Source organism: Phascolarctos cinereus, unplaced genomic scaffold (genome assembly GCF_003287225.1).
Source record: "Phascolarctos cinereus isolate Bilbo 61053 unplaced genomic scaffold, phaCin_HiC Scaffold_5;HRSCAF=322, whole genome shotgun sequence".
Lineage (NCBI taxonomy): Eukaryota > Metazoa > Chordata > Mammalia > Diprotodontia > Phascolarctidae > Phascolarctos > Phascolarctos cinereus.
The window spans coordinates 291,414,776-291,540,124 of NW_027555958.1; the positions used below are offsets into that span (position 1 = coordinate 291,414,776).

A 125,349-nucleotide genomic window follows, 5' to 3' on the forward strand; every position below is an offset into this window, starting at 1 on the left:
AGGTTACTGTATCATGTTTTAAGTACTTGTCAGTGTCTGCTTTTGAGTCTTTTGTGTCTTAAGCATTTGTTTTGTGGTGGAGGAAATAAATATATGTGCTGTATCTGATTTACTTCTTACACTGAGTACCTTTCTAGAAGGGGCCTTGTTAATCCCTTCTGGGGAGATCCTAGATGTGAACTTTGCTTAGGAACTTTTCCCCAGAGTTCTCTTCTCAGGTATGGGTATAATGAGCCAGTAGTTAAGTTCAAGAAAAAAGCCTGAACTCTGTCATTTTGGGGTCAGACTCCCTCAGGAAATAAACCTGCTCTTCTTGATGAGAAGTGGGGTGCCCTTATGCCAAACTGTATGGATCTCTAGAACAAAAATGTGCAACAAAGCTGTCAAAATGATTATAGCCAATATATGTTTTAGAGGATGAAAAGGTAAACAAATTCTATGAAAAATGGAAAACACTTTCTGAGTTGATTCAATATAATTTAATACTCAGTAACTTCAATAAAAATGTGACAGAGGAGGACTGCAATAAATGTGTTTGAAAACATGGTTCAGGAGTTAGAGAGAGGGCAGATACATGTAGACTAAATAGAGACTTTACACCCACATATGATGAATATAACTTTCTTCAAGAGAGTCAGGAGATATTAGACATGGTAAGTATCAAAAGCACACAACAAAATGAAATTGATTTTATTTTTATAGCTGGGAGATGATTGGGTGTAGACGTGAGAGTCAATTGGCTGTCTATGTATAGTTAAAGCACCAACTTATTAAAACAAAGATCAAAATCAATACCAATCTAGAAGAAACAATAAAAATTCAGAGAAGATAGGGCATTCATTTGAGGCAACTCCAACTTGATCTATTTAAACAAGCTGTTGATGCTGAAAAATAGGAAATGGATAAAATAATATTATTTCTTAGGGAAGTTTTAACTGATGTAAATTAATTGCCCCAATGAGAAAATCAAGCAGATGCCTTGATTTCCTTACCAAGCAATGAAATATGGCAGCCAAGGATAACACTGGTTTAGAATGTTTAAACTCATTTGTATAATCTTACAGAGAAGAGTGGTAGATAGCAAGAATCAGTGGAGGGAAAAACAATTTTAGGGAAAGCTGAGATCATTTAAAGATGAAACTGGAAAGAGCATAAGAGATAGGAAAAATAGAAAAAAAATCCATAAAGGTGGTTTTGCTTTTTTTTAAACCACAGATTCCTTTCTATCAATGACAATAAAATCACTGCATTTGGGCTCAGCACCATAGTCCCTAGTGAGGAAGACAAAAGGGGAAAGAGCTCTGCTGGTATAGATACAGGGGAGGTCCATGCTGGAGGTGTCAGTTTTGAGAGTATTAAGGTATTTATCCTCAAGAAATCTGAAAGAGGAGAGACTATCAAGCGCTTGGGGGGGAAACATGGACCTATTTATTATAAGCCCTTAGCCAAAAAAAAAAAAGATGAGTGACAGATCATCCATAGCCAACAATCCAAATGTCTTTTTTCCTATCTGTATAAAATCTTTACGGAAATAGTTTACGCATGAATCAAGCACATCTTTCTTTCTTTTCTAAAAAAATTAATTTATTTTTAGTTTTCAACATTCACGTCTATAATTTTGAGTTCTAAATTTTCTTACCCTCCCACCCTCCCCCCAGATGGCATGCAACATAATATAGGACATATATGTACATTCATATTAAACTTACTTCCACATTAGTCATGGTTTTTTTTCCTTTTGGTGAGGCAATTAGTCATATTGTAAAGAAGAATTAGAACCAAAGGGAAAAACCATGAGATAGAAGTAACAAAAACAAAAACAAAAAAAAAGAGAGAAAATAGTATGCTTCAATCTACGTTCAGACTCCATATCTCTTTCTCTGGACGAGGATACCATTTTCCATCTTTTGGAATTTTTAAAAAATATACACGTACATACATATATACATACGTGTGTGTATATATATATGTATGTATATCTATATCTATTGCTTTTTTGGTGAGGCAATCAAGGTTAAGTGACTTGCCCAGGGTCACACAGCTAGTATCAAGTGTCTGAGGCCTGGATTTCAACCCAGGTCCTCCTGACTCCAAGGCCAGAGCTCTATCCACTGTGCCACCTAGCTGCTCCTGGAATTTTCTTAGATCCTTCCATTGCTGAGAAGAGCTAAGTCTATCAAAGTGGGTGTTGCTGTTACTGTGTACAATGTCCTCGTAGTTCCGCTTACTTCACTCAGCATCAGTTCATGTTAAGTCTTTCCAGGTTTTTCTGAAGTCCACCTGCTTATAGCACAATAGTATTCCATTACATTCATATACCACAACTTGTTCAGCCATTCTTCAATTGATGGGCATCCCCTCAATTTCCCAATTCTTTGCCAACACAAAAAGAGCTGCTATAAATATTTTTATACATGTGGGTCCTTTTCCCATTTTTATGATCTCTTTGGGATACAGACCTATAAGTGGTATTGCTGGGTCAAAGGGTATGTACAGTTTTATAGCCTTTGGGCATAGTTCCAAATTGTTCTCCAAAATGGTTGGATCATTGATTACTGTAGTGATTAAAGTATTGATTACTTGTGTCTATATCATAGTCCCTTAACTCTTACCTTCATCACAATTAAATCCAATGTTGTGACAAAAAAAACAATCAGAAACATTTAGCATGGGGACAATATCTGGCAATGCATATAATATTATGTCCTTATTGTTCCCTAGTTTTTGGCTGTCAGGGAAAGGGGAATGTTTTATTTTCCAGTCTCTGGTACTTTCATAGTCATGTTATCCTCCCCTTCAGAATGAACTCTCCTTTGTGACAAAGAAAAACAAATAAGCAATAACATCCGATACGACATTGTATCTGACAGTTTATACAATATTCTATCATAGTAGGCCCCCACTGCTTTACCATGATGGGAGGGGTATGCTTCTTTCATTATCTTTTCTCTGAAACATTCATGACTTGTCCATTATTCAGAGTTGAGTTCAATTTCCTTTAGTTTCTTTTAGTTATTCTCCATGCTCACATTTTAACAGCACAGTATTTTTTTTTAAAGGTCCAAAGAAGAGAAATATTGAGGAAGAGAAAGGGGTTGCCATCAACATGAATTGAACAATTAAAAAATAGATTCTCATTTGGTTTTCTAAAAGCGGAATTAGACTGAAGCAACTGTGAAGTCTCACCTGCTTACACAAGGGTTAGGGCAAAGAGTTCTTTGTAGTCTTAACTCATGGCTAGGCTTCATGGATAGTGGGCATATACCCACTTCTCTATACATTAAAAGTTCCTTAACCATGAGACTTTTCATCTACATTGTTTTACTTATTGCATATATTGTTTCCTTACTTCTGCTTATTTCTCCCTGAACCCATTCCTACAAATCTTCCCAGAGAGAGAGAAAGAGAAAGAAGAGGACATGGAAGTAACTAACATAGCTTTCTCAAAAAGTTTAACCAAGAAATTCAGAAGATTTATGGATAAAGCTAACAGGGCTGGTAGAAGGTCGTTCTTGTTCTAAGGATAGAGGAACATGGATGTATAGCAGGGTGGGGGGCCAACACATAGAAAGATAAGAAAGATAAAGGGGGGGTCCCGGTAGTTGGAACAATCTGTACTGTACTAGGCACTGGGGATACAGAGGCATAAATGAAATATCTAGGGCAAACCTGTGGCCTCAAGGCCACATGTAGCCTTCTAGGTCCTTGGGTATGGCCTTTTGACTGAATCCAAGTTTTACAGAACAAATCCTTTCATTAAGGGGATTTGTTCTGTCAAGTTTAGAATCAGTTGAAGGGCTGCACTTGAGGACCTGGAGGGCCTCATGTGGCCTTGAGGCTGCAGGTTCCCCACCCCAGAAATTATCTGTTTCAAGGAGCTTACATTCTGTATGGTGGAAACAGCACATATACCAATAAGGAAGGCAGCAGAATGCACTACAAAAAGCGCTGGATTTGGAGTTAGAGGACATAGGTTTGAATCCCAACTCTCCCACTTGTTACTTGCAGTCTTAGGAAAGTCACTGGACTTTCCTGTTTCCTGATCTGTGAAATGAGGGGGATGGACCACATGACCTCTAAGTACTCTTTTTAGATCTAAATCTATTATCTAAATAATACTATCTTTGAAATAGAAATGAATCAATACATTTATATTTTTATATCCTATGCCTAGAATATATTTCCTTCTCACTTCTGCCTTATAAAAGCCTTTATTTTCTCCTCCTTTAAGATGGCTCAAACACCATTTTCTAGGTGAAGACTTTCCTAATCCTCCCTACGGCTAATGCTTTCCTGGCTCAGAGAAGGCACTTAAATTGTGCAGTTGACTGAATCATCTTTTTCTCTCTCCCAGCATCTAGCAGAATGTAAGAGGCACTTCATAATGTGAGTTGAATTGAACTGGATCACTAGCATCATATTCAATCATTTATATGAACTGAAGACTGTACTGTGGTGAAACCAAAAGTGAGGCAAAGAAAAGAACAGGATAGCAGGAGATGGACACATCAATGGTGATTCCAAAAGGGTCTTCTGGTCATTTTCAGAAGTTTTGAGGCAAGGGTATGACGGTAAATATTTAACCACTTATACTCCCCCCTCCCCACCCCCTACTCCCACCCTGTATTCACATGTTTAATCTGTTGTTCACATTTTCTCCATCACTTTCTTCAGTATGATCAGTGAACAAAACATTAAGTCAAGCCCGATTTGTAGCATTTGCCTATTTCTGAGGTATAAATGCTCACACTGAAAATTTAACAGTCAGCTCTCCTGAGCCCTTATGAGCTGGCTTTAGCACACCCTTATTTTCATAACTCATGATGGATTCATTTTCCTTGTTATAGGTCCAGCAATACTGTTATGCTCATCAGTCATAATCTGTGCCATTTCAACTCACAGAAGGAACAAAGGGGCCATGCTTTCATTGGACAATGAATTTTTTTCCATCTCAATAAAGCAAAATTTATTTGTGTCTTGGATCCTTTTTTTTTTTACTTTTTGGTCTCAAGTCTGTCTGAGTGATTTCTCTTTTTGATGCTCTCAGTGGCTGATGCTGGCAGCCCTGAATTAAGTCTTATTGTAATTGAAAGACAATTGGAAATTGAAGAGGAAGAGAGAAGGCAGGTCCAGTGGGTTATTTGTGGTGTGTATGGACAAACTGATAGCTTTGGCAAAGGTTTGGAAATAGGAAGGCACTGGATGAAAGTAAGAGATAGAGACCTGCTTTGTGGGAGCATGCTAGATGATGCTCCATAGCCTAAAAAGAATTCTAGAAGACTGAAATGGCTATCTAATTACTTAACAGTAATTCTATCATAAAAGGAAAGACATTTTTCTGCTTATACTTATTTTTTTATTGGGCAGAATTCAAAAGATGTCATTCATTTCCAGCTGATAAGAATGTATTAGACAAAACTGTAACATTGAAAACTATGAAAAAGTAGCTTACAGTGTGTTGTTTTTGGAAAACGTACTACCCTCACTGTGTTTGTCCTCTCAGATTTCTCTTCCTTTTCCTTTTCCTTCCTAATTCTATGTCACATTCTGTGATGTATGGAAAGGAAGAGAAAAGGGCTCTTGTATGGGAATATCTATTCGTTCGGGCATCATACAACTTTAAGTCTTTAGTTGAAAGTAACTCTTGGCAAACATTCCAGGACCATGTGTAAGTAGAGAAGGTATCATAAAAGGACTCATTTCCACTTTCTAGCCCAATCAGATCACCTCGAATTTTGCGCCAGAAGTTGAGCATGTCTTTCCGGTGCCCAAGGGCAACTCCCAGATGGTATGCATCAGTAGCTCTTTTTACCTGTGAAAGGAGTGGTCAGACATTGGAAATGAATACTTTGAAAGAGAGACAGATAGGGATAGGGACAGCATTCAGTATCTTGAAATACCAGCTGTAATGTGAAATATATCAGTAAAGGAAATTTGTAGACTCTCAGACTAAAAAAGCTAGGAGTGACTTTAAATACTAAACCTGCCATTTTACAGATAAGGAGATTGAGGCCTCCAGAAAATTATTTGTCTAGGGTCACATGAGGTTAATGGAAGAGCTAGGGCTTAAACCAATGTATGAGCTAATTTTAAGCACCTTTTCAGTTCTCTCCACTGCCTCTTGGGATCATATTCTCAAGCCAGTCCTATTGGCTAATGCCAGTGAGTTTATCCATTAATTTTTTTAACTTTTAAACTTTATTTTTATTTATTTTATTTTAATTTACTTTATTCTTAACATTAAAAAAGGATATTTCTATTCATATAGCAGAACACACAAAAAGAATTCTATATGAAATTCATATATTCTATATGAAACTTCTATAGGTGAATCTTCATTTCCTACTGTTTGCTTCTTTTAAAAAAAGTATGTATCAAAAATTTTACACATTACTTTCAAAACTGTTCTGCTTGCCTGTGCTTTCTTCTGGAGTTTATCCATTTAGTCAAAGCCTCTTTTTAAGGGTGGTAATGGAGCCATGACCCAACAGTCTATGTGGTGGGTTGTTGGAACATAATCTTTCATTGAATAATATCTATTTTTTTATATCAAACATTTATAAATTTATTTTTAGTTTTCAACATTCACTTCCACAAGATTGTGAGTTCCAAATTTTCTTCCCATCTTGCCCCTCCCCCCCGCCATGATGACATGCATTCTGAATACCCCTTTCCCTAACCTGCCCTCCCTTCTATCACTGCCCCACTCTCTTATCCCCTTCCCCTTCTATTTTCCTGTAGGGCAGGACAGATTTTTATAACCACTGCCTGTATATCTTACTTCCCAGTTGCATGTGAAAACAATTTTTAACATTTGTTCTTAAAACTTTGGGTTCCAAATTTTCTCCCTCCCTCCCTACCCACCCTCACTGAGAAGGCAAGCAACTTGATACAGGTTATTACCCCCTCCCTTGATCTGCCCTCCCTTCTATCATCTCCCTGCTCTCTTATTCCCTTCCCCCCTATTTTCCTGTAGGGTAAGATAGATTTCCATACCCAATTGAGTGTGTATGTTATTCCCTCCTTAAGCCAATTCCGATGTGAATAAGATTCACTCATTCCCACTCACCTCCCCCCACTTCCCCTCCACTGTAAAAGCTTTTTCTTGTCTGTTTTAAGTGAGATAATTTACCCCATTCTACTTCTCCCTTTTTCCTTCTCCCAGTATAATCCTCTCTTGTCCCTTAATTTTATTTTTTAGATATCACCCTTTCATCTTCAACTTACCCTGTGCCATCTATCTATCTATCTATCTATCTATCTATCTATCTATCTATCTATCTATCTATCCATCCATCCATATAATTTTTTTCCCTCCAACTGCCCTAATATTGACAAAGGTCTCATGAGTTACAAATATCTTTCCATGTAGGAATGTAAACAGTTCAACTTTAATAAGTCCCTTATGATTTCTCTTCCTGTTTATTGAACAATATCTATTCTTTAAGATAGCTCCAATTGCATTTTCTCAGTGAAGGCTTTCATGACCCACTCCAGCCACAGGCTCCTCTGAACTTTTAAAAATAGCACCAATTTTCCACACCATTCATATGGCACTGATCATAGATTGTCTTCCACTGTTAGCAAAGTTTATACATGTATGTTTTCAATTAGAAATCCACAGAAACAAGGACTATGTCTAGTCTCTGCTAGCTGGCACAGTAAATAGACTCTGAGCCTAGAGTCAGGAAATCCTGAGTTCAAATGTGGCCTCAGACATTCACTAGCTGTGTGACTCTGGGTAAATCACTTAACTGCAGTCACCCTCAGTTTCCTCAACTGTAAAATGAGGATCATAATATCATCTCCCTTCCAGTGTTATCGTGAGGATCAAATGAGATATTGTTTGTAAAACTCTCAGCACCAGGCTTGGAACAGAGTAGGCACTTAATAAATGCTTGTTTCCTTTTCCCCTTATACTTTGTACCTCCCATCCATAGCCCATACAGTATAGCTGATGCTCAGTAATATTTGGCCAAGTAATAGAAAGAAGCATATGTGCCCACATGGTGAAAATATTTTATCCCAAGTTTAGAAGGTGGGACTGGAGAGCATTGGTGCTGTTTTTCTCTCTGGGCAGTGTGTGTGTGTGTGTGTGTGTGTGTGTGTGTGTGTGTGTGTGTGTGTGTGTGTGTGTGTGTTTACCTACATGTGCATGTAGGTAAATGCATAGGGTTGGGAGAAGGAGGGAGGGCAATCTTCTGAGAGAAAATGCACAGAAAACCTCCAGAGGAGAGCAGTAAGTCTCCTATCCTCATTCCCAGTTGGTTTCTGAGATGCAGAAAGCTGCATTTCAGATATTTCTGTAGCGGCTTGGGCACAGGGCACCAGATTTCCTGAGTATGCAAGAAGATAAGCACACTTGAATAATTATAATAAACATGACTGGTTCTGTAGAAGAGTTGAGAAAACGTATTTCCATTGCAGAGGTGGACATTATGTAGATGGAGTATCACATACATTGTCAGACATAGCTGATGTGTTGTATAGTTTTGCTGAACAGCTTTGTTTTCTTCCTTTTAAAATCCCTATACAGGGGAAGGGGAGAGATACATCTAGAAATAAATATAGCATTAAAACTAAAGGCCTCAACAATAAGTTTAAAATTCTTTTTTTTTAATTTAAAATTCTTTAAAAAAAAGAGAAGTTAAAAGTGATAATTTACTAGAAGGGTAACACTTCAAACCAGGAGCAGCTAGCCCTCAGAAAGTCCTAGATTTCAGTCATTATCATACTGGTTTTACACTAGTAATTGGCAAGTGAAAAAACTCTACAGTAATAGTTTGTTGCTGTTGTTTTCCTTTTTTTTTTAAAAGGCAATTGGGGTTAAGTGACTTGCCCAGGGTCACACAGCTAGTTAAGTGTCAAGTGTTTGGTCTGATGGCAGATTTGAACTCAGGTCCTCCTGACTTCAGGGCCAGTGCTCTATCCACTCCGCCACCTAGCTGCCCCTGGTGCTGTTGTTAGTTGCTTCAGTGGTGTTGAACTTTGTGAGCCCATTTGAGGTTTTCTTGGTAAAGATCATGGAGTGGTTTTGCCATTTTCTTCTCCAGCTCATTTTATAGATGAGGAAAATGAGGCAAGGGTTAGGTGACTTTTCCAGGGTCACACAACTAGTCAGTGTCTGAAGTCATCATCTTCCTGACTCTAGGCCCCAGCACTCTTATCTACTGTACCACCTAGCTGCCCCTACAATAATAGTAGCCTATAGCTAATTTTTTCCTATAACAAGAAGCATTTACATAGTTTACTCATAGTAGGGGACTAAACTGAGAGAACTAGTCCTTTCTTTTCCACTGGTATGAATCAGAAATAATCCTGGGGGGCTTCAGAGGCAGTATTTAAAAGTAAGGAAATTTTTCAGTGCTTGCTTATCTGGAGATAAGATAGCTTTCCTTACCGGTTTTTGTAAGCAGGCTGCTTCAGCTACGTTCCACTGCCGCTTTTTCTTGATCATGTGATCAACACTGATAATCTCTTCTGGCCAGTTTGAATTTTCTAAAGGTTTAAAGGGTGCAGCCTTTATTTAAAAATAAACAAATAAATAAGCAGAGTACATAAATTAGTGAGCAAAATTACAACCCTGTGCTACAATAAAAGGAAAATAGATCTTCCCTTTTCCTTTATCTTTTTTTAAAGACCTAATATTGTCGCTAAGCACATACAGCCAATTAGTTCTCAGTGCCCAGAGGGGTACTCATAGGATCATAGACTGTAGAGCTGGAGACATTAAGAGTTCAACCCTTTCATTTTACAAATGAGGAAACTGAGGCACAGAGAGGTTAAATGACTTGCTAAGGGTCACATAGCTTATAGTTGTCTGAGGCAGGATTTGAGTCCAAGATTTCCTGATTTCAAGTCCAGGGCCCTAATTCACTATGACATGCTTCCTCTAAATCTTCTTCAATAACCATGAAGGAGAATTATATACACAGATACATGTAAACTTTACTTTCACATCCACATACATTTCACCATTAGTCATCATATACGTTTTATATATATATATGGACATACACATGTAAATATATACACATATATATATCTATATACACATACTGCACACACACACACACATACATATATATGTATGTGTACACACACACATATTTAGCCATACTGATGCTGGGCAACTCACTGAAGCACTCTCTGCCTCATTTTCCTCATCTGTAAAATGGGGATGATAATAATAGCACCTACCTTCCAGGGTTGTTGTGAAGATTAAATGAGAGAATATTTTCAATAATACATAATTTACATTTGTAAAGTGCTTACTTGGTATTCTTGAGAATGAAGGACGTGTAATAACAAGAACAAAATTACAATAAATCCTCCCTCCCTTCCTTTTTTCCTTCCATTCTTCCCTCCCTCCCTCTATCCTTCTTTCCATTCTTCCTTCCTTTCTTCCATTCATCTGTCTCCAGAGAGTCTGGGTTTGCCTGGGTTTGGGGGTTGAATGTAAGCAGTGAGATAAGTGTGGTATGAAGGAGAGGAAAAGAGTTTGTGCTCAATCCTAGGCATTCCAAATTTCCCAGCTTTCTTGGGTTCTCTTTAATTTCCCTTCCGAGGCCTTATTTGTTTCTCTTAAAGGAAGTGAGGCAGCACAGTGGATAGAGGGGTGGATGAGGAGTCTGGAAAATGATGCTAAATCCTGCCTTAGACACTGCCTAGCTCTGTGAGTCATTTAAACTCTTTTAGTTTCAGTCTCCTCATCTGGTAATGAGAGAGTTAGACTTGATGATCTCTAAGATCCTTTCCAAAATTTATGATCCTTACATTTCTGTGTGGTAGAAGTTTATTTGTTTTTTAGAAAAAAAAATACACTGTCTAAACAAATCAGTGTTGTTGTCATTGTTGTTATTGTTGACTTGTTTCAGTTGTGTCCGACTCTTCATGACCCCATTTGGGTTTTTTTTGGCAAAGATACTGGAGTGGTTTGCCATTTCCTTCTCCAGCTCATTTTACAGATGAGGAAACTGGGGCAAACAGGGTTAAGTGACTTGCCCAGGGTCACATAGTTAGTGTCTGAGGCCAGGAATATTAGTCTTCTTGACTTCAGGCCCAACACTCTATCCATTGAACCACTTAGTTGCCCTGTATATGCCTGTATAAATGTTTCTCTTTCAAAGTTAACTTTTTTTTAGGGGTTTGAACTATATTCAGTCCTGATTGCCTTCCAGAATTGTTGTGGTGGTGGTTATAAATGAATGAATGAAATGAATGAAATAGTGGGTATGAAAGCAAGAATTTAATAAATTAAATAAATTGTAAAGGGTTATACAAAAATGTGAGCTATTGTTTTATTATTTTATTTTAATGATGTGAAAGTAGATAGGGAATCAACCTTGGCATCAGGAAGACCTGGATTCGAGTCCTGCCTTTGACAGATGTTGGCTAAGTAACCTAGGTAAACCAATTCACTTGTCTAAGCACCAGGCAACTTTCCAGATTGTAAGTTGCAGAGCAGATGCAGATTGGCATTGGCAGAGGAAAACCACAGGCAGAGGTAAATAGATTTAGTGAAAAAAAAACCTGTTCTATATTGTCTACAGACAACCAGAGTATTTCTATCTAAGCCAAAATTTAGACATGTCCCATTTTGGTCCAGATATTTGTCATGAGAAGTCCTAACATCTAACATTAGTCCTCAATTCTACTGTACTTTTAACTTAATTGATGTGATAAAACCTTTCTCTCACCTGTGCCTTCCAGTTTCTTTTATGGAAAAAATAGTCTTCGAAGAAATGTAAAGGCTCTCTTTTCCTCAGCACCCCCAACCTTTGTAACTCTTTGAATGGCTTTCCCACAACTGTCCCATCCATATTTGGAAACAGTGGGAAGATGGGTATTTTAGCATACGGGCTGTCAGAGGCGGGACTGCATCCTAACAAATGTAAGGAGATTAGTATGGATCACCAAAGGCAAAGAATAACCACATCAAACAGACCTTATAGGCACCACTTCCCTCCTCCCCCATATGGCAGGAAGACCCAGTGTCTACTACATTCTTCTGGTACTCTATAATCTAGGTCTCCTTCCAGGGGTATTAAGATTGCAAGTCAAGGTCACGTCATTGTAAGCCACGTGATGTCAGAGGACTCTCTGAGTGGAAGAGGCCTGCCATTGGGTTTGGCTTGGGGCCTACTGTTTATGAATCTGAACATTAGGACAAATTCTTTCCTTAACTCTTGGTTAAGAACAGGTGACCTATCTTACTCTTGAGCTCTTCCAGGAATTTCAACAAATCCTTCTCGCCCATTATTGCAATGCGGGAGGCATCAGCAAAGGCAGCTGTGCTGGTTCCCTGTCCGGTAACTGACACCCTCTTGGACTTGCGCCTCTTTTTTCCACCAGCATCGTAGCACCTCCACAGTGGCCTGCTGGCAGCCTCATTATATTTTTTGCGGTAATAACTGAAACACAGAAGATAATTCAGGAAGGATTCTAAAAAGAGGGGCAGTGGTTCAGCTGTAAAAATAGCTAAGTTGTTGATTTAAGAATATTAGGTGCCATGTTGTAATTTATTTTACACTTAATGTTTGTTGAATAGAGTTGAACTGAATTTGCTAATCAATTTATACAGAATAAACACAAAACCTCATCTAGTCTTCTTATTTATTTCCTTGCCTCCAAAGTCCTTAGCCCTTGCCCTTACATCTTAGCTTCTCTCCTCCCTTGCAACAACATCTTAGTCATGTTGAAAATTATTGGTTGGGCTCTCCTTAGTTCCATTGTGGTTCAGTGAGTGTAACAGAGCATCCTCATTATCAACAAACCATTAGTGATCACCAGTGGGGTCCATGGTACTGTCCTGGATATTTAGGTATATATGCTAATGAAGGAAAAGTACAATCATAGAGTTATAGATTCAGAGCAGGAAGGGACTTCAGGGACCATCTGGTTCAACCCCTTTAATTTACAGATGAGGCACAGGAAGGTTAACTGACAATATCATATGGGTAGAAAGTATCACAGGCAGAGTTTTGAATACAGATCCTTTGATTTGAAAGCCAATGCTCTTTCCACTGTAATACCTACCTTGCCTCTCTCACTTTCCTCTCTTCAAAATCTTGTTTCTATAGTTAGCCAGTTCAACTTTATGCTGTTCTCTGCCTTGTATTCTCTTCCCTCTACAGCTTATCATTACTTATCCTTTTCTAAACCCCAATCTGGTTTACTCCTGTTATCAGCCTTATCTGCTGCTGAACAGTCTTGGAGGAAGTACCTGCTGCACATCTTCGCCTGAATGTTCCAAAGGCATCTCAAGCTAAACATGTTTAAAATAGAACTCATCGTCTTTTTTGCCAAATCCTTTCCCTTCCTAATTTTACTAGATCTGCTGGTGACCTCACCATTCTTCCAGTTACCTACGTTTGCAATCTCTGAGTTATTCACTACTCTTCCTTTCTCCCCAAATCTAATCAGATGCCAAATCTTGTCGTTTTTATCTCCCTCATGTCTCTTGCTTTTCCCTCTTTCTCTCATTCATACAATTGACACATTAGTTCAGGTTCTTATCACTTCTCACTTAGATCACTGCCTAATTGGCTTCAAGTTTCTCCCCTCTCAATCCATCCTTCAATATTTTACTAAAGCACTGTTCTATGTTACTTCCTTCCCCAAGAAACTTCGGGGGACCCTTATTGCATATGGCCTAAAATACAAACTCTTCTTTATGGCATAAAGCACTTCATGTTTTAGCTCCTACTTGTCTTTCCAGATTTCACACTACTCCTTTCTTCTGCACCCTATGATCTAGCCAAACTGGCTTTGCTTGCTGTCCTGTGTGCACAACATTCCATCTCTCACCTCCATACTTATGTTCAGACTATCCCCACTTTCTCCTCACCTCCAACTCAAAGACTCTCTAGGTGCTTTTAAGGGCTTCACTCCAATGCCACTTAAATGGTTTGTATGTCTCCAGTTTCTGTCTGTAGCTTAAATATTGCTACCAGATTTTAATATTTTTTTTTGGATTTGTTATTTCACTGGCACAGGGAACTACTGCTGAGGGAATTCCCTCTGTCAGTACTTATTGTTACCTGCTTTGTAACTTGTGGTTTTAGAGAGTTTCCTGGAGGTAATTAGAGGTTAATTGATTTGTTCAGGTTTGCACTGTCAGTATTTGTTAGAGGAGGGATCTGAACTCAGAGAGTTGGGTCTCTATCCAGTATACTATGCTGACTCTTCCTTTAACCACCAGATTCATCTTCCTAAAATATTTACCTTCTAACCTCCCCCACCCCCATCCCACCTCTATTCCCTTGGATTCATAGCCCTAGAGTTGGGTTATAACTAGATTGTTCTACTTTGACTTGCAGAGATAGAGAGGGAAGATTAAGTAACATGCATTTGTGCACTTTCTAGGTGCCTTTTCCTCCATATTTGATGTCACTTTCTGCTGCACCCTGTGTTTATAAGGAAGTGGTAGTTTTGTCCCTGTGTTACTTCAAGAGTTTTTTTCAAGAATGAAATTTTTTCCTCCTGGGAACTCACCATACTATGTCTACCATACATTTCCTGGGCAGTGCTGAAGTTTCCACCAGCTTTGAAAGCATTTCAAAAAGCAGGATTCCCGTAGAATCAACAAGATCCGAGTTGGGGTCAGTTTCTGGGACTGAGGAGAAAAGAAAGACTTCAAAGTGCATTCTTTATTAACCATTTACCTTGAATAATTTCAGCACTTTCATTTAGGAAAGAAATTATTTGCAGTAAACATAGGAGGCAATGAAATTTAGCAGAAAGAGCCCTGGATGCATCTTACTTATTCTTATTGCCCATGTGATCTTGGGCAAATCACTTCCCACCTCTGAATTCCATTTTCCTCCTTTGTAAAATGAAATGGTTGGACTAGGTGATTCTGAGATCCTCTGGAGACTGCTCTGATGTTTTGTGGTTCTGTGATTCTATCTGCAACTGCAACCAAGTGACTCATTCATTAATATGAAAGGAAGTGATTAAAAAGGATCACATTGAGCATTTTCTCTAACTGAAGAGAAATTTCACGTGACCCAGTGAAACCATACTGTTTTATAAAATATCTTTAATAAAACATCTTTTAATTTAATTTACATCTTTAATGATATTTAATATAAAACATCAATGCAGAATGAAGGCAAACTAGGAGAATGATATACACAATGACTTAAAAACTGTAAATAAAAACCACATAAAAAGGCAATTAAACTCAGAATAAGTGCAGTGACCATTACTGAATCCAGAGGCCATATGATTGACTACAAGTGCTGAATGTGGCATAGGAGGATAAATTCAGATGTTTTATTGATTGGGTTTGCTTGACTGTTATTCTTTGTTATAAAGGACAGTTCAGAAAGGTCATGGGTAAAAGGGAAGTGGTCATTATGTGAAAAAACATAAATGGCATCAGTAACACTTTTTAAAAAAAAACATACAGTTCTATCACTGTCTCCAATTTCCAGGTAAATATTGATACTGACAAGGACAGAGAAGACAGACACTAAACTACATATCTCAAGGAATGTCATATTGCTTCAACAAAAAGAAGAATCATTTGTGATTAATGTGTCCAAGTGTCTGTTGTTGGAGTGTAAATGATGCTGTTAAAATAGTACGTGAAATGTTTCCTGTTTATACTGCAGGCAGACCCCATATTCTGAATAAGTTAGGTTACAAGATTCCTTCATTTTCAGATGTGTTCATTTGTAGGTCACCAGTTTGGAAAAGGGACACTCATTATCTTAGAAAGAACCTCAGACTTATTTTTAGGTTCCCAGGTTATCAGCCCCTAAAAGCCTATTTGACTTAAAAGGTATTTGTGGTACCAACAGAACTATTTCAACTACACTTAACCAACCATTTAAACTAAACCTTCTTTCAACTGTGGAAAAATTAATTTCTCTGAGAACATGTTGGAATGGGGGTGGAGAAGGATTGGTCTTAACAGTTGCTGTAGCATCAGTTTGGGAGGTGTATAATTTTCTATCCTCCACATTTGCAAAAGAGAAAGCTTTGCTCTTTTTTTGGGGGGGGGGCAATCAGCATAAGAGAAGACACTTCTTCAGGTCAAATAATACCAAGGGACAGTTGCCTAACTCAGGTACTAGGGTTTGGGGCTGCAGACTCACACTTCTCCAATACTAATGATGAGAAAGTCAGTTGGATGACTCATACTTAACTTAATTTGCATAGCAAATTGTTTTGTAGATACCATTGCAACGGGCAAAAGTATCCCAGCCCAGACTATGATTCTAAATGAATCTCAGTACAATTTTAGTGTCTATTGTCAGCTGTCATTGGTTTAATAGCACTTTCACTCACCAACAGCCTGGATAAAGCGATCATCATCTGTTAAAACAGTGAGAAAGTCTGAAAAATTCAGCTTTCCATCTCCTGCAATAGAAATCTGGGGATTAGCAAAAGCATACAAAGAATTTTAAACTCAACAGTACGATTAGCTGTTTTTTGAGTATTAGACTTGGACTCAGCTGAGTTTTTTGGTCTCAGCTCTTATCATGTATGGCATCATGGTACACTGAGTGCACAGAGTACTCAGAGTGTTGAGCCAGGAGTCAGGAAGAAACTGAGTTCAAATATGGCCTCAGGCACTTTGTAGCAAGGTGTGACCTTGAGCAAATCACTTAACCCCTGTTTGCCTCAGTTTCCTCAATTCTAAAAAGAGAATAATAATTGCACCTACCCTTCCAGTGTCCTTGGGAGGATCAAATGAAATAATAAAGTGCTTAGTACAGTTCTGGCACGTAGCAGGTACTTAATAAATGAACATTTCCTCCCTCTCTTCCTTCTTTCCTTGGATAAATTCCTTAATCCTTGTCTCAGTTTCTCTCCTTTTTTTAATGATAATTTATATTTTAATCAGCCAAATATACAAAGTTTAATTTCTTGAGCGTGTTTTGCCTAGGCCTTTAACAATAAATGAAGGTTTTTCTTTGAACAGAAGATATGGTTAAAAATGGACACTAGACCTAGTGGGAGGGGAGGAAAAAAATGAGAAGAGAGGGATGGAATGAATAAGGCTACCCCTCCAAGAACACACATGAGAATGGGCTCCCAGACATTTAATACTACACTCAGACTGCAGAAATTTCATGAGAAAATGTGCAGATGAGTGCTCTGTCAATCCAGACCCAGGATTTTCATTAAGATCTTTCTATGGGTCACCCCACCCCACCCAAACCTACATACCCCATGTAATCTACAGGTCGAAGCTTTTCCTACCCTCCCCTATCTCACCATCCCCTTCCCCCTGCTATGTGTTCTGAATCCTAAAAGCAGCGAGAATATCCAGACTTTTCAAACTGTTACACAAAGAAATACTTTTCTGCATTACTTCTGCTCCAAAGATAGCAGCTGCCCCCCTCCCCTGCCCCAAAATGGAATTCTGTGCCGAGATGATGAGGATCCACGCCCTCTGTGGCTCCACAAGGAGGAGAGGGATGCCACAATATACTCCAGGTGGCACTAGTGTGGATGCAATACCACAGAAGTCCTGGCAGGCCCTGGGCACACTTCCCTGGCATTTCCTCCTCCCACATGCATTGTGTTTATTTATTCAGAGAGAGCTACTGCATTCGTTTTCCTGACACAGTTGCATCACCTTTTGCTTTCCTTTCTTCTTCCTTCTTTCTGGCTGTTTCTTCCCTCTGTTTCCAGATGGCGGCTAGCCGGGCCAGATCTGCTTTGGCTTCTTCTGTTTCATCAGCTAAATGCATTTTCATGTATCATCCTTTTGCTCTGTATTCTATTTCTTCCCATTCTCTTCTGGATAGCTCCTTTGGCCCATCCAGATCCAGCTGAGTGACTTTTTTGGTTGTCTGGCCTATTGGGTTGGGATTCTCTATGTCTATTAACCCTTCCACTCCTTTGTGCTTTTGCTGGTAGTCATCATCATCTTCATCACCTTCATCTGAACCTAAGCATTTCTTTTCCTTTTTGGGGTCACCAGCTGCCCCATCACCAAGTTCTTCACTTTCTTCTTCTTCTTCCTGTGCCTTCTGTTTTTCAGCTTGAAGCTGGGCATCAATCTCTTTGGGGCTTGTGTATTGCCTCGCTCGGCCTCGTGGCCTCCTTTTCTTCTCCTTTGGGCACCGAGGCTGCCGTGGCTGCTGCAAGAACTCGAAGGGGCGCCGGAACCGGAACCGGAACCGGAACTCGCCTCTTCCCCCCCTCCTCCCCGCTTCTGTCTCCAGCCTACCCCAGAGCTGAAAGAAGGACCCTCGCTGGCTCAAGCCATGCTCCTCAGTTTCTCATTTGTAAAATTTAACAGAGATGAATTCCTGTATTTATCTTTTAAAATGTACAGGTATAGGATTGGGGGAGATATAGCAGGACCAGTAAACTGCAAACTCAAATGTGAGTCAACATTGTGACATGGCAGCACGTGGCACACCACTTGGCAGAGGGCAGGTGCTTGTGAAATGTTTGTTGAACTGAAAAAAAAAGGCAACGTGATTTCATGCTGCATTAATAGAGGACTATGATAATTCACATTTATGTGCACTTTAAGGTTTACAAAGCAATTTATGTATATTATCTCATTTGAGCCTCCTAACAATGCTAAGAGGCTGGTGTTATTGTTATTCTCATTTTATAGATGAGGAAAAAGGTTAAAGGAGGATAAGTCACTTGGCCCAGGGTTATAATGTGCTAATGTGCCTGCTTGAATCCAGGTCTTCCTGGCTTCCAAGTCCAATACTCTGTCCATTGTGCTATTTAGCAACTTCCACAGAACTGTCCAGAGAAAGGGAGGTGATATGCTGTATTCTTTTAGTCAGACCTATAGAAATATGTTCGGTTCTAGGGTACTAGGTGGTATAGTAGATAGAGTGCTAGACCTGGAGTCAGGAAGACCTGAGTTCAAATCAAGTCTCAGATACTTATTAGCTGTGTGATCTTAGGGAAGCCACCTAACCTCTGTTTATCTCAGTTTCCTCAACTGTAAAATGGGGATAATAATAGCACTTACCTCCAAGGGGTGTTGTAAGGGTCAAATGAGATTTTTAAAAAAACTTCTGGTACATAGTAGGTGTTATATAAATGCTATTATTATTATTTTAAATATAAATTTATTTATTTTTAATTTTCAATATTCACTTCCACAAGATTTTGAGTTCCAAATTTTCACCCCATCTCACCTCTCCCCCCACCCTAAGATGGCATGCATTCTGAATATCCCTTCCCCTAGTCTGTCCTCTCTTCTATCTCTCTCCCCCCCTTCTCTTATCCCCTTCCCCTTTTTTTCCTGTAGGGCAGGATAGACTTCTGTACCCCATTTCCTGTATTTCTTATTTCCCCGATATTATTATTATTATTAGCCACATTTTAGAAGGAACATTGGCAAACTAGATTATACTCAAAGTAGGATCACCAAGACAGTAAACAGAATAGAAGCCATCTTAAATAAGATAAAGTGAAGAAAATGGGGATGTTTTCAGCCTAGAAAAGAGATGACTTAGGAAGGATATATGACAGCAGTTTTTAAATATTTAAAGTGCTGTCATAGAAGATTAGACTTGTTCTTGTTTGTGTGTGTGTATATCCACATACATAATACATAAATATACATATTTGTAATATATAATATTAGTATATATAATTTTAGAGTACATTTATAATGTACATATATACAAACACACATATGTACACACACAGAGTCAAACTTCTGCTTAAATGTTGGGGAATTTTCCTCACTGGGGGCTCAAAACAAATGTGGTTGAACTCCTGATTTTAATTTGCTATAAACTCCCTGAAGCAGGAGGAGGAGGGAACCAAGTGGAGCTGAGGGGCCATTTTATCGTCCCTAGGCTTGAAATGAGCTTATTATTTTAACCACTACCACCACCATCACTACCACCACTAACTAATTTAGGCACTCAGAGAAGGCAGAGAAACAATTAGAAGCTTTTATCAAGAAGTATAGCTAGAAGTTTAAGTACTTACTGTCAGTATCAGCGAATTCAAGTTCATCCTGGATTTCTTGGTTCGTTAGCTCAATCCCCAATTGAGCTGCAGAGGACTGTAATCCATGTGAATCAATGCAGCCAGTTTCATCCTTCTCAAAGCACTCAAAGGCATCCAGGAATGCTACAGACATGGAATCAATCCAGCAATTAGTTGGACTGGGCATATAATCAAGCAAAAAAGACATCATATGTTTTTAAAGCCAAGGGTCCCAGTTGATATTAATGTAATTAATTGTAATTAATGTAATTAAGCCAGACAATATAACCACAGCTGGTTGGAAAGTATGTTCTGAAATGTTGAAGAAAACCCATTAATAGGAAGAGGACAAAATGTCCTTCCCAGAGATTTGAACTGAATTGTGAACTGAAAAGTGGAATGAGCTGCAATCTCTGGCTAAAAACCAAACTAAACACCAGTTTTGTTTTTTTCTTTTTAAGTAAAGTGAACCAAATGTCCATCCCACTCCCAAATCCCAACCACCATCAAAAGAACTACCTAGATAATTGGTTCAAACTAAAACCAGCCCTATATATTTTTTCAAATTGCATAATGGGAACAATAAGCAGATGATCATATTGTCCAAACCTTCCTGGAAACAGGTGTTTCAGTTACACTCAAGTGTTTATTTAAGCTCAACTTTGATTTAAATTCATGCTTCTGGTTTATAGTCACATTCATATGCCTTAAAGATAATGATGACTTTACATTTAAATGATGTATCGCATTCCTCTTAGAAACATTGCCACTGGGGCAGTGAGGTGATGCAGTGGATAGAGCTCCAGCCTTGGAGTCAGAAGGATCTGAGAGGCAGCAGGGAGTAGCATACAAATTTCTACCACAATTAAGAGCAACAAGCAGAAATCTAGCCCCTAGCCAATATAGACTATGTGAGTGATTCAAATCCATCCTCTTCCCTGTGCCATAAGAGTCAGGAGGTTTGTTTAAACATCCGAACCTTGTGTTTATTTTAACCTTGAAGCAGAAGGCAAGTAATAGTGAAGCTCTAGCCCAGTAGGGGTGAGATGAACTGAGAGAACTGTTGATTTGCACTTATTTTGTACTATTCTCTTATCTAATCTGATTAAACTACTTATCAAGTCTCCAGTCATAGGTCTGTTACATCACTCCCCCCGTTACTGATTTGTCTAAAAACAGGAAAATATTTTATTTTTGACTCTCATTTTTGGGGATGGTTAAACTCTAATTACAACATTACCTTCTAGTTGTCCTTGAGTTAATCGCTCTTTCTGTTTACCATCATGGTCCTGAAGAAAGCCTTGGAAATCTTTACCCCTGTGTTGAAATATGGTGAAAGATTAAAAACAAACTAGAAACTAGAGGATGTCAGTTGCACTTACCATTTTAGTTTATGGGAATGAGAGAAATCATTAAGCATTACTAGTTTTTTCCAGAGTCAGATTATCCAGGTCGGTTGCTTATTGCCTACACAGGATGGGAAGGGAGAGAACAAGACAGGTGCCTGGCCACAGGTTCAACCTTGGCTGCATTCAACCACACCCCCCAACCGATGTTTCCAACTTTAGGGAGGTCCATGTTGTATCAATAACAGAAATAAGAAGGGATAGGAGGCCTTCAAACAGGGGGAAACTTTATTGCCATGACTACGCTGTACATTGTGCTGTCCCTAAAATCACATGATAACTTTGAAAAGTGTAAAAGACTGAGGAACTCAGAGGGAATAATGTCACTAGATGCTGCTGGCAGATGTGGGTAACATCCCTCCCCATTTACCTAAGGGGGAAGTTCGGTACAGTGGAAAGGAGGCCTGATCTAGTGTCAGAGGACAGAAGTTCAAATTCTTACTCTTGTCACTTGATACCTGACCTTGACCATGGGCAAGTCATTTAAGTTAAGTCATTAAGTCACTAGGCCTCAGTTATTCATCTCTAAAATGAGAAGTTGGACTAGATGGTCTCTAAGGTCCCTTCCAGCTCTAAAATGTATCTTAACATGATATTTTAACTAGTAAGGGAAAGGAGTGTCGTCTTCTTGTGAATGTGTTTCTGTGTGATGCTGGTAGTTGTAGCAATCCTATGTGACTCTACTTTAGTAATGATTGTGGCTAGAGAAGAATTGTTGTTTTTATATTCTGACTCTAGTAAGCCTCTAGGAGGTAGGCATAATTAAATATCACTACCAGATCACTCTAGGGGAGAAAATTTTAATTGCTGCATGGTAGAAATGTTACTCTAGGAGGGACACTTTTACAGCTGATCAATATGGTGATACCGTAACAGCATATCTGCTCTCTGGATCTCATATGGCCATATGGATTCCATTATAGTGGCTGAGTAGGCCATATGAATTCTCTTATGGTGGTAGGAACCTACTTTGGTTCAGTTCCATAGATCTTAGAAAATAATGAATGCAGCTAGAATACCACATAGAATATATTCTTGCTTGTCTCAAGAGACTTTTGATAAGTTTAGATGGAGAAAATGTAAGCAAGTCTTGAGATGTCCTCCCCTTAAAACTTTATCAGGGCAGACTCTTATTGCTAAATGTGGAGTAACAAGACAAATGATGAAAATCCCTATGTAGCTAATCAGTACCAGAATATGAACCAAGCCTTGGTCTCTTGACTTCAAATCCAGAGCCCCTTCCTGACACTATCTTAACAATGAATAAAAGTTTCTAGTGGTGCACTTGTGGTGACATAATTGTAACTTGGTATGCTACGTGTGACATCTGCAGTCATGACACTACAATATAATAAGTTCAAATTTGTGCGGTTTTCCTTAAGCCTAGAGGATTACAGTGGGTCACTCCATTAACTATTCAATGGGGGAATATAATATCTGAATTATGCAGATATTACATTTCCCTGAACCTCCTATCAGTAGAAAGCTGCATGTATAGATACCTCCTCTGGCGACCAGAGGGCACCAAGCCTACAACTGTGGCTTTAAGTCCCTGTGCTGGACAATTTAAACCCATACTACTGGGGTCTGGAATTTAGCTAATGTGGTTTGTTGCTCAAACATAAACAAAATAAATTATTCTAGAGTCATCACCCTAAATCATAACTTTTTTCTCTTTCTATGACAACCCACTTTCAGAGAACTCTGCTATTACACATCCGTCCATCCATCCATCCATACACACACACACATAGCATACTGTGGTCTTCATCTGAGAATGGCTGCTCCTCTTTCCTGGAATGCTCTTCCTCCTCACCTTTAACTCTTACTTTCCCTGGCTTTCTTCAATCCTTAGCTCAAGTTTCACTTTCTCAGGGTCCCTGGGGGCTATTGTCTTCTTCCCTCACCTCTTCTCCCCCCCTCCAGATTACCTTATATCTTTTGTGCATATATCTTGTATGTACCTAGTTATTTACATGTTGTCTGCATTTGAATATGAGCTCCTTGAGGTCAGGGACTGCTTTTGCCTTTGTGTCCCTAGCAGTTAATATAGTTCCTGGAACATATTAAATTAAGCACCTATTAAATGCCTGTTGTTCAATTAATATAAAAATTTTCTCTTATAAAAAGGAACCACTGCTGAGATTCTTCACACAGATGCATAGAACTACAGCCTGTTAGATCTGGAAGGCTTCTTAGAAATCATCAGATCAAATCCCCTCATTTACAGATGAGGAAATAGAGCAATGGAGCAGTAATTTGCCCCAAATCACACAGCTAGTTGGTGACAAAGTTAGAAATAGATGGAAGAATGGCTCATAGTCTCTCTCTGGATAGGGGATTAAAGAGTGGTTTTTAATAAAGCTCAATGTGTAATGTCTCTTTGGAGATTTGGTATATCGTATTTTTATGAAGCTTTGGGGTCAGAAGACACTGTAGGAGAGTGGTCTGAATTACATGTCCCATGATGCTTTTGGACCTCCTTGGAGTGGCAAGAGACAAGATAGCTAATGGAAGAGGAGGCAGAAACGGGCACTGGTAAGAAAGTAGAAGAGGGGGAGAGATAGCAGCTTCAAGACATCTTCCCTGAATCTCTCTTTCCTTCCAGTTTGAAGACAATAAGATATTTACTTATAGCAAGCAGTCAAATATTGATAGAGTATAGTGAGTAGAGAGTTGGATTTGGAGTGAGGAATACTTAAGTTCAAATCCAATCTCAGACTCTTACAATTTGTGTGACCTTGGGCAAATCACATAACCTCTCAATGCCTCAGTTTCCTCATTTGTAAAACCATGGAGCTGAACTCAGTGACCTCTAAGATCCTTTGTAACCCTAAATCTATGATTGTCTGATCACCGATAGTAATGTTGTGGAGATACGGATTGTCTGGGAGTGAACATAGCAGAGCCAGATATTATGAGCATTAAAAGTTTTTACAATCATCTCAGAAATGCTGAGAGGGCTTACATACTCCAAGAATCCAAGGTTCTCAACTACTCTCTGTGAGTGAATGAACTATTTCCTCCTCTCACAATGTTGGGAAACCGAGGAATTAATGAAGAGCCACCAAAAGTATCATTTTCTTCTCCCACTGCATAGAAGCATCATGAGGAGTATAAAGAGATCAGAATCCAGCTTCTGAGGAGGGGGCTTCAGGAAGCACATTTAGAATAGAAGTGAAGGTGATGGCAATGTTTTACATGAGCTATTATTGGATGCCTCTCAATGTCATAATTTTATGTTTTAAGTAATTCTTATGTGCTTTGTATGTGTGTGTAAGATGTGAAGTCAAATAATTCAATGACAATTGATCTGGGAAGGAGAAAAATTCAGGGTGATTGGAAGTTCATGAATATTAACTAGAGTAGATTGAAGCTGAGCCATGCTTTGGAAGCTTGGAAGTAGCTAGGGACATAATATGCCTAAAAGCAGCAAAACATAATTTCATTGGACATTTGGTAATCTCATATTGCCATGCTCATAATGAACATTTTCAAAAAGATCAATATGATGATAATTACAGCATAGGCATCTACATTTATTGCAGAGAATGAGGAAGCAGAGCAATGCAGCTAAGAACTCTACCAGATCCTCCAAATTAAATCAACAGATACCTGAATACTAGATATCTTTTATACAAAGATGGGCATAGGAGATGAGAATGAAAAATATATTGGAAAATATGGTTATATAGCAATGATATCCATTCTATTGGTTGATACCTGATTTACCTTCTCCTTGATGTTTGTGATACTAAAACACAAAATTCTTAGACATTAAACTCTAGTGTTTGTGGGATATTTATTTTGCAAAGATATATTTTAGGTAGGAAATAGAACAGGCCAAAGGCTTGTAGACTAGACAGAGCCTCAAGACTATACATTATGAATATTTTTTTAAGAAGAGTGTCAGAGGGGCAGTGAAGTGGTGCAGTGGATAGAGCACTGGCCCTGGATTCAGAGGGCCTGAGTTCAAATGTGGCCTCAGACACATAACACTTACTAGCTGTGTGACCCTGGGCAAGTCACAACCCCATTGCCTAGCCAAAAAAAAAAAAAACCCAAGAAGAAGAGTGTTAGAAAGTTCTGGATATGGCAAGCAGCAAGTGACATCCAAAAAATGAAACTGATTGTATTTTAAGCAATAGGAAGTGATTTGTTATGAATGGAAAAATCATTTCTGAATCAGGTATCTATGCATTCAGAGCATAGACTTATTCAAAGAAAAATAAAAATCTATACTGAGTTAAAAGAACAAAAATGAGAAGATCCAGTAAGCAGTTAGAACTAACATGATCTAGTTAAACTGTTGACACTGAAAAAAGGAAATAGATAAAAGAACAGACAGTGACTCAGGCTGCTGCTATTTCCTAAGGAAGAGTGACAAATATAATTTCTACAGTAAGGAAACCAAGAGAATCCAGAAACCATCTGGGCCAGCTTTAAACATTTGATTTCCTTGTCAGGCAGAGAGATATGGCAGCCAAGGGTAGCATTAGTTTATAATATAAACTTGTTTTCAAAATATTATAGGGGTAGATAATAGAAGATTGTGAGCAATATCACTGCACAAAACAGAGAGAGGTGGTGTAAGAAAACAAAATTTACAGAAATCTTGGCAAGAAACTTTATTATGTAAGATTATCTGAATAGATTTAAGGATGAAATTGGAAGGAGGGAAAGAAACAGATGGAAAATGGAAAAGATCTGTATTATTATAACAAACTGTTCTCTCCATCAATGACAGTGGAATAACCACATTTGGACTGAAGAACTGAAAACACCAGGAAAGAAAACAAAACTTGGCTGAGTAGCAGGATTAGATAAAGTACGCAAAGGAAAGATCCATGGTGGAGATGACAAAATTTTGAGGGCATTGAGGGATCAATTCTTTATCTGAAAGAGGATATTAAACACTAAGAAAAAAATCATGTATGTTGTTACTATTAAAAAAAGAATATTAAGAAAATATCAATAACTACTGACCCAAAGGCCTACTTTTCTTCTCTACTGATTTCATTTTGTGATGAAGGAATGAAAAGCTGACACATAGGATTTTGTAAAAAGCTTCTAGAGCTGACTATATCTTTGCAGTCACAAAACTGACTAAAAGATATAGGGAATATAAATTCCCACCATGATTACTGTTTGTTGACTATAATAAAAATATTTGATTTTGTAGAGCAAAATACCAATACAAAATGCTCTCCTTCAGCCAGCAGCTTCTCATGTATATGTCAAAAATCAAAAAAGAATTCTTGAGAAATGTTAATGATAATTTTATTTTCTGACTCTCTGAGCCAGGCATAAAACAGTGAGAAAGGTACTTGTTACTGTTATGAAGTACATTTAGCATAAAGTCCTAATCAGAAAGAGATTCTGGAGAAAATAAAATCCTTTAAATGTTCCAGTCACTCAATAAACATTTATTATGCACTTTCTATATGCCAGACACTGTGCTAAGTGCTGGGGATACAAAGAAAGGCAAAAGATAGTCTGCTCTCAAAGAGCTCACAGTCCAATGGGGGGAGATTCCATCAAATCCCAGAATACTATAGAGCCTCTTAAATTAGATCCAAAATCACTCAAAAGAATTTGGTCTGGGCCCAAGCTATCCTGTTTGGTAAGTAAAAGGTCACTTAAACCCATACTAGTTGGGCTCAGATCATGCTTCACATCTAAGACATTCACCAGGAAAATCCAAGTGGGTGAAGAATGCCTATTATTTATGACATGCATTTGGATGGATAGCCTACAGAGCTGGTGCAACAGTACAATTAACTTGAAGAGATACTACAAAGCAATGAACTGGGCCCAGAATTAAATAGGAGCGGGGGGCATCAGGTTGGATGACTTTTGGGAAATTGTTCAGTGTTATAAAGACCCCCATGCTGCTCCCTCCAATGAATGCTTATTTTTTTTAATACATTGGTAACTAATTAAGCTATATTGATTCTTCTCATGGTGCTGTATTATAATCAAGTCTGGAATATCACAGTTTTTACGGAATTAAAGTTTCAGATTACCCATAGGTCAATACCAATAAATGCTTACTGGATACATGAGTGAATGGGAAATGTATGGTGGATAAAGCTGTAGCATATCTCCAAGAAAGAACATCGAAAGTAAAATGGTCTAAAGGATATTTTAATATAAAATAAATAATATAAAAGGATATTATCTGAGAAACATATACCCTGAAAAGGTAAAAGTCTTGTCTATCCTGATTAGTGAGTGAGTTACTGAAAACTGAAAACTCACCTAGGCCACCCTTCCCTTTGTGTGTGTGTGTGTGTGTGTGTGTGTGTGTGTATAAATTTATATTATAGCCCACTATTAAATAGCTGGCCCAAGACTATGTTTCATATTCCATTCAGCCAAACCAGCAAAGTGCCCACTCTGTAGGCAGCTTGCCATCTGCCTTGCTTCTGCCTCTCTTTCTCCTCACTAGGAGAAACTTAGCCCTCCAGAAATGCTCCCCCCTACTCCTTCCTCCACCCTACCCCTCAACTCTACCTTCTTAGTGAATCTATTTTGACATTCTTCTCTAGAGGCTGATTTTTCCTGGCCAGAGGTAGGGTGACTGAGCAAAAGGGGCAGCTAAGTGGCACAGTGGATAGAGTGCTGGGCTTGAAGTCAGAAAGACTCATCTTTGTAAGTTCAAATATGGTCTCAGATACTTACTAGCTTATGTGACCCTTGGCAAGTCACTTCGCCCTGGTTGCCTCAGTTCCTTATCTATAAAATGAGCTGGAGAAGGAAATGGCAAACCACTCCAGTATCTTTGCCAGGAAAACCTCAGAAGAGGTCATGAAGAGTTGGACACGACTGAAACAACTAAACAACCGAGCAAAAGCTGGCCCCAGATCAAGTTTCACATCCTCTCCAGCCTAGCCATTAATAAACTAGGGCCTACCCAGCACAGGCATCTTGTCATCCGTGTATATCCTCACTCCCTCCACTTCCAACTTTCTACCTGTTGCTCTTGCTGATCCCCTGGGGACAATTATCAAACCACTGCTACTAGAAAAAGATGGATAGCTTTACTCAAAATCTCTGTGGCTTCTCTGACCGAAACTTCTTTCCCTGGACCCCATTCTCTTATGTATTGTATCCCCCATCAGAATATAAGCTCCTTGAGGACAGGGAGTGTCTTTTTATTTTTGTATTCCATGCCTAGCGCATAATAGGTACTTAATAAGTCCTTATTCATTCATTTTTTTAAAGCAAGGGATAACTAATGGATAGCTTGTGTTTTCTACTCGTGTATCCACACAACATCAAGAGATATAGAGGAATGCTTTAGCATGTTGAGCGAATACCTTCTGTAGGATTTATAAGACATGGACAAGAATGGCACAGGATGAGATAGCGTAGATGACTTGTAATTATCATTGTTGGTGAGAGAGTACTCACACTGATAAGATCCATAGAATTTAGAGGTTTTTAATATTGAATTAAAAATATTGAAAATACTTACAAATTTACTAAATAAATTGACTTTTAATAACTTTTTATTGATTTTTTAATAACACCTTCATTTCCAAATATACTCCTTCCCTACTCAGCAAGCCATCCCTTTTAACTAAGAATAACAAGAGAAAAAAAAAAGCAGTTCAGCAAAACTAACCAACATAATAACCAATTTTGATTGTATATTCATTATTTCATACTATGGTGGTTGGTTACAGAATTTATCAGACTTTTAAGTCTTTCAAAGTTATTTGTCATTACAATGTTGTCATTACATCATCTCCTGGCTCTGCTTACTTTAGTCTGTTATCAGTTTATGCAAGTCTTTCCAGGTTTCTTTGAAACTGTCCCTTTTGTCATTTCTTATGACACAACAGTTTTCCATTACATTCATATATCTTTTTTTTTCTTTTCTTTTTCGGCTAGGCAATGGGGTTAAGTGACTTGCCCAGGGTCACACAGCTAGTAAGTGTTATGTGTCTGAGGTCGGATTGGGACTCAGGTCCTCCTGAATCCAGGGCCGATGCTCTATCCACTGCACCACCTAGCTTACCCTACATTCATATGTCTTAATTGGGTCAGTCATCCCTCAGCTGATTGGCATTGCTCTTAGTTTCCAGCTTTTTGCCACTTAAAAACACACTATAAATATTTTGTGTATATGGGTCCTTCTTTCATTGATCTCTAGTCTGAGTACAAGCCTAGTAGGGGTGCTTAATCAAAAGGAAAGCATAGTTTAGTAACTTTGGGGGCATAATTCAAAATTGCTTCCTGGACCAATTCTGGACCAATTCAAAGCTCTACCAACATTATAGTAATATGCCTGCTTTCCCACAGCATCTCCAACAATTCTCATTTTTTTTTGTTAAAGTTGCCAATCGGATGCCCATCTTTTTATTTTGTAAATGAAGAAGCTGAGGCCTAAAGTAGTTACATAACTTGTACTTTTTGGGATCAGAAGGAAGAACTAGAAGAATGGGTGGGAGTTGGTTGCAAAGGGTCAAATTTAGGCTTGACATCTAGAAAAATTCCCTAATCATAAAAACTATCCAAAAGTGGAAATGGGCTGCCTTGGAACAGGGTGGGTTCTCCAACACTTGAGATCCTCAAGCAAAGACTAGATACTCTATCTTTAGTTCTGGGATTCTATGGTTTGGATTCCATGGAACATGGAATGATGTCAGAAGAGTCATAATAGCAAGCAACTTTAATGGCAATGGACATGGCGGTGAGCTTAAGGTACAGCTTATAATAAGATGTGACCTTTGAGGTTGAGAAGGGTTCTCAAAGATGCCATTAAGGACATGTTTGACTGGAAAAGGAGGTGGGCCAGTAATATGTTTTGGGTAGATCCTCTATGGATAATTGATAGAAGGATATGGACAAGAATTAAGTTTCTATCAACACTGGAGGGAGTATCCAGGCCAATGAGATCACAGATCAGTTGAAGGACTGAAGGAGAGTATGATAACTTGGTAAAAACTTAACAGTAGAAACCATTATCAGAAAAGTAAAACAGAATTATAATGTTTTCTGGACTTATGTCTTCCACAGTGTTATGAAAGAGCAAAATATCTCTTTCAGAAATAGAGTGCAGGAAAAGAGAATAGGAACTAATTCCCCTTCTGCCCCCTTCATCCCAAACTCATTAAATACCTTTGTCAAATCAGCTTTTCCCCCCTCTCTTTCTCCCTCTTAACTTCTTTTGTTTCAATTTGACCAATTTAATGAACTGAAGCTTTGCCTAGGAAAAGCTTCCCATATTTTCTAAGTAATAGTTTATTTCTTGATTTGCTGTAACTTAATTTGAAACATACACCAATTTATTCCCCATGCAACAGAAGACAGGAAGAATCACAAGCAGCCAAGAGGGGTGTGATGCAAAGGCCTCCTGTCATAGGATTGTGGTTGCTTGCCAGAATCCCAGGCTTCTGAAGATATCTTGTGCTCTGCACTGCTTACAGAGTTGTAGACTCTCCGAATTGGAAGGAACAGTTCTTACAAATTATCTAGTACGATCTTAATTCAGTGGAATTTAACTGAGTTCAATTCAGTTTATTAAGCATTTATTAAATGCTTTATTTTGTGCAAGGCCTTGTATTAGGCTTTGGGAGCATAAAAACAAAAAGGAAAAAACAGTTCTTGCCCTCAAGAGGCTTATATTCTACCATGGGATATAACATGTACATAGATAAGTAAATTAAAGAGAATTTGGGAAATTAGAGAGCACTAATAGCTTCCACTCTACGCAGGGTTCCCTTCTACAATCTCCTTGATGGCTGTCCAGCCAGCTTACTCTTAAACATAGCCTCTTCCTTCACTGTTGAATAATTCTAACTCTTAAGAATGTAAAATCTACTTCTGCATCCTTGTTTCACCCAAAAATAACTTTCCAAAATCAGGTCCTTGCTACTTGCACTGTAGTCCAGTCAGATGTAATAGCAGTATCTCATACTTTTGCCTTTGATTCTTAGATTTTGTATCACACCAACTGCAGAAAACAAAATTTATTCTACTTCCTAGTAAAGTTTTTGATAGGATCATCAATTTCTAATTGGAAGGGACCTCAAAGGTCATGAAGTCCAATCTCCTTATTTTAGAGATGAGGGAACTGAGTCCCAGGGAGTATTCTCTCCAAGTTGTTATAGGCAGGAAGTTGCAGAGACATTGGTTCTCTCTGTCTCAAATCTAGCTCTTTCTACTATCCCATGCTGCCTCCTGTTCATAGATGGAGATAAATATAGAGTCTTAGAAGTTGATTTTAGTTGCAGTAAGGGATATCTGTCAAAAGCCTTATTCATATATAGTGATTACTACAGTTATACATCTGGATCTGGAAGGAAGAGAAAGACTTTAGTAGGCCATGATGAGAATGGATTATGTTCTATGAAGGGGGGATAGCTTATGGTTAACATAATTCTCTTTCTATTACAAATTTAAAAATATTTTTGTGAATGAAAGTCCTTTTAAACATTTTCCCCTTCATTATATAAATTCATAATTAAATTAAAAAAAAACTTAAGGAAGTTAAAGAAGGCCTTCACATTCTATTCTATTTATACAGAAAAGTAAACGTATTGTTTTCTGATAGCCAAGTTCTGACTCTGACTCATCTGAGTTCTTGAACATCTTCCAAAATAAAAATGAAAATTATTTATTTTAATCTGGAGGTAAGTAGCTCCAGAGAATAGGACCAAGTAACTTTGAGCAATGGAGAGAGGAGGGATCAAGGGAAGCAATCCTACTGGAGGAGTAGGATCAGTTGAGGGAACAATGTACTATATACTAAAATGATTCAAATACATTCAACAAATACTTATTAAATGCCTGCTGTGTGCAACACTATGCTTGGTGCTAGGGATGCAAAGATAAAAAAGCATATAGTTCCTGGCCTCAAGGAACTGACTGTTCACTATGGGTATGATGTAACCAATAAGCATAATACAAGGGAGAATGTGATAATATATTTGTATCCCCTATCCAGAAGAATCTAGCCAAGTACCTCATACACAGTAGGATTGATTAAGGCCAAAGAGAGAGACAGATAAAGTATCTAGGAAAACTTGCAGGAATGGTCATTTTCAGCTGGTTTCTTTGTCCTCTTTGCTGCTAAGCAAAGGGAAGCCTTTTCCTCCTTGCCTCTTTTCCTTTCTGCCAGCACAGCTGATATTATTCAGGACTACTGCTTCAATTACAGTGTTATCTAGTCCCAACTCCTATTTTCAGATAAGAGAAAGAATGCTCAACACTGAAAATGGCTTACTAAAGGTCACGCAGCCAGTAAATGGTAGAGCATTGATTCTTTTTTTCACACAAACACTTTTCCCCCAGCAGGTAAAGGGGGGAAGTTGTAAAGGGGTATGTGTACACTCATATGGACTAGTGGCATTTGGCATTGTGGGCAAAAATGTGACATGAGAGCTCAGCGGTCCAATGATATCACTTAACAGTAATAGCCTTCTCTTAATTTGGGATCCATGAACTTAAAAGAAAAAAAATTTTTATGACTGTATTTCAGCGTAAATGGTGTCCTTCATAATGTTATTTATTTCAAGCATCTCAAAACCTCATTCTGAGAAGGGATCCATAGGCCTCACCAGAATGCCAAAGGGGTCCAGGATACAAAAAAGGTGAAGAACCTCTATTCTAACTGCTTTTCATTTTTCACTTTTTATCTTTTAATCACCCACCTGATGTGAGTTGATGGAATTTTTGTCAGGGGTTTCAGCTTATACTTCAGCTTAGAATCGGAAGAAGCCGACATTTGGCTGGTGACACCGTCTGGAATGCAGAAAATGGAACTAAGTGATCTTTTCGTAGGTTTATTCCTTTGTGGTCCCCCCCCCCCCCATTATACCCAGCTCAAGGCTTTCCAAAGAGCATAACAGAACTCTAGGTACTATAAATAATCATAACAACTAGCATTTATATGATGCTTTAAGGTTTGTAAAGCACTTTACAAATATGATCTCATTTTATCCTCAACAATGACCCTGCCAAGTAGATTATTATCTCCCTTTTACGATGAGGAAACTGAGGCAGACAGAAGTGAAGTGGCTTGCAGAGTCACATTAAGTGCCTGAGGCTGTATTTGAACTCAAGTCTCCTTGACTCCAAGTCCAGTGCTCTATCCACCATATCACCTAGCTGCCTCTATACTATTATAACATGGATTCAGAGGGAGGAATAAATAAAATTAAGGAAATGTTTTCAAAGTATGGTTGGGCCATCACCTGTGCCAGGGTGGGTAAAGGAGACACTGCCTCCTTAGCACCTCTAGAGAGCTTTAAGTGATGGGGTAATATCTGTTGTTACTCCACCTCCTCATTTTCAACAGTATAACCTCAGGAAGTCGAGCAGGCAGGCTCTGAAGGAAAGTCAGTAACTTAGAAATAAAACTTGCCATGTCCAGGGAACAGTCTAATATCACAACTAAACAGAAGGAAGTTTGTAATATTTATTTCTCTCCTGCAGATGCCTTGGGGCACCTAAGCTCTGCTATGTGTAGTTTTTTTTCTACAATGTTTTCACTGTCCCTTGTGCTCTCAGCCTGGGTGGCCTGTCCTTACTTCACCACCTTCTATAGGCATCACTGCTGTTCTGTCCTTTGTTGCCCAGTGTGAGGCTAGGAACAGAATGATGGCCCATTTAAGCCAGACTCTTCCTGAATAGAACCCAAGGTTATTCATACCGCGCCCCCCACCCCTTTCCCTACTCCCTTTATGGGTAATGTCTGATTGTCAGACTAGGGGGGATTTCAGGGACTGCATTGGTAGGGGCTTTTCCTTTGTGCATATGCTTGGTTTTCATGTTCTAAATTATCTTCCAAAAGAAGACAGTTTCAGAGAACAGACAACGTCTCTGGCAAAGTTGCAGATGAAGAGGAGGAATAGAAGATAAATTGTTAAGTAGTGCAATCAGAATAAAAAAAGAAACAGAAAAACAACTCTATTTGATTTCTCCGGAAGGTGCCCAGTCCAGAGACTAGAAAGCAGTAGTTCCTGAAAGTTGTTACTTGGGTGGGGAACTTATTACCTAGTCAGAAAGCCCAAGAGGGGCCCCCAAACTCTGACATTATAAAATCTATCCCATCATTCAATATCAGCATTAGTTTTGACTTTTTACCCCTATGCAAAAGTGACAGGTGGCTAATCAAAACTGGGATCTTGGCATAGAATCCTACTGAGTTCTGAAGTTTAAACAACAAATTTAAACTATGCCACTCACCACCTCTGGGCCTTGATCAGCAAATGATCAAGAGCCCAATAAGAGGTTTGTTCCATCATACAACTATGACCTCACTGCTTATTCTCATGGAGAGAGTGAAGCAGAGGATCCTTGCAATCTCAGAGCTCCAGGTTTTTCAGAGTGGCTTGTCCAGTAAAGCAATACTCCTGAAGAAGTGGAGGTGTGTGTGTGTATATGTGTGTGTGTGTGTGTATATGTGTGTGTGTGTGTGTGTGTGTGTGTGTGTGTGTGTTTATGTATGGCGGAGGTAAAAAATGGTGAAATCTTAGAAATTTAGAACTGGTCAGAAATTTTAAACAGGACCTATGAGAAGGGAAAAACTTTTTCTTAAACTTTCCATGAACAAATTTGCTTATTGTCAATTATTTGAGTTAAAAGCAGTTCATAACTAGCCATTCTATTCCTAGCTCCTGACCACTTTAATCCCTCCAAGTCAGGATAAATGGTGTAGAAGGAAAATTTAATTAACTGGTTAAGCTACGATGGCTGGAAAGAGAAGGACTGGAAGATTGACTAGTAGTAAATTGTAGAGGAAAGAATACCAACTCTAGGTTTTGGTGACTTCCAGTTATAAGTAGAGATTGCTGCTGATATCTCTGACATTTAGAAACTGGAAATCTGTTGTTTCTAAAAGTCTCTGTACGTGAGGGAAACATTTGAAAACCTAGAATGTATCCAGGTACTCTCTAGGGACCCTGTCCAGAACAAGCAAAAACAAACCAAAATCCTTATGAATTGGTAAGTATTTTAGTGTCTCTTGGGAAGGTGGGTTTAAAGAGAGGAATTAATAGGAGTGACTAGTGTCAATTTTACATTCACAACATGGTATCTTAGAAATCTAATTTGGCTTGTATACTCAGCTTTCAAACTGATTTTCCTTGAGCTCAACAGATCTGACGACATCTCTCCCCTACTATTCCTTATAAACTCTAGTACCTTACTCTTGCCTCTAGGATAAAATATATAAACTCAGATTTTTAATGCCTTTCACAAACTGGCCCCATCCTTTCCAGCCCCATTCTATATTACTTGAATCTACATTCTAGTCCAAACCGATCTTCTCTCTAGTCTTCATATAGCTCTTTTTCCCCCTTTTTTCTCTGGCTGTACTCCATGCATGTCCTTCTTCTTCACTTTCAAATCATGGAATACCTCTCTTCTTTAAAGATGTAGTTCAAGCACAACTTTCTTCTACATGAAGCCTTTCCTGACTTCCCTATTTGGTAGAGCAAAGCTTCCCTCCCTAGCCACCTACTATACATTTTATATTTGCATATGTTATGTTGTGTTTCTCCTAATAGACTATATAAGTTCCCTGAGAGTAGGGATGGTTTTTGGGATATTTGTGTATCCAGCACTTAGCACAATGCCTGGTATTGAATTTTTCAATTCAAATTCCTTCTATCACAAAGGTCAGCCATCTTTTTAGCTATTAGTAAGGCTAAGCAATGACCATAGATAGCAATTACAATTTTAAAGTCCAGGAAGGGAAGAATAAAAATGAGGAAAAAAAATAAAAATGAAGAAAAAGAAGGATAGGAGGGAGTGAGGGGGAAGGAAAGAAGTACTTATATGTCTGCAAATCATAGAACATAATCTCAGAAAAATTAAAGTTAAAAAAACCAAATAAAGGTCAATCTAAAGTCTCATGGTAGATATAAATAGGCTGTTATAGCAACTTACATGTTAATAACTTGTATGCAAGATATGGACTAAGAAACAGTACTGAGTATAAATATGATTGGGGGGGGAAATTAAAAAAAACCCACAGGCTGCTGAGGTAGTAAGAATGAGAGACAACAGATGGCCAGCCTAAGTACTATCTTGGTATTTTTAAGACACTAAAAAATAAATAAATAAAAGTAGGAAGACTGTAGCCCATTGGATAGATCACCTATAGTGTGATTAATGGGGAAATTATAACTGTACAAGATAAGGATGCTTGGAAATTATGATTTGTGTCAGTGGAGGAAGTGGTCATACTGAAGAAATGGTAGATTCACTGAATGACCTAGATGAAATTGCCCCATGCTATTTTGTTGGTTTGGGACCATTTCACAGATTGGAAAAACAACTTAAAATCAATCATCACCATCTCTGATCTTGCCTCCACTTTGTTTTAATCTTTCTATCCAGACATACACACCTCTACTCAGCTATTTATGTGTTTGCAGGCTGCACCAATATCCTTGAGACAAGCACCCAAGATGCCTAAAGAGTGTAGGACTGAAGCAATAACTGCCAACTTTTTCACTTATTTGACTTAGAATTGGGCTATTTGTATATTACCATGGGAAATTTTTTTTTGTTTTAAAAAAGCTCAGAGGATGAAGTTTTCAACAACAACAAAAAATTAACTTATTTGCCAAAATTCAGAGTCACATGGAGAAAAACCAGCTAATAATTAGAATTTAATGATCTCCTCAATAGATAGTTTAGGGAATAGGACCAAGAAATCAAGTATATGAAAAAGCAATGAGGTTTTTTAGGAATAAGTGTGAGATTCCAAAATCTCAGTTCTACAACATCTTCTCATATTGCTTATTGCTCACATTGCTTACCTTTAATGGTCTTTGAAAATTCTATCAGTTTGTTTAGATCCACTTTCCCATCATCTGTAAGTCAAGGACAAGATAAGACTCAGAAGCAGTGATAAGCAAGACAATTTTAAAAACAGCATAAACAGAATACTATTGTGCTATGAAAAATGATAAACAGGATGCTTTCAGGAAAACCTGGGAAAAGTAAAATGAGCAGAACCTGGAGAACACTGTACACAGCAACAGCAATATTGTACGATGATTAACTGTGAATGATTTATCTATTCTCGAATATAACAATTCAAGACGGTTCTGAAGGACTTATGATGAAAAGTGCTATCTACCTCCAGAGAAAGAAGTGATGGAGCCTGAATGCAGATTGAAGCATGCTTTTAAAACTTTTTTTTAATTCTTTTTTTTGGGTCTGTATTTTCTTTTGCAACATGGCTAACATGGAAAAATGTTTTGCATGAATGCACATGCACAATCTATATCAAATTACTTGCATTCTCAAGGAAGGGGAAGGAATAGGGAGGAAGGGAGAGAATGTGGAACTCAAAATAAATAAAACCCGAATGTTAAAATGTTTTTAATATGTAATTGAGAAAAAAAATAAAAATGTAAAAAATGGCATAAAACTGTGAAAATTAGCATAAACAGCTATTTTCTCTGATTTGTCTTAAAATTTTATCTGCACAGAGGAATGGAAAACTAAAAAGAGGAATTTTCAAATGTTATTTCTACCTATTTTCATTCATTTTGTTTCAAATGAAAGACCAAAGGCAGCCAATGGGGAGAAGCGTGTTAGGGGCAGATCTAATGCTCTAAACCACATTCTTCAGTATTTCAGCTCCAGGGAAGGTGGCAAGAAATGTCCTGGTGGCCTCATTCTGTTGGCCAAGGAATAAGAGCATCTACTAGTTAATATAGTCGTGCTGAAATTCTGAACCAGTCTGTTGGCTAAGGGTTTATGCTTTCTAAAGTAGAGTCTAAATGTCAGAGCTTAAGGGATCATGGAAATCATCAGGTCCAATCCCCTACCTTTTACAAAGGAGAGGTAGAGTGACTTGGCTCAGATCACACGGTGAGTTAGTGTCACAGCTAGGTCTAGAATATGGGACTCAGACCCCAAGTCCAGTGCTCTTTCTATTATTACCTAGTAATTCTTCTTAGCTCATCTGCATAATATGTGGGCACAATATATAATGCATGAACAGGGACAATCAGTCTTTTTTCCTTTTTGTGGTCATGCAAACATATCAGTGAACAAATATGTGGTTTGAATGTATTTTCACATCAATATGGAAAATGTTTGGCGGCACCATGGTACCATTATGATTGTGTTGGATGTAATGGAATAATAAAAGAATTTGTTAAAACACCCACTATGTGCCAAGAACTGTGGATACAAATATTCATTTATTTACTTTTTGCTAGGCAATGGGGTTAAGTGACTTGCCCAGGGTCACACAGCTAGTAAGTGTTCAAGTGTCTGAGACCAGATTTGAACTTAGGTCCTCCTGACTCCAGGGCCAGTGCTCTATCTACTGAGCCACCTAGCTTCCCCTGCTGTGGATGCAAATAAAAAATCAATAGACTTTATTCTCAAGGAGGTCACATTCTAATTAGGAGAGAAAACACATATAAGAGTGTTCAGTTGCAGGCAGACCTGATGGTCCTTTGGGAGCAATGAAAAGGTAGGTGACAATGCCCAGGAGTGCTTAGGGTGCAACATGAGGTCAGATGGCAACACTTAAGGGTTCAGAGGTCATATTGGCAGAGTAGATGGTAAGGCCCAGTAGACTATCATCTTATAGGGAGGATTGTAATTTGTAATTCCCTGCTCATTCAAGTGGTGTGAGCAACCATATCCCTTGACCAGTGATTGCTGGGAAGGAGGTATAGTGGACCTAAGGGTTGGAATGGAGCAGGGTTCTGGACTACCTCTGGCAGGTGTGGGGCTAATAGGGGTAGGGTCAGTATACAGTCAGGAGGGGGTGTCCATCACCTGGCAGGAACTGGACAATGAGAGCTGGGGCATGGGAAGGGAAGGACTGGATGATATACTGGAAGAAAAAGAGCTAGATATACCCACAATAAAAGATAGTTTGGGGGGTGAAGGGACTAGTAGCTGGGGTGTGTGTGTGTGACAGGAAAAGCTTCATGGAGAAAGTGGTACCTGAATTGAGCTTTGAGGGAAACAGAATTCTAGCAGGTGGAGGTGAGGAGGAAGCGCATTCCAGTTATGGGGTACAGACAGAGCAAAAATAAGGAGACAGAAGATGGAGCACTGTGTGCTATTATCAGCAAGGCCGATTTGGCCAGACCATAGAGTGTGGGATGACCAGGCTGTGAATATGTCTAAAAGCCAAATGGAAAACTCCAATTTGATCCTAGAGGCACTTTTATTTATTTGTTTATTTATTTATTGGATTTAATGGAGCTTACTGAGATGAGTAACATGATCAAGCCTGTGCTTTAAGAAAGCTACATCAGGGAGCAGCTAGGTGGCACAGTGGATAGAGCTCTGGCCTTGGAGTCAGGAGGATGTGAGTTGAAATCCAGTCTCAGACACATGACACTTACTAGCTGTGTGACCCTGGGCAAGTCACTTAACCCTGATTGCCTCACCAAAAAAAAAAAAGGCAAAAAAAAAAGCAAAAGAAAACCACATCAGTAGCTGTGTGGAGGATGGATTAGAATAGGAAGGGACCAAATAAGAGGATATTGCCAATAGTTTAGACAAGAGATGATGAGGGCCTGAATTAGAGTGGTGACTGACTGAAAGAGAAGGGCTAGATATGAGAGATCTAGCTTTTAGCATAGTGCCACACTTATAGGAAGTGCTTAATATTTATTGATTGTCTACAGAAATAGAAATGGCAAGGTTTATCAACTGATTGGATATGTGGCATAAAGGAGAATGAGGAGTCAAGGATAACTCTGAGGCTGTGACTCACCTCCTTGGAAGGACAGAGACATCTTTAGTAAAAATGGGGAAGTTCAAAAGAGTGGTGGGTTTGGGGAAAAGGATAATGATTTGTGTTTTGGAAATATTGAATTTGATATGGCTAAGGGACATCCAGTTTGAAATGTAGTAAGATTTGAGGTCTTCCCTACACTTTCCCCCTCCTTCAGATACCTTGAACAACAAGCCCATGAAATCCCTAAAATTGTATTTTCTCCTGCAAAATCTTTTTTTGGTTGGGATTATCTGACTTGCATTGTTCTATAAAGTCCTTGGGACCTTGCTACTTGTCCTGATACTTTATCTCCCAGAATCTCAATACTCCTTGGCATTTCTATCTGCTGTGAAATGAACATGAATATGAACACAAATATTCTTTTATGTGCTCTTTCCTCCATTATAGAATGTAAGAGAGCAGGGACTCTCAGTTTTCTGTTTGTATCCTCAGTACTTACAATAAAGCTTGGCTCATAGTAAACTCTTAATAAATACTTTTTCATTCCATTGTACTCAATTTCATTCTTGGTCTTTCCCCATTTTCCCCAACTCTTCAGTGCCAATTCCATTTCCTATATAAACATATTTGTGACTGTGATATGTTAGAGTCCAAAGCTTCACTGTCCTTGATAGAGAACAGTTTAAAAAAATCTTTGCAGCTCTTTTCTAGTTTTCACTTGTTTGTTGTCTTCCAGTTTAATCTTTAAATACTTTTGAGATGACTTTGCTTATTAGGGTTTCTTGCCAAGCTTCATTTTTTTTTTTTGGTGAGGCAATGGAGTTAAGTGACTTGCCCAGAGTCACACAGCTAGTGAGTGTTATGTGTCTGAGGCTGTATTTTAACTCAGGTCCACCTGACTCCAGGGCCGGTACTCTATCCACTATACCACCTAGCTGCCCCCATTGCCAAGCTTCATTTAAACCAACTTGTTTCTCTACTTTTTTTTTTTTGCTGTTTTATGAATTGATACTGTTCCTAAGCTCATTTTTATTCTTCCAGCTTTGTATGAATTTTAATCTTTGCTCTGGTAATCTGACAAATAAAGATAGTTAACTTAGTAATGATTCCATATAAATAACAAGCCATTTCTTGCCTGTTCAAATGTAATTAATATAGTTTTTTTTTGGTATATAATAATGTAATTAATATTGTTAATGATACATAGACTTGAAGCTTCTGTGTAGTCTACAATTCTCTGATCTTTCTCAATCTTTACTTCTGTAATTTGTTTTCCAGAATATCTTTTGCATACTATATGTGACAACTCTGTCAATTCATTCATTTGCTTGTCCAAAGAGAATGTGTGAGACATCCTTCCATTTAGGTGCAACTTCCTTTTGTCTTCTGGTGTTATTTATGGGGAGAATATCAAGATTGGTATGAATGAATGAAAAATGAAAAAGCATTTTAAGTGCTTACTACATGCCAAGCACTGTGCTGTGTGCAAGGGATATAAACACAAAAGCAAAAATAGTTCCTGCCTTCAAGGAGCTTACATTTTAATAGAGGGAGTCAATACACCCAAGGTAGTGATGACTTAGAAGGGGTACTCTGGTCCAGAAAATTACAGGAATTTTGAATGGGGCCATGAAGGAAGAGAATGACATGCTCCTTCCAGAAGTAGTGGCAGAGTTGATTTGATCATGTTTCCATAGTAGGAAAGCAGGGGGTGAGGGGATCTATACATAAGGTGGCAAGACAACTGATGAGGAGGTGGTTGTGGATCAGGGAGTTAAGTAAAGCATGGCCATGGGCCAGGTGAAGCATATACCAATCAAGATAGCAGGGCTCCAGGGTGGGACTTCTGGAGATGAACAGGTTAAAATCCCCAGAGCATGATTTCAAGTCCCAGAGGGGATGAGAAGATGGCCAAGGAGTATGAAGTAAATAGGATTCATTTCCTCCAGCTGATTGTCCACTTGTTGGTTACTGGATAAGAATCTTATATTTAGAGTACCAGTAGCTAAGTTGGTGTTTATAGAAGGTCTAAAAAGAATGATTCTTAGTATCCTCTGTTTTGCCATTCTTCCTCTCTCACTACAGAAGCACAAGTGATCAATGGGTAACTGAGACCCATTTTGTATATTTCTTTGTTTAATGAATTGCCATGGCCACAGAATTCTTCACCAAGTTGGCCAGCCTACTAATGGGACTCTCTGTACAGCCTCTTTGTACTTGGCTAGCCTGGTCCTTGGGAAGTAGACACTGTACATTGAAACTGTATGGACAACCTTCCCAGAGTAGGAACCTGTCAGAATATGTACTACTTCAGCTCAGGCACTGAGAAATTAGGTCTGACAATATAGTAACAAGTCATTTCCTACATGTTTGAATAGAATCAATTCCATTTTTCGTTATTATTTGGGGCTCATTTTTTTACTCTGTGTTATGATGATGCTTCAGAGTAGGACTGTGTTATTACATTATATGAAAACAGAAGCAAAACCAAACCAAGCAACCTATGTATGGTTTATATTGGTGTCCTTATTTAACTTCCTCTAAATGGACCTTTCTGTTCTCTCTTTCTTTTTTCTTTTCCTCTTCTATTCCATTTTTTGTCTACTTCTTCAACTGCCTTTTTCTTCCTTACCTGGGCCTTAAACCCACGAGTGGTTCTTGTATCACTCCTGGGTACTGATTACCTTGGCTGGTGGCATTTATAAATTGAGAGATTTCTGTCCCTAACCTAAAGGTAAATGATTAGTCATGTTTTCTTCTCACTCTAGGATGGGTCTTTTAAACTATGTTTCAGACCATCTCTATGGCCTCAAAGCAGAATAATTTCACAAGTTCCATCACTCAGCCCTACAAACTGAGCTCCATGGAGGTATACAACAGGATATGACTGACTCACGATCAAATGGGATAACTGTCAGCAGCAACTGAAACTGCTGATCTGTAAGGTCCATCCCCAGGTTCCTCAGGACATTTTTCAGTTCATGGATATCAACCTTTACTCCTATAGGAAAAATGAAAATGGTAAAAGACAGGAATAAGAAAAAAAACCAAATGATGTTAAAGTGTGAAAAACCTTCTATGCTTGCCTATGTTAACTGACTGAAAAGGAAAACATCATGAGGCTTTTTAAAGTTGGTTGAGTTCACATGGATGTAGCTCATGAAAGCCCTTTTGGTTCTACTCATTGATTTAGTTGTTTTGGAGACAAACGACTTTTGGTTATGTTCAGCAAATCCAAATAGCATAATACCCATTGTCAGTCTTTACTATTACTGTATGAAAAGAGGTCTGTTTGTTCTAAAAATATTTCTATAAATTTTTAACCTGTTTATCATTTGCTCTGAGAACATCTATCAATCTTTTCACTCCTTTTTGCTAAGCTTTCCTGTTTTATTAACACTGCATTGGTTTTTGTCTGGCTACCTTCCAGATCTATTATCATCAGTTTTACAGTGTTAGTAACACACAGTAAGGCTGGTACTGGCATAGGCATTCTGGTATACCTATACTGGCGTAGGTATTCGTTGCTCTAGATCTAAGCTTTGTCTTGTCTTCAGGATTACCATTGGTCTCGTAACAAGCATTTATTAAGCATTTATTATATATCAGGAACTGTGCTAAATGCTGAGGACACAAAGAAAGCCAAAAATAGCCCTTTAAGAAGCTCACGATCTAATGTAAACTACAATGCAAATAACTATGTACAAACAAGATAAAGACAAGAGAAATTGGAGGTAACCTTAGAGGGAAGGCATTAGCATTAAGGGGGACTGAGGAAGGTTTCTTGCAGAAGGTGGGACTTTAGGGGCAGCTAGGTGGCACAGTGGATAGAGCACTGGCCCTGAAGTCAGGAAGACCTGAGTTCAAATGCGGCCTCAGACCCAACACTTGACACTTACTAGCTGTGTGACTCTGGGCAAGTCACTTAACCCCAATTGCCTAAAAAAAAAAAAAAAAGAAAGAAGAAGGTGGGATTTTAACTATGACTTGAAGGAAGTCAGGAAAGCCAGGAAGCAGAGAGGAGGGGGAAGAGTATCTATAGACATGGAAGACAGCTAGCGAAAATGCAGAATTGAGAGATGGAGTGTCTTGTTTGAGGAACATCAGAGAGGTCAGTGTCACTGGATCATAGGTTATATGAAGGATTTTAAAGTGTGAGAAGACTGAAAAGGTAGCAAGGGACTTAAACTGTTTCCCTGGAAGATGCCACATCTTATATCAACAGTTCTTGACGTTATTGTGTTAATGGTATGTTTCCATGTACACATAAAAAATTCTAGCATTTTTGGATACAGCTTATATATTTGCAGTACATGAATAGGGCTTAAATTAAATCGAGTTGAAGGCTTTATGATAATCAATAAAGGCAGTGTATATGTTTCAGTGTTTTCAGGTGACTGTTTAATAATCACTGAATCAATAATGAATTGCTTTTGACATCTCTGGGACTTTTTGGTACACCCTTTTTGCTCCTCAGCTAACTTTTTTTTGGGGTATTTATAGATTTTTAGAATGATAAAAGTGATGAATACTTTATACAAAGTACATAAATACATAATTGACCTATTTTGCAGGGTCAATGGCATTTTCATCTTTTGGCAATAAATATGTGATTTTCATTTTCTTAAAAAAGATGGGATTCAGGCTTGCATTAGCAAGCAAGCTGGTAGAGGCTTTGTCACTAAGTCATGTACCACTGTGAAATACTTGAGCCAATAATTATGGATCTCATCTAGACAGCCACTTTCTTAATCTTTTCCCTTTATGTAACTGTTCTATCATTCATTATACTAATGGTATGTAAGATTTCTGTTTAACATTTTATCCAGCTTGTGCTTTTGTGGTGTTGGACTTCTTTCAACCATAAATTTTCCACATCTTTCTTCTTTAGCGGTTCTTTCTCATCTAGTTCCTTTGCTTTTCAAGCTTCTATGGCATAATTCTTGATTGAGGTTGAATTGTTGAATTTTCTTACACTGTTTTTGAATCCTTGTTTCCTTAAGTGTATCAATTAATGTTATCAATTTCTGATCTACCTTTATTTTCTGGATTTACATTTTGTTTGTCACATCTTTGTTGTTTTTAATGGGATGATATGAATTTCAGGTTTTCTATTGTGGGACCTTGAGAATGTCCTTGTATTGCTTCTTCTGCCCTTTGTGTGAATGCCTGCCTTGTGTGAATTCTCAGTATGTTTGGCATTTGAACAATGTGGCCAGCCCATTGGAGTTGTGTTCTCTACAATAGAGTTTGAATGCTTGGCAGTTCAGCTTGAGAAAGGACCTCAGTGTCTGGTACCTTATCTTGTCAGGTGATCTTCAGAATCTTCCTAAGACAATTCAAATGGAAGTGATTTAGTTTCCTGGTATGGCACTGGTATTCTGTCCAGGTTTCACAGACATACAACAATACAGTTACCACAAAGCTCTGTGGACCTTCAGTCTGGTAGGCAGCCTAACATGGCATGCCCACATCAAAGAAGGTGCTGTGCTCTATGAGCAAAGCAGAGTTGCAGTAGCTCAAAAGAAACCTGAGATGCTCAAATTTAGAGACATCTCCACTCCAAATGTTCATATGGACTATTTATGCCTGACCTGTGGTAGAGTCTTCTGAGCTTGTATTGGTCTGATCAGTAACAGTCAGAAACACTGTACCTTGACCCTGATGTAGTGATGTCACTTTGGTCCTCTTTAAACACAAAGGACAACAACCTATTGTGAGTACCAAGTTAGTTAGATATTTGATGTAGTCCTCCAATGTCTTTTCATAGGTGTTTAAGAGTTTTCTCAAGCTGCTTGTCCCATGAGGGCATTTGATGCTTTTCCTTAGGAATGCTCTCAGTTAGCTCCTCCTTTCCTCCTACGGTCCTTATCATGGCAAAGGCAGCAGTATATACTCCTGTGTTGTTGTTGTTTGGTCATTCAGTTATGTTCAACTCTTCACTATCCCAAGTCCATGGGGTTTTCCTGGCAAACACACTGCGGTGGTTTGCCATTTCCTTTTCCAGCTCATTTTATAGGTGAGGAAACTGAGGCAAATGGGGTTAATTGACTTGCCCACGGTTACACAACTAGTAAGTGTCTGAGGCTGGATTTGAACTCAAGAAGATGAGCTCTTCGTGACTTCAGGCCCGGGGTTCCATCCATCGTGCCACTTAGCTGCCTCTCTACTGCTGTGTACATGTCCTGAAATGTTTTATACTCTCTATCAAATATTATAGGAGAATGTAAATTCATGTGGGTTACAGCAGATACCAACCTATTTGAATTGCAGTCTTGGTAGTTAGTCTGCTATTTGAATATTTAAAAAGAGCTTTTCAAAATTCTAAATATGCCCATCTCTTCAAAATCACTTGAGGACAGTGGCATCAATTTCTCTATTTCATTATTGGATAGCAAACTTTTGGAATTTATGTTAAGTTTTGACTTTTTTTTTTTGGTTAGGCAATTGGGGTTAAGTGACTTGCCTAGGGTCACACAGCTAGTAGGTGTCAGGTGTCTGAGGCCAGATCTGAACTCAGGTCCTTCTGACTCCAAGGCCAGAGTTCTATCCACTGCGCCATCTAGCTGCCCCCAAGTTTTGATTTTTTCAGTGCTTTCTGGTTCTTTAGTTTTTCTCTTCTCAGATTTAAGTAGCTTCTCACTTTCCGCTGTTATTTCATCTAATCTGGGTCTTGGAATAAAGCTATCTTCCCTCAATTCCCCTGTAATGTATCTGCAATACAGAGCTGTTAAAAAGCAGTATGAAAGCTTTGCCAGCAACTGGTAAGATCTGTTTCTAATTTTGTTATGATGGAGCTCTAGCACATAAGAGAAGCAATTACATTTTTAGTTCATTTCATGTACACTAGTTGTTTGACTGTTTTAGTAGTCATTGTAGGGTATTGGTATTTCTGATTTGTTCTGATGTATCTTGTCTTCTTGCAGCACCAGAACATGTGGTGCCATCCTACTGTCCTTTGTGGGTTGTTTTTTTTTGGTGAGGCAATCGGGGTTAAGTGACTTGCACAAGGTCACACAGGTAGTACGTATCAAGTGTTTGGTCTGAGGCCAGATTTGAACTCAGGTCCTCCTGACTTCAGGGCCAGTGCTCTATCCACTGCCCACCTAGCTGCCCCTGTCCTTTGTGTTTAAGTAATCATCATGATGGCTCCAAGTAAACTCAGCCTAAAACCCTATGCTGTCCCATATATTTCTTATATTCACAGGAACAATTAATGATACTGGCTGGGGTACTTAGCCAAGTAGTGGTATTGCCAGAGACTAACTTATCAGCATTTCAGGGTTCCTGCCAAGCATTCAGAGTTCCTGTAGCAGTCTTAAGGTCTCTTAATATCTCTGCTGTACATCACCTTAGCTGGTATTCCCTAATTTTGCCATTACTTTCTTTTCCTCCTTCTTCCACCTCACAACATAGATAATGGGTTGGGCTTTGAGAAGGTTATTATTATCTCATTGCTCTCATCTTTTTAATAGGGTGCAGATAGAAAAAGTGTTGGGAAATTTGATACCCTACTATTACTGCTATTATTCTTCTATATTTAATGTTCTGTGGCCTTTTGCATAGTTGGATAAAATAACTACTTTTTGTAGATGAAAAAAAGTTTTAGTTTAAGTTTAATCCTCTGTAGGTCTACTGAAAGCATCCTTGGTAGCATACAGGACAACAGGGTTCACATGTACCTTATCCTGTTCTTATGTGATTTTTATTGTCTTCTGCTAGGTCTCTGTATTCTGAATGTTTTTTATTCTGTGTTGCTAGGAAGTATGAGGTCTTGGTTTGGAAACATATGCTAAAAATAATAAGGATTGAGAACTGTTTGGCGGATTAGGGAAATGTGAACCTCTATTTCCAAATTTATTTTATAACATACTTTAAAGTGTTTTACAACTTCATTTGACACATTATATACTTGAAGTTTTGAAGGTATTAATTAATTTTGATAGTGGAAGTAGGATAGAGCATTTATTCTTGTGATAAAGAGGACAGTTGTCAAGGACAGAATTATTCTTGCTTGACAAAGATAACAGTGGAGAGAAAGGGGAAAGAGAAAGAAATTGAACAAAGAAAGGGGAAGGAGAAGAATGTAGATAACAGAAGGGAGAGATTGGAGAGAGCATAGAAGCAAGAAGAGAAAGAAGAAACAAAGAAAAGAAGGGGGAAAGAGTTGGTATAAAAAGAGGCTTTATAGTTTATAAAGTGCTTTTACAATACATTATCTCATGTGTGACACTCAATAACCCTGTGAAGAAGGTAATAGGCTAGTGTTATTATAATTATCAATCTTCTAGTAGAATGAAAACTTCTGAAGGGCAGAGATTCTCTCATTTTTGTATTTGGATCCCCATTACCTGGTACACAGTCATTGCTTAATAAATATTTATTGATTGATTGATCCTCATTCTATATGTGAGAAAGCTGAGGTCAAGAGGTGAAAAGATTTACTCAAAGTGACACAAATAATTAGTGACAGGAGAGAAGTAAAAGCCAGATCTTTTGGCTCCAAGCCTAATTAATGCACAGTATTAGGGTCTCATAGTTTCATAGATTCAGAGCTGATAGGGATTTCAGAGGTGAGTAATCCAATCCCCTCATTTTACATATGAGGAAACTGAGGCTAGAGAGAATAAGTGATTTGCCTGCAGTCCCACAAGTTTGTGAATGGAAGAGCTAAGACTGGAATCTAGGTCCTGTGGCTCCAAACCCAGTATTTTTTCTCACTGGTACTATTCTTAATCGGTTTTAGTGTTTTCTTATAAATTCTCACTAACCTTTAAGATCCTTCAGGCAATTCATCAATCTATTCTTCTCGACCTTTCCATTGTCTAAAAAATGCAATAAGATACAAAGACTTTAGACATTGAGATAAGTGATCTACAAACTTAGCATCGAGGCAAACAAAGTACAATGATGAAAAACAGTATAGAGAAAGTGGGCAATTTTTCTATGGGACAGAGGAATTAGTGGATTGGTTTGCCTTAGAAAGTTATTTATAATCTTTTCCTCCAGATAGTATTATAGTTAAGGAAAGGAGAGTGGTTTCAATATGATGAATTAATACAGTTCATTAGAGAAAGTAGAGGGTTAAGGTCAAAGCGTAGGTGAAAAAGTTAGGATTTCAATGGTGGATGGATGCATTTTCCTCCAAAAGGGACAGATAAAGAAACAGACATATGTTGGGGTACAGGAAAAGGAAGGGAAAATAAAGGAGCTTCTGCTTATTGGTCTTGTCTTAGGGAGATGGGGGAATCTCAGCCCAATTTTTTTTCTTTCCTACTTTTAGCAGGTTGTAATGGAGAAACAGATAAATACTGTTACTTTGAAGGTAGCTGCAGGTTCATAGGTCTAGAAATATATCTGACAAAATAATCAGCTTTGCCACTATCACAGACTCACTAAAAATGCATCATTGCCTTGCATGTAAAAGATGCTTAATAAATGTTTGTTGAATTGAATTTAGTGGAATACAACTAATATCTTACATTTCTGTAATACTTTGCTGTAGCCTCTTCTCACAATGACATTGTGGGGTAGGTGGTGCTACTGTTTGTCTCATTTTATAGAGGAGAAACTAAGTAAATGTCAGAATCAGGACTTGAGTTCAAGTCTTCTGATTCCAAGGCTACAGAATTGTAGACATAGCTGGAAGGGACCTTAGTGGCCACTGAGTCCAACAGATGAAGAAACTCAGGTTAGGAGAGGTTAAAGTCATATTGCTAGTAAACGTCTGAGGCCCCATTTGAACTCAGGTCTTCCTGATTCCACATACAGCACTTTATCTATTGCACCACCTAACTGCCTTGAGTGCCTTCAGTACTCCATTACTTTTCATTTCATTCACTCATAAGTGCCCATTTTTAAATGCTTACTCTATGCAAGGTGGTTTGGAAACAAAGATTCTTCAGGTCCTGCCCAGGGAGAGTAACAACAAAGTTGAGATTTAAACTTCAGTCCTTGATTCCCAATCTAGTCCTCCTTTCCATGCCACCACACTTTCTTTTTGGAGGAATCTGAGGAGTCCTTTTAACACTAGCCCAGGCAAAGTTTAGACAAACATGAAATATTGTGAATCCCCAAATCTAAAGGAAACTGTTTACCAATTATTTCTAGATTGGCCAGAGCAGCAGTTTAGGCTTGCCTTCTCAGAGTCTAATGAAGGACAGGAAAATGTGTCCTCCATTTCTGGGGGTACAACTGAAACTTGAGGAGTGTGGAGTATCACCCCATGGTGAATACCCCTGTATCCCTCTGAGACAAATAAACTGAACAGCTTTGCCTCCTGTTTTCTCTTATACTGCTCCAGCTCTTTTGGCCCATAATCCCCAGCCCCTGTGCTAGACCATGGGTTGAGTGGAAATAAGATCACTTTCCATTTGAGGTAATATTGGGTTATTTCTTTCTATCACCCCTTAACTCTACTCTCTTCTACCTTCCCTCACCCACTTCCTTTATTTTTATTTTGCTATTCTTTTCATTTTATTTGCCCCCTTTTCTCTTTACTATTCCTTAGGCTTCCTAGATGCTAAAATGACCCTATCTTCCACTAGTTAGTCTTTTTAAAGATTTTTAGGCAAATTGGGGTTGAGTGACTTACCCAGGGTCAAACACCTAGTCAGTGTCAAGTGTTTGGTGTGAGGTCAGATTTGAACTCAAGTCCTCCTGACTTCAGGGCCGGTGCTCTATCCACCGTGCCACCTAGCTGCCCCTCCACTAGTTAGTCTTTATGCTTGCACTGAAGTTGAAGAACTCTGGCCTACGGAGTAGTCTGAGGCATCTTTCCTTAGTAAGTATCAGACATGTTCACACAAACAAGCCCAAGTTCCCCTGATGGCCACAGTATAATCTGGAACACTCACCATCAATTGGCAGGTGTTTGAGGAGATCCTGATATCCATCTTCTGTGAGTGTGATCCCCATGTTCTTCAGAAAGTTTTCCAGGTTTTGAACATCAACGTTTTCTGTTTATAAAAGACGGGAATGGTGAATGGTGGGAGTATGAGGAATCTGTAATGACTCTAGAGAGTGAAAGATGCCACCTATTCCTGTGTTCTATCATCTCCAAATGCAACAAAAAGAGGAAAGAAAAGCCTTTGAGATGAGCCTACACATAAAGAGAAAGTTACTTGGGAATCAGAAAGAAATTATTTCCTTCTGGTTCAGGGGACTATGCTAGATTGAAGAGGCCTACACTGAGGAATGTGAAATGGTCATTAGACAATTGTCTGGTGAAGACTGACAAATCAATGACACATTAAGCTACAAAGCTACCTAGGTTAGCTAAAAAGTAGGGCTCAGTTATCTTTGGCTCCTTTATCCCAATAGTTTCTGTTGGTCATACTGCAATCCTACACTTTACCACTGGCTTGAAGTCCTACAATTTTGTCTGTCTCGACACTGTAGCAAAAGTGAAGCATGAACATACTTCATTCCAGGAAATTCAAGACTTGCTACAAAGAGACTGGAGAGTATTTGGCAAGTTTGTAATTGTATTTAAATAGAGCGGTGATCATTTGACACATTCATCCACAATAGGGAGTATTGCAGTTGTTATCCTGGACTCCTGACTCTCACCACCCCATGTCCAATCAATTGCTAAATCTTGCCACTTCTCAGTCCATAGCATTTCTCACATTACCCCCTTTTATTTCTACTCACACAACCACATCCTTAGCTTAAGTCATCATCTATCTCTCTCTTGAAGAGATGTTATAATGGTCCCTAATCTGATTCTCTGCTTCAACATTTTCTTTCCCACCAATCCATCTTCCACAGAGCTGCCAAAGTTGATTCTCTTTAAGTGACCATGTCACTCAATAAATTCCCCTGGTTCCCTATTTCTCTTGGATCAAATATATAAATTCCTCTCTCTTTACTTTCCCCTTCCTACTTTCTGTTCCTCACATATGGACTCCCATTTCCTGCCTCTGTATTATCTTACTAGCTGTCTCCCATCTTCTCCTTACTTCCATCTCTTTCTTCAAGGTGAACCACAATCTCTGCCTTCTATGAGGAGGCTTTCCTGATTTCCCTACTGCTAGGACCCTTCCTCCCACATTATGTTGTATTTATTCTGCATATATTCACATATATACATCTTTCCTTTCACAAGAGAAGGCAAATTTCTTCTGAGCTGGGACTATTTCCTTATTTTTGTTTTTGAAAGTCTAGTCCTTAGCACAGATGTCACGAGCACTTAAATGTTTACAAATTGATCACCTGTATCATGCAGATAAAAACATTATTTATAATATATATTGTTAGATAGCTGCTTGAGAGGGGAAGTAACTTGTCTCACAGTCACACAGCTAGTAAGTGTCAGAGGCAGGTCATGAATCCAGAATTTTTGACTCTAAGGCTATATCTCTAACTCCTATGCGATGCTTCTTTTCATGGGTTTCTGTGAAAAACATTGAGATGTTTGTTTTTACTTGCCTTCTCATTATAATGTCTTACTCACTTTTAATAGATTTCATGTTATCCATAATTTTATTCAGGGCAACCTTCCCATCAGCTGTAAGACAATGCAGAGGTTAGACAGAGACCTAAGGATGCAGAATCTCATCAAAATAGTATTATATTACATTCTGAAATATATAAACCAGAGAAAGTTAGCATTTTTTTCTGAACTCAGGTAATTTTATCCTATATTTTCTAAAGATTAATTTATAATAGGCAGTTGAGGAATGAAGCAAGCTCTCTCTATATTGATGATGATGATGATGATGATAATAATAATAGTTAGCATTTACATAAGGCTTTAAGGTTTATGAAGTGCTTTTCAAATATTAACTCATTTTATCTTCACAAGAACCCCATGAGGCAGGTGCTATTATTATCTCCATTTTACAGATGGGGAAACTGAGGCGTAGAGAGATTAAATAACTTGCCTAGATTACACAGCTAGTATACGTCTAAGGCTTTGAATTCAGGTCTTCCTGACTTTGACTCTAGCTCTGTATCCACTGTGCCACTCAGCTCCCTCACAGAATATTCTGAGATCTTCTCTTCTCTTCGCTATTGACTATCAGAAGAATTTGTACTCAGACATTTCATTTTGGCATATAAGAGTGAGGACATTTTAGGCCCCTTCCTAGTTTCTGATCTCCACTTCCTGTTCTGTGAAAGGAAGGTACTAGACTAGGTGATCTCCCGGTCTCTTCCCAGCACGGATACAACATAACTCTGTGTACTGGGAAACTACTTTTTTTCTCCTTTTTTAACAACAAACGGAAAAGAAGAGCTATTTTTACTTTCAGTGTTCTGACCACAATCTTGTAGCTGGTTAATATTTTATGTGTCTTTGCAAATTTGCTTTGTGTAACTGGTTTAGTGTAAGACATTGTCTATGAGGAAACAAACATGTAACTTTTTTATAAAAATATATTTAAATGGCATTTAATTTATTCAGGTAGAAAAAGATATGGTTCATTTAGGAGACAATTCCTGTTAGTAAACTGACCTTGTTAAATGCCCAGAAATTAAAGCATTTAACTGAAGAACAAGCTTATGCTATTTAAGTCAAATGTAGGACAAACGGCATTTATATATGCTTTAAAACATACAAAGTACATTACATAAATAATGTCACTTAAGCCACACAACAACCCTGTGAATTCAGTGCTACAGGAAACATGAGTGGGTATGTATCCTCCAAGTATCATTCTCAACTCTTCCCTTTCCCCTCCTCCTCACATCCAATCAATTGCCAAGACTTCTTAATTTTGCTTCTACAATCTATTTGCTTGCATTTCTCCACCCACAGTCATATTGGTTTCCTGTATAAGACCAATAAATCTAAGTAAATAAGGGATCACTGTCAGAAGGTTCACCACTATATGATGATTTTTTTTTTTGGCCAAAGAAAAATGAAAGGATATACTTAGGTGTACATGGGTTATAGGCTGCTCACTCTACTCACACCAATGAAAACATGGATTTTTTGAATAAAAATAGCTAGCATTTACATAACATGTTAAGGGTTGCAATGTAATATATATTTATATGTATATATGTATTTATGTATATATGTTTTCTCATTTGAATCCTCAAGAACAACCTTATGAAGTAGATTCTATTACCACCCCTATTTTATAAATGAGGAAAAGGAGGTTAAGCACGAATAAGTGACTTGTCTGGGATCATACCAGTAAGTGTCTAAAGCAGGATTTGAACTCAGGTGTTCTTGAGCCCACGTCCAGCACTAGAAAATTTCATCTTGCTAGTTAGGATTCTCTGATCATAGTCACACTGGGTTTCTCTCCTTAAGGAGGATCACCAGGAAGCTCAGGTGGGGCCTGTGGGAAAGAGTAAGGAGTCTTTCATTTCTGGGTTCTACTAAGTGGCATTCTGGGAGACTCTTGACTTGAAGGTTCAGGCAGAGATAACATTTCATCATAGAGTATGATAAGCTTTCTCTGTAGGTATTTATTTCCTTTTATGTGATCTAAATAAACATCCTTTCAGAAATTCTCAGACAGAAAGGAAAAGGTTCCCTAGAGGCACACAGGGGCACAGGAAATGCTCACCATCAACTGGTAGGTTATTTAGTAGCTCCTCAATTTCTTGATCTGTGAGCTTGATCCCTAGGTTTTCCAGAACCCTGTCCAGGTTGCTAATGTTAACATTCCCTCCTTCAGAAAGCAGAAAATTGAAGAATATGACCAATAAATCAATCAAGCATTCAGTAAGTGCCTACTATATGTTAGGCCCTGTACTAAATCTTGGAAATACAAAACCAAGCCAAGTCAGCAGGCATTTCTTAAATGCTTACTATGTGTCAGCCACTGTACTAAATGCTGGAAATAAAAAGAAAATCAAAAGCATTGTTATTGTTGTTCAGTCATATCTGACTCTTCATGACTCTGTGGACCATACTATCCATGGGGTTTTCTTGGCAAAAATGCTGGAGTGGTTTGCCATTTTCTTTTCCAGTGGATTAAGGCAAACAGAGGTTAAGTGACTTACCCAGGATCATAGACCTTGCAAATATCTGAGGCCGGATTGCAACTCAGGTCTTTGTGACATGAGTAGCTAGGTGATGCAGTGAATATAGTGCCTGACCAGGAGCCAGGAACACTTGAATTCAAATCTGGCCTCAGACATTTCCTAGTGGTGTGACCCTGGACTGGTCACGTAACCTTGTTTGCCTCAATTTCCTCATCTGCAAACTAAGCTGGAGAAGGAAATGAGAAACTACTCTGGTATCTTTGCCAGGAAAACCCCACATGGGGTCATGAAGTGTTGGACACAACTGAAATGACTGAGCAACTTCCTAACTCCAGGCTCAGTGCTTTACCCACTGAGCCACCTTGCTACCTCCGAAGGCACTGTCCCTGCCCTCAAAGAGTTCACAGCCTAACAGTGGAGACAAATAAGAAAAATATGGAATTGTGCCAATGAGGGACAAATTGTATAAAGACTATATACAAAGAATTTCAAAACTTGATTCATTATTCCTAGTTTGAGGGTGAGATAATACAAATAACAATTCACATTTATAAAATACTTTCCAAATGCTCTCCAAACTAATTTTCAAATGGTGATAATCTTTAAGGACAAAAATGGCGAGTTATTGGGAAAGCTGGGAATATGATTTGTTCTTATAATCCTGGTCCAAGGGACCCTGACAAATTTTTCAAGAGAAGCCTTCATAAGCATACAGTAAGAAATGATTTGGACAAGGCTGATGGATTCTGGCAAAGCAGACAGTTAATCTACATACTTATCTACATACTTTTGGCCAGAGGTTTGAAGTTCTCTACAGTGACAAAAACTGGTGAATTGCCTCCTCCAAGGTGGCTCTATATAAAGAACTGGAGGTCATGAGGCAGAAACGCTGAATCAGTAAATTGGAATAATAATAGAATTCATGTTATAATCACCGAGAAATAAAACAGTTTCTCACTCACCATGGAGAGTCTTCACAGCATTCATTATGTTTTTCTTATTTATCTTCCCTTTGTCTACAAGAGAAGGTGAAATTCAGGTCACAGAGAATTATAAAAATAAGATAAAGTTCATCACTTAGCCTATAAAGATTGCCCTAATTTCTTCCTCTCTTCACCAAATAAGAATGAAGAAAAAGAGAAAATTCTCAAGTGGACAAATTCATGCCTTTTATTAAAATAGATTCTTCTTACTCTCTGGTAACATGGTCCATTATAGTTAATGGAGGATTTATTACAGATAAAAGCTTTGTTTCAATCAAGCACTATTTCACAAGCTCTTGACTCAAGTATCTTTATAAAGGAAGGAGTAGACAGCACTAGTTTGGAAACAGGCTATTTTTTTTTTGGTATCTGAAACTGTGAATCTCTTTTATGTATAACTTCTTTTAAAAAATATATGATAAATTTATCAAGGTATTTCCAACGTTGTGCTTCTTTGTGACTTCTAAACTCCTGTTCTTTTCTGTGCATTTTATAAATCTTTCGTTTTTGCTTTTCAGTTTTTTCATCACTATCACTACTTCTTTTTCTTCTCTATAACTGCCATTCTTCTACCCCCAATGTAAAGTAGAAGTATAATTAAGAAAAACATATTGATACAATGGCAAATGGTTAAATTATATGTCTTGTTCTGCTCCTATAGTCTTTAACTTCTTTGGCAAGAGATGAGAATTAAAATTCATCACTAGTCTTTTGAAGTCAGACCTCATTGTAGCAGTCTTAAGTCTTTCAAAATTGCTTTTGTTTATGATGTAATTATTTTATAAATTTTTTTTCTTGGCTCTGTTCACTTCACTCAGCTTCAGTTCATAAAAGTCTTTCCCTGTTTCTCTGAAGCTATCTTTTGTATTGTTTCTTATAGTGCAATAATATTCTATTACATGCATATATGATAATTTCCTTAGCTATTCCCCAATTGATATACAACCTGTAAGTTTCTAGTTCTTTGCTATAATAAAAAGTGCTAATATAAATTGTTTTTATACTTATAGGTCTTTTATCTCTTTGTTTGATCTCCTTAAGGACACAAGCCAAGTAGTGATATAGCTGGGTCAAAAGGCATGAGAATTCTACTTACTTTCTTTTTTTTTTTTTACTATAGGCCCAAATTATTTTGCACCTTCACCTTGCACCTCCGTTAAAATACCTATCTTTCCAGAGTCTCTTCAAATTTTCTGAATAAGTATATTAATTTAGCTAGTATTACTAGTTTTTATTATATTGACATGGCCCCAAAATGATAAATTAATATCTCTCCATTTATTTAATATTATTTCTGTAAAGAGCAATTTTGTAGTTGTGGGCATATAATTTCTCTTTATCTCAGTAGCTGGATTCTCAAATATTTTCTAATTCTGTAATTATTTTTAATGGAATATTTCTTTCTTTCTCTTCCTACTGTGTTTTGTGGGTAACACATGGAAAGTTTGAAATTTTGTGTGGTTTTATTTTATATTTTTATACTTTGCTGAAGTTGTTTCTATCAATTTTCAGTTGAATCTATAGGGTCCTCTAAATAAGTTGTCATATCATCTTTAAAAGTTGATGATTTTGTTTCCCTTCTGTGCGTACTTCTTTATTCACTTTATTTTTTTATTGCAATAGGTTGGAGGACATAAAAAATGGGGTCCAGTGACAATGGATATCCTTGTGTTATCCTAATCTTATTGGGAAAGGTTATCTATTTCTTATCTTAGCAAAGCCCTATTTGTTGCCACTTCCTTTTAAATAGAAAAGCTTTCTTAGTGAGTTTCCCAGTATGATAAGATGCTCAAACATATTCAAATGGATTTGTTTTGCAGTTCTCTGCAAAGCTGCAGATGGTAGAATGCTAAACTTGGAGTCTGAGATTTGGGTTTAAATTATGCCTCATATGATTACTAGCTGTGTGACCCTAGGCAAATCACATAACCTCTCTAGGTCTCATTTCCATTATCTATAAAATGAGATTAGGCCTGATGACCTATAAGATCTTTCTAGCTCTAAATATATCAGCAACCCACCCATGCCTACATATCTTGTATGACTCTTCTTTGTGTCTTCTGGGGAAACTGAGGGCATTGGAGCAAGAAATGGTGGTGGGAATTGAATGAACCACACTGATTCCATCTTATGACTCCTTTCTATTCAATTATGGGTTTGTCCAGTGTCTGTCCTGTGAGAAAACTTTATTTAATTATGGGAATTGTGAAAAAACTTCATTGCACTGTTTGAACCTAGCCCTGCATGGCTAGGAACCTGGACCACCGCAACCAATTGCTTAGAGACCCTTAACTAAGGACCTAGGAAGTCATGCTAACCAGAAACCCAGTTAGACCTGAAGATTGATGTAAGGACCTTTCTTGCAATTATACATCTCAAGCACCCCACGTGTCCTATCTGAGAATTGGCGCCATACTGATCAATCGATTATTGTTTCCATATTCCTTTGGTTGAGTATAGATACTTGGAGGGAGTAGGACACCTCGTTTCCTGATTTTAGAGAATTGCAACTGTTCATTCTCCCCTTCTGAACTTGCAAAGTCCCTTATCTTCCCTCCGATTAGAAATCAGGTTATGTAATGTTGTATCCTGGTTAATTGTTCCTTTTAATTAATTGGTCTTATTTAATTGTTTTTAATGTATAAAAGTCTGTTTCCCACTGTATTCAGGGTCCAGTGCCAAAGGTGAGGAAGGCTACTGGTCCTGATTTGTTGGGCAATTGGCATGCATTGCTTAATATATATTTATGTTTGGAAGCTCAAAACTTTTTTCTAAGTCATTTCATCTTTCACCTGCCATCCCTCCCAGATGTTTTCCATAAGGTTACTATGCAACGTGCTGGCTGCTTTCTTTGACCAGTGAAGGTACCAGAGAAGAATTCTGTTTATCCACTTCTTAGCCCCTCAAAGTTGCTCATTGGTTATATTGGTAACAGTCACCATATACCTCTCTATTCCTCTCTGTGTAATATAATTTTTAATTCTTTGGAGAACATTGTATTCCATGTTTCATTAGAAGTAACACTGACAGAATGTTGGTATTTAAAAATGGGCCTTTGTTTCCACAGGAATCTTGATATAAATAATGGAACCTTAAATTTCCCAAAGACAACTTACCTACTCTTCTCATCCTCAACTCTGGTCCATCTTTATTCTCTCCCAGATATACATACCCTATAGGGACAAACTCTACAGGTTTATGACATAAAGGAATGTCATGATCTGCATAATAGACATTCTTCATCTACTTGGCCTTCCCTGCGTGGATAGACAAACTCTTGAGTGGTTATAGAGCTCCTCTGGGAGACTCTGCAATATTCCAGTTTTTGATGCAACCAGTAAAAGATCATTTCCAAACAGGACTATTTGGAGGACTTAACCATCCACAAACCTCTTCAACTCTGACTCTGTACCACATCTCCTCCAACTTAGTAGTAAAAACTTTTGGGACCATATATTTCCCTGTTTTATGCCTCACCTGATGTTTGTGATCAGAAGTTCACTGAACAGGGTTATTTCTATTGTTATACTTTTCAAGGAATCTAGATTGATTTTTCTATATGGATAGGAGATAACCTTGTTGGAAAAGAGACTCCAATGTGTTCTTTTCATCTACTCAATCAAATACTTTTCATAATCAGCAAACAATAAGCAAAATGGGATCTTACTTTTCTATATCCTTCAGTCTACTATAAAATGACTAAGATGTGGTCTATTGTTGAATATCTCTTGCAAACACCTACTTGTTCCCTAATAATACCCTCATCAAGTATGCTCTTGAATTGTGTATAAGTGACCCATAATAAAGATTTTGTACTGGTGGGACAGTAGGCATACGGGTCAGTGACTGTTTTCTCGGTCATCTTTTTTTTGGCATTAATAAAGTCCAAGTTTTTTTTTTTTTTGTCATATCTCCCTCTCTTTCACGCATCTTTCCTACAGAGAAAAGTCTTGGAATGGTTTGAAGCTATTAAAGCTCAAAATTTCATTACGACTTTTGTGACAACCTGTATATATAGCAGTACTCTCACAATTGTGTCTTCTTCAGAACAAGTCTCTATAATATACATCTGTCCCAACTGGGCAGCTCTTCACATCTTTGTTATCTTGAATGTCATTTTTCTTACTCCTATAAGCTAATCTTGTATTGGGATGTTTGGGTATGTGTTCTCTTTCTATTGTCCTTGATTGTTTATTATACTAATCATTAGAGATCTTTTCCATTTTCTTTAATTTATTGTTCTATATTTATCCTTAACTGCACTGGAGATTACTGTGCTTTTAGTGGGATTCCTTACAAAGTTTTAAGTTAGTTTAACTTTTCACAGCTTCTCTATGCTTTATAAGACAATATTCCTCATAACTATCTATGTCCATCATCCTTCCCTAAAGGATTTTACAAAGAAGTTTATTAACTCAAACAATTGTTGCCATCCTCAACTAATGTTGCCATATTTCTTCACTTGGCATGCAAATAAACATTTATTGACTCGTTTGGTTTTCCTCTTGTGACAACAGATTTAGAATGGTTAAAGTTCTGCCTTTTAATGGCCATCCATGTCATTTTTGATGCCTATTTTCCATTTTGTTTGTTACTTCTTTAAATAATTCAGGATTGAATTGTTTCAACTGTAGGCCATATCTCTTTCTCACTATTATGCTCTTGTTATGTTCTTGACATGTCGTAAAAAATCATATCCAGAATATTACAACAAGAAGGTAATATATTCTTGCTATAATCTAATCTTTTTTCTTGAAAAGGCAGTGGTCTTATTGTTCACAAATGACCCAGTGATTACTCTTACATCAATAATAAGTTTTTTCTTATCTGTTGGGCATAATCTATTTCTATTTTTTTCTATTTTTGTTATTACTTATTATTTTTTATCTATTTTTTGCATGCTCTTTGATGCTCGCCAACCATAATACCTATCAACTTTTTTCTTGAGGAAGCTGTTCCTGATACAAATGCAGAAAGCTTCTGTATAGCCTACACATTGCTGGCGCTTCTCTTTCCGTTATCCTGAATACTTATCCTTAGTTCTACAATAAGGGATGACCAAAATTCCATGAAATCATGTTTTTTGTTGCCCTTGGATGTATGATAAGACTAACTCTACCAGCTCCTTCTTTGTTTGCCTCCTCAAGCCATTTAACTGGGCGACTATAGCTTTAATTTAGTTGCAAACTGTTTTACAAATATTAACTAATTTTTATACTTATAACAACTGTAGGAGGGAAGGAGGGAAGTACTATTATTACTTTCATTTTAAAGATGAGGAAACTGAGGTTTAGAGAGGTGAAGTGACTTGCCAACGGTGAAACAGCTTGTCAGTGTCTGAGGCCACAACTGATCTCAAACCTTTTCTGATTCCATACAGCACCAACTAGTGGCCATGAATGCCTTCAGTACTCTGTCACTTTTTTTTTTTAAAGGCGATTGGGATTAAGTGACTGGCCCAGGGTCACACAGCTAGTAAACTTCAGTCCTTGATTCCCAATCTAGTCCTCCTTTCCATGACACCACACTTCCTCTTTGGAGGGATCTGAGCAGTCCTTTTAACACTAGCCCAGGCAAAGTTTAAACAAACATGAAATATTGTGAATTCACAAATCTAAAGGAAACCATTTACTGATTATTTCTGGGCTGTCCAGAGCAACAGAGTTTAGGCTTTCCTTCCCAGAGTCTAATGAAGAACAGGAAAACATCTCCTCCATTTCTGTGGGTACAACTGAAACTTTACGAGGAATGTGGAGTGTCACCCCATGGTGAATATCCCTGTATCCCTCTGCCCTGAGACAAATAAACTGAGCAGCTTTGCCTCCTGTTTCCTGTCATACCCCTCCAGCTCTTTTGGTCTATAATCCCCAGCCCCTATGCTAGACCACTGGGGTTGGGTGGAAACAAGATCACTCTCCATTTAAGGCAATGTTAAGTTACTTTTCTCTTACCTCTTAATTGCACTTTCTTCTACCTTCCCTTGCCTACTTCCTTTATTTTAATTTTTCTATTCTTTTCTTTGCATTTTACTTGCTCCCTTTTCTCTTTACTACTCCTTAGGCTTCCTAGTTGCTAAAATGGTATTATCTTCCCCTGGTTAGTCTTTATGCTTGCACTGAAGTTGAAGAACTCTAGCCTAGGGAGTAGTCTGAGGCATCTTTCCTCAGTATCAGCCATTTTCACACAAGCAAGCCCAAGTTCCCCTGACAATCACAGTATAATCTGGAACACTCACCATCAGCTGGCAGGTGTTTCAGGAGATCCTGATATTCGTCTTCTGTGAGTGTGATCCCCATGTCCTTCAGAAAGTTTTTCAGGTTTTGAACATCAATGTTTTCTGTTTACAAAAGATGAGAATGGTGAATGATGGGAATGTGAGCAATATGTAATGACTCCAAAGGGTGAAAGATGCCACTTATTCCTATGTTCCATCATCTTCAAATTCAAGAAGAGGGGAGTTAGCCTTTGAGATGAGCCTACACATAAAGAGAAAGTTACTTGGGAATTCAGAAATAGAAATTATGTCCTTCTGGTTCAGAGGACTATGCTAGACTGAAGAGGCCTACACTGAGGAATGTGAAATGGTCATTTGACGATTGTCTGGTGAAGACAGACAAATCAATGACCCATCAAGGTACATGGGTCTAGCTAATAAGTTGGGCTTCTTTATCCTGCCTTTAGCCCAATTGTTTCAACCTGTCTGAATACAATCCCACTCTTCACCATGGCTTAGAGACCTAGAACGTTGTCTGTTTCAAAATTAGGAAAAATGAAGCAAGAACATAACACATTAGGTTCCAGGAAATTCAGGACTTGCTACAAAGGGACTGAAGAGAATTTTGCAAGCTTATAAGTGGATTTAAATACAGTTATGATCATTTAGCACACTTATCTACAATAGGGAGCGTCACAGTTGTTATCCTGGACTCCTGATTCTTTCTCACCACTCCATATCTAATCAGTTGCTGGATCTTGCCACTTCTTCCTCCATAACATCGCTCACATATACCCCCTTTTATTTTTACTCACACAGCCATATCCTTAGCTTGTCAGCATCCATCTCTCCTTTGAAGAGCTTCTAATTGGTCCTCATACCTCAATAGTCCCTTATTCCTCCAATTCTCCATGTTTCACAAAGGCATCAATCTGATTCTGTTTAAGCACAGATCTACTGACTGTGTCACTCAATAAACTGCCTGCTTCCCTATTTTTCCTGGATCAAATGCATAAGTTCCTGTCTCTATGGATTTTACAACCTGGCCCCAACGTATCTTTCTAGTGTCATTGTATATCACTTTCCCTTGCCTACTTTCTGTTCCTCACACATGGCCTTCCATTTCCTGTCTCCATATTATCTTACTAGCTGTCCCCTATGGTCTCCTTACTTCTTTGTCAGAGTCCCTCTCTCTTCCTTTAAGGTGAACCACAATCTATGAGGAGGCTTTCCTGATTCCTTCACTGCTAGGACCCTCCCTCCCAAATTATGTTGTATTTATTCTGCATACATTTACAAGTGTACATGTTTTCTTTCCCAAGAGAAGGCAAACTCCTTGTGAGCTGGGATCATTTAATTTTCTTTTTCTTTTTATCTCCAGTGCCTAGCACAGATATTGTGGACACTTACATGTTTACAAATTGATCATCTCTGTCTGTGCAGATCAAGAAATTATTTATAATATATGCTGCTATTTAGTATGCTGCCTGAGAAGGGAAGTAATTTGCCCCATAGTCACACAGCTAGTAAGTGTCAGAAGCAGGTCATGAATCCAGGACTTCTTGACTCTAAGGCTATACCTCTCTCTACTATGCCATGCTTCCTTTTATGGATTCTTTCTGAAAAATGTTGAGATGTCATTTTTACATGCCTTCTCATCGTAACTTCTTACTTACCTTTAATAGATTTCACATTATCCATAAGTTTATTCAGGTCGACCCTTCCAGTAGCTGTAAGATAAGGCAGAGGTTAGACAGAGACTTGAGGATACAGAGCCTCACAAAAATGGTATTATATACATTTTGAAATTATGAGATAAGCCAGAGGTACTCAAGAGTTTTCTCTGAAGTCAGGAATTTTATCCCATTTTCTTTGAAAATTAATTTATAATTGGCAGCTAAGGAATAAAAAAAAAGCCATCAATCTGTAAACTGAAGATAATCATAGTAATAATAATAGTTAGCATTTACATAAGGCTTTAAGATTTGCAAAGTACTTTTCAGGTGTTCCTTTTTACAGATGAGGAAAACGAGACTTAGGTTAAATGACTTGCCTAGGTTACACAGCTAATACTTGTCTCAGGCTTTGAACTCGGGTCTTCTGGATTCTGGGTCCAGTTCTATATCCACTATATCTACCCAGCTACCCACACAATCATTCAGGGAGCTTAACTTCTATTTGCTAATGAATATTAGAAGAACTTTTATTATAATCAAATATTATATTTTCATATATAAGATTCAGCACATTGTAGGAATAAGATTAAAAAATTGGCCCCTTCCTTGGCTTCAATTTCCTCCTCTATGAAATGAATGGGCTAGACTAGGTAATCTCCATGTCCCTTCTCAGCCTGGACATGATATGACCCTGTGTACTAGGAAACTCCTTTTTAAAATTTTTTGATAATAGAAGCAAAAGATGACCACAATCTTGTATGTAGTTAATAGTTTATGTATCTTTGCAAATTTGTTTCATCTAATTGGTTAAGTATAAGATACATTGTCTATGAGGAAATGAAAATTTAACTTTATTATAAAAATATTATGTGTAAATAGCATTCAAATTATTCAAATGGAAGCAGGTATGGCCCCTTTAAGAGAAAAATCTCATTTAGTAGGCTCACTTTGTTTAAATTCCAGAAATTGAGACATTTAACTAAAGAAGTTTATGCTATTCAAATCAAATGTAGGATACATGACATTTATATATCCCTTTAAAATGTACAAAGTGTAGGCCTCTTCATTCTAGCATAGATTGGACCAGAAGGAGACAATTTCTATTTCTGAATTACCAGGTGACTTTCCATTTATGTGTAGGCTCATCTCAAAGGCTAACTCTCCTCTTCTTGTTAAATTTGGAGATGATAAGAATAGGAATAGGTGGCATCTTGCACCCTCTGGAGTCATTACATATTTCTCACATTCTTTTTTCCTTGATAATTTCTTGAAAGATGATGTCCAGGCTCTTTTTTGATCATGGCTTTCAGATAGTCCAATAATTTTTAAATTATCTCTCCTGGATCTATTTTCCAGGTCAGTTGTTTTTCCAGTGAGATATTTCATTTTGTTTTCTATTTTTTCATTCTTTTGGATTTGTTTTACAGTGTCTTGATTTCTCATAAAGTCACTAGCTTCCAGTTGCTCTATTCTAATTTTTAAGGAAGTATTTTCTTCAGTAAGCTTTTGGACTTCCTTTTCCATTTGTTCAATTTTGCTTTTTAGGGCATTTTCCATTTGTCCAATTTTGCTTTTTAGGACATTCTTCTCCTCATTGGCTTTTTGGACCTCTTTTGCCATTTGGGTTAGGCTATTTTTTAAGGTGTTATTTTCTTCAGTATTTTTTTGGGCCTTCTTTAGCATCGCTCTCAGTTTTTCCTCTGCTTCTCTTACTTGCTTCTCAAAATCCTTTTTGAGCTCTTCCATGGCCTGGGACCAATTCATATTTTTTTGGAGGCTTTGGATGTAGGAGCTTTGGCTTCATTGTCTTCTGGTTGTGTGTTTTGATCTTCTTTGTCACCAAAGTAAGATAATATATTCTGACTCTTTTTGTGCTGCTTGCTCATGATCCTGGCCAATTACTAGAGTTATAAACTCTTTGTTAAGGTAAGAGTCTGTTTCCAGTGTGGAGAATGTACTGTCCCAAGCTTCAGGAGTTTTGTGCAGCTGTTTTCAGAGATACTTCTAGGGACCTGTAAATTTTCAGTTCTTCCAAGGTGCTATGATCTAGGGGCAAGGTGTTTACTCCTTTCCTGACCTGTGCTCAGTTCTATGAGCACTCTTTTCTGTCTTGGAACGTGAGGAGGATTTCCTGTCCACAGGCACTACAAGCTCCACCATGCCAGAGCTCCTCCTTGCCCAGGACCGCCACCCAGAACTGTGACCCAGATCCAAGCACAGACAAAGCAAGAGAATCCTGCACCAGCAGAGAGATCCCTGCTATCCCCCTCTGATCAGCCACTTGATTCCCCCTTAGTCTGTGGGCTGGAAGCTCAGGAGGCAGTCCCCGCCCTACGCCTTGCTTGGGGAATGGAGCTGAGACCACTGTGCTTCTCTCTCAGCACTGCAGAAACAGACTTTTCCCACTGACCTTCTAAGTTGTCCCTGGCATTCGTGGGTTGAGAAGCCTGGAAACCACCACAGCTGCCCACGATTCAGTCCTCTGAGGCCTGCTCCAGTTTCGCTGTGGCCTTCGTACCCACGCCAAACTGTGCTCCGCTTCCAGCCCAGCGTGATATACCTTTCTGATCAACCATCCAGGTTGTCTTGGGCTGGAAATTTGTTTCACTCTTTTTGTGGGTTCTGCTGCTTTAGAATTTGTTTAGAGCCATTTTTTTAGGTATTTGGAGGGGTTTGGGGGAGAGCTCAAGCAAATCACTGCTTTCACTCTGCCATCTTGGCTCCTCTATTTCTCACATTCTTATTTTTCACGATTCTCCTCTTTTATAAACAGGGTTGCTGTGAGTTCAGTGCTACAGGAATCATTACTAGGTATGTAGCAGATAAGTGGTGCAATGGAGAGAGGGTCAGGCCTGGAGTCAAGAAGACTCATCTTTCTGAGTTCAAATCAGGCCTCAGGCACTTATTAGCTGTGTGACCCTGGGCAAGTCACTTTACCCTGTTTCCATCAGTTTCCTCAATTATAAAATGAGCTGGAGAATGAATGGCAAACCACTCCAGTATCTTTGCCAAGAAAACCCCAAATGAGGTTACAAAGATTTAGACAGGACTGAAAAACAACTGAACCACAATAAAAATCTTCTGAGTGTTATCCTCAACTCTTCCTTTTCCCCTTATTCTCAAATCCAATCAATTGCCAAGACTTGTTGATTCTCCTTCAATAATCTATCTGCTTGCATTTCTCAACCCACACTCACATCGCTCATTTGCATGTGTCAATTTAATTTAGTTATAGTATTCACTTTGCTTTTTGGCCATAAGTGACTCTTTTTTTTTTTGCAAGTCTATTGGGGTTAAGTGACTTGGGCTCCATCCACTGCACCACCTAGCTGCCCCCGTGACTCTCAAAGGCACCCTAAGAAATGAGAGAATGTTTGCAAAATATGTTGGTGAATGGAATACTCACACTGACAAGGACATGGATTCTTGAAATAATGAAGACTCATACCCCTTGACGACTGGCCAGAAGCGCCTAGAGCTGAGGCACCTGTATTTTTTTTTTCTATGAAATCATGAATTTTGGTACCAGTTAGAGGCCCTGTTTAGTCTTTTCAACTGCAAACCACTTTTTAAACTTATAACTTATAACACACATATGTTCTATTTACATAGTCATGTAAATTTTTTGTTGTTTTTGGGTTTTTTGGGGTTTTTTTTGGCTAGGCAATGGGGTTAAGTGACTTGCCCAGGGTCACACAGCTAGTAAGTGTCAAGTATCTGAGGCCGGATTTGAACTCAGGTTCTCCTGACTTCAGGGCCGGTGCTCTTTCCACTGCGCCACCTAGCTGCCCCTACAGTCATGTAAATTTTTAAAAACTCTGCTAGTACATCAACAGTGTTCTACTGTACAAGACAAATAAGGCTAAGTGGATAAGGGATCATCTTAATAGATTGGCCATTAGATAATGATTTTTTTTTTGGTCAAAGAAAGATGAAAGGAAATACTTAAGTGTGCACTGGTTGCATTCTGCTCAATATACTCACACCAATGAAAACATGGATCTTTTGAAATAATAATAACAACTAGTATTTATATAGTACTTTAGTTTGCAACAACATATATGCATATATATGTTTAATTTTTTTTCTCATTTTACTCTCATAGCAACTTGTAGCAGGTACTATTACTATGCCCATTTTAGAGCATATGGGAAAGGGAGGTTAAGTGAGGACAAGTGATTTGTCCAGGATCATAATGTAAGTGTCTAAAGCCGGATTTGAAATCTGGTCTTCTTGAGTTCAAATTCAGTACTAGAAAATTTCATCTGGCTGGTTATGATTCTCTGATTCACATTGGGTTTCTCTCCTTAAAGAGGACCACTAAACAACAGCTCAGGTGGGGCCTGTGGCAAAGAGTAAGGAGTCTTCCATTCCTAGGTTTTACTCAGTGGCATTCTGGGAAACTCTTGACTAGAAGGTTCAGTCAGAGGTAATATTTTATCAAACACTGTGATGGGCTTTCTCTATAGGTATTTCTATCTTTTCATGTGAACTAAATTAAGATCCTTTCAGAAATTCTCAGACAGGAAATCAAAGCTTCCCCAAAAGCACACAGGAGCAAAATGCTCACCATCAATTGGCAGGTGACTCAATAGCTCCTCAATTTCGCTATCTGTGAGCTTGATCTCCAGGTTTCCCAGAACCTTGTCCAGGTTGTTACTATCAACATTCCCTCCTTCAGAAAGAAGGAAATTAAAGAATGTAATCAATCAAGCATTTATTAAGTCCTTATTATACGTTAGATACTGTACTAAATTGTAGGGATTCAAAGCTAAGTCAAGTCAATAAGCATCTATTAAGTGCTTACTATATGCCAGGCAACATGTTAAGTGCTGGGAATAAAAAGAAAATCAAAAGTAATATCCCTGCCCTCAAGGAGCTCACAGTCTAATGGGGGAGACAAATAAGAAAAACATGGAATTGTGTTCCAGAGGGACAAATTGTATAAAGCCTATATGTAAATACAATTATCCTATGAATTTCAGAACTGGATTCATCATTCCTAGATTGAGGGTGAGATAATACAAATAACAACTCACATGTATAAAGTATTTTCCAAATGCTCTCCAAACTCATGTTGAAAGACACGTGACAATTTCTAAGGCTATACATGGAAAGTCATTGGGAGAGCTTGGAAGATGACCTATTATTATGATCCTGGTCCAAGAGACCCTGACAATCTTTTCAAGAGAAACCTTCATACGACACAGTAAGAAATGAATTGGTTAAGGCTGATGGATTCTGGCAAAGCAGACAGCTCATCTACACACTTTAAGCCATGGGGTTTGAAGTTCTCTACAGTGACAAAATCTGGTGAATTGCCTCCTCCAGTGTGTCGGTACAGAAAGAATTGGAGGTCATGAGGCAGCAATGCTGAATCAATACATTGGAAGGATAAGAGAATTCATGTTATAATCACTGAGAAAAAATAAAATTTTTTCACTCACCACTGAGATTCTTCAGGGCATTCATTACATTCTTCAGCTTCACCTTCCCATTTGCTGTAAGTGAAAGTACAATTCAGGTCACAGAGGAAGTAACAGAGAATTACAATAGCACAGAGTTCATCATTTTATAAACCCAGCCTATAAAGACTGTCCTATGCCTTTCTTGCTCCCCCAAATGAGAATGAAGAAAGAAGAAAAGCTGTTAAGGGGATGAATCTGTCCCTTTCATTAACACAGATTCTTCTGACTTTGTGGTAAAAAATCCATTATAACGAATGGACGATTTATTGTAGAGAAAAGCTTTTCTTCAAATAGGCATTATTTTAGTGCAGCTAGGATGCAGTGCATAGAGCACCAGCCCTGAAGTCAGGAGTACCTGAGTTCAAATCCAGCTTCAGACCAAACACTTGACACTACTAGCTGTGTGACCCTGTGCAAGTCACTTAACCCCAATTGCCTTAAATAAATAAATAAATAGGTATTTTTCACAAGCTCTTGAGTACCTTTTTAAAGGAAATAGTAGATGGTGCTGGTTTGGAAATAAGCTTTTTTTTTTTGTTATGTGAAACTGTGAATCTGTATTATGTATAACTTATTTTAAAAGTATATGATAAATTTAACAAGGAATTTCCTACATTGTGCTTCTCTCTGATTTTTTCTGAATTCCTTTCTCTTTTGTGTATTTTGTATATCTTTCATTGTTTTTTATACCTTTATTCTTTTCTTTTTCATCACTATCACTACTTCTTTCTCTTCCCCATAACTACCATCCATCTACCCCCAATCAGAACCCTAGCTTATAGCAAATAAAAATTTAATCAAAGAAAACATATGTCTTGTTCAACTCCTCTAGCAAAAGATGTCAGTTTTGATTCATCACCAGTTTTCTGAACTCAGAGCTCCAATTTTCAGTCTTTCAAAGTTGCTTTTATTTATGATGTAATTATTTATAATTTTTTCTTAAAGCTGCTCACTTCACTCATCATCAGTTCACAAAAGTCAGTGTTTCTCTGAAGCTATCCCCTGTGTTGTTTCTTATGGGACAATAATATTCTAATTCACTAATATGCTAATTTTCTTAGCCATTTCCAAACTGATACTCAGTCTGCAAATTTCTAGTTCTTTGCTATAATAAAAAGTGCTGCTATACGGTTTTTATTTTGTACCTGTGGTATCTCTGCACCTATGCTACCTAAGTACTTCCTTTATCTCTTTTTTTGATCCCTTTAAGGACATAAACCAGATAGGTATATGGAGGGATCAAAGGGTATGAAAAGTCTACCGACTTTTTTAGTATTGCTTTTCAGAATGGTTAGACCAATTCAAATCTTCACCAACACAGAATTAATGTAACTTTTTTCCTAGGGCCTCTCCAAATTTTCTGACAAGTACATTTATTGAGCTAATATTGCCAATTAAAATTATATCAACATAGCTCAAAAATATGAAATTAATATTTCTCCACTTATTTAATAATGTGTTTCTTTCTATAAAGGGTATTTTTTTAGTTATGTGCATATAATCTCTCTGTCCATCTTGATAGCTGAACTCCCCAAAATTATATAATTCTGTAGTTATTTTTAATGTAATACCTTTAAAAAAATCTCTTCCTGCTTTGTTTTGTTTGTTACATATAGAAAGTTTGAAAATTTGGGTGGTTTTATTTTATATTTTTCTACTTTGCTGAAGTTGTTTCAATTAAGCTTTACTTGAATCTCTAGGGTCCTCTAAATAAACTGTCATATCATGTGTAAAAAAATAATAATTTTGTTTCCCTTCTGCCTGTACTTCTTTCTTCAATTTATATTTTTTATTGCAATAGATGGAAATACATCAAATCATAGTGATGGTAACAGAAATCTTTGTTTTACCCCAGCCTTGCTGGGAAAGGTCATCCATTTCTCATCCAAAGACAGTTCTATTTGTTGCCAAATAGAGCACACACCCATTTAAGTAGAACAGCTTCCCTAGTGAGTTTCCCTGTATGATAAGATGCTCAGACATATTCAAACGGATTTGTTTGGGAGTTCCCTGCAAAGCTTTAGGTGGCAGAATGCTAAATTTGGAGTCTGAGATTTGCGATTAAATTATGCCTCATATGATTACTAGCTATGTGACCCTAGGCAAATCACTTAATCTCTTTGGGTCTCAGTTTCATTATCTATGAAATGAGGAGTTTGGATCAGATGACCTCTAAGGTCCCTATTAACTCTAAATACATTACTAAGCCATCCATGCCTACATATCTTATGTGACTTTTGTCCATGTCCTGCCAGAATTTTGCCATAAGGCTACCACCCCCTTACTGGGTGCTTTCTTTTCCCCATACTGACATTATCAGGGTATTAGTGGAGCACTCTGTATATCTACTTGTTAACCTCTAACCCTTGACCTTTCTTTAAAAAAATTTTTTTTTCATTTTTAGGCAACTGGAGTTAAGTGACTTGCCCAGGGTCACACAGCTAGTAAGTGTCAAGTGTTTGGTCTGAGGCTGGATTTGAACTCAGGTCCTCCAGACTCCAAGGCCAATGCTCCATCCACTGTGCCACCTAGCTGCCCCTCCCCTTGACCTTTGATAGCCACATTTTAGTCCTGTTCTTCAAAGTTACTAATTAGATATTTTTGTAGTTTGGTAAAACCTGCCATGTACCTCTCTATTCCCCTGTGTGTGATACTCATTTTTTAATTCTTTGGAGAGTGCTGTAGTCCATGTCTTATTAGAAGTAATAGTGGCAGAACATTGGTTTTAAAAATGGGCCTTTGTTTCCACAGGAAACTTGGTATAATTAATGATAGCAACTTAATCTACTCTCCTCCTCTTCAAGATAGAAGAATTGCTGGTCTTTATTCTTTCTCATAGGTCAGGGGTGGAGAACCTGCTGCCTGGAGGCCACATGTGGCTTTCTAGGTCCTCAACTAAGACCCTTTGATTGAATCCAAACTTCACAGAACAAATCCCCTTATTAAAAGGATTTGTTCTGTGAAGTTTGGATTCAGTATAAAAGGATTTTTTCTATGAAGCTTGGATTCAGTCAAAGGACTGCACTTGAGGCCCTAGAGGGCCACATGTGGCCTTGAATCCACAGGTTCCCCATTCCTGTCCTAGATATACATATTCAGGTACAAACTCTATAGATTCGTGACATAAAGGCATGTCGTGATTTGTGTAATGGACATTTTTTAATCTACTTGGCCTTCCCTGTGTGAATGGTTTACGCAAACTCTTGAGTGGTTACACAGCTTTTTCCCAGAGGCTATGCAATATTCCAATTTTTGATGCAACCAGCAAAATGTCACCTGAACAGGACTATCCAGAGGACTTAACCATCCATCAAGAAACCATCTTCAGCTTGGACTCTATACCAGATCTCTTTCATTACAGAGGTGAATATCTTTTGTCACTGTATATATCTCCCTTTTAACCTGATGTTAGAGGTTCATTGAACAGGGTTATTTCTATTGTTATATGTTTTAATGGAACCTATGTGGGTTTTCAAATATGGACAAGAAATACCTTGTTGGAAAAGTGACTCTAAGGTGTTCTTTTGCTCTACTGAATCAAAAACTTTTTCATAATTGGCAAACAATAAGCAAAATGTGGGCTTATGTTTTCTACAACTTTCATTCAAGTACAAAATGACAAAAATGTTGTCTGTTGTTGAATAGCTCTTGCAAACACATCCTTGTTTCCTACTAATACCCTCATCAAGGATGCTCTTGAATTGTATATAATAACTCATATAAAGATTTTATGTTGGTGAAAAAATAGGCATATAGATCAGTGATTGTTGATTTTTTCTCAGTCTCTAATAAATAGATATTTATTAATAAGATCCAAGTTTTTTTTCATATTCTCCTCTTTCAGAAATCTTTCATATTATACAAGGTGTCTCAAAAGTCTAAGTATAGTTTAAAGCTATTAAGGCTGAAAATTGCACTAAGACTTTTGGGCCTTTTTATCCATCAGTACTCTCACAATTGTGTCTCCTTCAGAACAACTTTCTATATATACTTGCTCCAACTGGGTAGCTTTTCTCATCTTTTTTCTCTTTAATGCTATTTCTATCCCTCCTATAATCATCCTGGATTGTGAAGTTTGGTTACAAGTATTCTCTCTCTACTGCTTTGGATGGCTTGTTATAGTTTGTTATAGTAATCACTAGAGATTTTTTCCATTTTCTTTTATTTATTATTCTATATTTACCCTTAAATGCACTAGATATTACTGTGCCTACAGGGATTCCTTACAAAGTTCTTTAGACTGGTTTAACTTTCCATAGCTTCTGTATGCTTTATGATACAATATTGCTTAACTAGTCCACAATCCTTCTCTATGAGATTTTATAAAAAGTTTACGTTGGGATATTTCTCCACTTGCCATATAAGTCAAACATTTACTGACTAAAGTGATTACTGGGCTTGTTTGATTTTCTTCTTGTGTCAACAGATTTAGAGTGGTTAAACTTCTGACTTTTAATTGTTTTCAATGTCATTTTTGATGCCTGTTTTCCATTTTTATTGTTTATTACTTATTTAAATAATTCAAGATTCAGTCATTTTAACTGTATGTTATATCTCTTTCTCACCATTATGTTCATAATTTTAAAATTATTTATATATTCTTTATATGTCATATTAAATATAATATCCAGAATATTATAACAATATTATAACAATATAATATTGTTTTTATATTCATACCTTTTTCTTGACAAGGCAGTAGTCTTAATTGTTCACAGCTAATGTAATGATTACTCTTACATCAATAATAACTCTTTTCTTACCTGTTAATATATAATCTATTTCATTTTTTATAGTGCTTTTTAATGCTTGCCAACCCTAGCACCTGCCAGTTCTTTTCTTGAAGAAGCTGTTCCTGATACGAGTGCATAAAGCTTGTATATAGTCTACACTTTCCCTTATCCTGAATACTTATCTTTAGTTCTACAATAAGGAATTACTGAATATTCCATGAAATCATGTTTCTTGTTGCCCTTGGATGTATGATAAGACCAAGTCCACCAATGTCTTCTTTGTTTGCCATTTAACTGTGTGGCTATAGCTTTCATTTGGTTGCAAAATGATTTATAAATATTAGCTCATTTTATCCTCAAAACAACTTGAGGTGGCAGGTACTATTATTATTTCCATTTCACAGATGAAGAAACTGAAGCAATCAGAATTTAAGTGACTTTCCCAGGGTTACATTGCTAGTAAATGTCCAAAGCCCCATTTAAATCCACATCTTCCTGATTCCACACAAAGCACTTTATCTACTGCACCACCTAGCTGCTACGAGAGCCTTCAGTACTCTATTACGTTTCATTTCATTCACTCACAAATGCCCATTTTAAAAATGTTTACTCTATGGAAGATGGTAGGGATACAAAAATTCTTTGGGTCCCACCCATTGAGAGTTAACAACAAAGCTGAGATTTGATGACACCACACTTCCTCTTTGGAGGCACCTGAGGAGTCCTTTTAACATTATGAATTCGCAAAACTAAAAGGAAACTGTTTACTATTTCTAGGTTGGTTGGAGCAGCAGAGTTTAGGCTTGCCTTCTCAGAATCTAATGAAAGACAAGAAAATGCTCCCTACATTTCCCTGGGTACCACTGAAATTTTATAAGGAGTGTAGAGTGTCATCCCATTGTGAATATCCCTGTATCCCTTTGCCCTGAGACAAATTAACTGAACAGCTTGCTTCCTGTTTTCTCTCATACTGCTCTAGCTCTTTTGGCCCGTAATCCCCAGCCCCTATGCTAGACCACTTGGGTTGTGTGGGAATAAGATCACTTTCCATTTGAGGCAATATTGGGTTACTTTTATGTCACTCCTTAACTTTACTGTCTTCTACCTTCCCTCACCCACTTCCTTAATTTTTATTCTTCTATTCATTTCTTTTCATTTGACTTGCTCTCTTTTCTCTTTACTATTCATTAGGCTTCCTAGTTGCTAAAATGACCTTATCTTCCACTGGTTAGTCTTTATGTTTACTCTGAAGTGGAAGAACTCTAGCCTAGGGAGTAGTCTGAGGCATCTTTCTTTAGGAAGAAAGTATCAGACATTTTCACACAAGCAAACCCAAGTTTCCCTGATGGCCACAGTGTAATCTGGAACACTCACCATCAATTGGCAGGTGTTTCAGGAGATCCTGATATTCTTCTTCTGTGAGTGTGATCCCCATGTCCTTCAGAAAGTTTTCCAGGTTTTGAGCATCAATGTTTTCTGTTTACAAAAGATGAGAATGATGAATGATGGGAATGTGAGGAATGTGTAATGACTCCAGAGGGTGAAAGATGCCACTTATTCCTATGTCTTATCATCTCTAATCAACAAGAAGAGGAGAGTTAGCCTTTGAGATGAGCCTACACATAAATGGAAAGTCACTTGGTAATTAAAAAATAGAAATTATTTCCTTCTGGTTCTGGGAAATATACTAGACTAAAGAGGCTTACATTAAGGAATGTGAAATGGTCATTAGACAATTGCCTGATGAAGACTGACAAATCAATGACGCATTAAGCTACATAGGCCTAGCTAATAAGCAAAGCTGGATTATCTTTGCCTTTTCTCCAACTATTTCAACTTGTCTGAATGCAATCCCCCTCTTCACCACTGGCTGGGAGAGCTAGAATGTTGTCTGTCTTAACCTTAGGGAAAATGAAACAAAAACAAAACATATTACATTCCAGGAAATTCATGACTTGCTACAAAGAGAATGGGGATTACTTGGCAAGCTTCTAAGTGGATCTAAATGGAGTGATGATCATTTAACACATTCACCCTCAATAGGTAGTGCCACAATTGTTATCCTGGACTCCTGAACTCTTTCTCCCTGATCCAATCAGTACTGAATGCTGCCACTTCTCCCTTCATAACACTCTCACATCTACTTTTGTTTCCACTCATATAATGACATTTTTAGCTCAAGTAATCATCAGTTTTTCCCTTGAAGAGATGTTATAATGCCCCCTAATCAGTCTTCCTGCCTCAAGAATCTCTTTCTTTCTCCATCATCTACACAGCTTCTAACCTGATTCTATTTAAGCACAGATCTACTGGCCATGTCATTTAACAAACTCCCCTGGTTCCCTATTTTTTCTTGATCAAATATATAAACTCTTGCCTTTATGGTTTTAAAGCTCTTCACAACCTAGCTCCAACTTGTCTTTCTATTCTCATTATATTTCACTTTCCCTTGCCTACTTTATGTTCCTCACACATGGCCTTCCATTTCCTGCCTCTGTATCATCTTACCAGCTAGCCTCTACACTCTCCTTACTTCCACCTCAGCGTCCCTCTCTTCCTTCAAGGTGAACCACAATCTCTGCCTTCTATGAGGAGGCTTTCCTGATTTCCCCACTGCTAGAGACATTTCTCTCAAATTATGTTGTATTTACTCTGCATATGTTTACATGTGTACATGTTGTCTTGCCCATGAGAAGACCAGTTCCTTGTGAGCTGAAACTATTTCCTTGTTTTTGTCTTTGTATCTCAAGTGTTTAGCACAGATCTAATGGACACCTAATGAATGCTGGCAAGTTGATTATCTCTGTCTATGCAGATCAATAAATTATTTTTATATATACTGTTTAGGGAATTGCCTGAAAAGGGAAGTAATTTGCCCCACAGTTACACAACTAGAAAGTGTCAGAGGCAGGACTGCAATACAGGGCTTCTTGACTCTAAGGCAACATCTCTATCCACTATGCCATATTTCCTCTCACGAATTTCTGTGAAAAATATTGAAATTTATCTGCTTTCTTATCATAACTCCTCACTCACCTTTAATGGATTTCACGTTATCCATAACTTTTTTCAGGGTGATCATCCCATCAGCTGTAAGACAAGGAAGAGATTAGATAGGAACCTGAGGATGCAGAGCCTTACAAAAATAATATTATATTACATCCTGAAATTATGAGACAAGCCAGAATAATTTAACAGTTTTCTCTGAACTCACAAAACTATAAAGAATTTTATCCTATTTTCTCTAAAGATTAATTTACAACAGGCAGCTGAGAAATGAAGAAAGCTCTCAATCTATAAATTGATGATAATGAATAGCATTTACATAGGGCTTTAATGTTTCCAATATGCTTTACAAATATTAACTCATTTTATCCTCAAAACAACTGTTGGAGGCAGATTCTATTATTATCTCCCCTTTAGAGATGAGGAAACTGAGTCTGAGAGAGGTTAAATGACTTGTTAGACACAGGCAGCTGGGTGGTACAGTGGATAAAATGCCAGTTCTGGAATCAGGAAGACTCATTTTCATGAATTCAAATCTGGCCTCAGACATTTACTAGCTTTGCGACCCTGGGCAAGTCACCTAACTCTGTTTTGCCTCAATTTTCTCATCTGTAAAATGAGCCGAAGAAGGAAATGGCAAACCACTTTAGTATCTTTGCCAAGAAAACCTACCTTGGGGTTCCATTGAATAGGACAAGACTGAAATGACAGTAAAATAGCAAAAAAAGAGTTACATAGCTAGTTCATGTCTAAGGCTTTGAACACAGATCCTCCTGACTCTGGGTCCAGGCCTATATCCACTCTACCATGTAGCTATCTCACAGAATCATTCAGGGAGCTTCCCTTCTTTTAGCTATTGAATATCAGAAGAACTTGTATTTTAACTAGACATTTTATTTTGGCACATGAGATTCCGACATTTTAAGAGTAAGATGGAATGAATTGGCCCCTTCCTTTCACTTGGCCCCCACTTCCTCTTTTGTGAAATGAAGAGACTATAGGTAATCTCCATGCCCCTTCCCAGCATGGACATGATATGACCCTGTGTACTAGGAAACTTCCATTTTTTAATAACATAAGGAAAAGAGAACCTAGTTTTTTCTTTCTATTATGTTTAATATTTTATGTATCTTTGCAAATTTGCTTTGCTTTTCTAATTGGTTAGATGGAAGACATATTGTCTATGAGGAAACAAATATGTAACTTTATTATAAAAATATTATGTTTAAATAGTATTTAAATTATTCAGGTGGAAGCAGGTATATCCTCTTTAGGAGAACCATCCTATTTAGTAGGCTCACTTGGTTAAAAGCCCAGAAATTGAAGCATTTAAGTAAAAGAAGAAGTTTATGCAATTCAAATCAAATATGTGATAAATGACATATGTCCATCTCTTTTTAAAATGTACAAAGTATTTTACATAAATGATCTCACTTCACCCTTGCAATAACCCTATGAAGTCTGTGCTCCAGGAGTCATTACCATGTGTATACCCACAGAATGTCATCCTCAGCTCTTTCCTTTCCCCTCCTCGTCACATCCAGTCAATCACCAATACTTTTTGGCTCTGCTTTTACAATCTATCTGCTTGCATCTCCCCACTTACACTCAGATGGTGCATTTGCACAGTAAGTATTCACTTTTGTTTTCTGGGCACAAGTGACTCACAAAGGCAGAAAAGTAAACCTTAGAAGGGTTGCAAAATGTGTTGGTGGAGGAAATAATCACATTGACAGGGTCATGAGTTCCTGAAATACTGAAGATACACACCCTCTGTGTGGCCTGAAAGACCTAGAGCTGAGGATGCCCTCACCCTCTTTATTCAAACCAAAATCACATATTCTGGGCCAGTTAGAAGCCCTGTTTAGTGTTTTTAAATGCATGCCAATTTTTAAACAGCTTATGACATACAAATCTTCAATTATCATTGTGAGGGAAATTTTTAAAGACTGTTAGCAAATCTTCTGTGGTCTTCTATACATGATCAGTAAGGCTAAGTGGGTAAGGGATCATCTTCAGGAGGTTTCCCATTGGATGATAATTTTATTTTTTCTTTTTGCCAAAGAAAGTTGAAAGAATATACTTAGGTATGCATTACTTATAGTCAGCTCAGTCTAAGACCAATGAAGACATGGATCTGTTGAAATGATAATAATAGTTAATAGTTACAAAGTATTTTAAGGTTTGCAACATTGTGTGTGTATGTATATATGTATATGTGTACATATATATATGATTTTTAAAACTTTGATTCTCACAACAACCTCATGCAGCAGACATTATTACTATTTCTATTTTATAGATGAGGAAAGAGAGGTTAAATGAAGACAATTGACTTGTCCAGGATCATACCATAAATGTCTAAAGCAGGATTTGAACTTCGGTTTTTTTGAGTCCAGGTCTAGTACTAGAAAATTTCATCTGGCTGGTTTGGATTCCCTGATTCACATTGGGCTTTTCTCCTTAAAGGGGACCACTAGGCAGTTTAGGTGGAGCCTATGGTAAAGAGTAAGAGTAAGAAGTCTTCCATCCCTGTGTTCTACTCATTGGCATTCGGGGAGACTCTTGACTTGAAGGTTCAGTCAGAGATAATATTTAATTATGCATTATGATGGGTTTTCTCTACAGGTATTTCTATCTTTCCATGTGAACAAAATTAAGATCCTTTCAGAAATTCTCAGACAGGAAATCAAAGCTTCCGCAAAAACACATACATGGTAAGAAAGGCTTACCATCAACTGGCAGGTTATTCAGTAGTTCCTCAATTTCACTATCTGTGAGCTTGATCCCCAGGTTTCCCAGAACGTTTTCTAGGTTGTTAATGTTAACATTCCCTCCTTCAGAAAGAAGAAAATTGAAGAACATAATCAATCAAACATTTGTTAAGTTCTTATTATATGTTAGATACTGTACTAAGTTGTAGGGATCCAAAGCCAAGTCAAGTCAACAAATATCTATTAAGTGCTTACTATGTGCCAGGCAATGTGCTAAGTGCTGGGAATAAAAAGAAAATCAAAAGCATTGTCTCTGCCTTCAAGGAGCTCACAGTCTAACGAGTGGGACAAATAGGAAAAATATGGAATTGTGCCCAAGACGGACAAATTGTATAAAGCCTATATGTAAATACAATTATCCTATGAATTTCAGAACTGGATTTATCATTCCTAGTTTGAGAGTGGGATAATACAAATAACAATTCTAAGGACACACATGGAGAGTCACTGGGAGAGCTGGAAAATGATCTGTTGCTGTGATCCTGGTCCAAGAGACCCTGACAGTCCTTTCAAGAGAAGCCTTCATAGCACACAATAAGTAATGAACTGGTCAAAGCTGATGGATTCTGGCAAAACAGACAGCTAATCTACACACTTTAGGCCAAGAGGTTTGAAGTTCTCTATAGTGACAGAATCTGGTGAATTACTTCCTCCAGGGTGGCTATACATAAAGAACTGAAGGTCATGAAGCAGAAACCCTGAATCAGTAAATTGGAGGGATAAGAGAATTCATGTTATAATCGCTGAGAAGAAATAAAACAGTTTTTCACTCACCACTGAGATTCTGCATGGCATTCATTATATTTTTCTTATTTATCTTCCCTAGGGCTGTAAGAGAAGGTACAATTCAGGTCATAATGAAAGTAACTGAGAATTACAATAATAGCACAAAGTACATCATTTTGTAAACCCAGCCTATAAAGACTGTCCTGTCACTTCTTTGCTCCACAACATAATGATGAAGTGAAGAAACAGAGCCCTCAAGGGAATGAATTTATCTCTTTCATTAACAGAGATTTTTCTGACTTTGTGGTAACACAATCTATTATAGTGAAAGAAGGCTTTATTACAGAAAAAAGCTTTCCTTCAAACAGGTATTATTTCACAAAATCTTGACTAAAGTACCCTTTAAAAGGAAATAGTAGACAGTATAAGTTTTGAAACAGGGTTTTTTTGGGGGGAGTATGTGAAACTATCTTTATTAAGAATAAGTTGTTCAACTAATACATTATTGGTGAAGTTGTGAAATGATCCCACCATTTTGGAGAGCAATTTGGAACTATGCTCAAAGGGCTACAAAAATGTACATACCCTTTGATTCAGCAATAGCACTTCTAGGGCTATATCCCAAAGAGATCAAACAAATAGGAAAAAGACCCACATGTACAAAAATATTCATAGCAGGTCTTTTTGTGGTGGCAAAGGACTGGAAATTGAGAGAATGCCCATCAATTGGGGAATGGCTGAGCAAGTTGTGGTATATGAATGTAATGGAATACTATTGTGCTATAAGAAATGATGAACAGGGTGACTTCAGAAAAACCTGGAAAGACTTATATGGTCTGATGCTGAGTGAAGTGAGCAGAACCAAGAGGACTTTATACACAATAACAGCCACATTATGCGATGACTAATATTGTTAAACTGAACCCTTCTCAGCATTACAAGGATCTAAGACATCTCCAGAGGCCTCGGGATGGAAAATGCTGTCCACATCCAAAGAAAGAACTATGGAAGTCAAATAGCTATCACTTATTTTTACCTTCTGTTGAGTTTTGTTTCATCTTTCTGATGGTTCCTCCTATTGGTTTTAATTTTTACTTACAACTTCACTAATGTGAAAATATGTTTAATAGGAATATAAATGTAAAGCCTATATCAGATTGTGCGCTGACTTGAGGAGGGTGGGGGGAAGGAAGGGGGAGAAAAATTTTCAACTCAAAAGCATATGGAAGTGATTGTTGATAAATCAAAAAAATTAATAAAATTAAAAAACAAACAAACAAAAAGAATAAGTTGTTCATTGTGGGATGACTAACTTTGATAGACTTAGTTCTTCTTAGCAATGCAAGGTCTAAGACAACTCCAAAAGACTCATGATGGAAAATGCTATCCACATCTAGAAAAAGAACTATGGAGTTTGAATGCAGATTGCAGTATACTATTTGTTCTCTCTCTTTTTTTCTTTCTCATGGTTCCTCTCATTGGTTCTAATTCTTCTTTACAACACGACTAATGTGAAAATGTTTAATGTGAATGTATATGTAGAGCCTATATCAGATTGCATGCCATCTTAGGGAGAGGGGAAAGAAAAGAGGGGAGAAAAATTTGGAACTCAAAATCTTATGGAAGTAAATGTTGAAAACTAAAAATAAATTAATGAATTAAAGAAAAAAGGAATAAGTTGTTTTTAAAAGCTTATGATAAATTTAACAATGTACTGACAACACTGTGCTTTCTCTATGATTTTTCTGCACTTCTGTTCTCTTTTGTGTATTTTATACATCTTTCATTGATGTTATTTTTATTCTTTTTTTCATCATTATCACTACTTTTTTCTCCTCCCCATTACTGCCATCCCTCTCCTCCTCAATAAGAACCCTAGCTTATAATGAATAAAAAGAGTCAAGGAAAACATATATCTTATTTGTACTTCTAGTCTATAAATTCTCTGGAAAGAGATTAGAATTACAATTCACAGTCTTCTGAAGTCAGCACTCCAATTTTAAGTCTTTCAAAGTTGCTTTTGTTTATGATGTAATAATTTTATAAGATTTTTCTTGGTTCTACTCACTTCACTCAGCAACAGTTCATAAATGTCTTCCCATGTTTCTCTGAAGTTATTCCATGAGGTGTTTATTATGGTGTAATAGTATTCTATTAATTCAAATATGGTAATTTCATTAGCCATCTTCCAACTGATATGCACCTTGTAAGTTTCCAATTCTTTTCTATAATAAAAAGTGATGCTATACATTTTTTATTTTGTGCCTTTGAGTCTTTATCTCTTTCTTTGAACTTTTTAAGGACATAAACCAAGAAGCTATATAGATGAATAAAAGGGTATGAAAAGTTTTTTTTTTAACTATAGCCTCAAATTGCTTTTCAGAATAGCTGGACTAATTCACAACTTCACCAACACTGCATTGATATAGCTGTTTTCCCAGGGCTTCTCCAAATTTTCTGAATAAGTATGTTAATTTAGCTAACATTGCCATTTTTGTTATGTTGACATGGCCTAGACATGAGAAAATAATGTTCTTCCATTTATTTAATAATGTTTATTTCTTTAAATGGTTTTTTTAGTTATGTGCATATAATTTTTCTCTCCATCCTGGCAGCCGGACTCCCCAAAATTATATAATTCTGTAGTTATTTTTAATGTAATACCTTTAAAAAAATCTCTTCCTGCTTTGTTTTGTTTGTTACATATAGAAAGTTTGAAAATTTGGGTGGTTTTATTTTATATTTTTCTACTTTGCTGAAGTTGTTTCAATTAAGCTTTAATTGAATCTCTAGGGTCCTCTAAATAAATTGTCATATCATCTGTAAAAAATTAATAATTTTGTTTCCCTTCTGCCTGTACTTCTTTCTTCAATTTATATTTTTTATTGCAATAGATGGAAATACATCAAATCATAGTGGTGGTAATGGAAATCCTTGTTTTACCCCAGTCTTGCTGGGAAAGGTCATCCATTTCTCATCCAAAGACAGTTCTATTTGTTGCCAAATAGAGCACACACCCATTTAAGTAGAACAGCTTCCCTAGTGAGTTTCCCTGTATGATAAGATGCTCAGACATATTCAAACGGATTTGTTTGGGAGTTCCCTGCAAAGCTTTAGGTGGCAGAATGCTAAATTTGGAGTCTGAGATTTGGGATTAAATTATGCCTCATATGATTACTAGCTATGTGACCCTAGGCAAATCACTTAATCTCTTTGGGTCTCAGTTTCATTATCTATGAAATGAGGAGTTTGGATCAGATGACCTCTAAGGTTCCCATTAGCTCTAAATATATTAGTAAGCCATCCATGCCTACATATCTTATGTGACTTTTGTCCATGTCCTGCCAGAATTTTGCCATAAGGCTACCACCCAACTTACTGTGTGCTTTCTTTTCCCCATACTGATATTATTAAGGTACTAATGGAGCACTCTGTTTATCTACTTGTTAATCTCTAACCCTGTGATAACCCTATTTAATACCTGTTCTTCAAAGTTTCTCACTGGTTATTTGTTGTATTTGATAACACCCACCATGCAATTCTCTATTGTCCTGTGTGTGATATTCATTTTTAATTCTTTGGAGAATGTTGTATTCCTTGTCTCACTAGAAGTAACATCGGCAGAATGTTGGTATTAAAAATTGTGCCTTTTGGTATAATTAATGGACCTTTAAATTTTACAAGGACAACCTAACTTACTTGCCTCTTAAACTTTGGGAGTAACTGGTCCATCTTTATTCCTCCTCCCAGATATACAGACTTAGGGACAAGTCCTATAAATTATAATAAAAAGGCATGTCAGGGGCAGCTAGGTGGCGCAGTGGATAGAGCACCAACCCTGAAGTCAGGAGGACCTGAGTTCAAATCTGGCCTCAAACCAAACACTTGACACTTACTAGCTGTGTGACCCTGGGCAAGTCACTTAACCCCAACTGCCTTAAAAACAAAAAGGCATGTCATGATTTATGTCATGGACATTCTTCATCTACTTGGCCTTCCTTGTGTGGATAGTTTACACAAACTCTTGAGTGGTGACAGAGCTTTTCCCAGAGCCTATGCAATATTCCAGGCTTTGATGCAACCAGCAAAATGTCATCCCCAAAACAAGACTATCTGGAGGACTCGACCATCCACCAAGAAAACATCTTTAACTTGGATTCTCCACTGCATCTCCATCACAGTGGTGAATACCTTTTGTCACCATATATATTTTTCTTTTATGCCTCACCTAATGTTTGTGATTAGAGGTGCATTGAACAGGGTTATTAGTTATACCTTTCAAGGAATCTAGATTTTTACATATTAACAAAATATCATGTTGGAAAAGTGATTCTAAGGTGTTCTTTTACTCTACTGAATCAAATACTTCTTCATAATTGACAAACAATAATCAAAATGTGAGCTTTTATTTTCTACTTCTTTCATTCAAGTACAAAATGACAGAGATGTTGTCTGTTGTTCAATATCTCTTGCAAACACATGCTTATTTCCTACGAATACCCCCATCAAGGATGTTCTTGAATTGTGCGTAAATGACTCATATAAAGATTTTATATTGGTGAAAGAGTAGGCATATAGGTAAGGGATTGTTGATTTTTCCTTAGTCACCTATTTATTAATATTATTAAATTTACTAATAAGATCCAAGTTTTTTTTTTCATATCTTCTCCTTCAGAAACCTTTCATATACAAGGTGTCTCAAAAGTCTTAAGTATAGTCTAAAGCTATTAAGGCTGAAAATTGCACTAAGACTTTTGGGCCAGCCTCTGTATCTATCAGTACTCTCATAACACGTCTCCCTCAGAACCATTTTCTATATATACTTGGTCCAACCAGGCTGCTTTTCTCCTTTATTTTCTCTTTAATGCTACTTCTATCCCTCTTATAATCTTATCCTGGATTATGATGTTTGGTTACAAGCGTTCTTTCTCTACAACTCTTGATGATTAGCTTGTTATACAAATTGTTATACAGATCTCTTCCATTGTCGTTTGTTTATTGTTCTATATTTATCCTTAAATTCACTGGAGATTACTGTGCTTAAGGGGATTCCTTACAAAGTTTTCTTTAAATTGGTTTAACTTTCCACAGCTTTGCTATTCTTTACAAGACAATATTGCTTTATAACAATGTCCACCATTCTTCTCCATAAGATTTTACATGTTTACAAGTTTACTAACTGAAAGTAGTGTTGCCACATTTCTTCACTTGGCATGTAGATCAAACATTTACTGCTGATGGGGCTCATTTGGTTTTTCTCTTGTGATTTAGAGTGGCTAAAGTTTTGCCTTTTAATGGCCATTCATGTCATTTTTGATGCCTATTTTCCATTTTCATTGTTAGTTATTTGTTTAAATAATTCAAGACTCAATTGTTTCAACTGTATGCCATATCTCTATCTCATCATTATCTTTATAATTTTTATATTTGTTATATATCATATCAATTATTATATCCCAAATATCATAACAAGAAGATAATGCATTCTTTTTATATCCTGATCTTTTTCTTGACGATGTAGTGGTCTTATTGTTCTGATGCAGTGATTACTCTTATAGCAATAATAAGTCAACGTAATTAATTTTACTTTTTTGCAATGCTCTTTGGTGCTCACCAAACCTAGCACCTACCAATTCTTTTCTCGAAGAAACTGTTCCTGATACAAATGCATAAAGTATAGTCTACAAATCTCTGGCATCTTTCTTTCCCTTATCCTGAATACTTATCCTTAGTTCTACAATAAGGGATGACCAAATATTTTATGAAATCATATTTCTTGTGGCCTTTGCTTGTATGATAAGACCAACTCCACCAGTTTCTTCTTTGTTTGCCTCTTCAAGCCATTTAACTGTGTGACTATAGCTTTCGTTGAGTTGCAAAGTACTTTACAAATATTAACTAATTTTATACTAATAACAACCCTGGTGCTGTTATTATTATTATTATTCCCATTTCTCAGATGAAGAAACTAAATTTTGGAGAAGTTACGTGACTTTCCAAGGATCACACAGCTAGTCAATGTCTGAGGCCTCATTTAAACTCAGATCTTCCTGATTCTACACACAACACTATCTACTGCACCATCTAAGTGCCTTGAATACCTTTAATACTCTATTACTTTTCATTTCATTCACTCACAAAAACTCACTTTTAAAATGCTTACTCTATGCTAGGTGATAGGGAAAATAAAGCTTTTTCAAGCACGACCCAAGAAGAATAACAACAAAGCTGAGATTTAAGCTTCAGTCCTTGATTCCCAATCTAGTCCTCCTTTCCACGACAACACACTTCCTCTTTGGAGGTATCTGAGCAGTCCTTTTAACACTAGCCCAGGCAAAAGTTTAGAGAAACTATGAAATATTGTAAATTCCCAAATCTAAAGGAAACCATTAAATGACTATTTCTAGATTGGCCAAAGCAGTAAAGTTTAGGCTTGCCTTCTCAGAGATTAATAAAGAATAAGAAAACATTCCCTATATTTCTGAGAGTACCAATGAAATTTTATAAGGAGTGTGGAGTGTCACCTCCTGGGAAATAACGCTGTATCCCTCTGCCCTGAGACAAATAAACTGAGCAACTTTGCCTCCTGTTTCCTGTCATACCCCTCCAGCTCTTTTGGTCCAGAATCCCCAGCCCCTACGCTAACCCACTTGAGATTGGTGGAAATAAGATCACTTTCCATTTGAGGCAATGCTGTGTTAGTTTTCTATCAACTGTTAACTCTACTTTCTTCTACCTTCCTCCATCTACTTCTTTTGTTTTTATTCTTCTATTCATTTCTTTTCATTTTATTTGCTCCCTTTTCTCTTTACTACTCCTTAGGCTTCCTAGTTGCTAAAATGGTATTATCTTCCCCTGGTTAGTCTTTATGCTTGCACTGAAGTTGAAGAACTCTAGCCTAGGGAGTAGTCTGAGGCATCTTTCTTTAGGAAGAAAGTATCAGGCATTTTCACACAAGCAAGTCCAAGTTCCCTTGATGGCCACAGTGTAATCTGGAACACTCACCATCAATTGGCAGGTGTTTGAGGAGATCCTGATATTCTCCTGTGAGTATGATCCCCATGTCCTTCAGAAAGTTTTCCAGGTTTTGAGCATCAATGTTTTCTGTTTATAAAATATGAGAATGTGAGGAATCTGTAATGAGTCTAGGGGTGAAAGATGCCCCTTATTCCTATGTCTTATCATCTCTAAATTCAACAAGAAGAGAGAGTTAGCCTTTGAGATAAGACTACACATAAAGGGAAAGTCATGTGGGAATACAGAAATAGAAATTATTTCCTTCTGGTTCAGAGAACTATTCTAGATTGAAGAGGCCCACACTGAGGAATGTGAAATGGTCATTAGACAATTATCTGGTGAAGACAGACAAATCAATGACCCATCAAGGTACGTGGGTCTAGCTAATAAGTTGGGCTTCTTTATCCTGCCTTTAGCCCAATTGCTTCAACTTGTCTGAATATAATCCCACGCTTTACCACTGGATTAGGGACCTAGAATGTTGTCTGTCTCCACATTAGGAAAAATGAAGCAAGAACAATATATATTATGTTCCAGGAAATTCAGGACTTGCTACAAAGGGACTGAAGAGAATTTGTCAAGCTTATAAGTGGATTTAAATAGAGTGATGATCATTTAGCACAATTCATCCACGATAGGGAGTGTCACAGTTGTTATTCAGTACTCCTCATTCTTACTATCCCATATCTAATTAATTGTTGAATCTTGCCACTTGTCCCTCCATAACATCTTTCATATCTACCCCCTTTTGTCCCAACTCACACAACCAGATCAGTAGCTCAAGTCATCATCCATTTCTCCCTTTAAGAGATGTTAGAATGCCCCCAATCAGTCTTCCTGCCTCAAAAGTCTCTTCCCGCCCCAGTCCATCTTTTACACAGCTGCCAATCTGATTCTGTTTAAGCACAGATCTACTGACTATGTCACTTAATAAACTCCCCTAGTTTCCTATTTCTTCTGGATTAAATACGTAAACTCCTGTCTCTTTAGATTTTATACCTTTTCAGTCTCATTATATGTCACTTTCCCTTGCCTATTTTCTGTTCTTCACATATGGCCTATTTCCTGTCTCTATATTATCTTACTAGCTGTCCCCCATGTTCTCTTTACTTTTACCTCAGAGTTCCTCTCTTCCTTTAAGGTAGGTGAACCACAATCTCTGCCTTCAATGAGGAGACTTTCCTGATTCGCGTACTGCTAGGACCCTCCCTCCCAAATTATGTTGTATTTATTCTGCATATATTACCTGTGTACATATTATGTTTCTCAAGAGAATTCAAGCTCCTTGTGAGTTGGGACTATTTTATTGTTTTTATCTTTGTATCTCTAGTGCTTAGCATAGATCTAATGGGCACCTATTAAATGCTTGCAAGTTGATTATCTCTGTCTATGCAAATCAACAAATTATTTTGATATACACTATTAACAAAGCTGCTTAAGAAGGGAAATAATTTGCCCCACAGTCACACAACGAGTAAGTGTCAGAGGCAGGATTTGAATAGAGGAATCCTTGACTTGAAGTTATACCTCTATCCATGCTTCCTCTCGTGGATTGCTGTGAAAAATAATGTGATTTATCTTCTTCTCATCATTACTTCTCACTTACCTTTAATAATTTTCATCTTATCCATAAATTTATTCAGGGCAACCAGCCCATCATCTATAAGACAAAACACATATTAGACAGATACCCAAAGATGCAGAGCCTCACAAACAGAGTATTACATTCTGAAATTATGAGATAAGCCAGAGGAATTTAGGTTTTTTTTTCTGAATTCAGGTAATTACCTTGAAATTTTATCCAATTTCCCCTTAAGATTAATTTATAATGTGCAGCTGAACAATGAATAAAATTCTCAATCTATAAATTGATAATAATAATAGTAAGAAAAATAGTTAGCTTTTACATAAGGCTTTAATGTTTGCAAAATGCTTTACAAATATTAACTTGGTTTAATCTCTCAGAAACCTTGGGAGGCAGGTGCTATTATTATCTCCCTTTTAGAGATGGGGAAACTGAGACTGAGAGAGGTTAAACTGCTTGCCTGGGGCACCTAGGTAGCACAGTGGATAGAGTGTCAGGCCTGGAATCAGGAAGACTCATTTTCATGAGTTTCAGTCTGGCCTTAGACACTCATTATCTTTTTGACCCTGCAGAAGTCATTTAACCCTGTTTTGCCTCAGTTTCCTCATCTGTAAAATGAGCTGGAGAGTGAAATGGCAAACCACTTTAGCATCTTTGCCAAGAAAACCTAACATGCTGTCACAATAATTAGGACAAGACTGAAATGGCTGTATAACAGCAACAAAAAGGATTACACAGCTAGTTCATGTCTAAGACTTTGAACACAGGTCCTCCTGAGTCAGGGTCCAGGCCTATATCCACTATATCATGTAGCCATCTCACAAAATCATTGAGGGAGGTTCCTTTCTCTTAGCTATTGAGCATCAGGAGAACTTGTATTTTAACTGGCTATTTTATTTTGGCACATGAAATTCCGGACATTTTAAGAGTAAGATGGAAAGAATTGATGCCTTCCTATGTTTTGGCCTCCACTTCCTTCTCTGTGAAATGAAAGGATTAGACTAGGTAATCTCCATGTCCCTTTCCAGCATGGACATGACATGAATCTGTGTACTAGGAAACTGTCATTTTTTATTGGTAACACAAGGAAAAGAGGACCTAGTTTTTTCCTTTAATGTTCTGACCACAATCTTTCTTGTGGCTAATATTTTTAATATTAATGAATCTTTTTCTTTGCAAATTTGCTTTACTTTGTCAAACTGGTTAAATGGAAGTCATATTGTCTATGAGGTAACAAATATATAATTTTATTGGCAAGGTCATGGATTCTTGAAATGTTGAGGATTCACACCCCTTGACAACTGGCCAGAATGGCTTAGAACTGAAAACTCTATTTTATTTTTACTGAAATCATGAATTTTGGCCCAGTTAGAGATGCTGTTTAGTCTTTACAACTACAGGCTAATTTTTAAGCAGCTTATAACATACATTTCTTCCATTACCATGGTGAGGTAAAATTTTAAAGTCTCAGCTAGCAAATCTTTAATGGTCCCCTGTATAAGAACATTAAGACTAAGTTGATAGGGGATCATTTTTAGAATGATCCCCACTAGATGCTTTTTATTTTTTTTTGCCAAAGAAAAATGAAAGGATATACTTAGGTTGTAATCTGCTCAGTCTACTCAAACCACTGAAAATATAGATCTTTTAAAACAATAATAATGGCTGGCATATAATGGTTTCAGGTTTACAGTACCGTACATATATATATGTGTATATATATATATATATATATGTGTGTGTGTGTATATATATGTGTGTGTGTGTGTATATATATATATACATACATATATATATATATATATATATACGCTTATTTTTTCATTTGATTCTCACAACAACCTTATATAGCAGACACTATTACTACTCCCATTACAGATGAGGAAAGAGAGATTAAGCGAGGATCAGTGATTTGTCCAGGATCATACTATAAGTATCTAAAGCAGGATTTGAACTTAGGTTTTCTTGAGTCCAAGTTGAGTACTAGAAAATTTCATCTGGCTGGTTAGGATTCCTTGATTCACACTGGGTTTCTCTCCTTAAAAAGGACCACTAGGCAGGTGAGGCCTGTGGTAAAGAGTAAGGAGTCTACCATTCCTGTATTCTACTCAGTGGCATTCTGGGAGACTCTTGACTTGAAGGTTCAGTCACATAATATTTCATCATACATTATGATGGGCTTTCTCTACAGGTATTTTTCTCTTTACATGTGAGCTAAATTAGGATCCTTTCAGAAATTCTCAGACAGGAAGGAAAAGCTTCACCAAAAGCACACAGGGGCATAAGAAATGCTCACCATCAATTGGCAGGTAACTCAATAGCTCCTCAATTTCGCTATCTGTGAGCTTGATCCCCAGGTTTCCCAGAACCTTGTCCAGGTTGCTAATATCAATATTCCCTCCTTCAGAAAGAAGAAAATTGAAGAACATAATCAACCAAGCATTTATTAAGTCCTTATTATATGTTAGGCACTATACTAAATTGTAGGGATTCAAAGCCAAGCCAACTCAACAAACATCTATGAAGTGCTTACTATGTATCAGGCACTGTACTAAGTGCTGGGAGTAAAAAGAAAATCAAAAGCACTGTCCCTGCCCTTAAGGAACGCACAGTCTAATAGGGGAGATGAATAAGAGAAATATGTAATTATACCCAAGAGGAACAAATTATATAAAACCTATATGTAATTACAATTATTCTGTAAATTTCAGAACTGGATTTATCATTCCTAGTTTGAGGGTGAGATAATACAAATAACAATTCACATATATAATGTACTTTCCAAATGCTCTCCAAACTCATTTTGAAAGACACAGCGACAGTTTCTAAGGACACACATAGAGAGTCACTGGGAGAGCTTGGAAGGTGATATATTGCTATGATCTTGGTCCAAGAGACCCTGCCAATCTTTTTAAGAGAAGCCTTCATACCACACAGTAAGAAATGAACTGGTTAAGGCTGATGGATTCTGGCAAAGCAGACAGCTAATCTACATACTTTAGGCCACAGAGTTTGACATTCTCTACAGGGACAGAATCTGGTGAATTGCCTCCTCCAGTTTGTGCATAAAGAACTGGAGGTCATGAGGTAGAAATGCTGAATCAGTACATTGGAAGGATAAGAGAATTCATGGTATAATCACTGAGAAGAAATAAAATACTTTTTCACTCACCATTGAGTTTCTTCACAGCATTTATAAGGGCTTTCTTACTTATCTTCCCTAGGGCTGTAAGAGAAGGTGTAATTCAGGTCACAGAGGAAGTAACAGAGAATTACAATAATAGCACAGAGTTCATCATTTTGTAAACCCAGCCTATAAAGAATGTCCTATGCCTTCCTTGCTCTCCAAATGAGAATGAAGAAAGAAGAAATGTTCTCAAGGGGATGAATCCATCCCTTTCATTAACACAGATTCTTCTGATTCTATGGTAAAACAATCTATTATAGTGAATGGAGGATTTATTGTAGAGAAAAACTTTGCTTCAAACAGATATTATTTCTTTCACAAGCTCTTGACTCAAATGCCTTTTTAAAGGAAGTAGTAGACAGTACTGGTTTGGAAAGAGGCTGGTTATTTTTAGTATCTGAAACTGTGACTCTCTATTATGTATCACTTGTTTTAAAAAATATACGATAAATTCAACAAGGTAATTCCAACATTGCTTCTCTATTACTTTTTCTTAACTCTTGTTCTCTTCTGTATATTTTACATATCTTTCTTTGATGTTCTTTTGATTCTTTATTCTTTTTTTGTATCACTTTCACTACTTCTTTCTCCTTCTCATGACTTTTATCACTTCTTCCCCAATAATAACCCTTGCTTATAATAAATAAAGATATTGTCAAGAAAAACATCCACACACTAGCCATATGTGAAAATATGTCTTGTTCTATACCTCCAGTCTACAACTTTTCTGGCAAGAGATGAGAATTATGATTCATCACCAGACTTCTGAAGTCAGAGCCCCAATTTTAAATATGATAATTTTATTAGAAATTCTTCAACTGATAAACACTTTGAGTCTTTTATCTTTTTCTTTAATCTCTTTCATGATGTGAACCAGGAAGCTCTATACAGGGGTTAAATGGTATAAAAAGTCTACTTCCTTTTTTACTTTAGCCTTAAATTGCTTTTCAGAATATTTGGACCAATTCACAGTCTTACCAGCATTGCAGTAATATAACTGTCTTCCCATAGCTTCTCCAAATTTTCTGAATAAATATTAGCTTATTATTTTAGTAATTTAATGATTTATTTAGAAATTTAGTAAATTAATTAGTAATTTGATTTAGTAAATTAACAATTTAGCTAATATTGCCATTTGTTATTATACTGACATGGCCCAAACATGAGCAATTAAAATTTCCCCATTTATTTAATACTATATTTTTATAAAGGCTGTTTTTTAAGTTGTGTGCCTATAATTTCCCTGTCCATTTTGGTAGCTGGACTCAAATATTTTATAATTCTGTAGTTATTTTTAATGGAATAACTTTTAAAAAATCTCTTTCTGTTTTGTTTTGTTGGTAATAACATAGAAAGTTTGAAAATTTCTATGGTTTTATTTTCTATTTTTCTACTTCACTGGTTGTTTCAACCAATTTTAGTTGAATTTCTGGGGTCATCTAAATGAACTGTCATATTATCTGTAAAAACTGATAATTTTGTTTCCCTTCTGCCTCTACTTCTTTCTTCAATTTATTTTTGTATTGCAATAGGTATACTATACCAAATAAAAGTGGTGAAAATGGCTGTCCTTGCCTTACCCAGTTTTATTGGGAGAGGTCATCTTTTTCTCAGCAATGACAGTCCTATTTTTAACCAAATATAAAGTACATTAAAGTACAAAAGCTGCCCTAGTGAGTTTCCCTGTATGACATGTTGCTCAAATATACTCAAATGGATTTGTTTGAGAGTCCTCTGCAAAGATGCAGATGGCAGAGTGATAAACTTGGAAACATTTGGGTTTATATTATGTCTCATATGATTATTGGCTGTGTTGCCTCAGGTAAGTCACTTAACTTCTCTAGGTCTCAGCTTTTATTATCTTAAAATGCAGAGGTTGGACCTGATGCCCTTAAAGGTCCCTTCTAACTCTAAATTATATTAGCAACCCATCCATGCCTGCATTTCTTGTGTGACTTTTGTCCATGTCCTCCCAGAATTGTGCCATAGGGCTACCAACCAACTTGCTGAGAGTTTTCTTTGCCCTGTGTTGACATTTGAGGGTACCAATGGAGCACTCTGTTTATCTATTTGTTAACCCCTTACTCTTGCTCTGTGATAATTATATTTAACTGCTGTTCTTCAAAGTTCCTCATTGATTATATGGATTATATGTCGTAGCTTCGTTATAGCTACATAGCACCTCTCTATTCCCCTGTGTATGATACTCATTTTTTTCTTTTTTGTTATTAATTTATTTTGATTTATCAACAATCACTTCCACAAGCTTTTGGGTTTTAAATTTTTCTTCCCCCCCCTCCCCAAGATGATGCACTATCTGATATAGGCTGTACATATACATTCCTATTACACATATTTTCACATTAGTGATCAGGAAGAATTAGAACCAATAGGAGGAACCACCAGAAAGAGGAAACAAAATAAAAAGAAGAAAAAATAGCAAATAGTATGCTTCGATCTACATTTAAACTCCATAGTTCTTTCTTTGGATGTGGATAGCATTTTCCATCATGAGACCTTTGGAGATGGCTTAAATCCTTGCATTGCTGAGATGGACTAATTCTATCAACGTTAGTTACTGCACGATGTGGCTTTTACTGTGTACACCGTTCTCTTGGTTCTTCTCACTTCACTCAGCATCAGTCCATGTAAGTCTTTCCAGTTTTTTTCTGGTCTGCCTGCTCATCATTTCTTATAACACAATAGTATTCCATGACATTCATATACCACAACTTGTTCAGCCATTCCCCAATTGATAGGCATTCCCTCAATTTCCAATTCTTTGCCACTGCAAAAAGAGCTGCTATAAATATTTTTGTACATGTGGATCCTTTTCCCATTTTTACGATCTCTTTGGGATACAGCCCTAGAAGTGCTATTGCCAGCTCAAAGGGTATGCACATTTTTATAGCCCTTTGGGCATAGTTGTGATATTCATTTTTAACTCTTTGGAGACTGTTGTATTCCATGTCTTGCTAGAAGTAATACTGACAGAATGTTAGTATTAAAAAAGTGGGCCTTTGTTTCCACGGGAAACTTGATGTAATTAATGGAACTTTACTTTCCATAAAGGCAACCTAACCTGCTTTCCTCCTCTTCAAATCCGGGAAGAACTGGTCCATCTTTATTTTTTTATTTTCTATTTTTTGGTTAGGCAATGGGGTTAAGTGACTTGCCCAGGGTCACACACTTAGTGAGTGTTATGTATCTGAGGCCGGATTTGAACTCAGGTCCTCCTGACTCCAGGGCCGGTGCTCTATCTACTGCGCCACCTAACTGCCCCCCATCTTTACTTTTTCTCCCAGATGCACATGCGTAGGGACAAACCATCTAAGTCTGTGACATAAAGGCATGTTATGATTTGTGTCATGGATATTCTTTATTCACTTGGCCTTCCCTGTGTGGATGGTTTGCACAAACTCTTGAGTGGTTACAGAGCTCTTTCAGGAGGCTCTGCAGTATTCTAGGTTTTGATGTAACTAACAGGACTATCCAGAGGACTGAACCATCCACTAAAAACCCTCTTCACCTTGGACTCTCCATTGTATCTCCATCACAGTGCTGTATACCTTTTGTTACCACACATATTTCTGTTTTATGCCTTACCTGATATTTATTATCAAAGGTTCACTGAACAGGGTTATTAAGTGTTATACCTTTCAAGGACTCTAGATGGATTTTTACATATGGACAGGAAATACCTTGTTGGAATAAAAGACTCCAAGATTTTCTTTTGATCTACTGAATCAGTTTTTCAAAATCAACAAAGAAGTAAAATGTGATCTTATATTCTCTACATCTTTCAATCAGCTACAAAGTTGTTGTCTGTTGTTGAATATCTTTTGCAGACACCTGCTCATTCCCTATTAATATTCTTATCAAGGATGCTTTTGAATTGTTAGTAGAAGACTCATATAAAAATTTTGTATTGGTGGAAGAGTTGGCATATAGGTCAGTGACTGCTGATGCTTTCTCAGTCACCTGTTTATTAATATTAAATTTATTAATGAGAGCCAAGGTTTTTTTGTATCTCCCCTCTCTTTCAGACCTTCATATACAAGGTATTTCAAAAGTCTTAGTATCATTTAAAGCTATTAAAGCTTAAAATTGCACTAAGACTTTTGGGATAGCCTCTTTATCCAGTAGTACTCTTAGAATTGTGTCTCCTTCAGAATAAATCTCTATATACACTTGGTCCAATTGGCCAACTTTTCTCATCTTTGTTCTTTTTCAATGCCATCTCTGTCCCTTCCTTAATCTTATCGTGACTTGTTACGTTTGGGCACAAGTGTTCTACCTCTATTGCTCTTGATGGTTTGTTATACTAATCATTAGCGATCTTTTCCATTTTCCTTTATTTATGGTTCTATATTTATTCTCAAATCCACTGGAGATTACCATATTTAGGGGGATTCTTTACAAAATTCTCTACATTGGTTTAACTTTCCACAGCTTCTCTATGCTTTGTGAGACAATATTGGTTATAGCAATGTCCATAATCCTTTTCCATGAGATTTTACAAACAAGTTTACTAAATAAATATATTGCCATATTTCTTCACATGCATGTAAGTCAATCATTTCCTGACTAAGGTGTTTACTGGGCTCATTTGGTTTTCCTCTTGTGTCAACAGATTTCGTTAAAGTTCTTCCTTTTAATGAGCATTTGTGTAATTTTTGATGCTCATTTCCCATTTTCATCGTTAATTCCTTGTTTAAATAATTCAGAATTGAAGTGTTTCAATTGTATGCCATATGTTTTTTACTGTTGTTACTGATTTTTATATCATTTAATATATTTTTGATATATCAAGAATCATATCCAGAATATTATAGCAAGAAGATCATATATTTTTGTAATACTCTGATCCTTTTCTTGACAAGGTAGTAGTCTTATTGTTCACAACTGATCCAGTGATTATTTTTACATCAATAATTAGTCTTTTCTATCTGGTTAGATATAATCTATTTAACTTTCTTTCTTTCTTTCCTTTTTTTTAGGGCTTTTTGGTGCTTGCCAACTCTAGCACCCATCAGTTCTTTTTTTTTTAGGCAGTTGGATTAAGTGGGGGTCACACAGCTAGTAAGCGTCAAGTGTTCGGTCTGAGACTAGATTTGACTTCAGGTCCTCCTGACTTCAGGGCTGGTGCTTTATCCACTGCGCCACCTAGCTGCCCCCATCAGTTCTTTTCTTGAAGAAGCTATTCCTGATGCAAAGGCATGGAGCTTTTCTATAGTCTACAAATCTCTGGCATTTCCCTTTCCCTTATCCTGAATACTTATCCCTAGTTCTATAAGAAAGGATGACCAAATGTTCCATAAAATCATGTTTCTTGTTGCCTCATGATAAGACCAACTCCACAAACTTCTTTGTTTGCCTCCTCAAGTCATTTAATTGTATAACTATCACTTTCATTTAGTGATTTACAAATATTGACTCCTTTTATCCTCAAAACAACCTGGTGAGGTAGGTGCTATCATTATTTCCATTTCACAGATAAGGAAACTGGGGCAGCAATCAGAGGTTAAATATCTTTCCCAGGTCACACAGCTAGTAAATGTCAGAAGCCTCATTTAAACTCAGATCTTCCTAATTCTACACACAGCAACTCTAAGGTACCTTGAGTGCCTTCAGTACTCTATTACTTTTCATTTCATTCACTCATAAATACCCATTTTTAAAATGCTTACTCTACGCAAGGTGGTAGGTAAAATAAAACTTCTTTAGGTCCTACTCAAGAAGAATAACAACAAAGTTAAGACTGGAACTTTAGTCCTTGATTCCTAATCTAGTCTTCTCTTCCATGACACCACATTTTTTTCTTTGGGGGGATCTGAGGAGTCCTTTTAACACTAACCCAGGCCAAAGTTTAGAGAAACTGTGAAATATTGTGAATTCCCAAATCTAAAGGAAACCATTTACTCATTATTTCTAGATTGGCCAGAGCAGTATAGTTTAGGCTTGCCTTCTCAGAGTCTAATAAAGAATAAGAAAATGCTCCCAACTTTTTGGAGGATACCACTGAAATTTTATAAGGAGTGTGGAGTGTCACCTCATGGTCAATACCCCATGTCCTGCTGCCCTGAGACAAATAAACTGAGCAACTCTGCCTTCTTTTTCCTCTCACACTCTTCTAGCTCTTTTGGTCCAAAATCCCCAGCTCTCATGGCTAGCCCATTTGAGTTGGGTGGAAATAAGATCACTTTCTATCTGAAGCAATATTGGATTACTTTTCTATCAATGCTTAATACTACTCTCTTCTACCTTCCCCCACTCACTTCCTTTATTTTTATTCTTTTTTTAAAAAATATCTTTTCATTTTACTTGATCCCTTTTCTCTTTACCATTCCTTAGGCTTCCCTGCACTAAAGTTGAAGAATTCTAACCTAAGGAGTAGTCAGAGGTATCTTTCTTTAGAAAGTATCAGGATTTTTGGAACTAAGATGGTGGAGGCAGGCAGGAACTCACCTGAGCTCTCCCAAATATTCCTCCAAACAATGTTGGAATAACACCTTAAAACTAATTTTGGAGTGGGAAAACACTTTTCTAGTTCAGGAAAGCTTTTAGGGTCAGCAGGAAAGGTGTGTCTTACTGGGATTGAAGGGAAGCATGGTTTGTGCAGGCAGTGCCTGAGTAAGCCAGTGGCAGGCCACACTTCAGGGAGGCAGCAGTGAGGCCCCAGGTCAAGCTAGCATCATAACCCCACCCTCAGTGTAAACCAGCAGCTAATCATTGAGGCCCAGTGTAAACTAGCAGCAAGACCCTGAGCTGCAGTACAATAAGCTTGCAGTAGTGCCCTCTCTACTCCATGAACAAAGTCCAACTTTTACATAAAGTAAAAAGTTGTGAAATAGGCAGAAAAATTAGCAGAAAACATACAAAAGAACCTGATCATAGAAAGTTATTATAGTGACAAGGAGAATCAAGGCACGAAGTTAGAAAGGAACAACAGTGTCAAAATGGCTATAGACAAAGCCTCAAAGAAATATGTGAATTGGTCTCAGGTTGAAAAGAACTCCTGGAATAGTTAAAAAAGCATTTTAAAATCAAATATGATAGGTACAAGAAAAGCCAGGAAAAGAAATAAGAGTAATGCAAGAGAATCATGAAAAAAGAGTCAACAGCTTGTTAAAGGAAGACTCTCTTCCTCTACATGGAAAATATATACAAAAATTCTCTGAAGAAAACAACTCCATAAGAAGTAGAAGTGGCCAAATGGAAAAGGAGGCACAAAAATTCACTGAAGAAAATAATTCCTTAAAAATTAGAATTGGGCAAGTGGAAGCTAATGACTCCCATGAGACATCAAGAATCAGACAAACAAAATCAAAAGAATGAAGAAATAGAAGAAAATGTAAAATACTTCACTGGAAAAACAACTGACCTGGAAAATAGATCCAAGAGAGATAATTTAAGAATTATTGGACTATCTGAAAGCCATGATCAAAAAAAAAGCATGGCTATTATCTTTCAAGAAATTACTAAGGAAAACTGCCTGATTTCCTCAAACCAGAGGATAAAATATAAATTGAAAGAATCTACCAATCATCTCCTTAAAGAGATCCCAAAATGAAAACTCCTAAGAATATTATGGCCAATATTCTAGAACTCCCAGGTCAGGGAGGATATATTGTAAGCATTCAGAAAGAAACAAATCAAATATCGTGGAGCCACATTCAGGATTATAAAGTGATTTAGCAGCTTCTTCATTAATGTATTAGAAGACTTGGAATATGATATTCCAGAAGGCAAAGGAGCTAGGATTACAACCAAGAATTACCTACCCAGTGAAAATGAGTATAATCCTTCAGAGGAAAAAATGGATATTTAATGAAATAGAGGACTTTCAAACATTCCTAATGAAAAGACCAGAGCTGAACAAAAGATTTGATCTTCAAATACAAGGCTCAAGAGAAGCATAAAAAAGTAACAGGAAAGAGAAAATATAAGAGACTCAATAAGGTTAAACTGTTTGGGAAACTATTTGGGAAGATGATACTTATAACTCTTAAGAATGTTATCACTATTAGGGCAATTAGAAGGAGTATACATAGACAGAGGTTGCAAGTGTGAATTGACTATGATGGGATGGTATAAAAAACATTAATGGGTAAGAAAGAGGATTGCATTAGGATAAGAGTGAAGAGAGAGATAAAATGGGGTAAATTATCTCATGTGAAAGATGTATGAAAGCGCTGTTACAATGGAGGGGAAGATGGTGGGTTGGTAGGCAATGCTCGCACCTTACTATCATCAGAATTGGTTCAAAAAAGGAATAACATACACACAGTTGGATACATAAATCTATCTTATTCTACAGAGAAGAAAGAAGGGATGGGGATAAGAGAATTGAGGGGGACTAATAGAAGGGAGAATAAATTGGGGGAGGTGGTAGTCAGAAATAAAACATTTGTAAGGAGGGGTAGGATAAAAGGTGAGAGAGAGAAAGAAGGATAAATTGGAGAAAATAGGACAGAGGGAAATACACAGTTAGTTATCTTCAGTGTAAATGTGAATGGGATGAACTCACCCATAAACCAGAAATGGATAGTAGAATGGATTAAAAGCCAGAAGCCTACAATATGCTGTTTACAGGAAACACATTTGAAGCAGAGAGACATACACAGAGCAAAGGTAAGGGCCTGAACAGAATCTATTATACTTCAGCTGAAGAAAAAAAAAGGAAGGGCAGCAATCATGATTTCAGATAAAGCAAAAGCAAAAATAGATCCAATTAAAAAGAATAAGCATGGAAACTATATTTTGCTAACAGGTACCACAGACAAAGAAGTAATATCAATACTAAATATATGTGTACCAATTGGTATAGCATCTAAATTTTTAAAAGAGAAGTTAAATGAGTTACAGGAGGAAATAGGCAGTAAAACTATACTAGTGGAGGACCTCAACTTCCCCCTCTCTGAACTAGATAAATCTAACTAAAAACTAAACAAGAAACAAGCAGGTGAAAAGAATTTTTTCAAAAATTAGATATGATAAACCTCTTGAGGAAACTGAATGGGAATAGAAAGGATTATACTTTTTTTCTCAGTGGTACAGGGCACCTATACAAAAACTGATCATGCCAAATGCAGAAAAGCAGAAATATTAAATGTATCCTTTTCAACAATAATAAAATAAAATTACATTCAATAAAGGGTAGTGGGGAGATAGATTAAATATTAATTGGAAACTAAATAATCTAATTTTAAGGAATAACCATAGAAACAAAACATGGAAACAAAGAACAAATCATTAAAGAGAATACCAAAATTTATGGGATGCAGCCAAAGCAGTCCTTAGGGGGAAATTTATATCTCTAAATGTTTACATCAGTAAAACAGAGAAAGAACAAATCAGTGAACTGGACAGGCAACTAAAAAACCCCAAGAAAAAGACAGATTAAACATTAAACATTAAACGGTTAAACATTAAATTGGACATCCTGAAAATCAAAGGAGAGATTAATAAAATTGAAAGTAAGAAAACCATTGAACTGATAAAAAATCTAGATGTTGGTTTTATTTAAAAAAAAACAACCAATAAAATAGATAAATCTTTGTTAATTTGATTTTAAAAAGTAACAAAGAAAACCAAATTGCCAATATAAAAAGTGAAAGGGGTGAATTTACCACCAATGAAGAGGAAATTAAAGCAATTATTAGGAGTTATTTCACCCAATTATATGCCAATAAGTCTGACAATCTGTGTGAAATGGATCAATATTTACAAAAATATAAATTGCCTAGATTAACAAAAGAGGGAATAAAATAGGTAAATAACCTCATTTTAGAAAAATAAATTGAATAAACCACCAATGAACTTTCTAAGAAAAAAAATCCTCATATCCAGATTCACAATTGAATTTTACCAAACATTTAAAGAACAATTAATTCCCATTCTGCATAAACTATTTGGAAAAAAACAGGTAAATAAGGAGTCCTACCAAATTCCTTTTATGAGACAAATATGATGCTGATACCTAAATCAGAAAGAATAAAAACAAAGAAAGAAAACTATAGACCAATTTCCCTAATGAATATTGATGCAAAAATTCTAAATAAAATACTAGCAAGAAGATTACAGAAATATATCACAAGGATCATATACCATGACTAGGTGGGATTTATACCAGGAATGCTGGGTTGGTTCAATATTAGAAAAACTATCAGCATAGTCAATCACATCAATAACAAAAGCAACAAAAATCATATGATTATCACAATAGATGCAGAAAAAGCCTCTGACAAAATACAACACCCATTCCTATTAAAAAATACTAGAGAACATAGAAATAAATGGAGATTTCCTTAAAATGATAAGTTGTATCTATCTAAAATTATCGCCAAGTATTATCTATAATAGGGATAAACTAGAAGCCTTACTAGTAAGAGTAGGGATAAAGCAAGGATGTCCATTATGACCACTATTATTCTTTCTTTCTTTTCTTCTTTTTTTTTGCAAGGCAATTGGAGTTAAGTGACTTGTCCAGGGTCACACAGCTAGTTAAGTGTCAAATGTCTGAGACCAGATTTGAACTCAGGTCTTCCTGATTCCAGGATCACACCACCATTATTCAATATTGTATTAGAAATGTTAGCTATAGCAATAAGAGAAGAAAAAGAAATGGAAGGAATTAGAATAGGTAATGAGGAAACAAAACTATCACTCTTCACAGATGGTATGATGGTATACTTAGAGAATCCTAGCTAGGTGGCACAGTGGATAGAACACTGGCCCTGAATTCAGGAAGACCTGAGTTCAAATCTAGCCTCAGACATGTAACATTTACTAGCTATGTGACTCTGGGCAAGCCACTTAACCCCACTGCCTAGCCAAAAAAAGAAAAAAAATAGAGAGATCCTAGAGAATCAACTGAAAAACTACTGAAATAGTTAACAATGTTGGCAAAGTTGCAGAATATAAAATAAACACACATAAATCATCAGCATTTCTATATATTACTAAAAAAGTCCAGCAGCAAGAGATAGGAAGATAAATCCATTTAAAATAACTGCATTTAAAAAAACAACATAAGATACTTGGAACAAACCCAAGAACTACATGAACACAACTACAAAACACTTTTCATACAAATAAAGTCAGTTCTAAACAACTGGAAAATATTAATTGCTCATGGGTTGGTTGAGCCAATTTAATAAAAATGACAAGTTTACCTAAATTAATCTACTTATGCAGTGCCATATCTATCAAAATACCAAAAATATTTTGTAGAAGTAGAAAAAAAATAATAAAAAAGAATACAAGTCATGGTCAAAGGACAGGAACAGGCAGTTTTCAGAAGAAGAAATCAAAGCAATCTGTAGTCATAGAAAAAAAAGTTCTAAATCACTATTGATTAGAGAAATGAAAATGAAACAATTCTGAATTATTACCTCACACCTACCAGATTAGCTATATGACAGAAAAGGAAAATGCTATTAGAAAGGGTGTGGGAAAACTGGGGCACTAATGTATAGCTGATGGAGTTGCAATCCAATGATTCTGGAGAGCAATTTGGAACTATGCTATATAGGCTATAAAGGACTATAAGACAGTACATGCTTTTATCCAGCAATACCACTACTAGGTCTATATCCTAAAGCAATAAAAATGGGAAAAGAACTTTAAGTACAAAAATATCTATAGTAGCTCTTTTTGTGGTGGCTAAGAATTGGAAATTGAGAAGCTATCCATCAATTGTGGAATGGCTGAACAAGCTGTGGAATATGATTGTAATGGAATACTATTGTGCTATAAGAAATGATGAGTAGGATGCTTTTTAAAAAATCTCAAAATACTTACATGAATTGATGCAGAGTGAAGTGAGCAGAACCAGAAGAACATTGCACATAGTAACAGCAATACTGTATGGTGAACAACTATGAATAATTTAGCTATTCTCAGCAATACATTGATCCAAAAAAATCCTAAAGGACTTGTGATAAAAAAAACGCTATCTACCTCCAGAGAAAAAAATGGTGGGGTCTAAATATAGACCAAAGCATATTCTCGTCCTCTCTTCTTTCTTTCTCTCTTTCCATTCTTCTTTCTTTCCTTCCTTTCCATTCTTCTTGCTTTCCTTCTCTTCCTCCCTCCTTCCCTTCCTTTCTTTCCTTTCTTCCACCAAGTGACTAATATGGAAACATGTTTTACATGATTGTATATGGATAACCTATATCAGATTGCTTATTGTTTCAGGGAGAGAGAAGGGAAGGAGGGAGATAACTTGGAACTAAAAAAACCCAACAACTGCAAATGTTAATTGTTTTTACATGTAATTGGGGAAAAATAAAATATTATTAAAAAATAAAAAAAGAAAGTATCAGACATTTTCACACAAGCAAGCCCAAGTTCCCCAATGGCCACCATGTAATGTGAACACTCACCATCAATTGGCAGGTGTTTCAGGAGATCCTGATATTCATCTTCTGTGAGTATGATCCCCATGTCCTTCAGAAAGTTTTCCAGGTTTTGAACATCAATGTTTTCTATTTATAAAAGATGAAAATGGTGAGTGATGGGAATGTGAGGAATCTGTAATGACTCCAGAGGCTGAAAGATGCCACCTATTCCTGTATTTCATCATCTCCAAAATCAACAAGGAGAGGAGACTTAGCCTTTGAGATAAGCCTACACATAAAGTCAAAGTCATTTGGGAATTCAGAAAGAGAATTGTTTCCTTCTGGTTCAGAGGACTATGCTAGACTAAAGCGGCCTACACTAAGGAATGTAAAATGGTTATTTGGTGAACAGTGGCAAAATCAGTGACGTATTAAGATGCATACGTCTAGCTAACAGGTAGGGTTTGGTTATCTTTGCCTTTATCCCAAGTTGTTTTGATTCATCCAAATGCAATCCCACACTTTACCACTGGCTTGGAGACCTAGAACGTTGTCTGTCTCAATACTGTAGCAAAAGTGAAGCATGAACATGCCTACTATATTCCAGGAAATACAGGATTTACCACAAAGAGACTGGAGAGAATTTGGTAAACTTGAAAGTGGATTTAAATAGAGTTGATGATCATTTGACACCTTTATTCACAACAAGTAATGTCACAGTTGTTTTCCTGGGCTCCTGACTCTCTCTCACCCCCACTCTCCTATAACCTATCAGTTGACAAATCTTGTCATTTCTCCTCTATAACATCATTCACATCTATCCCCTTTTCTTTCTACTCACACAACCACATCCTTAGCTCAAGACATCATCCATCACTCTTTTGAAGAGATGTTATAATGGCCCCTTAGTTCATCTCACTGCCTGAAGAGTCTCTTCCCCCTCCAATCCATCTTCCATACAACTGCCAAAACTTTTTAAGCATATATTTACTGATCATGTCACTCATTAAATTCCCCTGGTTCCCTATTTCTCCTAGATCAGGTACATATACTACTGTCTATGGTTTTTAAAGCCCTTCACAACCTGGCCTCAACCTACCTTTCTAGTCTTATATATCACTTTCCTTTGTCTACCTTCTGTTCTTCACACGCGGCCTTCTGTTTCCTGTCTCTGTATTATCCTACTAGCTGTCCTCCATGTTCTCCTTACTTCTTCCTCAGAATACCTTTCTTCCTTCAAGGTGGACCACAATCTCTGCCTTCTATGAGGAGGTTTTCCTGATTCCTGTATTGCTAGGACCCTCCCTCCCAAATTATGTTGTATTTATTCTGCATATATTTATACTTGTACATGTTGTGTTTCTCAAGAGAAGTCAAGCTCCTTCTAAACTGGGGCTATTTTATTTGTTTTGTACCTCCAGTGCATAGCACAGATTTAATGGGCACCTAATGAATGCTTGCAAGTTGATTATTTCTGTCTTTGCAGATCAAGAAATTATTTGTAATATATACTGTTTAGAAAGCTCCCTGAGAAGAGAATTAACTTGCTCCACAGTCACACAACCAGTTAGTGTCAGAAGCAGATTTGAATATAGGTCTTCTTGACTCTAAGGCTATACCTCTATTCACTATGCCATGCTTCCTCTCATACATTTTTCTGAAAAATATTGAGATGTCTGTTTTTGCCTGCCATCTCTTCATAACTTCTTACTCACCTTTAATAGATTTCACATTATCCATAACTTCATTGAGGGCAACTTTCCCATAAGCTATAAGATAAGGCAGAGGTTAGACAGAGATCTGAGGATGCAGAATCTCACAAAAAGTTACATTACAAGCATTGTACTGCATTCTGAAATTATGAGAGAACCCAGAGAAATTTAACATTTTTCTCTGAACTCAGTCAATTGCCTTGGAATTTTATCCTATTTTCTCTAGAGATTAATTTATAATAAGCAGCCAAGGAATGAATAAAGCTCTCAATCTGTAAATTGATGATAATAATAGTGATAACAATAGTTAGCATTTACATAAGGCTTTAATGCTTGCAAAGTGCTTTTCAAATATTAACTCATTTTATCCTCACAAAAACCCTGAGTGGTGAGTGTTATTATTATTATCTCTATTTTACAGATGAGGAAACTGAGGCTCAGAGAGGTTAAATGACTTGCCTAGGTTACACAGCTAGTAGATGTCTAAGGCTTTGAACTTGGGTCTTCCTGACTCTGGCTGTAGTCCTACACCCACTGTACCACAACCTCACACAATCATTCAGCGAGCTCCCCTTTTCTTTATTATTGAGCATCAGAAGAACTTGTAATCACACATGTTAGACATTTAGACATTTAGGCATATCAGATTTGGGACATTTTAGAAGTAAGATGAACAGAACTGGCTGCTTCCTATCTCCTGACCTCTGCTTCCTCTTCTGTGAAATGAAGGGACTAGACTAGGTGAGGTCCATGTTCCTTCCCAGCATGAACATGATATGACTCTGTGTACTAGGAAAACTGCCATTTTTTGATATCACAAGGAAAAGAGGAGCTAGTTTTTTCTTTCTATGTTCTTACCACAATCTTGTATGTGGTTAATATTTTACGTAGCTTTGCTTTCTCTAATTGGTTAATTATAAGATATATTGTCCATGAGGAAACAAATATACAATTTATTATAAAAACTATGTTTAAATATCATTTAAATTAGTCCAGTGGACACAGGTATGGTCCCTGTAGGAGAACAATCCCATTTAGTAGGCTCACTTTGTTAAAAGGCCAGAAATTGAAGCATTTAACTATAGAGGAGGTTTATGCTATTCAATTCAAATATGTGATATAGGACAATTAAACATTCTTTTAAAATGTACAAAGTATTTTACATAAATTATATCACTTAAGCCTCACAACAACCCTCTGAGATCTTTGCTACAGGAATCATTACCAGGTGTGTACACTCTAAATGTCACCTTCAACTCTTCCCTTTCCCCTCTTCCTCACATCCAAATCAATTGCCAAGACTTGCTGGTTCTCCTCTTAAGATCAATATGCTTGCATCTCTCCACCCACACTCACATTGTGCACTTGTAGGTGTCACTTTAATTTAGATATAGTATTCACTTTTGGTTTTGGGGGCTCAAGTGACTCTCAAAGGAAGCCTAAGAAATGAGAGAAGGTTTGCAAAATGGATTGGTATAGGGAATACATTGAAAAGGTCATGGATTCTTGAAATATTGAAAATTCATACCCCTTGACAATTGGCCAGAACAGCTAAAGACCCAATGGTTTGGTTGTTTTTGTTTTGCTTTTTACTAAAATCATGAATGTTGGCACGTTTAGTCTTTTCAAATGCACTCTAATTTTTAAGCAGCTTATAATATACGTGTCTTCCACTACCATGGTGAAATAAAATTTTAAAGATTCTGCTAGCAAATCATCAGTTGCCTCCTTTACAAGACCAACAAAGCTAAGTAGATAAAGGATCATTTTCAGAAAATTGCACACTAGATGACTACTTTTTTCTTTTTTTGGCCAAAGAAAGATGAAAAGATATACTTAGATATGCTTATGTTACAATCTGCTCAAAATGCTCAGACCAATGAAAACATAGATCTTTTGAAATAATAATAATGATAGCTGGCATTTACATAGTACTTTCAGGTTTGCAATACTGTACATATATATGTATATATACAAATATATATATATATATATATATATTTTTTTTTTCATTTGACTCTCAGAACAACCTTGTGCAGCAGACACTATTACTATTCCCATTTTACAGATAAGGAGTGAGGTTAAATGAAGACAAGAGACTTGTCCAGGATCAAACCACTAAGTGTCTAAAGCAGGATTTAAACTCAGGTCTTCTTCAGTCCAAGTCCAGTACTAGAAAATTTCATCTGACTGGTTAGGATTCCCAATTACAGTCACATTGGGTTTCTCCTCTTAAAGACGGCCATTAGGTAGCTCAGGTGAGGCCTGTGGGAAAGAGTAAAGGGTCTTCCATTCCTGTATTCTACCCAGTTGCATTCTGGGAGACTCTTGACTTGAAAGTTCAGTCAGAGATATTTCATCATACATTATGATGGGCTTTCTCTATAGGTATTTTTATCTTTTCATGTGAACTAAATTAGGATCCTTTGAGAAATTCTCAGACAGGAAGGAAAAGCTTCACCAAAAGCCCATGGGGCATAAGAAATGCTCACCATCAACTGGCAGGTGACTCAACAGCTCCTCAATTTCGCTATCTGTGAGCTTGATCCCAAGGTTTCCCAGAACCTTGTCCAGATTGTTAATGTTAATATTCCCTCCTTCAGAAAGAAGAAAATTGAAGACTGTAATTAAACAAGCATTTATTAAGTACTTATTATATGTTAGGCACTATACTAAATTGTAGGGATTCAAAACCAAGTGAAGTCAAAAATCATTTCTTAAGTGCTTACTACGTGCCAGGCAATGTGCTGAGTGCTGGGAATAAAAAGAAATCAGAAGCACTGTCTCTTCCTTCCTGTCAAGGAGTTCACAGTTTAATGAGTGGGACAAATAAGTAAAATATGGAATTGTGCCCAAGAGGGACAAATTATATAAAGCATATACCTAGATACAACTATTCAATGGATTTCAGAACGGGCTTCATCATTCCTAATTTGAGGATGTGATAATACAAATAACAGTTCTAAGGACACACATGGAGAGTCATTGGGAGAGCTTGGGAGATGATCTGTTGCTGTGATCCTGGTCCAAGAGACTCTGACAAATGTTTCAAGAGAAGCCTTCATACCACACAGTAAGGAATAATTGGTTAAGGCTGATGGATTCTGGCAAAGCAGACAGCTAATCTACATACTTTAGGCCAAGAGGTTTGAAGTTCTCTACAGTGATAGAATCTGGTGGAGTGCCTCTTCCTGGGTGGCTGTGTATAAAGAACTGGAGGTCACGAAGCAGAAATGTTGAATCAGTACATTGGAAGGATAAGAGTATTCATGTTATAATCACTGAAAAGAAATAAAACAGTTTTTCACTCACCGCTGAGATTCTGCACAACATTCATTATGATTTTCTCATTCACCTTCCCTTTGGCTGTAAGAGAAGGTGCAATTCAGGTCGTGGAGGAAGTAACAGAGAATTACAATAATAGCACAGAGTTCATCATTTTGTAAACCCAGCCTATAAGGACTGTCCTATGCCTTCTTTGCTCCCCCAAATGAGAATGAAGAAAGAAGAAATGTTCTCAAGGGGATGAATCCATCCCTTTTATTAACACAGATTCTTCTGACTCTGTGGTAACACAATCCATTGTAGTAAATGGAAGATTTATTACAGAGAAAGACTTTCCTTCAAACAGATATTATTTCACAAGCTCTTGACTTGAATACCTTTTTTAAAGAAAATAGCAGACAGTACTGGTTTGGTTAACAGGCTTTTTTTGTTGTGTGAAACTGTGAATCTGTATTATGTATAACTTATTTTAAAAGTATATGATAAATTTAACAAGGTATTTCCTACATTGTGCTTCTCTAACTTTTTCTCAATGCCTGTTCTCTTTTGTGTATTTTATACCTCTTTCATTGATGTTCTCTTCATTCTTTTATCATATTTTGCATCACTATCGCTACTTCTTTTTCCTCCTCACAATACCATCCCTCTACCCCCAGTAAAAACTCTGTTGTCATTGTTCAGTAATGTCCTACTCTTCATGACTCAATGTAGTGTTTTCTTGACAAAGGTACTACAGTGATTTGCCACTTCCTTTTCCAGATCATTTTACAGATGAGGAAACTGAGGAAAAAGGCCTTAAGTGAATTGCCCAGGGTCATATATCTTAGTGTCTGAGGCCAGATTTGAAGTAAGAAGTTGTGTCTTCTTGACTCCAGGCCTAGCAATCTATCTGTTGCATCACCCAACTGCTCCTAATAAGAACTCATAATAAATAAAAGTATAGTAAAGAAAAATGCATCCATACACTGGTATTGTGTGAAAATTTTTGTCTTGGTCGGCACCTCTATTCTCTAACTTCTCTGGCAAGAGATAAGAATTAAGATTCAGCACCAGTCTTCTGAAGTCAGCCTCATCACACTAATCTTAAGTCTTTCAAAGTTGCTTTTGTTTTTGATATAATCATTTTGTGAATTTTTTCTCTGTTCTGCTCACTTCATTAACCTTCAGTTCATAAAAGTCTTTGTTTCTTTGTTTTTTTTTGTAGTGCAATAATATTCTATTACATTTATCTATGATAATTTCCTTAGCTATTTCTCAATTGATACACACCCTGTGTAAGTTTCCAGTTCTTTGCTATAACAAAAAGCACTGCTATAATTTTTTTTCTACTTACGTCTTTTTTTAAACTTTTACTTTTTTTCACTTTTTCTACTTTATGTCTTTTTTTGATCTCCCTAAGGACATAAGCAAAGTAGTGATATAGCTGGACCAAAGGGTATGAAAAATCTACTTACTTTTTTGCTATAAGCCCAAATTGCTTTCCAGAATGATTGGACCAATTCTCAGCTTCACCAAGAGTTCATTAAAATACTTGTCTTTCTAGGACCTCTCCACATTTTCTGAATAAGTACATTAAATTAGCTAATATTGCCACTTTTTATTATATTGACATGGCCCAAACACAAGCAATTAATACCCATTTAGTTAATAATATATTTTTATAAAGGGTGTTATTGTATTTGTGTGCATATAATTTCTCTGTCTTAGTAACTGGACTTCTAAATATTGGACATTTCTTAAGTTATTTTTAATGAAATAGCTTTTTATCCCTTCCTCCTTTTTTTTCTTTTTTTTTGGCTAGGCAATGGGCTTAAGTGACTTGCCCAGGGTCACACAGCTAGTAAGTGTTATGTGTCTGAGGCCGAATTTGAACTCAGGTCCTCCTGAATCCAGGGCCGGTGCTCTATCTACTGTGCCACCTAGCTGCCCCACCTCCTTTATTTTGTTGGTGACATATGGAGACTTGGAAAATTTGTGTGGCTTTATTTCATATTTTTGTACTTTGCTGAAGTTGTTTTAATTAATTTTTAGTTGAATCACTAGGGTCCTCTAAATAAATTTTCATATAATCTGTAAAAATTAATTATTTTATTTCCCTTCTGTCTTTATTTTTATTACAATATGTGGAACTACATCAAATAATAGAGATGACAATGGATATCCTTGCTTTACCCCAATCTTACTAGGAAAGAGCATTCATTTCTCATCTTAGGACAGTCCTATTTGTTGCCAAATAGAATACATACTTTTAAACAGAAAAGCTTCCCTAGTGAGGTTCCCTGTATGACATGATGCTCTTACATGTTGAAATGGATCTGTTTGGGAGTTCCTTAAAAAGACGCAGATGGCACAGTGCTGAACTTGTAGTCTGAGATTTGGGTTTGAATTATATCTCATATGATTAATAGCTGTTTGACCTTAGGCAAATTACTTAACCTTCTCTGGGTCTCAGTTTCATTACCTATAAAATGCAGAGGTTAGATCTGATGATCTTTAAGGTCTCTTCTAGCTCTAAATATATTAGCAACCCATCCATGCCTGAACATCTCGTGTGACTTTTGTTCATGTCCTCCCAGAATTTTGCCATATGATTACCAACCAATTTGCTGGAAGCTTTCTTTGCCCTATGTTGACATCATGAGGGTACCAGTGGAGCTCTCTGTTTATCCATGTGTTAACCCCTTAACCCATTGCCCTGTGATAACCATATTTAACTCCTGTTCTTCAAAGTTCCTTACTAGTTATATGTTGTAGCTTGGTACACAGCACCTCTCTATTCCCCTGTGTGTGATATTCATTTTTAATTGTTTAGAGAATGATGTATTCCATGTCTTGCTAAAAGTAACACTAGCAGAATATTGGTATTAAAAAATGGGCCTTTGCTTTCACCGGAAACTTGGTATAATTAATCGAGTTTTACATTTCCCAAAGGCAACCTAACCTACTCTCTTCCTCTGAGAAGAACCGGTCCATCTTCATTCTTTCTCCTACATACACATAATTCAGGGACAAGCTGTTTAAATTTGTGACATAAAGGCATGTCATGATTTATGTAATGGACATTATTCATCTACTTGGCATTCCTCTTGTGAAAGTTTGCACAAACTCTTGAGTGGTTATACCAAGCTCTTCCAGGAGGCTCTGCAATATTCTAGTTTTCATGCAACCAGCAAAATGTCATCCCCAAAGAGGACATCCAGAGGACTTAAGCATCCACCCAGAAACCCTCTTCACCTTGGACTCTCAATGGCATCTACTTTATCACAGTGGTGAATACCTTTTGTCACCATACATATTCCTGTTTTAGCTAGGTGGTACAGTGGATAGAGCATGTGGGTCCTGGAGTCAGGAAGACATGAGTTCAAATCTGGCCTCAGACACTTACAAGCTGTGTAACACTGGGGAAATCACTTAACTCTGTTTGCCTCAATTCCTTACATGTAAAATGAGCTCAGGAAAGAAATGGCAATCCATTCCGGTATCTTTACCAAGAAAACCCCAAATGAAGTCAAGGAGAGTTGAACATGAATAAAATGACTCAATAAGAAAAATGCCTCTTCTTATGTTTACGAGCAGACGTTCATCGAACAGGGTTACTTCTGTTGTTATATCTTTCAAGAAACCTAGATTGATTTTTACAGATGGATAGAAGATCTCAGTTGGAAAAGAGACTCTAAGGTGTTCTTTTGCTCTACTGAATCAATTACTTTTTCATAATTGGCAAACAATAAGTAAAATAGAATCTTACATTCTCCGTACCTTTCTGTCAGCTACAAAATGACAAAGATGTGGTCTACTGTTGAATATATTTTGCAAACATCTGCTTGTTCCCTAATAATACCCTCATCAAAGATTCATATAACAATTTTGGATTAGTGGAGGATTAATTAATCAAATTAATATTATTTGACTTATTAAAAAGGTACATTTAGGTACATTTTTTCATATCTTCTCCCTCTTCCAGGCACCTTCATACACGTCATGTTCCAAAAGCCTTTGTTATCATTTAAAATGATTAAAGCTTAAAATTGCACTAAGACTTTTGGGGCAGCTTCTTCATCCATCAGTACTCTCACAATTATGTCTCCTTCAGAACAACTTTCTATACACATTTTGTCCAATAAGGCAGCTTTTCTCATCTATGTTCTTTTTAATGCCATTTCCATCCTTCCTATAATCTTCTTCTGGATTGTGATATTTGGTTACAGGCACTCTCTCTCTACTGCTTTTCATAGTTTGCTATAGTAATCATTAGAGATCTTTTCATTTTCTTTTATTTATTGTTCTATATTTATGCTTAAATGTACTAGAGAGTACCATCCTTAGGGGGATTTCTTGAAAAGTTTTCTTTAAGTTGGTATAACTTTCCACAGTTTCTCTATGCTTTATGACACAATATTGCTTTGTAACTATGTCTGTCATTCTTCTCCATGAGATTAGTAAACAAGTTTACTAACTATAAAGTTGCCATATCTCTCCCCTTGGCATATAAGTCAAACATTTACTGACTAAAGTGCTTACTAGGCTCGTTTGGTTTTTCTCTTGTGGCAACAGATTTAAGGTGGTTAAAGTTCTGCCTTTTAATGGCCATCCCTGTCATTTTTGATGCCTATTTTCCATTTTCACTGTTAATTCTTTGTTTAAATAATTCAAGATTGAATTGTTTCAACTCTATGCCATATGTCTTTATGACTATTATGTTCATGATTTTTATATTTATATATTCCTTATATATCATATTAGGCATCATATATCCAGAATATTGTGACAAGAAGATAATGTACTCTTTTTATATTCTGATCTTTTTCTTTTCTTTCTTTCTTTTTTTTTTTGGCTAGGCAATGGGGTTAAGTGACTTGCCCAGGGTCACACAGCTAGTAAGTGTTATGTGTCTGAGGTCGGATTTGAACTCAGGTCCTCCTGAATCCAGGGCCGGTGCTGTATCCACTGCGCCACCTAGCTGCCCCCATTCTGATCTTTTTCTTGACGAGACAATGGTCTTATTGTTCACAGCTGATCCACTGATTACTCAACATCAATAATAAGTATTTTCTAACCTGTTAAGAAATAATCTATTTCATTTTATTTTGCAATACTTTTTGGTACTCACCAAACCTAGCAAATACCAATTCCTTTCTTGAAGAAACTGCTCTTGATATAAATGCAAAGGGGGCAGCTAGGTGGCACAGTGGATAGAGCACTGGTCCTGGATTCAGGGGACCTGAGTTCAAATCCAGCCTCAGACACATAACACTTACTAGCTGTGTGACCCTGGGCAAGTCACTTAACCCCATTGCCTAGCCAAAACCAAACCAAACCAAAACAAAAAAACCCCAAAAAACAAAAAACAAAAAAATGCATAAAGCTTTTACATAGTCTACAGATCTCTGGCATCTCTCTTTCTCTTATCCTGAATACTTATCCTTTGTTCTACAATATGAGATGATTAAATATTCCATAAAATCATGTTTCTTATTGCCTTTGCATGTATGATAAGATCAACTCCACCAGCTTCTTTGTTTGCCTCTTCAAGCCATTTAACTGTGTGACTATAGCTTTCATTGAGTTGCAAAGTGATTTACAAATATTAATTCATTTTATCCTCAAAATAACCTGGGGAGACAGGTACTATTATTATTTCCATTTCACAGGTGAAGAAACTGGGGCAATCAGAGATTAAGTGACTTTCTCAAGGTCACACAGCTAATCAATGTCTGAGGCTGCATTTGTTCTGGTCTTCTAATTCTATACAGGGCACCACAGTACTACCAGGCTGTCTCAAGTGCCTTTAGTACTGCATTACTTTTCATTTCATTTATTCACAAATGCCCATTTTTAAAACGCTTACTCTATGCAAGGTGAAAGGAAAGCAAAGCTTCTTCAGGTCCTACCCATGGAGAGTAACAGCAAAGCTGAGATTTAAATTATAGTCCTTGATTCCACATCTAGTCCTTCTTTCCATGACATCACACTTCCTCTTTGAAGGGATCTGAGGAGTCCTTTTAACACTAGCCCATACAAAAGTTTAGCAAAACTATTAAATATCCTGAATTCCAAATCTAAAGGAAACCATTAACTGATTATTTCTAGATTGGCTAGAGCAGCAGAGATTAGGTTTGTCTTCCCAGAGTATAATATAGGACAGAAAAATACTGCTTACATTTCTGTAGGTACCATTGAAATTTTGGGGTTTTTTAAAAGTTTTTTTAAGTTTGTGGAGTTTCACCCCATGGCAAATACTCTATATCACTCTGCCCTGAGACACATAAACTGAGCAACTTTGCCTCCTGCTTCTTGTCATACTCCTCCAGCTCTCCTGGTCCAGAATCCCCAGCCTCTATGCTAGCTCACTTGAATTGGGTGGGAATAAGATCACTTTCCATTTGTGGCAATATTAGATTACTTTTCTCTCACCCCTTAATGCTACTCTGTTCTACCTTACCCAACCCTGTTCTTTTATTTTTATTCTTCTATTCATATCTTTTAATTTTATTTGTTCCCCTTTCTTTTTACTATTTATCAGGCTTCCTATTTGCTAAAATGGTACTATCTTACACTGGTTAGCCTTTGCGCTTGCACTGAAGCTGAAGAACTCTAACCTAGGGAGTAGTCTGAGGTATCTTTCCTTAGTAAATATCAGATATTTTCACACAAGCAAGCCCAAGTTCCCCTGATGGCTACAGTATAATCTGGAACACTCACCATTAATTGGCAGGTGTTTCAGGAGATCCTGATATTCTTCTTCTGTGAGTATGATCCCCATGTCCTTCAGAAAGTTTTCCAGGTTTTGAACATCAATGTTTTCTGTTTATAAAATATGAGAATGGTGAATGATGGAAATGTGAAGAATATGTAATGACTCCAGAGGGTGAAAAAATACTACCTATCCCTGTGTCCCATCATCTCCAGATTTAACAAGAAGAGGAGAGTTAGCCTTTGAGATGAGCCTACACATAAACGGAAAGTCACCTAGGAATTCGGAAATAGAAATTGTTTCCTTCTGGTCCAGTCTATGCTAGATTGAAGAGGCCTACACAGAGGCATGTGAAACGGTCATTAGACAATAGTCTAGTGAACAGTGGCAAAATCATTGACGCATTAAAATACATAGGTCTAGCTAATAAGTAGGGTTTGGTTATCTTTGCCTTTATCCCATTTGGTTTGACTCATCTGAATGCAATCTCATACTTCACCACTAGTTCGGAGAACCAGAATGTGGTCTGTCTCAATCTATGGAAAGGTGGAGCCAGAACATACATGTTATGCTACAGGAAATTCACGACTTGCCACAAAGTGACTAGAGAGAATTTAGCAAGTGGATTTAAATAGAGTGATGATCATTTAACACATTCATCCACAATAGGTAGTGTCATAGTTGTTATCTTAGACTCTGGACTCTCCCCCCTCCACCCCCATTCCATATTCAATCAGTGCCGGAATCTTGCCATTTCTCCCTCTACAAAACATCTCAAATTTACCTTCTTTGCTCTCTAGTCAAACAACCACATCTTTAGCTCAAGTCATTGTCTATTTTCCCCTTGAAGAGATGTTAAATGGCCTCTTAATTGGTCTCAATTGTCCTCAATTGCCTTGATAATCCTTTCCCCCTCTGATCTTCGAAACACTTGCCAAAGTAGTTCTCTTTCAGCACAGATCTACTGATCATGTCACTTAATAATCTTCCCTGGTTCCCTATTTCTCCTGGATCAAAAACATAAACTCCTGCTTCTATGGATTTTACAACCTGGCCCCAACCTACCTTTCTGCTCTCGTTATATATCACTTTCCCTTGCCTACTTTCTGTTCCTCACATATGGCCTTCCATTTCCTGACTCCATATTATTTTACTAGCTGTCTCCTATGTTCTCCTTATTTCTATCTCAGAGTCCTTCTCTCCTTTCAAGGTGAACCACAATTTCTGTCTTCTATTAGGAGGCTTTCCTGATTCCTCTACTGCTATGGCTCTCCCTCCCAAATTATGTTGTATTTATTCTGCATATATTTACATGTGTACATGTTGTCTTGGCCAAGAAAAGGCAAACTCTTTGTCAGCTGGGACTATTTCATTGTTTTTGCCTTTGTATCTCTAGCGCTTAGCACAGATCTAATGGGCACCTAATAAATGCTTGCAATTTGATTATTTCTGTCTATGCAGATCAACAAATTATTATATATACTGTTTAGGAAGCTGCCTAAGAGGGGAAGTAACTTGCCCCACGGTCACATAGCTATTAAGTGTCAGAGGCAGGATTTGAATAGAGGACTTCTTGACTGTAAGGCTCTATCCTCTATGCCATGCTTTATCCCATGGATTTCTGTGAAAAATATGAAGATGTCAGTTTTTACCTGCCTTCTCCTCATAACTTCTTACTTACTTTTTATAGATTTCACGTTATCCATAATTTTATTCAGGGCAATTTTCCCATTAGCTGTAAGAAAAGGCACAGGTTCGAGTATTACACAAAAAGAGTATTACATTCTGAAATTATGAGAGAACCCAGAGGAATTTAACATTTTTCTTTGAACTCAGGCAATTAACTTGGAATTTCATCCTATTTTCTCTAAAGATTAATTTATAATAAGCATCTGAGGAATGAAGAAAGCTCTCATTCTGTAAATTGATGATAATAATAGTAATAATAATAGTTAGCATTTACATAGGGCTTCAAGTTTTGTAAAGTGCCTTACAAATAATTAACTCATTTTATCCTCACAAGAATCCTGTGAGGCAGGTGCTATAATTGTCTCCATTTTATACATGAGGAAACTGAGGCTCAGAAAGGTTAAATGACTTGCCCAGGTTACACAGTTAGTAGATGTCTAAGGCTTTGAACTTCGGTCCTCCTGACTCTGGGTCCAGTCTTATATCCACTGTACCACTTAGCTAGCTCACACAACCATTCAGGGAGCTGGCCTTCTCTTTGCTATCGACCATCAGAAGAACTTGTGTTGTAATCAGACGTTATATTCTGGCATATCAGATTCAGGACATTTTAGGAGTAATATCTAAAGAACTGGGCCCTTCCTATCTCTTGCCCTCAACTTCCTCCTCTGTAAAATGAAGAGGCTAGACTAGGTGATCTCCATGTCTATTCCCAGCATGGTCACGATATGATTCTGTGTACTAGGAAACTCCCTTTTTTTTGATAGCACAAGGAAAAGAGCAGCTAGTTTTTTCTTTTAATATACCACAATCTTGTTTGTTGTTAATATTTTATGAATCTGCAAGTTTGATTTGCTTGTCTAATTGGTTAAGTGTAAGATATATTGTCTATGAGAAAACAAATATGTAACTTTATTATAAAAATATTATTTTTAAATAGCATTTAAGTTATTCAGGTAGAAAAAGATGCGGCCCCTTAGCTTACTCTATTTAAGTCAAACGTGTGATAAAGGACATTTATATGTCCTTTTAAAATGTACAAATTACTTTACATAAATAATCTCACTTAAGCCTCATGACAGCCCTGTGAGTTCAATGCTACAGGAATCATTATTGGGTATGTATCCTCCAAGTATCATCCTCAACTCCTCCCCTTCCCATCCTCCTTACACTCAATCACTTGCCAAAACTTGTTGATTCTGCTTCTACAATCTATCTACTTGCATATCTCCACCCACACTCACATTTGCAGATGTCAATTTAATTTAGATACAGTATTTGCTTTTGGTTTTTGGCCACAAGTGACTCTCAATGGCAGCTTAAGAAATGACAAGAGAGGTTGCAAAATATGTTGGTGGAGGAATACTCATACTGACAAGGTGATGGAAGATTCACACCCCTTGACAACTAGGGAGAAGGGCTTAGAGCTGAGGACCCCATTCTCCCCCCCCACCCCGAGATCATGAACGTAGGCCCAGTTAGAGGCTCTATTTAATCTTTTCAAGTGCTCACAATTTTTGAAGTAGCTTAGAACATAACATGTCTTTCATTGCCATGGTGAGGTAGATTTTTAAAGGCTATGCTAACAAATCATTATTGGTCTCCTAAACAAGACCAATAAAGCTAAGTAGATAGGGGATCATCTTTAGAAGACTGGCCACTACATGATTTCTTTTTGACCAAAGAAAGATGAAAGGATATATTTAGATGTACATAGGTTATAGTCTACTTGGGCTAATCATGCCAATGAAAGCACAGATATTTTGAAGTAATAATAATAGCTGGCATTTACACAGCACTTTCAGGTTTACAGTACAATATATACGTATATGTAGATATGCCTAACTATGCACATATATATGTTTTCCCATTTGATCCTCACAACAACCTTATATAGTAGACACTATTACTATCCCCATTCTGCAGAAAAGAAAAGAGTCTAAATGAGCATAAGTGACTTGTCCAGGATCATAGCAGTAAGTTTCTAAGGCAGTATTTGAATTTGGATCTTCTTGTCCGAACATGGCCAAACATATCATCTAGCTGCTTAGTATCCCCTGGTGACAGTCACATTGGACTTTTCTCCTTAAAGAGTGCCACTAGGCAGCTTAGTTGGGTCCTATGGTAAAAAAGTAAGGAGTCTTCCATTCTTGTGTTCTGCTTTGTGGTAGTCTGAGAAATCCTTGACTTGAAGGTTCAGTAAGAGATAATATTTCATCACACACTGTGATATAGGTAATGATATCCTTTTATGTAATCTAAATAAGGATCCTTTCAGACATTCTCAGATAGGAAGGAAAAGCTTCCCTAAAAGTACATAGGGGCATAAGAAACACTCACCATCTACTGGAAGACTCTTCAACAGCTCCTCAATTTCTCTGTCTGTGAACTTGATCCCTAGGTTGCCCAGAACCTCATCCAGGTTGTTAATATCAACATTCCTTCCTTAAGAAAGAAGAAAAATGTAGAATATAATCAATCAATCAATCAATCAATCATTTTTAAGTGCTTAGTATGTGTTAAATGTTGCATTAAACCAAGTCAAGTCAACAAGCATTAAGTGCTTACTATGTGCCAGGCACTGTGCTAAGTGCTGGGAATAAAGAGAAAATGAAACGCACTGTCCTTGCCCTGAAGAAATCCATAGTCTAATGGGGGAGACAAATAAAAAAGATATGGAATTGTATCATAGATGGAAAAAGTGTATAAAGACTACATACAAGGAATTTCAGAACTGGATTCAACCTTTCTAGTTTGAGGGTGAGATGATATAAATAACAATCCACATATATAAAGTACTTCCCAAATGCTTTCCAAACTCATTTTGAAAGGTACAATAACAATCTTTAAGGACATACATAGAGAGTCATTGGGAGAGCTTGGAAGATGAGCTGTTCTTGAGACTGTGGTCCAAGAGACCCTGACAAACTTTTCAAGAGAAGCCTCCACTGCACATAGTAAGGAATGAATTGGTCAAGGCTGATGGATTCTGGCAAAGCAGACAGCTAATCTACATACTTTTGGCCAAGGAGTTTGAATTTCTCTACATTGATAGAATCTGGTAAATTGCCTCCTCCAGGGTAGCTGTACATGAAGAACTGGAGGTCATGAGGCAGCAATGCTGAATCAGTAAATTGGAAGGACAAGAGAATTCATGTTATAATTAGTAAGAAGAAATAAAGTAAGTTTCTCACTTACCACTGAGATTCTGCACAGCATTCATTAAGTTTTTCAGATTCACCTTCCCATTATCTGTAAGAGAAAGTGCAATTCAGGTCACAAAGGAATTAGCAGAGGATTACAATAATAGCATGAAGTTCATCATTTTGTAAACCCAGTCTATAAAGACTGTCCTATTCCTTCCTTGCTCCACAAAATAATGACAAAGTGAATAAACAGAGAAAGCTCTCAAGGGGATGAATCCATCCCTTTCATTAACATAGATTCTTCTGACTCTGTGGTAACACAATCCATTATAGTGAATGCATGATTTATTGCAGAAAAATGCTTTGCTTCTAACAGGTAGTATTTCACAGGCACTTGGCTCTAGTACCTTTTAGTTTTATTTATTTTTAAAAAATATTTTCCAAATTTATTATTTATTTTTAATGCAAGTACCTTTTTAAAAGAAATAATAGATAGTACTTCTTTGGAAACAGGCTTTTTTTTTGGTATATGAAATTGTAAATCTCTATTATATATAACTCATTTTAAAAAGTACATGATAAATTTATCCAGGTAATTCCAACATCACGCTTCCCTGTGATTTTTTTCTGCACTCTTGCTCTCTTCTGTATATTTTATACATCTTTTATTGATACTTTTTTCATTCTTTTTAATTTTGCATCACTATTACCAATTCTTTCTCCTCCTTATAACTACTATCCCTCTACCTTCAGTAAGAACCCATGCTTATAGCAAATAAAAGTATAGCCCCAAAAAGCACATCTACACAATGGCCACGTGGGAAAATCTACATCTCCACTTCTAGTTTATAAATCCTCTGGTAAGAGATGAGAATTATGATTCATCATCAATCTTCTGATGTCAGAGCTGTCAATCTTAAGTCTTTCAAAGTTGCTTTCATTTACGATATAATTGTTTAATAATTTTTTTCTTGGTTCTGCTCATTTCACTCAGCTTCTGCTCATAAAAGTCAGCCCATGTTTCTCTGAAGCTATCCCATTTGTTATTTCTTATGGTACAATAATATTCTATTAAATTAATATATGATCATTTCCTTAGCCATTCCCCAACTGATATTGTTCATTTGTTTCAGTCATGTATGACTCTTTGTGACCCCATGTGGGGTTTTCTTGGCAGAGGTACTAGAGTGATATGCCATTTCGTTCCCCAGCTCATTTTATAGGTGAGGAAACTGAGGCAAACTAGATTAAGTGACTTGCTCAGGGTCACACAGCTAGTGTCTAAAGCCACATCTGAACTGAATCCAGGCCTGATGTTCTATCAACTGTACCACCTAGCTGCTCCCCCAAAATTGTTTTTGTCTGTTAGCTGTGTCTGATTCTTCATGACCCCAGTTGGGGTTTTCTTGGAAAAGATACTAGAATGGTTTGCTATTTCCTTCTCCAACTCATACGCAGATGAGAAAACTGAGGCAAACTAGATTAAGTGACTTGCTCAGGGTCACACAGCTAGTAAGTGTCTGAAATCTGATTTGAACTCAGGTCCTCCTGACTCCAGGGCCAGCACTTTCCATTGTGCCACCTAGCTGTCTTCCCCAACTGATATATACCCTCTAAATTTCTATTTCTTTGCTATAACAAAAAGTCCTGCCATAAATGTTTTATTTTGTACCTATGGGTCCTTTATTTCTTTCTTTTCTTTTCTTTTTTTTTTTTTTTAGGCAATTGGGGTTAAGTGACTTGCCCAGGGTCACACAGCTAGTGTCAAATGTTTGGTCTGAGGTCATACTTGAACTCAGGTACTCCTGACTTCAGAGATGGTGATCTATCTACTGCGCCACCTGGCTGCCCCTTTTATCTCTTTAAGGAAGTTAACCAAGTAGCTACATAAATGGGAGAAAGGGTATGAAAAGTCTACTTTTTTTTTTCTTTCACCAAATTGCTTTCCAGAATGGTTTGACCAATTCACAGCTTCACCCACATTGCATTGATATAACTGTCTTCACAGGGCCTCTGCAAATTTTCTGAATAAGTACATTCATTTAGCTAGTATTGTTATTTTTTTATTATATTGACATGGCTCAAACGTGAGCAATCAATATCTTGCCATTTATTTAAAACTATCTTTATTTCTATAAAGAGTGTTTTTGTAGTTATGTGCATATAATTGTCTATCTTGGTAGCTGGACTCCTACATATTTTATAATTTTTTAGTTATTTTTAATGGAATAACTATTTCTATCTCTTCCTGCTCTATTTTGTTGGTTATATATAGAAAGTTTTAAATTTTGTGTGGTTTTATATTTTTCTACTTTGCTGAAGTTGTTTCATTAATCTTTACTTGAATCTCTAGGGTCCTCTAAGTATATTGTCATATCATCTCTAAAAATTGATAATTTTGTTTCCCTTCTGCCTGTGCTCCTTTTTCCAACTTTTTTTTTTATTATAACAGGTAGAACTACATCAAATAATAGAGGTGATAATAGATACCCTTGCTTTACTCTAATCTTATTGGGAAAGGTCATTCATTTCTCATCCTAGAATAGCCCTATTTGTTGAGTATCTCTTTCAAATACTTGCTTGTTCTGTACTAATACTTTCATCAAGGTAGTTCTTGAATTGTGCATAGATGACTCATGCAAAGGATTTTTTAATTGGTGGGAGTGTAGGCATATAGGTCAGCGACTGCTAATGTTTTCTTGGTCATCTATTTGTTAATATTAAATTTATTAGTAAGGTCCAAGTTTTTTTTGTATCTTCCCTCTTTTTCAGACACCTTCATATACTAGGTATCCCAAAAGTCTAAGTATAGTTTAAAGATATTTAAACTGAAAATTGCACGACGACTTTTGGGACAGCCTCTTTATCCCTCGGTACTCTCACAACTGAGTATCCTGTAGAACAAATATACACTCTATATACATTTGGTCCACCTGGGCAGCTTTTCTCATCTTTGTTCTCTTTAATGCCATTTTTATCCCTCCTACAAGCTTATCCTGGATTGTGATGCATGGGTGCAAGTGTTCTCTTTTTACTGCTCCTCATAGTTTATTACAGTAATCATTGTAGATTTTTTCCATTCTCTTCTATGTATTGTTCTATAGTTATCCTTAAATGCACTGGAGATTACCATGCTTAGTGGATTCCTTACACAGTTTTAAAAAAAATTGGTTTAACCTTCCACAGCTTCTTTAAAAGACTTATGAGACAATATTGCTTATAACAATGTCCAACATCCTTCTCCATTAAATTTAGAAACAAGTTTACTAACTAGAACTAGTGTTGTCATATTTCTTCACTTGGCATGTAAGTCAAACATTTACTGACTAAGGTGTTTACTGGGCTGATTTGGTTTTCCTCTTGTGGCAATAGATTTAGAATGGTTAAGTTCTGCCTTTTAATGGCCATCCATGTCTTTTTTTGATGTCTATTTTCCATTTTCATTGTTAGTTACTTGTTTAAATAATCAAGATTGAGTTGTTTCAAATGTATGCCATATCTCTTCCTCACTATTTATATTCTTGATTTTTATATTATTTTATGTATTCTTGCTATATTCTGATCTTTTCTTGAAAAGTAGTGGTCTTATTGTGCACAGCTGATCCAGTGATTACTCTTACATCAATAAGTCATTTTATGTTTTAGATATAATCTATTTCTTTTCTTTCTCCTTTCTTTTCCTTCCTTCCTTCTTTCCTTTCTTTCTTTCTTTTTTGCAATGCTCCTCTGGTGCTTGCCAACCCTAGCACCTACCAATTCTTTTCTTGAAGAAGCTGTTCCTGATATAAAGGCTTGAAGAACGTAGTCTACAAATATTTGATGTTTCTCTTTCCCTTATCCTGAATACTTATCCTTAGTTCTACTATACGGGATGACCAAATATTCCATGAAATCATGTTTCTTGTTGTCTTTGGATGTATGATAAAACCACCTCTTACCAGCCTCTTTCTTTACCTCTTCAAGCTATTTAACTGTATGACTATAGCTTTCATTTGTTTGCACTTCCTTCTTTCTTCTGGTTTCACCAATGTTTGATGATTCTGTTCTTTTAGCCATACATTTTGGTCATTGGGCAAGGCTCTCAGAGTTAATTTGACTGTTGGTATGCCAGCTATATGATTCATAATACCCTCTG

At 37.1% G+C, this 125,349-nt stretch overlaps 1 protein-coding gene and 1 pseudogene across 1 annotated transcript; both read right to left on the reverse strand.

Moving 5' to 3' along the window:
• Positions 1-1,658: 1,658 nt before the first annotated feature.
• EFCAB3 (EF-hand calcium binding domain 3) lies at positions 1,659-93,353 on the reverse strand. Its single transcript, XM_078155748.1, has 29 exons — positions 93,323-93,353; positions 92,330-92,383; positions 91,454-91,558; positions 89,179-89,232; positions 87,561-87,659; positions 80,604-80,657; positions 79,788-79,892; positions 77,086-77,139; positions 75,424-75,525; positions 69,296-69,349; positions 63,849-63,902; positions 62,194-62,295; positions 55,938-55,991; positions 54,555-54,659; positions 52,487-52,540; positions 50,886-50,987; positions 48,801-48,854; positions 42,926-43,030; positions 37,127-37,180; positions 33,008-33,098; positions 21,179-21,255; positions 19,939-20,082; positions 16,300-16,371; positions 14,497-14,617; positions 12,217-12,413; positions 11,700-11,884; positions 9,401-9,520; positions 5,728-5,812; positions 1,659-2,280 (listed from the first exon to the last, which is right to left on the reverse strand). Exons 1-29 carry the CDS (start codon positions 93,351-93,353, stop codon positions 2,240-2,242), a joined length of 2,529 nt encoding a protein of 842 aa, XP_078011874.1. The 3' UTR covers positions 1,659-2,239.
• On the reverse strand, positions 17,544-18,703 carry LOC110215705 (28 kDa heat- and acid-stable phosphoprotein pseudogene; annotated as a pseudogene).
• Positions 93,354-125,349: the final 31,996 nt, after the last annotated feature.

Coding starts and splice junctions, on each gene's coding strand:
- EFCAB3 (XM_078155748.1), bottom strand. CDS start 93,353: ATGGGAAGACAGTTATATTACTGCAATGCTG. Junction 37,181..42,925: donor GACAGTTATCCCATTTGATC/GTGAGTCAGTCA, acceptor CTTGACTTACAG/ATGATGGGAAAGTGGATCTA. Junction 2,281..5,727: donor CTTCTGGCGCAAAATTCGAG/GTGATCTGATTG, acceptor TGCTATAAGCAG/GTGGACTTCAGAAAAACCTG.